Source organism: Rhopilema esculentum, chromosome 2 (genome assembly GCF_057945365.1).
Source record: "Rhopilema esculentum isolate cy_ngs chromosome 2, ASM5794536v1, whole genome shotgun sequence".
In the NCBI taxonomy this organism is placed as follows: domain Eukaryota; kingdom Metazoa; phylum Cnidaria; class Scyphozoa; order Rhizostomeae; family Rhizostomatidae; genus Rhopilema; species Rhopilema esculentum.
In genome coordinates this window covers 620,953-742,301 of record NC_142816.1, presented here as the reverse complement: position 1 = coordinate 742,301, position 121,349 = coordinate 620,953, and the positions used below count along the sequence as shown (strand labels likewise).

The 121,349-nt window shown below is 37.1% G+C and overlaps 5 protein-coding genes across 6 annotated transcripts; 2 read left to right on the top strand and 3 right to left on the bottom strand.

Moving 5' to 3' along the window:
• The first annotated feature begins 35,324 nt into the window (after nucleotides 1-35,324).
• Nucleotides 35,325-67,309, top strand: LOC135695356 (uncharacterized). Of its 2 annotated transcripts, none has more exons than XM_089110523.1 (24): nucleotides 35,325-35,493; nucleotides 44,558-46,984; nucleotides 47,700-48,201; nucleotides 48,368-49,102; nucleotides 49,236-50,240; nucleotides 50,842-51,344; nucleotides 51,602-51,914; nucleotides 52,340-52,630; nucleotides 52,977-53,399; nucleotides 53,670-53,818; nucleotides 54,307-55,005; nucleotides 55,617-56,010; nucleotides 56,549-56,833; nucleotides 57,257-57,664; nucleotides 58,056-58,325; nucleotides 59,361-59,645; nucleotides 60,054-60,430; nucleotides 60,569-60,683; nucleotides 60,794-61,017; nucleotides 61,141-61,458; nucleotides 61,654-61,884; nucleotides 62,361-62,718; nucleotides 63,726-63,836; nucleotides 64,314-67,309. In XM_089110523.1, the coding sequence occupies exons 2-24, from the start codon at nucleotides 44,576-44,578 to the stop codon at nucleotides 64,508-64,510; spliced, it is 10,602 nt and encodes a 3,533-aa protein (XP_088966649.1). In that variant the 5' UTR covers nucleotides 35,325-35,493; nucleotides 44,558-44,575; the 3' UTR covers nucleotides 64,511-67,309. The 2 variants fall into 2 exon arrangements, with proteins under 2 accessions (XP_088966649.1, XP_088966650.1); XM_089110524.1 differs by lacking the exon at nucleotides 35,325-35,493 and adding an exon at nucleotides 38,204-40,204.
• On the bottom strand, nucleotides 66,360-76,136 carry LOC135695357 (uncharacterized). Its single transcript, XM_065214428.1, has 9 exons — nucleotides 75,979-76,136; nucleotides 75,618-75,685; nucleotides 75,141-75,217; nucleotides 73,249-73,343; nucleotides 72,509-72,564; nucleotides 71,539-71,694; nucleotides 68,807-69,031; nucleotides 67,156-67,308; nucleotides 66,360-66,632 (listed from the first exon to the last, which is right to left on the bottom strand). The coding sequence occupies exons 1-9, from the start codon at nucleotides 75,999-76,001 to the stop codon at nucleotides 66,589-66,591; spliced, it is 897 nt and encodes a 298-aa protein (XP_065070500.1). The 5' UTR covers nucleotides 76,002-76,136; the 3' UTR covers nucleotides 66,360-66,588.
• Nucleotides 76,137-82,380: 6,244 nt separating this feature from the next.
• Nucleotides 82,381-105,956, bottom strand: LOC135695365 (branched-chain-amino-acid aminotransferase, cytosolic). The gene is made up of 13 exons (XM_065214436.2): nucleotides 105,757-105,956; nucleotides 105,567-105,632; nucleotides 102,040-102,240; nucleotides 101,463-101,573; nucleotides 88,727-88,846; nucleotides 88,026-88,189; nucleotides 87,536-87,617; nucleotides 86,726-86,780; nucleotides 85,483-85,568; nucleotides 84,387-84,455; nucleotides 84,113-84,184; nucleotides 83,386-83,460; nucleotides 82,381-82,700 (listed from the first exon to the last, which is right to left on the bottom strand). The coding sequence occupies exons 1-13, from the start codon at nucleotides 105,898-105,900 to the stop codon at nucleotides 82,659-82,661; spliced, it is 1,287 nt and encodes a 428-aa protein (XP_065070508.1). The 5' UTR covers nucleotides 105,901-105,956; the 3' UTR covers nucleotides 82,381-82,658.
• LOC135687597 (uncharacterized) lies at nucleotides 95,189-97,176 on the top strand. The gene has a single exon (XM_089110530.1). It carries the CDS (start codon nucleotides 95,308-95,310, stop codon nucleotides 97,171-97,173), a length of 1,866 nt encoding a protein of 621 aa, XP_088966656.1. The 5' UTR covers nucleotides 95,189-95,307; the 3' UTR covers nucleotides 97,174-97,176.
• LOC135687738 (uncharacterized) lies at nucleotides 98,405-100,075 on the bottom strand. Its single transcript, XM_089110537.1, has one exon. The coding sequence runs from the start codon at nucleotides 100,073-100,075 to the stop codon at nucleotides 98,405-98,407; it is 1,671 nt and encodes a 556-aa protein (XP_088966663.1).
• Nucleotides 105,957-121,349: the final 15,393 nt, after the last annotated feature.

The window sequence follows — 121,349 nt, the reverse complement described above, 5'->3', positions numbered from 1 at the left end:
TTGTTATGCGAAACCCCTGCCCCCTCACTATGAAGTTTAGCCCTAACTAGTATATCTTTAAGATTCTTACACTTCTTAAATGATATCAAAGGTGGCTGAGGAAACACCTTCCTATGCTCTTCTGATACTGTAAGCATAGAATGAAGTCTCCCGGCCACCTTGCCCAAATTATTCAAGGCTGGATGGTATGTGGTAACAAATGGAACCCGCCCATTCCCACTGTGTTCATGTTTCCCATTAGCCTTATCCAGTAGTGTAATCCTATCCTGCCTACGTGCCTTATCTATCTGTTCTGTTATAAGTGATTCCTCATACCCCCTTGCCTTTAACCATCCAGCCAAATCCCTTAACCTATCCCGTAACTGGCGATCGTCCGAACAAATCCTACGTAACCTTAAAGCCTGACTATAGGGTATCGCCTTCTTGGTATGCCATGGGTGACAAGACTTCTTATGTAAATACTGATGTGTATCAGTAGGTTTACAAAACAAGTCTGTCGTTAGGACTCCCCCCTCACTTACACTAACCTTAACGTCTAGAAAACTTATACTCTCCCTGGAGTGCTCCCTTGTAAACTTAATGGTATCGTTGCTACTGTTAAGAAAGTTGATGAAGGTCTCAAGCTTCTCCTCGCCATGTGTCCAGATGAAGAAAACATCATCGATGAATCTCATCCAGACAATGGGTGTTTCCACTGATTCCTTCAACAATCTTTCTTCCAACCCAGTCATAAAGAGGTTTGCATAAGCTGGAGCGAACTTAGTTCCTATAGCGGTGCCTAAGTTCTGTCTATAAAACCTATCATAAATTCAAAGTAGTTGCTTTCGAGAACCAGAGATGTTAATCCCACTAGAGTATCTGTAGCCACGTTTGGGTTTTCCTTTCTATCCAGCGCTTGCCTGATGGCTTCCAAACCCTCCCCATGTGGGATGCTAGGATAGGGTCCCACAACATCAACCGTGCACAGTATAACCCCCTCTGGTATCCTACCTATTTCACCTAACTTAGGTAACAAATAAACCCAACCTAGTTTCCCCTCATTTACTTTAAGAAAATAATTTCCTTTAACCCGGGATCCTCCACCCTTAACTCATTAATCCTATTATTACGGGCCTTACCCAATTCTATCGTGGGGTCCACCTCAATCTCCTCGTAAACTTTCCTATCACCTAATTGCCAGTTAGCCTCTTCTATGTAACCCCCCCCCCCCCTGTCCCAAACTACAACAGCTGAGCCCTTGTCCGCTTCCTTGATAACTTTATTCCTATCACACTTAAAATTATTCAACGCAGAAAGTTCAGAAGAGGAAAGGTTACTATACTTACCATCCGTGGTGACAGACAGCACCTCCTTTTCAAGTTGAGAAAGATAAGATTCTAGCAGAGGATCAGAAGTAGGAGGATTCCAGCTGGACATACACTTAAATTTAGAAATATTAACGTCCAAAGAAAGGGTTTGACTCAGAATCTCGGAAAAACCAGCGTAAACGCATTCTTTTTTTTGAAGACATCGAGATCCGACTGACCATGATTTCCTTCTAGTATGGCCATTCCTTTCTTTTGCCTTCTTTTCAGAAAACTGCTGTGAAGTTCCCTTAATTGTTCCTTGATGTGTCCCATTTCCTCTTTTGTCAAGTTCTGCCGAAGGCTCTGCATCTGTTCATAGGCTGAGACTTCGGCTCTTTCAATATCCTCCCTGTACTTCAATATCATTAGGCAAAGAAGCTGTCTCTCGGCCGTTCTCAAAACGCTTCCCCAGGAATTCTCAAATTGTTCTTCTTTCTGGCCAGGATAGGAACAGACTTTTCTCAGGAGAAGGCTTTGGTATTCTTACTAATATAGTGTGTAGAAATCTAACGACAATACTTATGAATAACGAGATGATATATTATTAGTCGTATTTGAAGTACAAAAAATTCGAGATTTGCAGGATAAAAGTATAATCATTTAGGTTTTTGGTCTTGAATATGAAATGACTTCGGTTCCAAGTATGAACTATGAAATAACAAAATAACTGAATGCCTCTTTTTTGTTGTATGAGAATCATCTTTTTGATAACAGTATTGGCTCAAGTGACTATTGATCTGTAGAGCTGTCACGATTCCATATTACGCCTGGGTTGTTATTTTAAATTTTTCAACTATTTTAGGGGGTTTAAAGGCTTTTACATATTTCACTTTTAGGAAAAATACCAATAGCACAAATTCTACGACAAACAATTTTGGCTAATACTATCTCAACGAAAGAGATGTGAACATCAAATATCACCAGCATGATAAAAATGTTGTTATCTACATTAATTGTTGGCGACGGCATTGCGGTATTTGCCTTTTCTCTGTCGGTAATTTGGTAATTTTCCTCAAATTGGGTGGTATTTCGGTAATTATAGAAATCTTCGCTGAACGGCATTTTTGAATTCAACGTCCCGTGTGCGGTATTGGCCAGTTCTTAATTAAACAATGCAGCAGTTTAAAATCCTAAGTTTTTTTATTCTCTCCACTTTAAATGGCGCCACCTCTGGTTGAAAATTCCAAAAGTTGCAACTGCAAATTTGCATGATTTTATTTCGGAATATTCATAATTACTTTTTTCATCTTCGTTTTCATCACAATCTAAAATGCAGATTCGCTAGAGACAACGAACCATTTATCGTTTTGCCCATATGTCAGATACTATGGAGCGTCGTTTGTATCTATACTACAATTGTACTTTTTATTTTGTATAGTGTTTAATAATTTCACATGCCCTTCATCCACATTTTACATGGTATTTAACTAAATACATCATGTCAAACATTATGTCATTCAACGGCATTCAAATCCGCAGTCTAACATTTCATGTGGCTATTCCCACTGCTAATTCATTCTGCGTGGCATTACACTCTATTTTTTATAAGAACAATTTTATAAGAACACGAGCCTCAAAACTGGTCAAAAGTTAAGAAGAAATTAAGAACAAGCTGAGGCCGAGCTTCTCCAAAATGCAATTTTGAACAACGTTTTTTCTCAAAATCGAGGATTTTTAGCGATGTGTGTGTGCTTTTTCGGTGAATATTCAAATTTGTCAGCAAATTAAGGCTGTCTCACTCACTTTGTTGGCAAATGAGGCCTGAACACCTCCTAAGAGCAAAAAAGCTAGCAATAGCACTGCTTACACCCTCTTAATTTAAGAACAAATTAAGCACAATCCAGCCTCAGATTTTCGAAAAAAATTAAGAACAGTCAGCCTGAACTTAAATTTACTGGTTCTTATAAAAAAAGTGTAGGCGGTGTGGGCGCAGCCCTCATTGTTTGTGCTTGGATACAGCCAAGAAACATATAATGCAAACAAAGCTGCGAAGATGTAGAAAATTGCTACTCCGGCAATTGTCAGCCATTGACAAGTAAACCAGGAAAGGAAAAAAGAAACCACTGAAAAATTTAAAGGCAGCGGAAGCTTTACTTGTAAGAAAATGTACACAAAGTTTGACATATGAAGATGACCCTAATTACGTTAACACAATAATTATATCAAACAAAGAGAATGATGAAAACAATAGTGGCGATGGGATGGCAAGGCGACAAACAACAGTACTGACGCAAACATTGGAACACAACACAATTAGATTACTACAAACAAAACAGGCAAAACTGGTTGTGTTGTATAACATAACTCCCTCCTTCCAAGACAAACCTCCTGGCTTGAATTGTTAGGAAGCGGAGAGGCAAATGAAAACAATAAAAAAATTACAAAACACAAAATTTAAGTAACATTATTAAAAATTTACGTTCAATTAAATTACGTATCGTCAACGTCCATAATTGTCCGTGGCCCGACCTTCGTACTGTAATACCGCTACTCCAAGCGCTTAGCTTCGCTCTTACCCGCCTCGTTTGCGCATTTCCTTCGCCCCATTCATCCACTCTCCCAGCGTTAGTCATACTTCTTTGTGCATACTCTTTTGCATCGCACTCTTTGTTGCATTGCGTATACTAGTAGCAACACTTTCACTAAGGAAATCCACCCTCTATTATAGTATTATTTTAACAACTACACTATGAATTGACTCAGCTTACACATACGTATCTACAGTGGCGGACTGGCTCAGAATTTTTAACCGGCCACAAATAACTGGAGGGGCCCAAGTGGGTGTTGTCTGAAAATCAGGGCGTGTTCAAGTGAGCATTTCATCATAATCGATTAATTTCTAAGCAACATAACATATGTAGCACTTATAGCAAAGTTGAGCTGTTGATTTCAAATGGGCGCTGAGTACAAAAATTGAAATTTAACACTTAATTCCATCGCGGGGCCCCCTTAGTTATGATAAACAACACCCTAATCTCAGGAGAAACATTTTGGGCTTTTGGTGCATCAGCCCTTGTCTTGCCTGAACAATGACGCAATTTTATGGTCGGTGTTTGATTCCAGGGAAAAAACTGCCTCAGTTTTTTACCCCGATAATCAGACTGATACACCTGTCACACAATCGAATGACTGTGTGAGAAGAAGTGAGACAGGAGAAGCCAGAAGGAAGTATGTAACGGGATATAAGCAGGAGGAGAAACGAGTACCAGGGGACAGGGATGGGAGGCGAAAACGCGTACAAACAACGCGTGAGTCTTGCTGCAAAATATGACATGACCCTAGCTGCATCACTGTACTTAAACAAATGTGCCAGGAAAAGACCACCTAGAAAATACCACAAGGTGATTAGCAAATAGCAAATAGCTAAGGTAACATGTTATCCACAGCCTACTAAGGATAAACGTGTGGGACCACCCGATTCTAGAAAAGGGGAATCTGCGCACTTTCCCGCGGGTATTAACTCAAATTAAACGATTAATTCCCATTAAAGGCAATCTGTCACGACGTTGTTTGATTATAAAAACAAAGGGATTTTTTGTTGTTTCCAGTCCCCCTTTAATTTATCGCATTGTAAAATATTTGGCGGAGCGCTGGAATTGTGTTTAGGCTATTGTTCCAGCTATTGTTCTCGTTAACCAATCCACAACGAGACAAATAATAAAAAAAAAAATTCTGTCTGATTCGAATTTCAGTAATTTTGCACAAGAGACTTTTTCGAAGAGACAAAGTTAAAAGTTATAGAAAAACTAACCTCAGATGCACAAAGGATAGTAAGATTATCTATTAGTAAGATTTATATTATAGTAAGATTTAAATTACAGAATATCTGAGGTGTGAGGAAGCCTTATCTTTACTGAAACTTAAACTAAAGATGGCAGACCTAAAAATAGCAAACTAGAAATGAAGGTACACTGATTCGCTTTGTAGAAATTGTGGCTCACATGAGGAATACATTGAACGTCTATTGAATTGTACAAATTTCTATCAAAAATTCAAAATGGAAAAACTTGCTTAGCGACAAAGCCAAAGCGAATCATTTCTTTATATGAAAATTTGATATCTTGATCATGATATTATAGCTAAATCATAAGAAGAAGGTTCCCTTTAATTTTTGTATAATCATTCGCCTAAAACGTGCTTACTTACTATATTTTTCACAAAACTTTTAGGTTTATCATTTCGAAGACCATTTCAATCATATGCTACTAGAAGTTGCATTTCTTTAATTTGCATTCCAAGAAACCAGTGATCAGTCCTGTCCTCTTTTTGCATCAAGTTTGCCTTTCTTTCTGAGAACTACTTGCAACTCGAAGTTTATTCGTCCATTATGTGCAATTTGGCTAATTCTTGCCATTTTATTGGCATCTCCATTCCAATTTTTCATTCCATGAGGCAATATCGTACCCGTTCGTGTTTTATACTAAACAGTCCGGCGCAAGCAAAAAACTAAATTATTCGGTAAACGAATCTTTAAGACGATGCAGCAACCCCGTTGAAGTATCATTGACATCGCATTATCTTATGCTATGGCTTGAGAAAAAGAGAAAGTTAACGCCGAGTTTGTTACTGAATCACTCCTTACTTTTTTGCCAACTGGCAAAAATTTAAGTGAACTCTACAATTAATTCCGGGCAGATTAACTGAACCTGGGTCTATGGAAAATCAAAAATTTCAGAAAATTCCATCATATTAAAAATTCCAAATCTCTATTAACCTTTCATAACCTAAATAAGTCTTCCTTTTTTCAGCTGCTGCAATCCATTTCATAACCACATGCTATGACGTTTATTCAACCTCAGTTTTGATGTAATCCATGTTATTTATTATTCGTAATGGGACATCTTAAGGCCCCACATTCCTAAAATGGGGCCCTTTTTCTGCAAAGATGGGGCCCTTTTTGCCAGATTTTAAAGGGGGCCCACCGGCCACGGGCCGATGGGCCGGTGGGCCGGTGGGCCAGTCCGCCACTGCGTATCTAGACACATTCCTATTGTTTTACTAGCTTGTTTTTCCTCTTATGTAGACACCTTTAGCACATTTACATCTTTTATTTGTACAAGGAACTAGTTTAACATATATATATCGTTCTCCACGAATCCTGAGTTAGTTAAGAGTTAGAGCTAGCATTGTGAGCACGTACACTTCGCTCTTGTGAAAGACTTAGTGGTACAAGTCGTACAATGATATACGTTTGAGAAAACTATATCAGTGTTTATCTGTTGTGTCATTCTGAAGTTTTGCCGAACATTTAGCTCGGAATCTGCCGTATTTAGAAACCAATTTACAGTACCTCGCCTCTTCCTTTCATAACTGCCTAGGTATGGCACATAAAATCACGGTCTTCAACCACGAAGGGTTTCTCGCTTCCCACAATGTCCAGTTCTTCTCTGTTGACTGATTGATCTACTGCTTGATTGACTCTCTCTGTTGGTTGATACCTCTGGAGTACTACAATCAGCTTCCTTCATCAAGAGCATGAAGGGGGATGTCATCTCTTGAACTTCTTGCAAGGTTCTTTTCAAATTCTCCAGCAACGTTTGGGAATTTTCCTCATTGTCACGTACAGTGACGTCAAGGGCTGCATTTGTAGAAGGGAAAACTTCCATCAGAGGCAGCTCCTCACGATTGCAAAGACACGAATATCGTCTGCCCTGGCAATATTTCGCAACATGGCCAACCCGCAAGCAACAGTAGGAGATTGGCTTCCCATCTTCTGCTCGGTACACGTTGGTTTCGGTTGACAAAGGGGTTGCTGGCTTTTTCCTCGGCCAGTCGCACCCTTTCGGCCATTTCAGCACAAAATCAAGACCAGCACCTTGAATTGTTCTAGCAACATCATGCTCTCCACCGCTCTCCATGTCCGCATTTTGAATGTGTAAACATGGCCTACTGAAAATAATCGAGACAAAGATGATGCACATTTCTGTTCAAGAAGTAAAATTCTCTCAATCAATAAAAGTTCTTGTTATTTACATCGATGTGCACCCTCTCTTTCTTTCCCCAGCGTCTTTCACTAGAGTTTTAGCACGACTTATCCCCTCCCAAATTTTTCCCAAATATCAATAATCAATGCTTCTTTGAGAATCGTCCAATTTTCTATTCTGAGCAGTATAGTAATTTGTTAAATTTTAGTCTGGGAGATGCATGTTTAGCCATTCTTGAACTACAGGGCCTAAAATAAGAATTTTTTACAAATACACACTTTGTTATAAATTTTCAAGGGGCGTGGCAAATATATAAACTGCCACCATAGTGCAAAAAGCATGTCCTAATTGGACAAAATCTTGAATGAATGAAGCATGTGAAGCTGGTTCTTTGCAATATATGGATTGGGTTAATAAGAAAATTAGCAACACATAGTGATGTCTTAACTTATGAGCAAAATGTTATCTAAAGGAAACCCTTTTACATTGTTTGTTCGGATCTCCGTCAAATTTATTTTTTCTTTCCTTTAACCTTCAAAAAGCCCTTTAAATCAGTCTTGCTTCCCAGACTTAAGTGTTTTTGGTTTTTTTCGAGCCATATCTTTGCAGCTGTTCACGGAACTCAAAACTTACGAGATCAAGCATATTTATTGCAATATTCATATATTTGTGTTTCTGGAGCTATGCTGCTTTCCCACCTGTTTCTCTCTTGTTGTAGGTGGGAATCAGCCTCTCTCCACATCGGCAGAATTAGGATTTGCTGCGAGAACCAGTGCAATTGTCTCGCTTTATAGAATTCCTCTGAGAACAAGTCTCAGATCTCTGTGATCTTAGTCATTTATTTCTCAAATTTCAATATGAAATCTTGCTAAGTATTTTGTCCGGTGCAAATGCTGGATGAGGCTTTCAAAAGTCGTTTTTTGCTTAAGCAAACGTTTTAACTGCATTCAGCCAATCAAATTCTTTGTCATCAAATCTTTTCTTCAAAATGTTTTGATACTATACACGAGATGGCAAACGTTACAGATGGCAAATAATCTCGTGCCTCTCTAATGTAAAAATTATGCTTGCTTCTTCTTTTTCTCTTTTCGCGTAGTTTGAAAGCATGATTTTTGCCCCCAGCTTTTGTAACTCGACACCACGCACCAGCTCACAGGGCAGTGGCTGGAACGGAGCTAGGGGGCTTGCCCTAAATTTTTTACGGTCACGCCCTTTTAAATACCGGAAAACACCTCTTTCAGAAAATATTTGCTTCTTTCTGTCGTAAAGATTCATAAACATTATAAACATAATGATTCAGAGATAATTTAAATTACTATAAAGGTTCAAAGCTGAGTTAGATGGAATACAAATTTACTTTTGATCATGAAAGCACCATGAAAAAGAACAAAAATGGGTTCCCAGTCAAGAAGAACTGCTACATATGGGTTCGTTGGCGTAGACTTTCAAAACGTTTTCTAACCTTTTATTGGGAAAAGGTTAGGAGGACTATAGGCCTTTTTCATGAAAGATTACCAATTATATGTTCCTCCCAGATACCATCGAGAGGGTTGATACCGTTCAGCTGATGTAGCCTTGAGAGGAATCTTTCCAGTGCTTCTCCAATTTAAGACACCTTGTTTGAACTGCTTTGAAGCTTTCTGAAATCTACTAAAAGATATCACATAAACCCCAAAATACTGTTGTGCACCAGATCGAACGAACCATTGTAGGGTATAATTTAAATATTTGGCAAACACTTTATTTCCGCTGTTAATTATCTAGGTTTCTTTTGGTTGTAGGTCTTACGTGTTTTTAGCTGATTGGTTGTTATTAATACTTGTAAAATGCTTGTATATATAAATACGCTGTAGTAGTTTTAAGAATTAGGCTTTTTGGGAGAAGCATCTTGCTGTTCGTTCTAAGTGCTGACGAAAGAAGTCGTTGTCTCTCTGCTCCTTTCTGCCACAAGTCGAGTTGAAAAGGGCCGTGAGTTATTTTATATATACTTAGTTGCACTGTAGTTAAAGTGTAATATAACATATTGGTGACCACGACGTGACCGGTCGAGAATACTTATTGGCGTGCTGAAAAAGAAAAACCGATAAACTTGCGTTTTACATTTTGGTGTCGAATATAGGTTTTATTGCATTTTTCATTGGCCGTTTTGACGTAGTCGCTGCATTTGCTCGGGTTTGATGCTTTTCATATGTTTTTGTATATAGTTTTCTTTTTCTTATTTCACTTGCCGTTTTGACGTATTCACTGGAATTGTTCGGGGTTGATGTTCTGGGTATGGTTTTTATTTCTTGTTTCTTTGGAAATTTTGACGTCTTCGCCGCATTGGTTATCTTGTATCGTTTTTATTATTACGTCGGATTTCCGTTAAAAGTGAAGATTGAACTGAACTTTCGAGAAGCAATTTCAGAATGCTGATATACTTATATGATATTGTCTAAAGATTGTTCAAGACAGACTTTAATTCCGCTCGTTTTCTTCTTGATAACTCGAAAACAAAATCCGTGGTTGCACTCATTTCGGCAAAACTTTGGAAATATTGTGAAATTGTTTAGTTATTCACGTAGTTAAAATGGAAGCAACGGTAGAAGAATTACAAAACCGTGTGTCTGCTATGCAGGCAGCCCTGGAGGGAAACGCCCAGTCGGGACTTTTTAAACAACCGCCTTTCAGTGGATTCCAAAATGAAGACGTAAATGAATGGGTTGTAAAATTTAATCGACTTGCCAGGTTCTATGGTTGGGGCAATGCAAAAAAATTAAGTGCACTTCCATTGCTGCTTAATGGCCCAGCTTTGGCATGGTTTCAGACGCTCTCAGACGAAACTGCAGGAACTTTCGATAGCTTAATTGAAGCTTTAATTGCAAGATTTGGCAACCAAAACATCCAGTTTTTGATACGGCAAGAACTTTATGCCCGAAAACAACTCGAACATGAGCCTCTAGTAACCTACACTGAAGACATCATAAAAAAGTGTCAACGACTGAATCTAAATGAGTTAGAAATGATGAACATTTTCATAAACGGCCTAAGCGCAGAACTAAAGAACCATGTTGTTTTAAACCAGCCAAAAACTTTCACAGAGGCAGAAAACCTTGCCCGCCTCCGTGACGCTGTTTCAAAGTCTTTCGGCCCAACCGTCCCGCAAACCATTTCGCAAGACCAGCGTATTAAAGAACTTGAGGGCCAAGTTAATATATTGCTTGCGTTGGCTAGCAACAAGAGAACCGGCCAGTTAAACGATTTAGATCAAATTGATTATAGTAACAACTTGGGTGGTGGTACATATGGTAATCATGTTGCAAATCAAAGCTCTTTTCAAAGTGACCTCCTGAATCTTAAAACAGAGCTAATTGCTGCAATTGATCAACGTTTTGTGTCTGGCAAACCTCAACCCATGAACAGGCTTCAACAAGGTGTAAGGGAAAGCTATGCAAGGGGGCGTAATTTACGTACCACCGATGGGCAACCTATTTGCAACAACTGCTATCGTGTGGGTCATGTGGCTCGATATTGTAGAAGTAATAATAGTGGTGTTTCTGGTAGAGAAAATGCAGATCAAAATAATTCTCGCTTTCGGTCAACTCAAAACTTTCAGCAGGACAGATCCGGTACAAATTATTTAAACGAACAAGGGCCTTCTCGTTGGGGGAATTGAAGGAGGCCCAAACGGTTGAAAAGCAAATGAAGCCCCCGTTTTGTGAAAAAGCTGATTCGTCTTTCGAACAATGGGTTAATAAACGAAATCGTTTGACTAGTGCCAAGTTTCAATTAGAAAAACCTCTAAATGACATTGATATCGAGCCAAGAAAGGGAACCTACGCAGTACCGTGCTTACTAAACGGGACATCATCAAGTGACGAATCTTCGATACTTGGAAATGTCTTGATTTGGGGATCAGTTGAAAATGAGCAGGTTAAATTACTCGTAGACACTGGCGCCGCTATTTCCGTAATTAGTGAAAGTTTTTTTAATTCTGCTCTGCGCATGCATTACTCGCTGCAGACGCCGCGTAATGGACTCGAAAGTATTCAAACTGCAAATGGTGCCACTGTTGCTGTGAAAGGTTTTGTGACGTTTCCTCTCACCATTGGTAATGAGCATTATGAATGTCAGGCCTCAGTTGTCTCTGGCCTAGCTTACAATGTTGTGTTAGGTCGTGACTTTCTGCATAAAACCCATGCTGTTATTGATGTTCCTGGCCATATTGTAACATTTACGAATGATAACACTGTCTCATTTATAACTGGCAATACACCTCCATTGCTTTGCTCTGTCGCAGTTTTTTCTTCATTCGTCATTGAACCTCGTTCTGAAGCTATTATTCCTGTGCAGCTTTTGCAGTCGCACAGTAGTTCTGTCGCAGGCCTCGTCGAAGGTAATGAGAAATTAACCTCTCGTTATCGCCTCCTCCCAGCAGCTTCTATTTCATGCCCAACTAGTGAAGGAAATGTCTCGTTTCGTTTGTTAAATCCTTCTGATGAACCAGTGCTTCTTCATAAAGGAACAGTCATCGGCACGTTTTCTGAACTTTTGCACACTGACATCTTTCCTTTAAAAAGTAGTGTCTCAGCTATGGATTCTGCTCCACAACATCACAGCCTCCTTTCCGAACTTGAGTCTATTAAGAATGTCGATCTTTCAGAGGCCCAGAATGCAGCTCTCTCACAATTACTTTTATCGTATAAAGATATTTTCGCCTCATCTAGCCTTGATCTCGGCCATACTTCCATCATCGAACACGAAATTTACACAGGGGATGCTCGGCCTATTAAGTCTTCACCTTATCGAGTCTCTCAATTGCAACGTGAAGAAATTGAAACACAGATTTCAAATATGCTATCTCAAAATGTGATTCAACCTTCTTCGAGCCCTTGGAGCTCTCCTGTAGTTTTAGTAAAGAAGAAAGACGGTACGACGAGATTTTGTGTCGACTATCGAAAATTAAATGTTGTCACTCGCAAAGACAGTTATCCTCTTCCTCGCATTGATGATGCCCTTGACGCTCTTTCTGGATCTCAGTTCTTTACAACGCTCGATCTGCAGTCGGGCTATCACCAAGTTGCCATGCATCCGTCTTCACGAGAAAAAACTGCCTTCGTTTCACATGCAGGATTGTTCGAATATAATGTAATGAGTTTTGGTTTAACAAACGCTCCACCGACTTTCCAACGACTGATGTCGAGAGTTCTTGCTGGCCTAGAATGGAAGGTTTGTCTCATCTATATAGACGATATTATCGTTTTTTCTTCTACTTTTGAAGAACATTTGCAAAGGCTGTCTCTCGTTTTCGATCGCATACGTCAGGCTAACTTGAAATTGAAACCAAGTAAGTGCCACTTTGCTCGCCATTCTGTGAAATTTCTTGGGTTTATTGTCTCTGCAAATGGTATTTCTGCTGACCCAGACAAGCTTGAAGTTGTAAACTCGTTTCCAGTGCCGTCCAATGTGAAGGATGTACGCAGTTTTCTTGGTCTCTGTAACTATTACAGACGTTTTGTCCATGATTTTGCACGCATAGCTTCACCTATAAATCAGCTAACAAGAAAGGACGTCAAGTTTGTGTGGAGTGCTGAATGTCAACACGCTTTCAACATACTAAAGCAGAGTTTGTGCTCCAATCCTGTTTTAGCTTATCCCGTTTTTAGTGAGCCTTTTCACCTGTATACTGATGCCAGCAACTCGGCTCTTGGGTATATTCTCGGCCAACGAGTTGCGGGTGTGGAGTATGTCGTGGCCTATGGTGGGCGTGAGCTGAATAATGCTGAAAAACGCTATAGCACCACGGAACGTGAAGCTCTTGCTGTAGTGGATGGAATTAAACGGTATCAACCTTATCTTCATGGCCGTAAATTTTTTGTCCATACAGACCACAGTAGCCTTTCATGGCTCATGAATGTGAAGGATCCTACAGGTCGGCTTGCTCGCTGGGCGTTGCAGCTGCAGCAGTACGATTTTGACATTGTTTATCGCCCTGGACCTTCCAACAACAACGCAGATGTGCTTTCACGACGATCTTATTCCTCAACCACTGTTTCTGGTCTTTCTCCGCCTATGGCTTCTATTAGGCACCCATGTCCTGCTCCTCCACAGCTCACCAAATTACAACGCGAAGATCGTGACCTTTTCGCCATTATTGAGTACCTCGAGTGTTCTCTCTTGCCAGATGATAACAATAAAGCGCGTACTCTGCTACTGACTGTCGACTCGTACTATCTGGACGAAAATGGGGTTTTATGTCATTTATGGACACCTAGTAAACGACATGTTCAGTCTTTATGTTCTCAGGTGGTAATTCCTGCAAGCCTTCGCCGAGAGATTCTTATTGCTTGTCACGATGAACCTACTGCTGGTCATTTAAGCGTTTTTAAAACGTATGAGAAAATTCGTTCTCGTTATTATTGGCACGGCATGTATAAAGACGTTGAACATTGGTGTACTTCATGTATTGATTGTTCGATGAAGAAGGTGCCTAGGGGTAAGAAGAAGGCACCCTTGCTGCCTATTCCTGTCGAAGGAGCCTTTGATCGAGTAGCCATGGACGTCTTAGGCCCGTTTCCCGTTACAAACGACGGCAACCGTTATATTGTGTTTTTTTCTGATTATTACACACGGTGGCCTGAAGCTTTTGCTTTGCCTTCTACTGAAGCGTCTATGATTGCTAACTTGCTTGTGGACAAGATTCTCGCTCGCCATGGTGCTCCGAAAACGCTTTTATCAGATCGGGGTTCGAATTTTCTTGCATCTATCGTTACAGAGGTCTGCAAATTGCTCAACACTCGCCAACTTCGGACTACCTCGTATCATCCGCAAACGGACGGACTAGTCGAAAGGTTTAATGGTACCCTTGCGGAAGCGTTGTCGATGTATGTCAGCTCAAATCAGAGGGATTGGGACCGCCACCAGCCATTGGTGCTTTTCGCTTACCGTGTCTCGCCTCACGCTACGACCCACGAATCGCCGTTTTATCTTTTATATGGGCGAGAGCCTCGTCTGCCAATTGATGCGTCTCTTATTTTGCCTTCGACAGCAAAACTCTCGTCCTCCGTTGCAGAACACCGTGCTCGCATTGTCGAAAACCTGGAAAACGCCCGTCGCATAGTTAAGACAAATACAGAGTTGGCTCAACAGCGCATGAAACACTACTACGATCAGAACAGTGCGCCAGTCTCCTTTGCTATCGGATCCAAAGTCTGGGTGTACACCCCAAAAACGAGAAAGGGTCTTTCCAAAAAGTTAGCCCATAACTACCACGGACCATATCGCGTTGTCAAGAAGTTATCGCCTGTTCATTTTCGTTTAAGGACACTCGACAACCGTCCAGTTAGTGTTCCAGTGCACGCAAACCGCATGAAGCTGTACGTCGATCCGTCGGACCGTCCAACCGCTGCTCCTCCGCAATGTGACACGTTCGTTGATCTCAGTGATGTGGATTTACCGCCAGACAGTTTTCTACCAGAACCTAACCCGATAGCAAAAAGTGACTCGTCTGTAGATGAGCCCTCTATCACTCGTCCCGAGGATTACTGTACACCACAGGAGATTTTACCAGTTTGACGCGTTTTCGAGCCGGGAGGCTCGATTTCAAAGGGGGAGGTTGTGTTGTGCACCAGATCGAACGAACCATTGTAGGGTATAATTTAAATATTTGGCAAACACTTTATTTCCGCTGTTAATTATCTAGGTTTCTTTTGGTTGTAGGTCTTACGTGTTTTTAGCTGATTGGTTGTTATTAATACTTGTAAAATGCTTGTATATATAAATACGCTGTAGTAGTTTTAAGAATTAGGCTTTTTGGGAGAAGCATCTTGCTGTTCGTTCTAAGTGCTGACGAAAGAAGTCGTTGTCTCTCTGCTCCTTTCTGCCACAAGTCGAGTTGAAAAGGGCCGTGAGTTATTTTATATATACTTAGTTGCACTGTAGTTAAAGTGTAATATAACAATACATTACGAGCAAGAAATCATAATCTTGTTCTTGGTCTTTGGGCTGAGTGTCTTTTTTTAAGTAGTTCATACAGCAAACTAACTTGAGATGGTTTTTTGAAGCTGAACCTGTATACCGAGTCCATCTTACTTCAAAATAGCACGACAATATCATAAAGCATAATTGATTTTCTCCACATGAACTGAATCTTTGATTGTGGATTTCTTAATTATTTTTATTGTCCATTAAACATTTCTTGTAGCAATTTACTTATAAAAAATAAGTGCAATACATAAGGCTTAGATTGGGCATTCACTTCGCAATGAAAAACGTTCCTAATTCTATCTTAAGCGTTTCGATTGGTATTTTATGCTACACTTTTATGAAAATACACTATTTAAGAATCCACACTTTCTACAATTACAGCTCCACAATTTCAATTTACAACTCCACAAAGTGAGTCAGATCCATGCTTATTTTAGGCCCTGTAGAAGTAGGCTTAATTTCAACAATTTTCTTTCCAGTCGAACCCCAACCATAGTGGGTACTCATGGCACTAAACTTGATTCTAGCCCCCCCCCCCCCCCTCCAGTTTGAAGTTTGTGGCGCCAACTCTGTTATTGTGACATTACTATTCATGCTATTTCGTCCAACTGCCCCTTTTTTCACCAACAGCAATAAACTGTTTCCTGGAAAAACTAAAATGGGTCCCTTTAAGGTTTTTTATCACCGGCCCTCTTCTAGGAGCCACAACGCCACTGTAATACGGTACAATTGTTGCAAAAAGGTTCCAGAGTGAGTGAAAAAATTGATTTTTTTGCCCGGCAAAGATCCTTAATGTGCCAATGCAAACATTTTATTTTTTTTTGGGGGGGGGGGGGTAACTGCAGCCATGCACACCCTTTTGCGACGCCTCTGGAGCCAAAGAAGACGACCTAAAATTAGATATTGTAAAATACTTCTAGCACATGTCTGTGGGTCCGTTCCGGTTGTACCCTCCACACAAGAGACTTGGACTTTAAGTTTTAGTACTTGTATGTTTTGAATTTCTTTGGTTGTTCCGAAAGAATAAGTTGAACAACACAAAGATAAATATTTCTTCCGGTGTCCTTAGATTCCCCTCAAAAGTCCAAATTCATTGCCGCAGTTCTAAAAAGAGAATGAATTCCCTATTTTTACCCAAGTACGGGGCCCTTTGGCTATTCCTGGACATATTCTTTATATATTTTCATTATTTTTATCTGCAAAGATTCGGTCCATGTTGTATGCGAGTCGGGTCAACTTGTTGTGACACCTTTTTAAAAAATGTTATTTTAGGAGCAGCAATGGAACATTTGACAATTTCGAAATACTTTGCTTTGGTAATTTTGAAACATGAAATAATTGGAAGATATCATCATGAAATATGAAATAACGCATCCCTACTTATAAAAATCTGGAATTCACTCCCGGAATAAATAAAGACAGCACAAAATACAATTTAAGAATTTGATCAAAACTTGGTTCCTTGAAAACAAGTGCGCATGCTCGTTTTGTAGCGAATGAACTGTCTCGGTCAGATTTTGTCGAATTAGACAATCGAATTCGACAGAATTTGACCGTGTAAAAGGAGAAATCGAATGTCGAAAGCCATCATCAGATTGTCGAATTCGATTTTTTAAGAATCGAACGTGTTCTATTCCATTCGATAAATCGAAAGGTGAATGAATGACATTCTTGCTCGCCCACGCTGCTACGTCACCCGAATTACCATGTTCTGTATTGTTCAGTCTGTTTACAATCATTTTAAAGATATAATGGAGTGAACGCAGCCAAAGTTCAGCATAAAGGAAGAAACATAATTATTTATGACTCTTATCTTTTTCGACAAAATCTGATCGTGTAAAAGGGGCATTCGATTCGACCAATCTGAAGCAAAACTAGATTCGACATAATCGAATTCGACAAAATCTGACCGTGTAAGAGCGGCTTTATGCAATCCTTGAAATTGCTTCATGTTAGTCTTAATTATTGTATATTCACTATTGTAAAACTAACGTTAAATACTCTACGCCACTGCATTTCGCTTATAACATCCGCATTCATTTAAGTCCTCTTGCATTACATCGGACTATTTACTTCCTTTCGTTGTCATCAAACAATGGATAATGACCGTTGCAAGTAGGTGTAGGGGAATTCCATAGTCAAAACATAACCATTCCTGTAGGCGAGGGGAGGTATCTTAGTTTTGAATCCGAAACGGGGGGTGTCCTACGACACTTGATTTTCAAGAGGAGGAGGAACTAAATTGTATGGTGTAACCGGACATTTATATTCTGTGATCATGACTACCAGCATTTTTCTCAGAATTTATCAAAAAGAATCTATTTACCAATTACCAGCTTGAAGTGTGCAAAGGTGAAATATAATAGTATATCGACAGAATAGAGATTATGGTATAGCGATTGCTTTCTATTGTGTGATAACATTAATCCTTGTTTTCCTACTTCCTCTTCAACGTAATTCCTGCGAAGTCCGTAACGTTTGACTGCACGTAAACAGATTTTTTGTAAAAATACCTAATTTTTTGCTGAGCCTCTATATTCTTAGTTTCTTTATTTTGTGCCCAATAAAAATCACTGGTACGACGCTGTTGCAATGTAGTGTTTAGACTCCACGGCCAGATACGTCTATTTCAAAACATAAAACCCTCGCATTTGTTTTGCTTTCCAAATACCTCAAGCAAGCAAAAACTCGAATCTTGATGAAGCTTGAACCTTGCGTCATCCCTTAAAGGGCCACTCCAGCCCAAAACTTTTTTTGCATAAATTGGTAGTTAGTCGAGGAAAAAAAGCTATCGTGAATTTTTTTTTCGAAAAGCTTAACTCGTTTTCCAGATATAGACGCTCAAAGTTGAGAATCACCGTAAAAATACGACAAAATTTTTTTCGGAAAAAGCACTTTGTGACGTGTGAAAGGGCTATTGTTTCAACATTCGGCGCTATTGTTATACGTTCGCACTGAAATTCGCACGACTCGGTAGAGGCTCGGAAGAGGCGATTCATGTCGGAATCTCGGTTGTCGTTTTATTTATTTTCCTTCATTGCGATTAATGTTCAGCGAAGGCTTCCAGCCAACATGGACTAGTAATTCGACAAATCAAAGATGGAAGAAGCTTCAACCTGAACTCATATCCCCATCTTGGCAACGCAGCAAGCTTTTCAATGTGGAATGCTTCACGAATTTTTAGATGTGAATGGATTTCTGACCGAAGGCATTTCTTATCGTCGTGTCATCTCAGGGATTTCCAGGGAGCTGAATAATAGAATTGATGTCTCACCGCAGTAGAAGAAGAACCCCATTCACAAGATGGAAACTTTCCCGTAAGTCACAATTCATCCTTATTATCATTTTACTATGTTGAATGTTAGGCGAAACTGCAGGGTGTAGAGGTTTGGAGGGGCTCTAAATACAGGTTTTCTAACAGCCAGTCTTGTGAACTGTCCCCCAAATGGTCAGAAATGTGGTAATATGAAAAGTACAACAGGGGCTCTCAAGCAAAATGTCACATAAAATATTACCAAAAGTAGAAGTTTGCTACTTTTTTGTACCAACAAGGGGGCCTGAGCCTCCTAGCACTACATCCTTGCCAATGATCTGTGCACTACACCTTTGCCTGAGGTATAGATGTGTAAAATTTCCCAGGGTTTGTCTCCTGAACCCTTCTTCTTCATGTTCTACCTTGTTCTGCCTTCAATTTTGGAGTTCTGCCTATTTCATCATAAAATTGATGCACAATTTCAAAATTTTGCCAGATCAATATCCAGGGCAAAAGATCTACTACCCAAAAAAAACATGGAATTTACACCCTTGGTTTTGGAAAAAAGATGTGTAATATCCTCATTCTAATGTTTTAAAGGCAGAATTGTTTATATTTGTTAAATTTACCTTTGCTATTCCAGCATTGATTCATATAAGCATGGCCTATATCATTTAAATTCATCTTTGTGTTACTTCAAGTTAATATCCTTAGATGGTATTTGCCATAGTAACAGTGGTTGCCCTTTCACCCCTAAATTTCTCTTTGATCCTTCTAAATATCTATACTCTTAATGCCCCTGAGTGTCCAAGTTTCTTTGATCATTTTATGTTTTAATATGACTCAAAAGTAAATTTCACTGGTATGTTAGTATTTATCCCTGTCAACCTTATTATTCTAGGCATAAAAAAGGTTACAAACTCTTTTATGGATCAGCAGAAAGGATCTTGCAAAAAATGCTAGATGAAGGTTGGAGATTACATGAATGATTACATAATTATCTGGCTACTGGCTTTGTGGGAGTGATAACTTGCCCCTCTCTTCCATTCAAGAGTTACCACAAAGACCTCAACACATTATTCTGTTTTTGTATTAACATTTTCACAAAGGAGACTATTTTTCTAAAATTATCAAAATTTTATATATATAATTTGGTCATATATAATGTTTGCAAATTATTTAAAGCTAGTAACAACATATAGGTATTTTCTAGAGGTTTTGCAATATATTATTGTTTCATGATACTTTTATAAGAACATTTCTCATGTGCAATAGAAATTACAAATTGCTAGCTAGTTCACTGGCCTGATTGTGTAATTCAATGTAGCCAAGTATTTAAATACATCAAACATGTATTTATTATTCATAAATATAGCAGGTTGAGATTCTGACAGCTTAAAGGAGCCGACAAGGCCCCTGTAATAGCTTAAAGGTTAAATACAAAAATTATATTTACAAAAGTATATTGAAAAAGTTGAATTATTATATAATCTCAAATCCCTTTTTTGTTTGCATAGAAACAAATTTATAATTTTTGAAAAAGTTGTTTGACTCATGACTAATGGTAGGTTTTTAGTCCTGTCTTGAAAGTTGTATACTTTCTTGTCCATGTCCTCATTTGTCCTGTTTTATTTCCAATAAGTCATGTTGATATGAAGCTCTTTATCCTAATGAATATGTTGTATCAATTCATACAGCTTTCATTCCCGGTATACTGGTTTTGTTTTCTTCTTTCCTCCCGAATTAATTGCGCGATGGTTTTTTAGCTGTTGCACTAAAGGAGGGGCTGATGAAAAAGCGCGAATCTTCTTTTTAAAATCAGGGAACTGGCCTGCCAATACAAATTGCTTCAAAAGCAACATTCCATGAAAGTCTGTCAACATCCTCATGTCTCTGTCTCGCTGGCCTACTTTGCCAATTTGACTTCTCTGTCAGAAAGATTCATGCGACAAAAAACTTCCATATTCGATCAGAGTATCAAGACTGATGAGCGATACTTCTCTCTTTATATCGATTCCAGATAAAAGTCTGGCCTTCTAACAAACATGCCGCTGCTAGGCCCTGTCTGCCATTTCGCTACGTTCTCGTTGACCCTTTGGACAGCCGATGATACTTGCCGCGAACTTACCGAGGCCGAAAATGCTTGTGACGTCAATCCGAAGATCTCCGATAACACGGTTGAAAAACAATTCAACTCAATGACCATTTTACAAACGCTAATAACTACAAAACGGTTAGAGATATGAAAAAAATAATAACAGATTCGTTTTCAGGAGGTCTGATTACATCGTGTTCTGAAATAAAAATTTTGGGCTGGAGTGGCCCTTTAATTATTCTTAAATTTCAACAATTTTGAGCCCTGATATTTTTATAGATTATATTCTTTAAAAAAAGTGTGCGTAAGGTGTTTGTGAATGCTTAATAAATGCCTCGTGATAAATGCTTGTAATGATGTAATCGATTTATGCTGATTAGCACAGCAGGCGTAGTATGCACAGCTTAGCGTTGAATGTTACTGACTGTACCCAATAAATGATACACAGGCGATTCAAATATAAGGAACCGTACGAGTCTATTGTTATCCATCTTTTTGACTGAAAAAAGAGCTTCTATTTTTATCATTTGATTTATTTGCTGCTTTTTTCAGTTATTTACTTGATAATATTCCTGATCCATATACTCGTTGAAATTACATGCCATTATCCTTCCAGGAGCCCTTTGCAAGCATTCTTAATATAAAACTGTTAAGGTTTTTTTATTTTTCCGATTCTTGCCATTTAGAGATTTTTAAAAGTTTTTGATTCAGAAAAAGAGAAGTAATTTTAGCTGCAGTGCCTGGTTGCATTTAGATTTGGTAAGAAGAGAGAACAATTTGGCAAAAACATGGAAAGATCAAGTGGATACAACATATGGCTATACAATATATAAAAACAATATATTAAATAACAACACTCTATGAATTTTTGCAAGGACAAGTGTAAAAATATTCCTAAAAAACAAAACTTCTGTGATAATTTTCAAACTGCAAATCTTTGCAAAGTTTTTTTGTGGGTTCGTCACTGGATGTACAAGCAAAGTTTCCCAATCTTTTAGATCCTTTACTAGTAAGATTTTAAACATAAAATAAAAAATAAAAATAAAAACACAAGATGCCCTTGAAAACCAGGCTTTGGGGCCTACACTATCAAAGATTTTCAAGTACATCATATCGATAAGAACAAGAAAGAAATTTCTTTAATCAGAACATCACAAGTAAATGGCAATAACAGAGCTGTTGATCACTTATAATCAAAGAAAGAACTTAAAACACAGCAACTGCTTTTTAAAGAGCTGATCAAAAATTGCTCTCCTCGATGAGAAAACGAGCAACTGGAAACCGTGCAGTTTTTAATAAAGAAATCTGAATAAAAAATTTGGGTAGTGGTTCTCATTAAGGTTCAAACGGATGAGTTCTCACTCACTAGAAAATTACAATTCACAATGGAAAAGCCATTTACTGGATAAAAACTCTAGAAAGTGTTGTGTTGCCTTCACGTTAAATGAAAGTTTGATATATTTTCAAAATAAAATTCCAAAGCAATAAGTATGAAATCTGCTATTTTCTGAAATACAACACATTCTTTACCTTAATTTCTTTTCTAATAAACCTGTGATAAAAAATTATCTTTATAAAAAAATCTCTAAGTTGAATATTTTTCTTGCAAAAAAGCTCAAGAGATTTTATCGATATTCACTTCTAAGGAGATTTGTTGGTAATTGGAAATTTATGAGCAACGTTTTGAGATAGTGTAAGCAGAAACTCCTGTAAGCTTAAAAATTTCTCCACTCCTTGTTCTGTCCAGTAAGGATTAGTAAATTATGTATTTGTCTTGAAAGAAGACTCCTGCTTTCTGGCTGATCGATAAATTCAAAGTTTAGCAACTGCCATAAAATAACCTAAACAGTTATAGGGTTTAGAAGTGTTCTTAATTTACAGATCAAAATCGTGCAATTTTAGGGTAAAGGTTTTTGTCACGTTTGTTAACGGATTCTCTTTGAGTAACCAGGCTATTCGTTTCCGGCTGCCTTAATGACATTTGACATGCATAAGTACAGCGAATCTAAAAATAACTTAGGCAAATTGATCAGAGCACGCGCACAAGAAAGGAATTGAAAACCGCCCACGTGAAACCACTGCGCGCTGCTCTAGGATTCCACTGATTCGCAAAAAGGCGGAAACTGTTCACGTGTTCTTCTCTGTGCGCAATTTGATTGGTCAACCGCTCGTAGTCGAGTGGCTGTTTACCTGTATCAAATGCCTTTAAGTAGAAACTGAAAATAACTGCATTGTATCCCTGTCAGTTTCAGATTTCATTTTCAGTTTAATTGAATCATTAATTCATTCTATATACAATTATATACAATTACAATATAATTGAATACACTACAGTAGCTCAAATTTGCTAATGAACATTACAAAACTGCCCTTAAAAAGGAGATTACATGATTGTGTATAGGATAGATTTATTAGACTATTAGATATAATAACAAACCAAATGAAATAATAAACCAGATGAAAGCAATAACCAGATGAACCTCGCAGGGGATTTTAATTCAGATAAAATATAGAAGTCCAGTTAGAGATCAAATAAGTGTCCAGTTAAAAGCGAAAAAGTGCAACTGAGACTACAACGCGAATAAAAATCGGAAGGGTCGTCCGCAATTTTGAGGCAAAATATTGGACTGTTTGTAGACCGTATGATATTTTTCAAGGAATTGAATTGATCGCCGCTAGTGGCCTGCCGAGTTCCAAACCTACTGTATGAACTGCAGAACTAAGAGTAAAATAGTTATGAAAGTACATGGGAGAGAATCTGATAATGGCTTTGAGCAAAAATGTCATAATTGCAACAAGTGCAGGAATTTCCATAGTAAAGGAAACCTCTACTTGGCGCCCAGTTTTGGCACAAGGCGAAGGCATGTCTTCCTGGCTGACTGTCAATCAATCTACATCTTCTGGTCTTCTAGGAAAAACATATCCTTTCTTGTCTGACAACTATTCATGTTACGAAGTTTCTTCATCAGCTTCAGCAAAATGTTTCCCTTCCGCATACTTTTTTCCCTTCCGCACACTTGTTCATGAAAAACCTTCTGCAGATAAAACCATAGTAGTACTGATCGACCACAAACCAAGCCAAATATAACAAAACCATAGTAGTACTGATCGACCACAAACCGAAGAGGCTGCTCGAATAAGATTCTTTTGAAGACACGTCGACATGTTTTTTTAGATTCTTTAGCCATTTTTTGTAATAATAGGTTAGAAAACTTTTTGGAAAGTTTACTCTTACGCAACATTGGATAGTATACTGTTGTGCACCAGATCGAACGAACCATTGTAGGGTATAACTTAAATATTTGGCAAACACTTTATTTCCGCTGTTAATTATCTATGTTTCTTTTGGTTGTAGGTCTTACGTGTTTTTAGCTGATTGGTTGTTATTAATAGTTGTAAAATGCTTGTATCTATAAATACGCTGTAGTAGTTTTAAGAATGAGGCTTTTTGGGAGAAGCATCTTGCTGTTCGTTCAAAGTACTGACAAAGGAAGTCGTTGTCTCTCTGTTCCTCTCTGCCACAAGTCGAGTTGAAAAGGGCCGTGAGTTATTTTATATATACTTGGTTGCACTGTAGTTAAAGTGTAGTATAACATATTGGTGACCACGACGTGACGGGTCGAGAATACTTATTGGCGTGCTGAAAAAAACCCGATAAACTTGCGTTTTATATTTTGGTGTCGAATATAGGTTTTATTGCATTTTTCATTGGCCGTTTTGACGTAGTCGCTGTATTTGCTCGGGTTTGATGCTTTTCATATGTTTTTGTATATAGTTTTCTTTTTCTTATTTCACTTGCCGTTTTGACGTATTCACTGGAATTGTTCGGGGTTGATGTTCTGGGTATGGTTTTTATTTCTTGTTTCTTTGGAAATTTTGACTTCTTCGCCGCATTGGTTATCTTGTATCGTTTTTATTATTACGTCGGATTTCCGTTAAAAGTGAAGATTGAACTGAACTTTCTAGAAAAAATTTCAGAATGCTGATATACTTATATGATATTGTCTAAAGATTGTTCAAGACAGACTTTAATTCCGCTCGTTTTCTTCTTGATAACTCGAAAACAAAATCCGTGGTTGCACTCATTTCGGCAAAACTTTGGAAATATTGTGAAATTGTTTAGTTATTCACGTAGTTAAAATGGAAGCAACGGTAGAAGAATTACAAAACCGTGTGTCTGCTATGCAGGCAGCCCTGGAGGGAAACGCCCAGTCGGGACTTTTTAAACAACCGCCTTTCAGTGGATTCCAAAATGAAGACGTAAATGAATGGGTTGTAAAATTTAATCGACTTGCCAGGTTCTATGGTTGGGGCAATGCAAAAAAATTAAGTGCACTTCCATTGCTGCTTAATGGCCCAGCTTTGGCATGGTTTCAGACGCTCTCAGACGAAACTGCAGGAACTTTCGATAGCTTAATTGAAGCTTTAATTGCAAGATTTAGCAACCAAAACATCCAGTTTTTGATACGGCAAGAACTTTATGCCCGAAAACAGCTCGAACATGAGCCTCTAGTAACCTACACTGAAGACATCATAAAAAAGTGTCAACGACTGAATCTAAATGAGTTAGAAATGATGAACATTTTCATAAACGGCCTAAGCGCAGAACTAAAGAACCATGTTGTTTTAAACCAGCCAAAAACTTTCACAGAGGCAGAAAACCTTGCCCGCCTCCGTGACGCTGTTTCAAAGTCTTTCGGCCCAACCGTCCCGCAAACCATTTCGCAAGACCAGCGTATTAAAGAACTTGAGGGCCAAGTTAATATATTGCTTGCGTTTGCTAGCAACAAGAGAACCGGCCAGTTAAACGCTTTAGATCAAATTGATTATGGTAACAACTTGGGTGGTGGTACATATGGTAATCATGTTGCAAATCAAAGCTCTTTTCAAAGTGACCTCCTGAATCTTAAAACAGAGCTAATTGCTGCAATTGATCAACGTTTTGTGTCTGGCAAACCTCAACCCATGAACAGGCTTCAACAAGGTGTAAGGGAAAGCTATGCAAGGGGGCGTAATTTACGTACCACCGATGGGCAACCTATTTGCAACAACTGCTATCGTGTGGGTCATGTGGCTCGATATTGTAGAAGTAATAATAGTGGTGTTTCTGGTAGAGAAAATGCAGTTCAAAATAATTCTCGCTTTCGGTCAACTCAAAACTTTCAGCAGGACAGATCCGGTACAAATTATTTAAACGAACAAGGGCCTTCTCGTTGGGGGAATTGAAGGAGGCCCAAACGGTTGAAAAGCAAATGAAGCCCCCGTTTTGTGAAAAAGCTGATTCATCTTTCGAACAATGGGTTAATAAACGAAATCGTTTGACTAGTGCCAAGTTTCAATTAGAAAAACCTTTAAATGACATTGATATCGAGCCAAGAAAGGGAACCTACGCAGTACCGTGCTTACTAAACGGGACATCATCAAGTGACGAATCTTCGATACTTGGAAATGTCTTAATTTGGGGATCAGTTGAAAATGAGCAAGTTAAATTACTCGTAGACACTGGCGCCGCTATTTCCGTAATTAGTGAAAGTTTTTTTAATTCTGCTCTGCGCATGCATTACTCGCTGCAGACGCCGCGTAATGGACTCGAAAGTATTCAAACTGCAAATGGTGCCACTGTTGCTGTGAAAGGTTTTGTGACGTTTCCTCTCACCATTGGTAATGAGCATTATGAATGTCAGGCCTCAGTTGTCTCTGGCCTAGCTTACAATGTTGTGTTAGGTCGTGACTTTCTGCATAAAACCCATGCTGTTATTGATGTTCCTGGCCATATTGTAACATTTAAGAATGATAACACTGTCTCATTTATAACTGGCAATACACCTCCATTGCTTTGCTCTGTCGCAGTTTTTTCTTCATTCGTCATTGAACCTCGTTCTGAAGCTATTATTCCTGTGCAGCTTTTGCAGTCGCACAGTAGTTCTGTCGCAGGCCTCGTCGAAGGTAATGAGAAATTAACCTCTCGTTATCGCCTCCTCCCAGCAGCTTCTATTTCGTGCCCAACTAGTGAAGGAAATGTCTCGTTTCGTTTGTTAAATCCTTCTGATGAACCAGTGCTTCTTCATAAAGGAACAGTCATCGGCACGTTTTCTGAACTTTTGCACACTGACATCGTTCCTTTAAAAAGTAGTGTCTCAGCTATGGATTCTGCTCCACAACATCACAGCCTCCTTTCCGAACTTGAGTCTATTAAGAATGTCGATCTTTCAGAGGCCCAGAATGCAGCTCTCTCACAATTACTTTTATCGTATAAAGATATTTTCGCCTCATCTAGCCTTGATCTCGGCCATACTTCCATCATCGAACACGAAATTTACACAGGGGATGCTCGGCCTATTAAGTCTTCACCTTATCGAGTCTCTCAATTGCAACGTGAAGAAATTGAAACACAGATTTCAAATATGCTATCTCAAAATGTGATTCAACCTTCTTCGAGCCCTTGGAGCTCTCCTGTAGTTTTAGTAAAGAAGAAAGACGGTACGACGAGATTTTGTGTCGACTATCGAAAATTAAATGCTGTCACTCGCAAAGACAGTTATCCTCTTCCTCGCATTGATGATGCCCTTGACGCTCTTTCTGGATCTCAGTTCTTTACAACGCTCGATCTGCAGTCGGGCTATCACCAAGTTGCCATGCATCCGTCTTCACGAGAAAAAACCGCCTTCGTTTCACATGCAGGATTGTTCGAATATAATGTAATGAGTTTTGGTTTAACAAACGCTCCACCGACTTTCCAACGACTGATGTCGAGAGTTCTTGCTGGCCTAGAATGGAAGGTTTGTCTCATCTATATAGACGATATTATCGTTTTTTCTTCTACTTTTGAAGAACATTTGCAAAGGCTGTCTCTCGTTTTCGATCGCATACGTCAGGCTAACTTGAAATTGAAACCAAGTAAGTGCCACTTTGCTCGCCATTCTGTGAAATTTCTTGGGTTTATTGTCTCTGCAAATGGTATTTCTGCTGACCCAGACAAGCTTGAAGTTGTAAACTCGTTTCCAGTGCCGTCCAATGTGAAGGATGTACGCAGTTTTCTTGGTCTCTGTAACTATTACAGACGTTTTGTCCATGATTTTGCACGCATAGCTTCACCTATAAATCAGCTAACAAGAAAGGACGTCAAGTTTGTGTGGAGTGCTGAATGTCAACACGCTTTCAACCTACTTAAGCAGAGTTTGTGCTCCAATCCTGTTATACTACACTTTAACTACAGTGCAACCAAGTATATATAAAATAACTCACGGCCCTTTTCAACTCGACTTGTGGCAGAGAGGAACAGAGAGACAACGACTTCCTTTGTCAGTACTTTGAACGAACAGCAATTCGTCTTTCGAACAATGGGTTAATAAACGAAATCGTTTGACTAGTGCCAAGTTTCAATTAGAAAAACCTCTAAATGACATTGATATCGAGCCAAGAAAGGGAACCTACGCAGTACCGTGCTTACTAAACGGGACATCATCAAGTGACGAATCTTCAATACTTGGAAATGTCTTAATTTGGGGATCAGTTGAAAATGAGCAAGTTAAATTACTCGTAGACACTGGCGCCGCTATTTCCGTAATTAGTGAAAGTTTTTTTAATTCTGCTCTGCGCATGCATTACTCGCTGCAGACGCCGCGTAATGGACTCGAAAGTATTCAAACTGCAAATGGTGCCACTGTTGCTGTGAAAGGTTTTGTGACGTTTCCTCTCACCATTGGTAATGAGCATTATGAATGTCAGGCCTCAGTTGTCTCTGGCCTAGCTTACAATGTTGTGTTAGGTCGTGACTTTCTGCATAAAACCCATGCTGTTATTGATGTTCCTGGCCATATTGTAACATTTAAGAATGATAACACTGTCTCATTTATAACTGGCAATACACCTCCATTGCTTTGCTCTGTCGCAGTTTTTTCTTCATTCGTCATTGAACCTCGTTCTGAAGCTATTATTCCTGTGCAGCTTTTGCAGTCGCACAGTAGTTCTGTCGCAGGCCTCGTCGAAGGTAATGAGAAATTAACCTCTCGTTATCGCCTCCTCCCAGCAGCTTCCATTTCGTGCCCAACTAGTGAAGGAAATGTCTCGTTTCGTTTTTTAAATCCTTCTGATGAACCAGTGCTTCTTCATAAAGGAACAGTCATCGGCACGTTTTCTGAACTTTTGCACACTGACATCGTTCCTTTAAAAAGTAGTGTCTCAGCTATGGATTCTGCTCCACAACATCACAGCCTCCTTTCCGAACTTGAGTCTATTAAGAATGTCGATCTTTCAGAGGCCCAGAATGCAGCTCTCTCACAATTACTTTTATCGTTTAAAGATATTTTCGCCTCATCTAGCCTTGATCTCGGCCATACTTCCATCATCGAACACAAAATTTACACAGGGGATGCTCGGCCTATTAAGTCTTCACCTTATCGAGTCTCTCAATTGCAACGTGAAGAAATTGAAACACAGATTTCAAATATGCTATCTCAAAATGTGATTCAACCTTCTTCGAGCCCTTGGAGCTCTCCTGTAGTTTTAGTAAAGAAGAAAGACGGTACGACGAGATTTTGTGTCGACTATCGAAAATTAAATGCTGTCACTCGCAAAGACAGTTATCCTCTTCCTCGCATTGATGATGCCCTTGACGCTCTTTCTGGATCTCAGTTCTTTACAACGCTCGATCTGCAGTCGGGCTATCACCAAGTTGCCATGCATCCGTCTTCGCGAGAAAAAACTGCCTTCGTTTCACATGCAGGATTGTTCGAATATAATGTAATGAGTTTTGGTTTAACAAACGCTCCACCGACTTTCCAACGACTGATGTCGAGAGTTCTTGCTGGCCTAGAATGGAAGGTTTGTCTCATCTATATAGACGATATTATCGTTTTTTCTTCTACTTTTGAAGAACATTTGCAAAGGCTGTCTCTCGTTTTCGATCGCATACGTCAGGCTAACTTGAAATTGAAACCAAGTAAGTGCCACTTTGCTCGCCATTCTGTGAAATTTCTTGGGTTTATTGTCTCTGCAAATGGTATTTCTGCTGACCCAGACAAGCTTGAAGTTGTAAACTCGTTTCCAGTGCCGTCCAATGTGAAGGATGTACGCAGTTTTCTTGGTCTCTGTAACTATTACAGACGTTTTGTCCATGATTTTGCACGCATAGCTTCACCTATAAATCAGCTAACAAGAAAGGACGTCAAGTTTGTGTGGAGTGCTGAATGTCAACACGCTTTCAACATACTAAAGCAGAGTTTGTGCTCCAATCCTGTTTTAGCTTATCCCGTTTTTAGTGAGCCTTTTCACCTGTATACTGATGCCAGCAACTCGGCTCTTGGGTATATTCTCGGCCAACGAGTTGCGGGTGTGGAGTATGTCGTGGCCTATGGTGGGCGTGAGCTGAATAATGCTGAAAAACGCTATAGCACCACGGAACGTGAAGCTCTTGCTGTAGTGGATGGAATTAAACGGTATCAACCTTATCTTCATGGCCGTAAATTTTTTGTCCATACAGACCACAGTAGCCTCTCATGGCTCATGAATGTGAAGGATCCTACAGGTCGGCTTGCTCGCTGGGCGTTGCAGCTGCAGCAGTACGATTTTGACATTGTTTATCGCCCTGGACCTTCCAACAACAACGCAGATGCGCTTTCACGACGATCTTATTCCTCAACCACTGTTTCTGGTCTTTCTCCGCCTATGGCTTCTATTAGGCACCCATGTCCTGCTCCTCCACAGCTCACCAAATTACAACGCGAAGATCGTGACCTTTTCGCCATTATTGAGTACCTCGAGTGTTCTCTCTTGCCAGATGATAACAATAAAGCGCGTACTCTGCTACTGACTGTCGACTCGTACTATCTGGACGAAAATGGGGTTTTATGTCATTTATGGACACCTAGTAAACGACATGTTCAGTCTTTATGTTCTCAGGTGGTAATTCCTGCAAGCCTTCGCCGAGAGATTCTTATTGCTTGTCACGATGAACCTACTGCTGGTCATTTAAGCGTTTTTAAAACGTATGAGAAAATTCGTTCTCGTTATTATTGGCACGGCATGTATAAAGACGTTGAACATTGGTGTACTTCATGTATTGATTGTTCGATGAAGAAGGTGCCTAGGGGTAAGAAGAAGGCACCCTTGCTGCCTATTCCTGTCGAAGGAGCCTTTGATCGAGTAGCCATGGACGTCTTAGGCCCGTTTCCCGTTACAAACGACGGCAACCGTTATATTGTGGTTTTTTCTGATTATTACACACGGTGGCCTGAAGCTTTTGCTTTGCCTTCTACTGAAGCGTCTATGATTGCTAACTTGCTTGTGGACAAGATTCTCGCTCGCCATGGTGCTCCGAAAACGCTTTTATCAGATCGGGGTTCGAATTTTCTTGCATCTATCGTTACAGAGGTCTGCAAATTGCTCAACACTCGCCAACTTCGGACTACCTCGTATCATCCGCAAACGGACGGACTAGTCGAAAGGTTTAATGGTACCCTTGCGGAAGCGTTGTCGATGTATGTCAGCTCAAATCAGAGGGATTGGGACCGCCACCTGCCATTGGTGCTTTTCGCTTACCGTGTCTCGCCTCACGCTACGACCCACGAATCGCCGTTTTATCTTTTATATGGTCGAGAGCCTCGTCTGCCAATTGATGCGTCTCTTATTTTGCCTTCGACAGCAAAACTCTCGTCCTTCGTTGCAGAACACCGTGCTCGCATTGTCGAAAATCTGGAAAACGCCCATCGCATAGTTAAGACAAATACAGAGTTGGCTCAACAGCGCATGAAACACTACTACGATCAGAACAGTGCGCCAGTCTCCTTTGATATCGGATCCAAAGTCTGGGTGTACACCCCAAAAATGAGAAAGGGTCTTTCTAAAAAGTTAGCCCATAACTACCACGGACCATATCGCGTTGTCAAGAAGTTATCGCCCGTTCACTTTCGTTTAAGGACACTCGACAACCGTCCAGTTAGTGTTCCAGTGCACGCAAACCGCATGAAGCTGTACGTCGATCCGTCGGACCGTCCAACCGCTGCTCCTCCGCAATGTGACACGTTCGTTGATCTCAGTGATGTGGATTTACCGCCAGACAGTTTTCTAACAGAACCTAACCCGATAGCAAAGAGTGACTCGTCTGTAGATGAGCCCTCTATCACTCGTCCCGAGGATTACTGTACACCACAGGAGATTTTACCAGTTTGACGCGTTTTCGAGCCGGGAGGCTCGATTTCAAAGGGGGAGGTTGTGTTGTGCACCAGATCGAACGAACCATTGTAGGGTATAACTTAAATATTTGGCAAACACTTTATTTCCGCTGTTAATTATCTATGTTTCTTTTGGTTGTAGGTCTTACGTGTTTTTAGCTGATTGGTTGTTATTAATAGTTGTAAAATGCTTGTATCTATAAATACGCTGTAGTAGTTTTAAGAATGAGGCTTTTTGGGAGAAGCATCTTGCTGTTCGTTCAAAGTACTGACAAAGGAAGTCGTTGTCTCTCTGTTCCTCTCTGCCACAAGTCGAGTTGAAAAGGGCCGTGAGTTATTTTATATATACTTGGTTGCACTGTAGTTAAAGTGTAGTATAACAATACTCCTAAGTAGTAGCAGTTCTTCTTCACTGGGAACCTTTTTTGTTCATTTTCTAGGTGTTTTCTTGATGTTTAATTTATCCCAAGCTAATTTTGTCTATTTTTTAGCTATTGAAATCTTCTCTGAACCAGACAGTTATAAAATATCAGTAAAAATAAGCAAATATTTTCTCAAAGGGGTGTTTTCCTGCTTTCTAGAGGGCGTGGCTTAAAAATCTTTTTGGTAACGCCCTTTTCAGCCCTCTCACATTAGAACTGGTGCGCGGTCCCAGAAGCTGTCCCACCTATCGTTGTTTGAAATGCCCTTTTCCTTGGTGAAGATCTTCGAACAACACTCGGGTCTTGTTGATTATCCTGTGCAGTTAGCCAAAAAGTAGGGTTTGGGTTTTTAGCCATAGGATTTACATCAGAAGACAGACCACCCCAGCTTTCCCAGAAGTCGATTTTCTAATTTCTCAAAATCCGTTGAAAAACCTTTAGGGGGTGGAGTTTGGCTGATCAGATCGATTTCAATTTTTGCACTGGCAAAAAAGCCACCGTTACGAAAAATGCTGCTTGAAAATGTTGCTTTTCCAAATATTTCAAAATAGGTAAAAAAATACTAAAACAAGAGAGTCTGAAAGGCGTGGCCGAAAAAATTTGTTTTGTCCACCCCAGCTTTTTCGAGCTGGCGACGCCACTGACAGCATCGATCGTGTCTTCCCATGCTACTGTAAATTAGAGCTACACTAGGAATATATAACAGCTTGTATCTGTATGATAAAACTTAAAACGATGCAATATATTATAACTAACGGACAAAGTTTTTCTCTACAAATCAACAGGAGCGAGCTCTTCGAACATTTCACAACAACTAATCATTAATAAATAGCTATCGTGGCTAGACAATGGAGAATAATAGGCGAAATTCAATGAATAATTATGTACAAGATAATAGACAGTGTAATTAAGTATCGATAAGTGAATGGCATGATGTTAGAATAGCGTGATTGTGAAATTACGGCTTTGATGTATTGAAAATCACCATTGCTACGATTGACGGCCATAGAGTCCAAAGGTCAGTTTGCTACTCAGATTTAATGGCGGACGTTACCCGGGAATGGTTTATTCACCTTTTCTCATTCAGTCTGCAGATTTTTTTGTCTGCAAAATTGGTTGAAACAGCCTGCAAATTTCATCTCAATGCCCATTTCAGAATGATATCGGGTGTGGCCTTGCTCGAACTCCCTTAACTTTGCTCACGCCAAGGAAATCAAACCAATCTGATTAACTTTTTAGCACCTCATGGAGCAAATTTGCTTCAACTGGAGCAAAATCTAGTGATCTGGCTGGTTGATGAGTTAAGAGACGCGAAAAGGGTTGAGGGTTGCGAGGAGGGTTGCGAGGAGGTTTGCAAAGAGGGTTGCGAGGAGGGTTGCGTTGCGAGGAGGGTTGAAAGGAGGGTTGCGAGGAGGGTTGCGAGGAGGTTTGCAAAGAGGGTTGCGAGGAGGGTTGCGAGGAGGGTTGCGAGGGGGTTTGCAAGGATTGTTGCAAGAAGGGTTGCGAGGAGGGTTGAAAGGAGGGTTGCGATGAGGGTTGCGAGGAGGGTTGCAAGGAGGTTTGCAAGAAGGTTGCGAGGAGGTTTGCAAGGATTGTTGCAAGGAGGGTTGCGAGGATTGTTGCGAAGAGAGTTGCAACGAGGGTTGCGAGGAGGGTTGCGAGGAGGGTTGCGAGGAGGGTTGCGAGGAGGGTTGCGAGGAGGGTTGCGAGGAGGTTTGCGAGGAGGGTTGCGAGGAGGGTTGAGATGAGTTCCCAAGAAAAGGATGCGAGACCATTAAGTAAAAAATTGTTACTTTGAACTCTTAGTGGCGAATCAAAGTAAAAAAAGCAAGGCTGAAGAAAAAAGTCGCCTTTGCCCAGATTTTCGGATAATATTTGAAGTATGTTTGTATGTATCATGACTATTTAGCCCATAACGTCATTAGTGAAAAACAAGAACGTTATGTTCATTATGTTATTTTCCAAATAATAAAAAAATCCTATTTCGCTCCTTTTTATGAAATATAGATTTCCGAAGTAGGAGCAAAATACCCCCCCCCCCCGTATGAATTTTTCTATCTATGCCCCTGAATGTTACCTATTAATTTTAAAAGCCCTTTCCGGACCACTTGATGAGTTTTTTCAAGGCAAAAGCTTCGATAACATACTCAAGTCAATAGTTCTAGCGACATCAGTTTCAATACTGGACACAGTCAGTCGTCCTTGGATGCTGTACACAGTCAATCGAACTTTCAGCTGAGGCCACTGTGACTGTGAGGGTGCAAAAAATTCTCAATGAAGCACAATGTTTTCAGAAATCTCTTTAAAATTGAATTCCACTTTTTATACAAAGCATTACCTGTATGACGATATCCCCTTATTGGCGCTAATGAAGTCAGCGTTTGACTGCGTTAGCTTATCTATAAATGCAAAGTATTTTTTTGAAATAATGCATAGGGATTAATTCTATCAAGATCTGAGAACAATCGAAATTTTCTTGACGTCATTAGCATCTACTGCAAATTGCGCACGTCATTGGGTTATAACAATCCATGACATTAACTGAGTTTGTCGAAAGCCAATTTTAGGGATCTTATAATTCATTTGCTTGGAAGTTTCGTTGCAACATTTGTTCAAAATGTGTGGGTACCTTCGTTTTAAATTAAGTCGAGTTCAAGTTGATTGCCATTATGGATTTTTGTTGTGATCATCAATGCTTCCCAAGGAGCGAAATACTCTATGTAAACCCGTACACCTTTGATGGTTATCCTATCGTTACACCAGAAGGTCTCTGGAAATCCTTTTGTGTTCGTGGAAATCTTTTACGTTATTTGCAAGAGTGAGTTGCCCCTTCAGTGTTTTCAGTGAACTTTAAGCGTAAATGAAACAATAAATTGAAGGAAATAAAGGTGAAAGCGCTGTTAAATCAAATACATTTTGCATCTCTTGGTCTTGGTAAAAGTTTATTGCTTTATAGCTGTTCGTTGATATCTAGGATTGAAGAGTCAAAAGTTCCAAAAATAATTTAATGGCGTTATCCTTTTAGGGTTTTGAGAAAGGTTGTTCTTGGTTTTGGAAGTTCCGCTTTCATAGTTTCTTGGTAGATCAAGTTACTTGATGTCACTTTTCTTCCTTATTCCTAATACTGAGGTTCTTCCTTAGAAACAATAAAATAAAAGAGTCACTCGTGCAAATCCTCGTAGAAAAACATTGCTTCATCCAGGGGGACTAGACCACGCATGTCTACATGTATTTATGCAGCAACAGAGCAAATTTCTCTCTATCTTTCGAAGGCAGAGATGCATTCATATCATCAAAGACTACGCAAAGAATAGAAGGTAGGTTCACAGTCAAAGTATCAAAACCTTTTCGAGTTTGAAGCATACCTCTTTCTATCGATATGATATTTACATGTTGCTTATGGTATACGGGAAATTTGGAAAAAAACCAAACTTAGTTGTTAGTTGAACAACAAGATGTTAGTTGATTGTTTTTCAATCCGAGTTTCAAGGTACAGCAATCCACCTAATGTGTAAAAAGAAGATTTTATTGTATTTATGTAGAGAAGCGCTAGCGTAGCCCATACAAGGGCATTGAAGATTGTGCTTTATCAGAAGTATCGAGAAATTAGTTCCAAAACTGATCGTTAATATTTAACCGAGGGTGCTTTTTGAGTATGGCCACAAAAAATACCACAGAGACATATTTGTGGTCCAAAAGGCAAAAAGCAAGCAAAAGTCGATGTTTTGTAAATGCCAGTAGAGCCTTGAGTTATTGCCAGTCAATAATCTCTTGATATGCATGGGGAAATGCTTTGCGGTAGAATTTACCGTATATAAACTTTGTACAAATTCATTGAGACAATCAGAGGATGGATTTATATTCAGCAGCTTTTAAAGCTATATCTGTAATCCTACTGAAATCCACGCAAAAGATAGCTTCTCCGATTCAGATTCACGTTCTCGAGTAGGTCGAAGCAGGCCCGTCGGAACCAGGGGGGGGGGGGGTGCTGGGGGATGGGGGCTCGAGTCCCCCAATAATTGTCAAACTGTATTATATTTCCTTGGAAACAGTGTACTGAGTGAGAAGAAATACAATGGACAGCCCCAAAATATGAATTTCGTTCCGACGGCACAGGGTCGAAGGTTCGAGAAATTGCCCAGTCGTCTAGAAGTATTTCACTTTTAGGGCCTTCTTTGAACTTTCCCCCAGGCACACAATTTCACTGCCCAAAAATTAATTTGAATATCCAACACTATGCGCTGTGCTTTTCTACTTTTCATTTGTTTCTCAAAATACTACTTCTCCCACAGAGTCCAGAAATGTTGTCAACCTAGAAACTCTTACTATAAAGCCCAGTTTAGAAATGGACATGATCAGGAAATTAGGGGTATTCAACTAGTCTTGATCCCTTCTACTTTTACAATTCAGTTTTCCGAAATATTTTTTTAAAAAATGTAGCTTCTTCTCTGTTAAGGATATTTTTGAGACAGGTGGAAACTTACATCAATAGATCACAAAGGCGTGTCACAATTTTAATATATAAATTTCAAAAAGTTAGTGAATTAATTTGGGCGCAGCAATATGACGTCATAATATGGGTCAAGGAGTAGAGTACGAAAGTGTGACGTCATCATTGGGCGAGATATGGCTAATGAAGATTTCAAGTTTGCTAACGGATTACTTAGTTATGTTATGAAGTTATGAACCAAGATCAAATTACAGGTTTTCTTTCAGGTTCCGGGATCAAAATTAAAAATTATAGACATAGATTTATATGACGTCATCACATCGGTACTCTACTATTTAGCCTGCGTGCAGACTTTACACCCCGTTGCGCCCTGGCTCTCCTTCGCAACGGAAAGTAAAGTTTGCACGCAGGCTAGGAAGAAGTTACCCTGGGTACCAGACTCACTATGTAAAATAATAGAGAGTCTGGTCTAGTGCGCCCCATTCTCGTTCTGGTGAACTTACTTGAAAGAACTGAAGTCTATTTAACAGACTAGGCCTGTGAAACAAAACTGTCGGATAAATAACAAAGATACTCAGTAGTCAGAGGAGTTTTGGGAAATCTTCAAGCAAATGTATTTTATATAGTTTTGTAAAGTCGACATTATCAATACAGTCTGGTAATAGACTTTTCTGCCTCAAGATTCCAATCAAATCAGGTTTAAAACGCCATTTGTCAGCAAAAAACATGTGCGAAGCATCAAATTAAAGTCAGCACAATGCAGTTATTAAATGTTAATCATTATTAAATTTCGTATGCAACTTAAAATAAGTCTTTTGTAATTTTCCTCATAAATTGTGTGTACTTTCAAAGTCTACTTCCTCACTGTGAAGGCAGCGCGCTTGGACACCGCGGCGGTTAGAATCATCACGTTGGAAGTTCACCACAGCAAATATGGCCAACACGACAAGCGAAGCCCCGTATGCCGGGCGAAATATTAGCCATAACTGATTTACTTGTGTTTGTTGTTGTTTGTTCTCGGCGCCTTGCGGTGTTTCTTATTTACTGCATTTCACTACAAGGCCTGATTCTTTGCAATGAGAGGAACAGCCTGAAATATCAGAGACTTTCCAAAGCCAGTTGGCAATATGGCGAAGGTGTCTCTTCTCTCTACAAACAAGGCTTTCGTTTCAGAACATGCTGTTCTGTGTTTAGTTTCAGAACATGCGGAAAATATTCTTCGAGTACAGTTTTAACAGCATCTTCAAACTCAATCGTTACGGTCGCTAGCATTTATTTATGTTGTGTTCTGTTCAATGTTTTACACCAGAGCTAAGTTTATTGTTTCGCTGTGACCTTTGAACATACAGAAATCTGTACACTCGCTCCTGATTGATTAATATCAGCACACCAGAACGAGAATGGGGCGCACTAGACCAGACTCTCTATTTTATTTTATTATAGTGAGTCTGGTACCCAGGGTAGGAAGAAGTCTGCCGCGTTTTGAATATTGAGCTCATGAATTTTTGTTGCAGTAAATGAGAAATTAGGTCCCCTGAATGATGGCTTCATGTTAAAGATTGAAACGGGGTGCGAATTTTTGGAAGAGCTTTATTGCAATGTCTTTTTTATTTGTCCATTTTTGAACTTTTATTGAATGTCTTGCAAAGCACCAGAAAAAAGGTAGGAAAGTTGCCAAACGGTTATATTAGTCCAAATTAAATTTATGATAATCAATTACACGACTGTTTAAGAATTTACGTCGAACAAAGTACATACACCATTCGAAATTGTCGATTTTGTCTCTGTATTTTGAATCTTTGCCAAATAGAAAGTTTCATTCGGTATTCTAGATTTCCCCTGTTTCTTCCAGTGCTCTTCGTATTAAATCTTTCCTGAAACTCAACCCCCTCGCTTTTCCCAACCTCTTCCCATGTCATTTTTGCACCTGAGAGCGAATTACCGGTTGGAAATTTCATCTTGTGAGGCAACAATGACAGAGTTCAGAATTTTCGCATCACTTTTACAACGAATTGAGAGAATTTACAATAAAAATGGTTCAACTTGGCATCAACTAGTAATTAAATATCTAAAAGTAACTTTGAGCAGGTAAAACTAATGCATTCAGCTCTTTTAGGTTGTGGGGTCCAACAGCAATAATTCTAAAAATATTTTGTGACGTCATCTTTTTGACGAACTCTATTCAGCTCCATAGAAAACTAAGCAAATTATTTTATTATCTGCAATTTTCTATATCTTAATTGCGTTAGTGAAGGAACATTATAACAATATGAAATGTATGCATTTGAAACCAGGGTGATCAAGTCCTATGTGTCACGCAACATGGTATCGACAATGGCTCTTTTGTTTCCGTCTCAGATTCTTCTATTCATCTTTTGAATTCGTATGACGTATTGTGTGTTCTATAACTTGCAAATCTTCAAATCTTCCGAAAGTAAATTTAAAAAATTTCACATATCCTAATAGGTTTTGTCGTAGGAGTTGTTTCCAAGATTGGGCGTCTTTGTTTTGCTGCATACACAAATTTTGCTTTTTGACATAAAGAGTTAAGAAAGGAGCTTGTATATTATAGAGGCTTCTTTGCTAGTTGACCATGGGGCTTTCAAAACTTGAAATTTTCTGACACAGAAAGTCTTGAAATAATATTCGGAACTGTAACGTCATAAATTCTAATGTCAACGTCATGAAACTGTAACGTCATGAATTTTGACCGCATAACCTAAGAAGGAAACAATGAAACAATTCTAATTATTAAGAAACCAGTTAAATACATTGCTTTTTTGAAGGAAAAGTAGCTGTGGGGGAAATCTTTTATTTAAGTAAAGATGATGACTATAAACAAGTATTCAATACATTGGATTTCAGTAGGGTTGGAGTGGAGAGAATTGCCTGTGCTCATGTGGCCATTTCTCAGCTAATTCGTAACACATTAAACAGATTTTGCACATCTAAAAGTTTTCCATCATACTCTTTCAGGTTATGGGATCAAAATTTGAAAATCTAAAAGTATTTTTTTGTGTTAAAGGAGAACAGACACGCAAAAATAAGTTTGGCTAAAACGGTAGTTTGTGACAAGCAAATTCCTGGATCGAAAATTTTTTTTAAATCACAGTTACCGTTTTTGAAATACAGGCGTTTTAAGTTGAGAAACGACAATTGTTCCGACAACTTGAGACTCGAGGCGAAAATCGTCACGAGTGGGCGATCATCTTTGACGTCACAAGTGACATGTTCTCAGCACGTATTGTGTTTCTCTATAGAAACCTTTAACAAAATGCTGCTGCGGACAAATGTTTATTTTGTGCATCTGAAAGGAGCTAATTTTGCATTTTTGACACATAATTGACTTTTTCAATGATTTGGGACTCTGAATCGGAGTTTTATTACACTGATTTCGAAACAAATGGAGAGTTTCAGCCGTCTGAGTTTTTGCTACCAACCAGCGCTGCCGCTTGGGCAGACAGTCGTCCCATGGCTCAACAGTGACGATATTATGAACAAAGAACAGACTGGAAGTACAAACTGATATGGAATTTCTATTAAAAACAGTGCTATTGCTACAATCTAAATGACATCAGGTATCGTAAAAATAGAATTTCATTTCAGATTGAGGCGTCTTTGTCCAGACTGCTTTGTCTGTATGGCCTACTTTGCTGAAATGCCTATGATGCCCTAAACGAAACTGCAAGTTATTAATTGTTAATGTAGCATTCTATGATTGTTTTTCAACGTTTTAAACGCGTTAACCGTATAGTGATATTGAATAGTATTAAAGGCGGGTTTAAAGTCGACTTGTGCGGATTTTATGCCATTTTCACCGGGCGTGAAGGGTTTCGGGAACTGAATGGCAGTCGAAAGATCTGGATTTACGAAATAGGCTTATAGCTCTTAGTCAAAGAACTATATTTCTTAGTCGAAGAAAATGCTGTTTAGCTGTCATAGGAATACCAACTGGCGCATTATATTCTTTTGCAAGCAATTTTGACTTGGGTGGGGGATGGTCTTTTTGCAAGACTAGGTTATTCCCTAGTATCTCAACCTCTGTTAAAATACAATAATCAAGTTCAGTGAAATTATTATTTAGTCAGACTCACAGATCCCATCAACCAAGGTTTTTTCTTGAATTCATATTTCTGCACCCAAAGCAGGTTGCGGGATCGCTTTTACCGCTGTCTCCACTAGATTACGTTTGTCTTTTGGCTATTGCTTCAACCTCCCCCCCCCCTCACCTCCCATGTTGCGATTTTATTTGTAATTGTAAAAATAAAAACTTTGAAGAAAAGGTATCAGTTTTCAAACAAAATCGAATCCTTTTTTCACAAGCTTAGAGGTTATTTCAATGTTTCAAAGCATGCTGGTTCGAAGATATCGTCGCATGAAAATAAATTTTATGTGGATATTAGCGTCTTAGCAGACATGTAGCTAGGATTTTCTAGCTTCTATATACTTATAAATGAAATGCCTGACAATTTTTTGTCTTTTCACCGCGGACTATTCTCAATAAAACACGAAACTTTCACCGTTGCGGTGAAAGCCTTTACAACGGCATTGTTAACATGCCACTTGTGACGTCAACCGATAATTTTAACAACTCCTGGCGATAATCTTGTTTCCGCTTCGGGAAATTCCCGAGTCCTGGCTGTGATGTATTTGACGGATAAAAGTGCAAATATCAGAAAAACGGCGAATCTAAGAAGAAAAATTTCCAGATTTGAAGTCAGCGACAAATTTTGCATCGAATAAGCCAAAGTTATTTTTGCGTGTCAGTAGATATGCCCGCGATAACTATTGAGGCTCTTTGGTGGTCGACCACTATTCTCGTTGGTATTCAGCTGAGTTTCGCTGAATTGAGCAAGCTTAATTCAATGTTTTGTTTTGTAACCCGATGCAAGGATACAATTGCATTGGTAAACAGATAAACACATTTAAGCCAAATCGTCGCCATGGGCATTTATCTTTATGATTCCAAATTCTTTTCTTTTTAATTTCACCATTCCAAAAGTATATGGTCTTTATAATCTAAACGATAATGCAAACTTGTGTAGCTAGACGTACAAGCATGATTAAAACAACTTTATAAGAGTAAAACTGAAATTAAAAAATGAACGGTAAAAGTCTGATAGAATGACAACAAAACGTACATTAAAAGTGGGATCAACCTCTGTTGGGCTTGTTAACACCACTCTGGAACCCAGTGTAGATTCGCTAACTTAAATTGTCGCACGCAGAAGGAGCACCCGAATTATATTTTGGTAGATGATTTTACGTCATGTCACTTTTCCTTTTGTCTTGTAAATATGCTTAAATTTTCAAGTGCTATTTGACATAATGATGCAAGTAGAAACACAAAGTAATGACATAGGAGCTTCTCCAGTCGCAGTTGCAACTCACTCGACTACTTACGAAAAAGGCTAGTCAAACCCCTAAACAGAAAAGAGCCATCTCTAGGTTACTCTAGTTGCAAAATGATTATCTTGAAAATACAAGGCCATTTATCACACTGAGGCTAATTCATGACCTATACAATAAATACCATAATTTGAGAAAATACACCTGCTGGAAGCGGGTTTTCAACATTACTGTAAACATTTTTGCTTCACATAACTTAAATTTTGTCATTGTTGCTCCCTATTTGAAATATGGGCGTATCCTACCAGTAGAAGGGCGTTTTACAAGAATAAAAAGGGCGTGGTCTGTAAGATAACTAATTTTTCAACCCATCCAAGACAGTTTACTTGCGGGCGCTGCAACTGAAGACAGTATTTTTGCAGTATTTTAAGTTTCGGTAAACGTTTTCGATACAATATTTGGTTTTCTCTTGCTAAAAGCAAAACTATTAACGGAATCAGATTAAACTATACACCATTCGATGCACAAATAATTGGAAAATATTGTAAAATGATACTTTCCAGGCAAATTTATTGCTTGAATGAGTGTACTACCTTCAAAAGCTATTTTGTACCCTTGCATTTAAGGTAACAAAATCTGATTTATATCAGCAGAAAGCGCAGATTCTTAGCTATCATTATGTGTCTCAGATTTTTCAAAGTCCTCCTCCCCTCGAAACTATATCCTGTCAAAAACTGACAAATAATTCTTCCTCCCTCTAATAGCTGTATTTGGCTATAAAAGCCAGACCAGAGCAAATACAAATAGTTTGAGACACTATTTGTTTACCCGACATCTGTCCTGGCCGTGTGCAAAGTTTGAGCCATTCTAATGTTCCTTGGGTACAAAATAGCTTTTTCGTACCTGTATGTAGAGGAATTGTAGGTCCGGAGAAAACGGGATTTTACTGATCGCACTTGCAAGATACACTCGTAAACCACAGTGTAGTCAGGGTCAAGTCATTCGAAGCTTTAAGATCAATAAGCCTGTTTAAATAAACACGGCCGTACATTGGATACATGAATGTGCTTTGCGATATTGTAAAACAGACATGATACCACAACCGCAAAGCAACGATAATCGGCTTAAAGCCTGATTAACACGAGACGAATTTTTTCGTGCGAAGCGAATTTTTCGCCGCAAATGCGCGAAAAATATGCGCAGAAGTAGAGATTAGAAAATTCGCAGCGAATTCGCAGTAGAAAGCATTTCTACTTTTTCGCTGCGAAATTTTTCGCCTTATAAAAAAACCAATCAGAACAACATTTGAAGACACCTGACTTCTGTTTTGGTTTCAGATGGCCTACGTCTTTCCGCATTCTTTTTCTCAAACACCCTCGCCTTTAAAACGTCAATAAGATAGATTGGTAATTATTCATTCCCTGTTCCTCTTACACAATCCATGTAAGTGGATTCATATCAGATTATTATACAAATATTTGAATTTCAAATTGACGAAAACTGGCTTGAAATTTTCATCATTCTACCAATATGTCAGAAATAAAAAAAACAGGCAAGAATTTCTTCAAATTGCTGAATTGTTGGCTGCTTATTGGCGTGTTCAACAGCAAAAGTTTTAAGCAGATGCACTAACAGGATCTCACATGCTTGTGCAAGCTTCGATAGCGACCTTTGAAAGTATTTGAAGAAGTTATACTCGTCTTATAAATGTAAACGTAAACCTCTCTTACCGAAAGATGGAATTCCCCCTTCTGAAGACGTCCTGAATAAATTTTTCTAATCCAGTATCGCTTTTTGCTGTTTTGCTCACTTTTTTGGTAAATTTAAAATTTTCAACTTTCTGATAAGGGCACTCTTCGGACAGTCGCTATATTCTTTTGTAATGTTCGCAGCGAATTCACATAAAAATTTTTGCCAGTGTAAATTGAACTTCGAATTCGAGAGAAAAATTAGCAGCTAAAAAATTCGTGGCGAAAAATTCGCTTCGCGCAAAAAATTCGTCTCGTGTAAATCAGGCTTAACAGGTCAAGAGATTTTCAGGCCTCAACTAAAAGTTCTGATAAAATAATTATGGAAACCTATGTTACATGAGATTTTTCCTTAATAAAATTCCTGTTAGTTTCAAATTTGGTATCCCTGTGTGCCTTGAAAGTCAAAAACTGGATGTTTGCATCGAGAAAACGTTTACCGAAACCTTAAATAGGAAAACTGACGTTCGTTGTATTTAAGTGTTTTTTTCATTCTACATGAAAAAAACCTGGATACCAGTGCTTTTACTGTAGTCCAACGAAAGCCTTAAAGAATTGAAGATATGAATGAATTAACTTACGATATTTTTTGCTGAAACAAATACATATCATTTTATAACAAAACACTATGTGTCTTTAAAAGTTTGTTCATGAAAAATCTGCTTTTAAAAGAACAGAATGTTTTCTATTAAAGGATGAAATACCAGAACATGCACAAGGAGACAACAAAGTGATACAAAAAACAACTTCATCCTTACTTTAGCTGCATAACATTTATACGTTTTGTATTGGTTTCATCAGAATTTGAAGGTTTATTATTATTTGTCATTTCAGGAAATTACTAGATTGACCATGAATACGCTCAGCTTGATATGGGTTTGGTATTTGTATGCAATGCGTACATTGCTCGCACGCCTCGAAAATGGAATGGAATACTTTGCCCTCCGTGTAACAAAGCATCCAAAAAGAATCTTGTTGATCTCAGCTTTGGTTATAGGCTTAAGCTGTCTAGGGCTCATAAGATTCCGCTCAGAAACAAGAACTCGTGAACTTCTTGTGCCCCAAAACTCAGTTTCAGAGTCTGCACTAAATGAAGGAAAGCCCTTTTTCCGAAACATCTTCAACGCAAGAGCTGAAGAGATACTATTCACCCCAAAGAACGGCCAAAATATTCTCTCTAAAAACTGTTTGCCGGAAATTGTTTCTGTTCTTAAGGAAATTGCTTCATTACCAGGATACAAAAGACTTTGCTACCCAGTACCAAAGTTTCTGAAGAAAGAGCAAAATGCTTCAATCAGCAATTCAGTTTGCCGACAAGTGAACATTCTAGAAATTTTCGCAAATGATACCAGCAACGATACTCTAATTTATGAAACTTTTAAAAAAGCGATATGGAGTCCTAGTTTGCTAATGTCAAATGGACGGAGTACAGCAGTCAATGTACAAGAAGCTCTTGCTGGCTTCAACTTAAATACTTCGGCACAAACTGTTAATGCGAAAGCTATTCGAACTGTGATGTACATGAAACAGGAGACTGAAACAAAGGAAATCATGGAATGGGAAAAGTCGTTTCTTTCTTCGTTGAAGCTGGCAAGAGGATCATTAAAAAACGTAAGCGTTTTTTTCTCTGCCGAAAGAAGTATGGATGATGCTATTGGAGACAGTTCCTCGCATGATATTGGCCTAATAAGTGTGACGTTCACCATCATGTCAACATTTGCTTGTCTAGTTTTATCGAAATTTGTCAATCCGGTACAAGGACACAATTTGTTGGCTTTCTTCGGGGTAGTATCAACTGCTTTAGGTATTTTATGTGGCATTGGGCTGACAATGTTATTTGGCATACCATTCATCCGACTAGTTGGTGTCGTGCCCTTTCTAGTTGTAAGTGTTGGAATAGATGACATGTTTATTATCGTGGATGAATTTGATAGGCAGTCTCCAAAATTTGCTCCACGAAGGCGGGTGTCTAATGCTATTGCCAAAGTCGGGGCAACGATCACTATGACAACAATAACTGATGTGATTGCCTTCTTTATTGGGACATCAAGTGCATTTCTTGACATCAAATATTTCTGTATATATACTGCAATGTGCATCAGTGTCGAATTCCTGTTCCAAATAACTGTTTTTGTTGTATTTCTGTTTCTTGATGCTAAACGAATCGACATGAAAAGAAGTGCTTGTCTGCCAGTTCTGAATGCTCCTGATAAAAATTGTATTAACATGAAAAACAATGCACCATTTTCAGCGAGAATACTGAAGGCTTACGGAAACAGTCTCTTGAAATGGCCGGTAAAATGTTTCGTTATTCTTCTCACAATAGCATTGGTCGCAATGGGCATTTTTGGGTGCATAAACGTGGATACTCGTTTCAATAGAAGGACATTGGCCATGCCAAATTCAGAGTTTTCCAATTATGTAAAGGTGTTTGAAAGCAATTTTCCTTTAACCATTCCTGTAAACATTCAGGTGACGAGCAAGGTTAACTATTCAGACCCTCGTGTAAGAAAGGAAATTGCAAGTTCTGTGCGGATCGCCTACGAAACTGGTTACTATCTCAACCGTAATCTTTCTTGGGTTCATGCATTCGAAGAATACTGCAACAAATATGCAATAAAGGCCGATGGCAAAGGTTTCAAAAGTGCTATGCAGAAGTTCCTGTCGATTCCTCAATATAAGCAGTTCAAAGTAGACATTAGATTTGATAGAAAGGGTGACATTGCAGCTAGCAGAGTCATGGTTTACTACAAAGATACAAGTGATTCTAACAATCAAAAAGATGCTATGCTGAAAATTCGCCGTGACCTTAGTAAGCAAAGCAAACTCAAGTTTTCTGTCATAGGAGATCCGTTTGTCTACTTCGAGCAGTATGCGGTCATCGTGGAGGAAGTAATCAGGAATTTGATATGTGTATCGGCTGTTATCGCTGTTGTGCTTATACCATTTTGCATTCATCCATTGATCATATTTTTCATCCTTATTGGCTTCGCATCCCTGGTTGTGGAACTATTTGGCTTAATGTATTTGTGGGATGTACAATTAAACACAATAACAATGATAACTTTAGTGATGTCTCTTGGTTTCACAGTTGACTACAGTGCTCACATTGCACACGCCTTTGTCATATCTAGAGAACATACGGTAAACGGGAAGATAAAAGAGGCACTCACTACAATTGGTGGTAGCGTGTTCCTGGGCGCAGTCAGCACTTTTCTTGGTATGGTTCTCATTGGTTTTGCTGATTCTCCTATATTTCAGGTAAGGTTAAAATTTTAACCTAAAGATATTATCATGAGGGATCGCGGCATAAATAAACAGCAGTCTTTTTTGGCCGTTTAATGATCACCATGGCCAAGCACCTCCACTTTTGTGTACATGTATCATGTATGGGTGTTACATTCTGATTAAAAGGAGAAGCTCTCGAAAGTCTTACAATAGAGTAAAAATTGATTCTTGTCTTTTATAGAAGCTATTAATAGAAATGATTCTTGGTCGTCTAAAATAACTTAAGTTTCCATCCAGTTTCCCTGGGGAGTTTGACCATAAATGAATCGAGTCTGGAAATATGTCGGCATTTGGTGATAAGAACAAAATGAAGCTAAGGGGTGACCTGGTAATACCATTCTATAACCTTAAATAGCCTTTCTCGCGGCCTTTGAATGTTTGTGTTCTGGGCTTTGATTCATAGAAGAAGCAATCGCCACTTTTTTACAATGTTTCAACAGCAATGCCAAGTATGAATTTGAAGCGATATTGTACACGTTTATTTCTTCACCAATGTCAGATTTTGCATCGCCTTTCTGAACTTACAATTGAGAATAATAAAAAGGAAGATAGGAAGGCCTGTGATTGCAGCGTGAAAAAGTGAAAGGCTTGAAATTTGCGGCATACTAAGAATAAGATATAATTATGACGATAATAAGCAAATATGTTTTAACAATTATTGCTCACAAATTTCAACGTTCTCTTTTAGATCTTCTTTAAGATGTTTGTTGGAATAGTTATATTTGGCCTTTACAATGGTATGGTGCTGCTCCCTGTTCTTCTATCTATTTTCAAAAGATATGTTGATTTTGACACAAACAAAGACTTTTCAATCAAAGATTCGCAAAGCCTCCTATGGAAATATATCTTTGGAGTAGATCCAAAAAGTCGTCATAAGGCTATGGCTGGAAAAAGAAGAAACGTATCCATTACCGGGATGTCAGCACGGTTCCCTACAGCGAGAACTAAAGATGAATTTCATGGCTTGCTAAGAGAAGGTAGAAGAACATTAGGCGATTACCCAGAAGGAAGATACGGAAGAAGAAAGCATTTCTTGGAATCATTCAACCCAATACGATCGGTTCCTGGCAAGATTTATGTTACAAGAGGCTCATATCTAGAAGATGTTAGCAAATTTGATTACACGTTCTTTGGGATATCTGCTTCGGAGGCCAAGGTAATGGATCCACAGCAGAGGCTGCTCCTGCAAGGTATGTTGGCATCAATTATTTTGCTGTCAGCGATGCTTTCGGTGTCATCAGTGCTCTTGTTGTTGTCAGTGCATTTGCTGGCATCAGCTCTATTTCTGTCATTAGCTGCTCATTTGTTGCCAGCAGTACATTTTCTAATACTGAAACTACTTTAAATCTGTTGCAGGAACCTACGAGGCAATAGAGGACGCTGGTATGACGATCGAAGAGTTGCAGCAATGTACCACTGGTGTTTATGTTGGCATCATGAACCAAGAATACAGTTCAGTGGCATTTGGACCTGATTCTCTCCCCAACCTTGATCAGTTTGCAGCCACAGGAAACGCCTTTTCAATAACTGCAAACAGAATATCGTTTTCATTCAATCTTTCTGGACCAAGCATAGCAGTAGATACGGCTTGCTCATCTTCTTTAACAGCTCTGAATATTGCTTGTGACCATATTCAAAAAGGAGCAGTTGATGTAGCCATTGTTGCTGCAGCCAATGTGATACTTGACCCAGTCAAACAAGCACCTATATGTAGAGCAGGAATGCTGGCCTCTGATGGTCAAAGCAAAGTTTTCGATGAAAGAGCGGACGGTTACGGAAGAGGTGAGGCTGCACTGGTTTTCATCCTTAAAGGCAGCGATTTTGTCAACTCATCTGACCAGCCTTACAGCGAAATAATAGCTTGGGGTATGAACAACGATGGACAAACTGCAGCCCCTATCACCGCACCCAGCATTGAAGGACAAGTTCGTCTAATGAGAAATGTGTTACGAGAAGCCAATGTTAGCCCGTCTGATGTACAGTATGTTGAGATGCATGGAACTGGCACTATAATCGGTGACAGTGTTGAAGTGAACTCTGTTGGTGAAGTGTATGGAAGAATGAGGATTTCGGAAGACCCTGTAATTGTTGGTAAGGCCTATAATGAATGGTTACGATTTGAAGATTGATAAACACATTTTAAAATTCAAGATAATGTTACAGAGGCGTCCGTATTATTACTTAGGGGTCTTTGTATGCCTCATCAATTTTTTTATATTTGCAGGAAGTGTTAAGTCGAATATCAATCACACCGAATCAGCTGCTGGTTTGGCTGGATTAGCCAAAGTATGCTTGATGATGAAGCATGGAGAGTTGGTACCTACAGTTGGCATTGAAAAAAAAGCAACTCGGCTTGGGCTCGAAAGCTCTGGGCTTCATGTTCAGACGGAGAATGGCAGGTGGCCGGCACTTGCCTCTAATCAACCAAGAATTGCTACTGTCAGTTCCTTTGGCTTTGGGGGCAGCAACGCTCATATCATCTTAAGACAACAGCAGTCAACATGCCCTATTGAGAATCACGGTGCACCATCGCACTCACATCCACAGGTACTCATATTGTCAGCAAGGTCGAAACAAGCACTACAGTCAATGGCAGAAAAGTTCAGTATTTGGCTAGGTGGCATGGAAAATACTGCCGAAAATAGAAATGACGTTTGTTACACAATGAGTGAACGACGAACAGGGCACGGTGTGCGTTTAGCTGTTGATCTTAGCTCTCTACAAGAAGCTTCAAGGATATTAGAGGACTTCAGCAAAAGTCCAGACAAAAGCCGAGTCGAAATTTGCAGTGATAGGACAAACAAGTTTTGCTTGAATACTGCGTTTGTTTTCGGAGGGCAAGGTTCTCAGTGGCTTTCCATGGCTGGTGATCTTTTCAAACGAAAAGAAATTCTCAACACAATCAAACATGTTGATAAGAAAGCCAGAAAATACGGCAACAAAAGCTCGTTGCTAGCATATCTGGAAAGAAAGGAGCAAGGCGAGGCAGATGTCGAAGATGACATGGTCACAGTCCAATTGTCGATTTTTGCATTACAGTATGCAACCGCTCAATTTCTAATTGAAAAGGCGTGCATTGTACCAACATTTGTAGTTGGCCACAGTCTTGGAGACATTACAGCTGCTTGTGTAGCAAAGATAATCACTCTAAAAAGTGCAATTAAAGTAATTATGACAAGGGGATCACTTCAAAAGATGTGTCACTCGGAAGGTGCAATGACTGCAATTGGTAAGTTTGATGCCATCAAGTTTTCTCTCCAAAAATCCTTTTTTTTAACAACTGATCTCCATATACAAGTGATCCTTGCAAAATAGTTTACTCTGATGTGTCAAATTTATGACACCGTTTGCTTAATGCTATAATTCAATTATTTTTCTATTTGAAAACGTTAATTTTGTAATGATCATTAATTAGTTCTTCAATGTGTACACAATGGCTTCTTGCCAATCTGTTTGCGAGCTGAAGGGCTAAGCCAATAATTCTAAAACGTAGTTAATACAAAAGTCAGCACAATACATGTTGATGCACAAACACATTGCCATGAATAGGCGTTCACGAACAAAACAGGATCTAACAAGACTTTTGGCTTTGAAGGCTCTTGCCCAACCGGCATGCTTTGCAACTTTATTTTTAATACCAGCCTAATATCGTACAGCATGAAATACAAAACACAATCCTTTTCCCAAGACAGCTGCAGCTAAGCACGCAGGTCGCAACTGAAACATTACTAAATTGATTAATATCAAAAGCAAAATCATTGCAATTGAACAATCTTTTATGACATTCATTTTTTCAAAAAATTATCAATCAAATGTTGTCTGCCATTTAGGAATGAGCAAGAAAGATGTGTCAGCGGTAATTGACAGACTGAAATTATCAGAGAACCTTTGTATTGCTGCCGAGAACACAGCGAAAAGTGTGACTGTCTCAGGTGATAAAGATGCCTTAGAAATATTGGAGAATCACCTTAAGGAGCAAAAGAGCGACATTTTCATGAGGCGACTAGCAACCGACAAAGCTTTTCATAGTCACCACATGGAGTCAGTGAAGTGGAAGTTCATGAAAACGATAAATGAAAAGCAGGTCATAGCAAAACCAGCAGAGATGAGATTTTTCTCTACAACGGAAGGCAAAGAGATGAATGGGAGTGAACTGGATGACTGTTATTGGTGGAAGAACTTGAGACATACTGTTTTGTTTTCCCAATGCATCGAGAGAATGATGAAAATTGGAGTTCGCAACTTTATCGAGATCAGTCCTCGCCCTGTCCTCTCTAATTATATAACTGAAATTGGAAAGCAAAACGAAGCAAAAGATCTTACGGTCATTCAGGTAAGGTTCAAAAATTAATTTCTTAAGGCTATAATTGGAAACGTAGAAACTGCTATGTTGTAACAAGATGACTATTTCTATCACTGCAGTCCTTAAGTTTTTTGTTCTTGCAAATATCATAGAAGTGCATGCATCTAAACTTAAAACGAGCAATCTATAAAAGCTCTCTTGAAGAGTGGATTTGTCTCTGTTCTTATCAATGACTTTGCATAGTTAGTTTTTACATTCCTAACTTGTAATGATTTCTCTTTGTCTAGGCACTGCCTGCAAGAAAGGTTTCACAAAGGCTGACTCATTTGCAAATCCAGTGTATAGGCCGAATGTTTACTCTTGGCTACCCTGTGAATTTAAGGCAAGTGAACAATCATAACAAAGGAAAGTTTGTCAGATATCCAACATACCCTTGGCAGGAAACTGAGCTGTGGGCAAATGACAATTTCCAGGGTGGCAGTAAGACATTTCCGTTATTGGGTAACCCAATCGCAGTGAACTCTGATGAACTTAAATGGAGCACTGATATAGATGTTCACAGCTTCAGCTACTTAAAAGATCATCAGCTACAATCTTTAGGTAATCAGAATCATTTTAACAATCCTACTTTGTTTCAGTACTATTTTTCAAATGTCAATGTTCTTGTTAGCTGTATCAATTGAAGTTTTCGTCTGGAAAGTCGTCAAACAAGCAATCTCATCAAAAAAACCCATGAACTTCTGGCTGGATATTTTTCCGAGAGGTTTTTCTTGACAGGTTGAAAAACGATGGAAATGTTACTACCAGAAAAAACTTTATCTCCTTGTCTTGGTAAAGAATTCTGAAACATCATATCTTTCCTGGAACTAAATTCGGAAAACATGATGCCTATTCTTGAATAACATTTCATGTTTGTCTAACACCACTATAGTTTTCACCAGACAGAGACGTTAAAATCAGTAGTTTTTCTGACTTTGGACTTTTTGACATGTTTTCCTGATATCATGATGTCATTTCATTTAAAGGCCCAATATTGCCTGGAGCATGCTTCATTGAATTAGCTTTGGAAGCATTTTTGATGGGAAAGAATGTTGTGCCAACAACTCTTAGAAACATCACTTTCCAGAAGACTCTTCCCATAGATGATCGCTCGGTTCGTAAGCTAGAGTGCAAGAAGCGCAAGTCACAAGATGGAGAAACAGAAGATTTTGAAATCCTCCAGAAAACCGAACACGGGGAGATTCTATTGTCTACAGCGAATCTTAAGTCAAAGAAGAACGGGTGCGAAGTATCACCAGCATGCTTAGCAGATGTAGGTTAGTGTGTCTTGAGTCTATATCGCATAAAAGTTTTTAAAATCTTTCGTAAATACAATATGTTAGGGCAATTAGGATCAAAGCAGAAAATTTTTATCTGTTCTGAATATAGGTACAAAAGCCATGAAAACTTTTTTGCTACATATATTATCATCTTTCATAAATAACTTTCCTTTTCGTCACTTTAGAACTTTCGATTTTTTTACGGAATATTACATCGCTAAGACATGTTGATATTTTGATATTTCTTTCATTGTAAAACTTTTATGTCGTTTTGATGATCGCTATAACTTTTTTTATGACTGTAAGCTTTAATAATTGGTAACGGCAAAATGTCTGTTTGTAGTTTCAAGCAAGCAAACCTTACCAAGAGATATCATTTCTTTGCCCGATGTGAAAATCTTGCCAAAAAATGGTCTTTACCCTACTATTGATCAGAAGGAACATCCCAAAGAGGATTTTCAAATAGAAGAAGATGCACAGCTTTTGGATCTTGCTGGGTTACACCAACATGAAGATAAGCTCAAAACATCTGAATATAAATCTTTTGCTGCAAGAACTGGCTTTGATTTCGGTGAAAGATTCTCTTTAATGGAATGCATTTGGATCAAGAGCCGCAAAGCACTGGTCAGACTTAATCTTTCTGACGAGCTTCGAAGTGAATTAGATGACTACATCATTCATCCATGCATCCTTGATGCCTGCTTGCAAACGAGGCTTGTTGTTGAAGTCACGAATGGTGATAAAGCACCGAGGATAATACCAACAGGTTTTTGCCTTTTAGAAATGGTGTCTTTATTTCATGAATAGATTCTTGAAGTGCTTTTTTTGCAAAATTCTGTTTACCCATGAAAATCATTCACAGACATTATCGAATCAAAGACAATTTGAAAATTCTGTGCCTTTCTAGCTTCTATCTCAATAATACCCCCTTCCCCATTTCAATTTGATTCTGACAATTGAAGCTGCATGATATATTTCGAAATTAAAAGTTCGTTGAAGCTCATTGATCAAGACTAAACGAAACTTTTTTTTCCAGGAATTGAAGAGCTAACACTAAATCCTCTGCCGGAAGATGTAAAATACCTTTACTGCCTCTGTGAGTTGGTGGGAGAAAACTCAAATCTGTGTATTGTCAAACTCTTGGATGATAAAATGAATATAATCATTAAAATTACAGGGCTTCAGGTAAAATGAATGGAAAATTGATTAAAGTGGAAGTTCTTTCATTGATGTTGCTTTTAGAAGCTTTTAGTACTACATTGAAAATAGTGTAGATCTGATGAATTTTTGTATTATTTCAACAGTTTTATATATAAGGCTGAGACCAAATTTTTCCTTGAATATCAGGCACGTAAACCTTAAGTTTTCTTCTGTTAATTACCATTAAATGTTGATCATTATTTTGCAGATTGAATTCTATCAACAATGAAAATATGAGTATTTATAGTGCTACAATAATATGCTTATGCTGCGTGGAAGTTCTTAAAACTTTTTCATTCTAGACTCGTTTCGTCCCATTACTACTTTCCGTTAATATAGACGAACCAATCACTCAAAGTTTATTACACTTTTATGACCGTAGTAAAATAGTTAAACAAATTATATTTTACATGTAGTTATTAAGGTAAACATGAAACATATAAGGAATTAACACGTTGCTTGTTTTTACCCAGGTTAAGGAGTATTCCGTTTCTGAGAGAGATCCAAAAATGGAAGGCAGTGTTTATGACATCAATTTGGAACGTCAAAGCATTCAAAATAGCAGTAAAGCAAGAGTAGATGAGCAGTTCTTTGTTGTAATTGCTGAGAGAAAAGCGCCTTACGTTAAAACTGTTCTTGAAGCGTTTCAAGAAATGAATGTGCAAAAAACGAATTTCATCATAGCAGAAATTGATGAAAGCGATGATATTGGAAACTTCATTGAAGAGACCATTGGTGCTGTAAGCCAGCAAAAAAGGCAACTGATCGTATTGAATTTTCTGTCATTCCTGACATACCGTATTCCTTTGGAATCAGAAAATGATACAATTTCAGAAATGCTTTGCTTCGAAGCAAACTTGAAATTGCTTCAGTCTCTTAATCTTGAGGAAAGGAACAACAGCAAAATATTAGCATTCAATTGCCGAAATGAAGACGGTTCTGGGACAAGAGAGGGAATCATTACACCTTGGTCTGGATTTTCTTGGGGAATGGCTCGCACAACGAATATAGAGAGCAAAACACCCCTCGTTTGTGTTGAGTTGAAACCAAATTTCAAAAAGGACGCAGTTATTAAGAGCATTGTATCTTTAGATCTGCCATCGGCTGGAGAAGGAATTGTTTTTAGAAATGGCGAAATTCTGCAGCCATGTCTTGTGAAATATGATTCAAAGGTTTGTGATATGAACATCTTTTGATACATGCTTGTAAATTTTTATCTGTAGCTTTGCCAAAAACTCACTAAAAAACAAATTGAAAAATGGAAAGTGCAGTGCCAAGTGCATTACGTATTCAATTATTTCTGTAGTTTTCTGTTTAGTTAGTTATGTATAAATCCTTTTTAAAATCAATTATTTTGACAACTACAAAACAAGTGAACTTCAAATTGATGTAATTACTTAAACCAGGAAGTGCACTGATGCTCCAGCAGAGTCAAATTAAAATTATCTTTTGTTGTTCAAAAATAATAAATTGCACAGTCGTCTTGGTTTCAAATTAATGAAATGCTAGAAAATTTAAGTAAATATTTATCAAGTATGTATCATGTAATGAATTAAGATCCTGGGATGATATAAATTTTCGAGGAAATATGAATCGATGATCAATCAAATTAAAGTAGCTAGGTCAAAGCGTTTGAAGCATGTTGTAGCAGCTCAGCGGCTTTTATTAATTCCATATGACTATAAGTTTTTAAATATCATTCTAACAACTTAAAAAATGAAGGTAATAATTTTATATGAGCAAAATATCAAATCGATGTAACGGTATTCTCTATACATTCTAGAATTCGCAAATTGAGACGAAAAAGTGCACTGATGAGAATTATTACCTGTCCTGGTCAAATTCCGACGAAAAGTTCTTTGGAAAAGAAATCCTTTCCGAACCTAAAGTTATTCCTGCCGACAATGTTGAAGTCACAGTGCTGTATGTATCTTCTGAGAATGGAAGGTGTGAAGAGCTTTTAGAAAACATAAAATCGTATAACTCACAGCCTTTACTGCAGATGTTTGCTGGGGTTGTTAGAAGAGTTGGGAAAGGGGTTACTGATTTCAACGTGGGTGACGAAGTTTTTGGGTTTCAGAGAACCAAGTGGATAAAAAGCGTTGTTGTATTGCCAATGGAATTAGTTATGCTGAAACCAAAATTCTTGACGTTAGAACAAGCTACTATTTTGCCAGGTAATGACTTTGAATTAATTCCAGGTAATGAAAAAAGTATTTTAATCTTGCTACATATACAACTTTTTTGGATTGTTGATCATGATTAAATTTTAGTCAACAGTTAGAAAATGTTTGGATTTTGGTGCCACACTCTGTAAGTGACCATGAAATGATAGAAAGGGTTTATTTTTAAATAAATTTTTAACTGTAAGATAATGAAAATAAGACGATAAATTGAGTAATTTTTTGCATCGTTTTGCTACTAAGTTAAAAAATGCTTTGTTCCAAATCGAAGAATTTTAAAAAAATTATCGAAGGGCACAAAAATATCTCACAATTCAACAGTTCCCCGGTAAATCCGTCCCTGTTTCTGTTATATGGCTTTGATATTTGGCACATTAATAATTTCTTAGTATATTCACTTTTATATATTCACTTTTCTTAGTATATCTTACTTTGCATAAAATTCAAACGGTGAATATTTTTATTTATATCTGCTTTAGATTTGGCTTTTGCCGTTTGAAATAAATTTAAAGCATTCATAATCCTTTTCTAGCAAATCTGTATATTGTACATCAAACGCTTTCGAAATTGTCAAGATTTCACAAAGAGATCAAGTCGCTTCTCCTTGTTCACCATGGATCTAACAACTTTGTGTTCAAAGCAATTGCTGAAGAATTGAAGAGGTCTGGAATCGCCTTATATGTCACCGAAGATGTAGAGGAACTTCACGACACTATGTCAGGCCCGGAAGCCTCGAGTCGACAAATTAAGTTTGATGCCCTCATTTGCAGCCCTGAAAACAGTTTCAATGAAGACATCACAGATCATTTGGAAGAAGGTAAATACTGGACTTCAAATTACTATAGTAATATAACATTGTGCAATGTATCATAAATAGAATATATATGATAATATCTAGCACCAAAACATGCGATGCAACATAAAATAACAACAATTGATAGAACATAGCACGGTAAAGCAAACACACAGCAGCAGACTTATTTTCTGTCTGACACTCTGCAGGGTATTTGCCCCAAATAATGAGTAAAGAAAAACAGAGATTTTTATCCATAAGCGGATGAAAAGTGACTTGAAAGTTCGGCTTTTATGTATTATCTTCAAATTTCGGTACCAAAGGCTTATTTTGAAAATATTATCTATAGAATATATGTAGTCAATTACATATTTTGTAATGAGAATCAAATTTATTCAACTTTGTATAGCTATGTTGATGGATACCTTTATTTCCTTTTGTTTGTAGATGGATTACTAGTGGTACTGGACCTATCTGGAACCTTAAGCAGAAGGGACTACAATTTCAAGAAATCTGTCACGCTGATAAATATTAGACCTTTTAGCAAAGTTTCAGATCCAAAAGAAATCTTGTCAGTTGTACACAAGAGTCTTAGTGTCAACGATCCTAGCCATTTGGTTAATTGCCATCCTAACATCCTTGATTTCGATGGTGTATCTAACTTGTCATCCAAATTCTTGCACCTACGATCAAAGACTGGTTCGAGCTGTCTATCTCTACAGTCTGCCGCTGGCAATTTAGAAATAAGGCCACCATCACTGGACTTTCAGGGACTTCGAGATGATCGATCGTACCTTGTTGTTGGCGGAACCAAAGGAATTGGACTGTTAACTGTTGCATGGATGGCTTCTAGAGGTATTGTAAAGCTAGATATGTTAATGCAGTACATGAATTACACATATAAATCTTGGCGTTAGTTAAGACCATAGCTATCTTTCAGGTTTTATCGGATAGAAGGGATGATAAAACCCCCAACAACACCCCCTCCCCAATTTTACGAACAATCTCATCTTTATCATTCAACCGGCAAAAGTCAAATACAGTATTTCCTCTAAAAGGCGCCATGGGATCGTTCTAAATTTTTGATAACTTTCAAGGGGCGCTGTTTCGAGGGTGGGCACTTTCTCGATGATGGGCTCTATTTAGAGGGCTCCAAATTGTTTGTCATCTCACGAAGTTTGTCTATACGGTAACAGGATTGGCTCCTACTTTGTTTTAATCAAACGATGAATTTTGTTTTTTGCAGGAGCAGGCTGTATCCTAACACTGAGCAGATCGGATGCACCGGCTGACGCCAAGTCAAAATTCAAACAACTCGAGAATAAATATGGAGCACGAATTGTGCATTTGATGTTAGACATCAGTGACAACGACTCGATAGAGCGCCTGGATGCCCAACTGGACAGGTTTCCACCGGTCGCTGGTGTTGTCAACAGTGCTGGTGTCTTGGATGACAGACCGTTCCAGGATATAGATGTTAGCAGCTACAAGAGAGTCATGTCTCCAAAAGTTACTGGTATGGCTAGCTTTCATACATATTTTCTTTATGTAGACGAATAATTCTTCGAAAATTTATTTCAAACTGATTTATTTCAAATTGATTTTCTCCCTCTTTTGTCTTTTTTTATGCTCTTAATCTACGAGAAAGTGGTACAAGATTTTTTTTCTCGGAAAAGTTAACTTGCCGTACTGAAATGCAGAATCGAAAACAGATTCTTTCAGTTTAAAATTCGAAAAGCAAAATTTCGTAAAAATAATTCTAAATGGCTTGAGAAAAAGCAGACACTAAAAGACATACTAAAAGCTTTTTCGTCTGACACTCCTCAGAGCATGAAACGTCAGAGTAAGGTTCCGAAAGAACACGATGGAAAATATATACCCAGTTGTGGATCGAAATAGGCCAATCAGAAAAACGCAAGCACAAGACCGGTATAGTTGACCAATCAGTGCCGCGAGCCTAAAGAAAAATTACCAATGGAGTCCAAGAGAGAAAACGAACTCCTTCTGTCTACACAATGGCTGCTTTTTCGTTTTTATGTAGATTGACTCCAAAACTGCTAGATGGAAGGACGACCGGGCTCTGCAAATTATCCGAAACATGTCGTCATTATAGAGTTTTGCACAATCTGGGTTGTCTAAAAGAAATTTCTATTTGATTTGATTCTCAATAATCGAACAATCTTTTACAGTAAACACCAATCGAACATCACTAAACAACTAGATATCACAGAATTTTTAAGGAGGTGGGCTAACGGGATAAGAGCCCTCCTTCAAATGTTTTGCTAGATTAAATTCATATTTGTTGAATGTATCGAAATAAAATTTATTTAGGCACTCGTATAGAATCTAGCAAGGAAAGATTTGAATTCTTTTTGATAGGACTCTCTTGGTAGAGTCTCGAACTGATAGGTCGTTCCAAAATTTTGTCCCAATCTATTTAACTATAGGAAACATACGCAAACAAAGGTTGTTTCTGTGATAAGCATATGTCATGTACATGAGACACAAAAAGTCCATCAAAGGTCTTCTATATTCAATTTTTCTCATATAGGAACTCTGGTGCTTCATAGTCTGCTTGAGAAGCGAATGGAGAACGTAGACTTCTTCGTGCTTTACTCTTCCATAACATCAATAATAGGAAACAGTGGACAAACTTCCTATTCAGCAGCAAATGGATTCCTAAACAGCTTTGCTGATTATCGTGCTGAAGTTCTGAAAAAACCTTGCCTTGCCGTTTGCTGGGGAGCAATGGGTGGGGCAGGCATGTTGAAGGATAATGCTAAACTTGCAACCTTGCTAGAAGAAACTGGTCTTCACCTTCTAGACATAAATACAGGTAAAGTTCTTATATTTTCAACCCGATTGCCCTTTACCGCAATGTAGATGTAGCAAATGGTTTCAAAATAAAAGATGGGCTTGAAAGGTTAATATTAGTTTTCTCAAACAGTTTACCATCATAGAGATATAGTTGTCAGAAATATCATAGAAAAATCAAGATTAAAAAGAAAATTACACGAAAACAACAACAAAGCCGCAGACGGAGATTAAATTTTTTTCTCACATTGTTTAGAAACATTCGACTTTCTTGAACCGATAAATGAAATCAATAAGGGGCAAAAAAGCAAAAATTAAATAAAGCACTAGCTGTTTTGAGTTGAAATATTCAATACTTCAATCAACTTAGACTTGCCGTTTAGACTGACAACAATTTCCATTATAGAAGATATCTAATTTTCTCTTGAAGGACTGAAATGGTTGGAGCGGGTTCTTGTGGAAACACCAACGAAGTCCACCGTTTGCATATGTGACGTTGACTGGGCCAAATACTTAAAGACAATGCAAAGAGGCAATATGACAATGTTTAAGCACATCCAGGAAGATCTACCAGAAGAGATTAATGACAGTGGGGTTGCATTGCTAGAACTGATAAAACAGGAAGCATCAGTAGAAAGGCAATCCGAGATTGTTACAAAATTCATAACTGGGTGGCTTGCTAAGTGGATTGGTGGAAGTGAAGAAGAGGTCGATTGTAATGTTCCATTCTTTACATATGGTATTGATTCGGTTGGGGCTGCTATTTTCAAGGCACAAATATTTCAACATTTCAGTGTGGATTTGGAGGTAATTAAACAGTTTCGCCAACACAATAACGTCTTCTTATTCTTTTCCAAGTTAATTTCAAAAGTTTTTGCTTTCAAAGACTTTGCTAGAGCTCGAGGTGTTTTCAATTCTTTTGTAAATCAACTTTTGTTTACTCAGGTATTTTACTTCATGCTCCCTGAGACAACGACTACTAGTCTAACGAAAGAACTTGTGAAAAGAATAAATGAATCTGTTCTAGCAGAAACTGACGCCGAACAGGTTAACGAACCAGGTAACTCATTTGTAGTTTTCTGTCCGTTAAATTCCCCTTCTAAATCAATTCAGTTTATAGGTACTTGATTATTTAAAAGGTTTATTCGAAACTTATTCTGTCACTCTTAGGAAATGCATCATTCAGAAAGAGGCGGGAGAGCTCGCGTCGATTCTTCAACTCGTTCCGTCGAATTGCTCCTGCTGTTGAAAAGGACAATAATCTTGTTCTGCCCGAAGATTACCTCAACTGCATTTATGATCCCCCCGATGCCAAAGCAAAAATCTTCATTGTTCATCCGTCTCACCGTTATGCTGGAATATTTCGTGGCATGGCTGCTGGCATGAAGTACCAGGTTTCTATGTTACTAGAACTTTTATTCTCGCTAATGAAGTCGTTTGCCATTTTCACAGACAATTCCTTTTTTAGAAGTTTTATGGTCGCAAACTCGTGTTAATACCTTCGTGTCATCTTCCAGGAGCTGTTTAGTTTGTATGTATTCGGTTCACCTGATCCGAGCTATATTGGTGAAGACATCCAGTCAGTTCGACGACTTGCAATAGCCTGCACAAAGAAGATACTTGAGGAGCAGCCTCAAGGACCTTATTTCTTAGGAGGCTACTCGTTTGGTGGTCTTGTTGCAATAGAAATAGCATCAATTCTACAGGAGATGGGGAAAAAGATTGCCATGATTACTATGATAGATTCATTACGCTGGTTACCAGAGGCTAAAAGCAACTGTCAGCTCTTAATGGAAGGGTTCAGCGCTAAGCTTATTAACAAGAACATTCTCCACGTGAGTACATTTTAGACTAGAGTCACATTTTTAAAGAGCTTGAAGTTTGGTCCAATAGAAAACGCATGCGACGATTATGATAAGCAATGCTCCTCTTTTCTCCATAATTTTCTGTCACACTGATCTTATTTCTTAGCATGGTGAGAACAATTTCAAAATATGTTATTCTGATAGAACTAAATTCTTTTACTTCAGGAGGAGCTCAAAGGGTTCTTTTCCAAAATTGCTACGACACAACTGCAAATGACACAAGCAGAGTTTGGTGAGCTTATTCAGAGAATACCGATTGAGGAAGTTGCAGACCATTTGAATGAAAGAGCTATGAATTTGTCAGTTGATGTTCCAAGGCTAGATCTCATTCTCCAGGGTACCATTGATGATCAAGAGATGTCGAAACGTTGTCACCATGAATGGATTCCGCAAGAGGTTGGATCGCTTATTAATCGTTTTCAGTATCCTTGAATAGCATTATAGCATATTTGCATATCACGACCGTATTTGAAAAATCTTTTTAATATGACAATGTGGCTTTAACAAAAAGATCTATTAAATGCTATAAATTTGCGACCATATTTTCAAAATTGGCCTGACTTCGTACTGCATGAAAACGTAAAGCACTATTTACTGATTATTGTTAAATGATTGTTGAATATCATTTTATAAGTGCCAAGTTTTCATATCTTGACAATCGACAGAATTTTCACAGGCGGAAATTCCCTTCAGTGTGGCATTTCCGTCGCAAGATTTGCAGATCCTAAACCGCCTCTCATTGGACGTATCTTATACATGTTCTTCGCAAAAAATACCGTTCAAAAATCTACTTTGTTTGCATTAACGTCAGCATCAATAACACTTTACAGCTGCATCAAGTCCGTAACCATTTCAAATTTTCCTATCTACAGAATTTGTACAACAAGCATGTCTTGTTTATCCAAGCGGAAACTTGCCTATGCAGTAGCTCTATCCAGTCCCAGGGAACTTCGAAATGTTTTTGTCAAATAGGGGTTGGTTCCGCCCCAGACTGTTGGTCATCAGTTTTAGAGAAACAAATCAGTGTTGTCAAATGTCCTGGAAATCACTACACCATGATGGATCAGAGCCGCGCCCCTAATGTCGGCAAAGCCCTGGCATGTTTCGCATCGCTACGATACAGGCAGCTCTTTCCGATGGTTGGCCGAATTGCATTGAATTCAAATCATACAGCTACTGTAGTTTTGTTTAAAGACCGCGGGCTGAGAGCAATTGTATGGAGGAAAAAGTGTAAGAAAACTAATTTTCTTCAATTGTTTTACTCTCTCTAAGAATAATGGAGATATGTTATCTCTAATTGATTCTGAGTATAAGATAAATGAATTAAATCTTTGATGGGTGTATTACAAAAGGCGTGAAAACTTTGTAGAAGAATGGTAGTTTGCTTATTCATTATTTTTCTTGCATTTCGATCGATGAAATTACTGAAAAATATATACAGAACAAAAAATATTAGAACAACCCTCAAATTCCCAACCTTTTAGGACTTTTAAAAAGGTGACCCTCTTCCTGAGACAGATCCCCGCCCTGTCCACGTCTCCCTGCTTAGAAGTGCTTGCGACATCACCTAATGACAACATTATAACTGACTTTGAGTGCTTAGAAAACCTTGATACAATAAAATAACAAATTTGTACAAGAAATGAATACTTTGTACGACGTTTCGAGCATAACTCTTTATCAGGTAAAAAAGAATAGAAGAATTGAAGGAGAAATGGTTAAGAAGAGAATAGAACAGTAGAATCGAAAGATAATCGATATGGAACTTTGTAGGAATAAAACGTAGAACGTAAGACGAGATGGAATTATGTAAGGGAGTAGAAAGCGTATAGTTCAGAAAAAAGGTAAAAATTAATAATAGCTGGATTAGGAGAGAATCGAAAATAGTTTATTAAGACCATTAGGAATAAGAGTACCAAGTTTAAAAATATTCCGTTTTTCGAAGGTTTTGCGTTTAATGTTGTTAAGAGGTGCGTAGCAAAGTTCAGCGATTTTCATGTTGGCTGGTGTATGGCCATCTTTGTTTAAATGAATTGAGACTGTGGCATCTCAATCCTTCTATTTTTTTTTACCTTACGAAGAGTTATGCTAGAAACACCGTATCAAAAATTCATTTCTTGTACAAAGTCGTTATTTTATTGTATCAAATTTGTTCATTTTTGACGTATAACACGCAGAACTTCATTTCTTGGAAAAAACCTGCCAACCTTTGATGAGACAAGTTCTATTGATTTTAGTTTTTAAAGAAATAAGTTCAGTTGGTACCCTGAAGCTGAAAGAATCGGGAAGAAAGTTGAAGTTCAACGCTGAATCTCGCAGATTTGGTGAACTTTATTTTGGGATCAAAGGTTATTATCAACTTTGACAAAACTTTTGACATTTGATTTATTACTTCATCTTTCTGAATGTAAGCGTATTTCATGGCAAAATCTTTAAATAAAATTTAACCTCATTGTTATTAAATGCCATTAGATTTTGCTTTCTTTTAGTACATCGACTATTATTTCATAATCATTTTCTTTTGCTATGCGGATAACTTAATTGCACCATTCCGTCGCAACTATCGGCAACTTGTTTCTTTCCCCATTTTTATTTATAATTCATTTCTCTCAGATGACAAGCTTCAGTATTTAAAAACGAGATAGCTTCTCAAGTTATTCCTAAATATTGTGCCGTCAAAAAGTTATCGCACATTATCGTCAAGGCTCTTCGACAAATTCGTTCCTCTTGGAAAACCACCCAGCCCAATAAATATGTAGGCACAATAATATATATATTTTTTTAATAATTTGTATTATGATCAAACGATACATTTTTTGTTACAGATATCGTCAATATAAGAATGCAGGATGATCCTAGCTATTATCATACCAACTCACTTGAATTTGCAGAAGTATATGCCGGACTGTGCTTGCAGAAGAAAAACAATGATCAGATTACTATAATGTGCCGTTCTAAGCAGGACTTCACATTTTTGATATTTTTATTCGAAGCCTCGTTTTTAATAAAGCTTCCATTTTAAATTAAACTATTTTATTTACTGTAAAAATTCCTTGCCAAGCTTCTTACTCTTCTATAAGAATATTTATATACTGTAGTTATTAAATGCTAGCTTTTTTACTTCTACTTTAATATTTATTTGATAAATCAGCTTGATAAATTCTTAGCAGTTAGTTTGTCTTTCAGAAAATTGGTTCACGATTGCTAAGAAGGGCGTAACATTAGTTAGTAAGTTAGTAAATTTAGTATGTTAGTAAAATTAGTATGTTAGTAAATTATGCATGTGTGAAAGCCATCTCCCTTCCCGCTCTAGTAAAGCTGTTCTTCTAATGATCGATTAAAATACATCACGATGGGTCAAATTTTTCAAAATCAAAAAGGAGTTATATGATGCAGATACACTTTCAATTTGTAATATGTAAAGGACATTAAAAAAACAAATTTGTTGTGGAAAATGCATCAGCTGGTAATGCCGTTCACCCTTCCAAGAGGATAGAAATGATACCTAACAACATCAAATCATTGTCATGTCATATCATGCATTATATTATCATATATTAATTGGTGTTTACTATTGATAACGCAGAAGCTGAAACGTTTTCTCGTCAAGCAAAACCTCTTTGAATATTCTATATTCCTATGGATTGACCTCTTAAGGTTTGTTCCTAATAGGCACATTCAGTGAAATCAGTACGAGGCTTTGATTTTTGCTTGTTTGAAGAATGCTACTATTTTCTTTGTGTGAAAGTAGTACACTTTCGTCTTACAATGAATAGGTTTTTACCTTGACAAACCTTTATCTTTGCCAATATTTCAAAAGTCAATATAGCTTTGTCAAACATGTTTTATAGCTTAGCCCATTTTAGTAATCTGTTTCTTGTATGTTTAAAAAGCATTGGATAGAGCTTTGTAATTATGAAGACTGTATTTTATGATTGATTCCCATAAAGTTAGTCAAATTCAGCTGAAGCTTATTTCTTGTTGTTGCTTTTTGTAGCTAAGTTTGACAATTTAATACAGGTTTTGAACATAACCACCTAATTATCACACTGGGGTGCTCTTTTGCTGAAGAATTGATTCTGGTGTTTGACGGTGATAAAAAGTTTCCATGAATCACTTTGAATAAGAAATAAAAAAGTTGCATAAAGTTAAAGAAATTCAGTATGTTTTTCAGCCAAATTTCACATAAAACTACCTTTTCCTGTGCTTAATTTTGTTTGTCGGGCTATCTCGTTCACTGACAGTTGATTTAAATCAGGCTTACCCAATATTAACTGGGCCTAACATCGAAGGCTGCATTAACAGAATGTTAACAATACTAAGAGCTCTTGCAACATTTCCACGTCCAACAGAAAGGAACAGAAGGCTTATAAACTGCAACTAGACAATATTTTTTATCACAGTCCCTCTAGTCCCTCACCATTAAATGAACAGGGAGCGCAAATCTTTAGCTGGTGCATTTTTTAGCCTTAGTTTATCAATAAGTTCTGATAAGTACAGAATTCCTTTTTAATTCTGTATAGAATTAATGTTTATCACACCACCTTTTTTAAATATTGTAAAGGAGTAAAAAGGTCGATTTCTATTTAAATTGAAAGCCAAGCTTCACTTATTTTAGCATAATCAAAGATGCAACCGTTGAAGAAAAGTCATGGATGTTTGAAAAATGGGCCTGGGACCACCCCCAACTATTTTCTAGCATTTCCAAGCTTGGTAAATACTTCAGGAAAAATAGCAATTTAGTGAAAAGCAAATGCTAAATCTAAGTAACACCAAAGCTGCCTAAAATACTTGAATTAGAAGCATTGTCGCTAATAGACGGCAAAGGTTATGGAACTATCATAGAGAAACTAAAACAAACACATCTGCAATAATGATTAAAAAGAGTATTTTTTCATCTCGTATGTAGAGTCACAAGATCTTGCCTTTCACTTTTACAATGCTTTTTAATGCTTTACAGATAGCTCAAATCATTTCAATCATATTTTTGGGACTAAACAAGAATATTTAATATTCTTAATAAGTAAATTTAGGCTATTGTCTTGACATTTAATGAATAAGTGTCCATTACGCTAAGTATAGTTGATTTAATACGTTCAATCAACCAGAAGTGTTGTTATGAACTGCGGCCACCTTTGTAGGTCCTACAAAACAAGGGAAGTATCATTTAGATTTAAGAACATGAAGATTACTGTCAACTGGTTTAATGCGGAATTCATAATAAGAACATTGAGTCGGGAATTCAGGCGTGATAATGGATAACAGCGCACACGAATCATGGTGTGGCTATGCGGCCATCTGTCAGGCATATTGGACGCTGCAGGATAACGATAAAAAATTTCCCTTTAAAAAGTTGCTGGTCATCGTAATATATGCATTAACCCAAGTAATTGTAGGACATAGGAGAAAAATCTTCGCATACAAGCCTTAATCTGCCACAGAAAACAAGTAATTTCCTTCAGTGTGATGGGGCGGATCTAACATCTGAGATGGATGTAAGTAGATTACGTAGCCCTCTATACACACAGCCGCTTGCATAATTCGGTGCAATAAAAAACATAGCAAATGTGACAATAACAGAAGAGAGACCCTTGCTTCATTTATGCAATCTCAGTAACTGATATGGTAGTTACAGTACCAAAAGCTTCTACTGCGTAATCACAATACCTTCAATTAGTTTGTAAACTCTGTTTGTGTGGTCCTGACCAACACAATGGTAGGAATTATAGGAACACGGCTCAAACTTCTCGGCAATGCATTTCTCGGAGGTGCCATCTTTTTCGATGCTTATCTTTGAATTTTCACCACTCCAGCATTCTCCTACAATACCATAACACAGTATAATTTAAAAATTTTGATTTAAATTCAATTTACTTTTGACACATTTCAAATTTCGATGCCTCTTTGTGTTCTCTAGCAACTCGGTGGTATGTAGATGACACTAGTATTATAAAAGCTCATTATGAAAATACAAAATATTCTTTTTTCTATCCTGATTTGAAAACAGGTAACTGTAGCTGCAATTTGGCTTTTGATTTAGCAGATTTGTAAACTGCCAATTTATGCAAAGATACACTGAATAGTATTGCAAAATTGTTGAAATATAAAATGAAATTATTACACATTTCACTATGCCCTGTCTACACAGAAAGATGACAAGAGCAACAACTATAACAAGTATGACCAGCATTACTATCATCAACATTCCATTATTCTTAGTTCCATCATAATTATTATTATTATTATTTTTGTTTTTTATGTTCATATTCATAGTCATCATTATCATTCAATTGCATCAATCTCCACAGCACCACCCACATCCCCTTACATCACCCACCACCCTTCTGTTACCCACTTCCGTCATCCCATTTTTCCCAAATGCGCTGCATTCACAACCAATCACCATCTTACATTTCAAATTCATTTACTCGTTCGTTTCATTTCCTCTGATGAAGCCCTGTGTGCCGGAGCGAAATATTAGTATTTGTTTAATTTAATTTATTTTGAAAAATTATCTTATAACATTGGATTCTCGTCGCCGTTTTGCTTTCTTCCTGAATTTTATCCTCATAATAACAATTGCATGCGATTGACCCCTTAAATTCTTGTCAGTCTGTGCACTGAGGAAGCATAAAATGGTTTTACAATCAGTCCAAACATGATCAAATAATAGCTTTGGTCTTGATCCAAATAAATCTTGTTTAGGCTTTTAATACCAAAAATTTGTAGTTAAAATTTGTAGACAAAGAATTCATTCTTCGTGTGCCGATATGCAATACACTCAGTTTTTTATAAGAAATAAGATCGATGTTGAGTACACCAGTTTCTTAATGTTCTGGAAGTTTCAATACTCATTGTCTCTTAAGAGTTTCTTATTATGATGTGATTAATTTTTTTATATGATATATTTAATATTATGATATATTTTTGATATATCCAATTTTTCATGCTAGGAAGAAATTTTAGTTAATGTTAGGAATTATTACAAAAGATGAGAGATTTTGAATCTGTTTTTTAATCTATGAAATGTTTGTGACCTTCTTTATCACGTCAAGAAATTCGCTTCCGTTCTGATTTTTATCCTTTGTGTCGTTTGTTCTAGGCCAAAGCGCAATCATGTTCTTAGGTTTTACAAAATTTTATTGTTTTCAGTTTTATCACGATTTAATACTTTCGTAATTCTCTTGCTTTGAGTCCTGAAGTTTTTTTTGACTGTCCAGTACTCGTTTCTTCAGCCGGTTTCTTATAAAAAATGAGTGTAATTATACATTGACTGAAGGACAGAAGAAACATCGTAATTCAGACAAAGATGGCTTACCAAAGAACTGAGCACCGAAATAAGTAAATCCCTTTTCTTTCACCGCTTTGGCGCATCTGCATATGAACTGAGGGCTGTACGTATCCCAATTTTTCCAGTCAATCAACTTGCCATTCCAGTTTGAAGTGGAATAGTCTCGTTCATTCATCACATATTCAGGCAAAGGACGTGGGTCAACGTTGTTGTCCTTGAAACAACCGACTGGTGCATAGGGAATATCACATTCTGTAGAAATATGACAAACAATTATTAATGCATCGTTACAACTATACATGGGGTCGTTTTTATCGGAACATCAGCTACATTCTGCAAAAAGATGACAAACAATTATTGATGCATCATTACAACCATACATGGAACCGTTTTCATACAAATACCACATTCTGCAGAAAGAAGACAAACAGTTATTGGTACATATTTATAACTATTCACTGGGCCGTTTTCATGCAAACATCGCATTCTGCAAAAAGATGACAAACAATTATTGATGCATCATTACAACCATACATGGAACCGTTTTCATACAAATACCACATTCTGCAGAAAGAAGACAAACAGTTATTGGTACATATTTATAACTATTCACTGGGCCGTTTTCATGCAAACATCGCATTCTGCAAAAAGATGACAAACAATTATTGATGCACCATTACAACCATACATGGAACCGTATTCATACAAATACCACATTCTGCAGAAAGAAGACAAACAGTTATTGGTACATAATTATAGCTATTCACTGGGCCGTTTTCATGCAAATATCACATTCTGCAGAAATATGACAAAAAGGAATTAGTGCAATAAAAAGTCCCACTTGTTATAAACCTGCTGACAATCCCTCTTGATATGTTTCTAACGAATAGAACCTTATGATTTTTGGTTAAGTTATAAGAACCACATTGAGTTTACAGGCCTATAAAAAGCGATTCTAATTACTTCAAAATACTACAACAATAGAAGTGACATTGTTTGATTTTTCATTTGATGATATTAACAGTTTTAAAGAGTGGTTTTATAAAAAGAGGTCCAAGGATTGTGACATAGATGATGATGAATCTAGATGAAACTACCATTTACGCTGATATACCTGGCTTTCTTTCACCATCAATCATAACTCTAGAAAACCTTCTCTAGAGGACTAACAACAATTACCTCTACATTTTAAAGCTAACTGTTGGCTTCGAATCCAATCTTGACACAAATGCAACAAGAAAACACAGCAATTATGCTCCTCTCTTATCTGGTTTACAGCGGCAGTTCAAATGTGTCTCCTTTTTAATTTTTCTATGGGCTCTCTTGGCATCTTCGGCAATTCCTGCAATTCATTCTTCAAAATGTGTGACTCTCTCTCCATCGATCAGCAACAAAAACGGTATCTCATTTCTAAACTTTCCAACATTGCCATCCGTACCACGTACTACATATTTTGTTGCAAAAATAAGCCATGGACAAATCCGGAATTACATCCTTTTTAACTTTGGCTGTTTTATTTTTTCTCTCAGTTTTTCATGACGATTGTTATAGTTTTTTCTTGTGAAACCAGGCTAGCCAATTGCAAGCTACGTTGTAATAGTGAAATTTGTAATTACTGATAAAGTAAGTAATTTAGCAGAGAATTTATATTCATGTGTGGATCGAAAACCATGTGAAAACCAAGAGAGACGCGTTTCATTGGCTTATCTGTTTGACACCAATCAATGAACGCTAATTTCTCGCCTAGTTGAAAAGTCCAAGAGAGGAAACGAACTTTTCCTGTCCATACAAGTCGGGATCCTTTGTTTTGATGTTAACTGAATATAATACTTCTAAATGAAAGGCGACCTTGCCTCCCCGATGAAAGGCGACCTTGCCTCCCCTGATGAAAATTTCGTCACTACACGTCTTGACACACTCTTGATTGTGAGTAAATGTTGATCGATTGCCGATTGCCAAAAACCCAATTTTTTCTATTTTTGAAGACTCTTTAGAATAAATTAAGAATACATTTAGGAATTTTATATGATTCAAATTCAAGAAAAAATGAGTTTGTCGTTGTATGTTGATCAGTGTGTAGTTTTAAAATTAAGAATTAATTGTTTGCAACAATGCAGTTAACTTGCTACACACGATGTTTTGTAGAGAGCTTGGAAACTCTCAACTATTAAAGCTTTTATATTTTGAAATGAGTTCAGTATTTCAGTTTTCCTTCACTTTTCCCACCTCTGAGATGACACGAACATATAATATTCATGCAACAGTCTTGACAATAAAGAGCAAACAAATTTTATCACAAACTTATGGTTTGCATGACAAATCAAACTGTCTGGTAATCACAAGGAACAATTTCATCTACGAAACACAAAAATATGACAAGTTTATCAAAATGAATCCAGCGTTTCAGCTGGGTGCCATCCCCCTTCCAATCGTTTTAAATGGAAACTTTCTAACTTTGACCCTTACATAGAATTTCTGAAACTATTGCATGTGGAAAAAAAGCGCTCGTGCCAAATCTTCATTATTTTGTTCAAATATAAGCCTTTTCTATCTTCTTTCAGTTTCTCTACAAACTGTGCATATCACAGGATAACTGCACCATCTTTCACTTCATAAACATTTACTTTCTTCTAAAGCTGCTAGGTTCTAGCAATAGCCTCGAATCGGTACGTGTCTGCCTTCTATGGCGGGAGGCAATACAGTATCATCCACTACAATACAGGAAGTTAACAACAAACGTTCAAAAAGACGCGACCAACCTGTAGGTGCAATTCGGTAGACATAATTAGTCGAGTCTTTTCCTGTGCAAACGGGCAGAGTATTGTCGCAAACCTCGCCAACTGGAGTAAGGCATTGTGATGACTTCTCATGCTTTTTATAATCTTTGTGGGAACTTGGTCCAGACCAACATTCACCTGCAAATTTATCAATTATTTTTACTTACATTTAGAGTTAATGTAAATAAGGATATCATAGCATATTGGATGAAATTTTACATGCAGTTGCTACTTAGATTTATCAGAAAGACCTGAAGCTTTTTCCTAAAATCAAAGATGCAAAATTTATATCTTTTTATCAATTTTTTGCTACATAGTTTCTGAAAATAGGTTTATAACACTAAGTTTATGACGCTTATCAAACATTGTCCTGGTATATTTCTCTCGATGTTACAACACGTTGTGATTTCTTGAATAACATAGGGCTGGCGACACTCTTAATTCCTAAATAATGTTACCATGAGTACCAGAGCCTCATGAATCCGGGGATAAAGTATTATTCGCAGCTGCGGTGGGAAATAATGAATAATCCTTGTTTGAAAAATTTTGCTGTGCCTAGTTTCTAACTTTATTTCTGAGACTAAAAAATGGAGACTCTGGCACCCAGGGTAAAAAAATGTTTGGCCATGTCAGTGACTCGAACCACAGATCGCGGATCTGTAGTCCTCAAACCTAACGACCGACCATCTTATTTACTTTATTTCATTTATTTTTTTTCATTAGATTCTTGCTATAAGAAAAAAAGCAAATGGTTTGTTGATAATGATCTTATAGAGAAAACCTATTATCAAAAAACAACCAAACTTGATTAATGAAGTTAGCTTTCTGTAAAGAGTCCCGAATAGGGAAATCTGACTTGGAAGAGGAAGGAATGAATGGTTAATCTGAGGATTATTATATATAGTGATATAGTCAATACCCTACAATTTATTCGAAAGTTATCTTTACCCACCGTAAAATTGAATGCCAATCATCTTGTAGCCTTTCGCAAACGCTTTTTCTGCGCATCTTAAAAGCAACGTGGAAAAACACATGCTTTGAGATAATCTTTGCTAACTGATTGTAATACGACTATTATCAAGAATTCACAATTGCTTAATTAATCTAAAAGATGTCGAAGAGCTGGTAAGACTGAAAGAACTTTGTATTGTTGTTCTTTGCTGGTCTCACAATATTATGCAATGAATATCATATTAACTTCGTTTAAATGAAATGCATTCAATCTAGTCAATTATCAAAATGAGTAGCTAATAAAATTACTTGCATTTTACATTGACAATAAAAAATAGTTGCTTTGATATCACTGGCATAAGCGGCTTATGTTTTACTGTGCTCGTGAATATGCTATTTTTAAATTTAAGGCAATTTACCAAACTAACGAATGAGTAGAAAAACGGCGAAGATTATCTTAGAATTAGGTGATATGAGAAAATCTTCATATTTTGATGAGAGCCTAACAGAGAATTTCAATGCATTTTTAACTTTTGAAAGTTTCTGATGGTGAGCAGGACGAGAAATTTTGAACAGTAGGAAAAACTAATTTTGTCGTAACTGAAATTTAAAAGGAGGGAGGTTTGGTTCCGAAAAAATCACCCTGAGATAAATATATATTTTTGGAGGCAGTATCTTTCATGTTCACCTCACTTGTCAGCCTGATAAAGTCATAAGAACAAGCGAAGAGTGTACAATTACCTGCATATAAATCCTTGCAGGTATGTGTCGTATGTCTTCCACTCAATCAAGCGACCATTGTATACATTGCTGTACGGGTCTCTTTCATTTATGATCTATAATGCATGCATATCAAACTACTAATTACTTACGTAATATCAATAACCAATATTATAAAAGACATCTTTACAAAAATATCCATCTAATTACGTCTCTGAATAAGAGTAAATTACACCAAATATCGGAAACATAGCATACTAAATCACTTTAAGTCCGATACTCTTTAGAGTATAAACGTCGAAGAATGACAGAAAGAAAGATGAAAATATACAGGTGTTGATCGAAAGTAACGTGGGAGGAAGAACGCGTTTGATTTGTTATTTTGTGGTTATCAAACTTGCATTCTTCCTCGCACGTTACTTTCCTTATACATTTTCAGCTTATTTTCAGTGTCGGACGAAAAAGGCTTTAGTATGCAATGTTTCCAGTGTTTAGAGCAATCTTCAAGTATTGCGGTAGCAAAAACTTTTTTGGAATAAGAGTAAGGTAAAAAGTGGTTAAATGCAGTTGAATGTTGATATCCGATTAAGTGAAAGGTAGTAGTTAAACGAAATTAGTCTAAGGTAAAAGTTGCTCTTTGGTTTATAGAACAGAACAGTTCTACTCCGAGTTTCACTCTAAATACCATTATCAGGCTGCTCCTTATATCGTTGTTATTATATCTAGTTTTTATGTCTCTGGAGGTATCAAAAATTCAATGCTTGTAGTTTCAATTATGTGGCAAATTACGCTTTTAATTATTCAATTACCGGCAATTAAATAAAGAAAATAATTTTTTAAGTCGGCATTTTGAAATCCGTTCAGAAAATTTGCGTAAGGTGGAATTCTTACTAAAACAAAAGATGGCAAGTTGCAAGCAAAGTTAGCATGGTTTAGAAAAAAGGTCTGCCCTTTTTCTCTATAATTGCAAGACAAATTTAGATAGTTCTGTACTGTTTTTGTATAGTTCTCGTGCTTGATGGATTTTCAGTGGTTGGAATAATGCTTCTTGAAAGTATTTTTACTTAGACCGATGTAAGATTTATGCAGATTGCTTCCTGTGTTGTCTACCTCAGAGTTGTCTATTATGCTTTTAGTCTGGCAAGCTCCATTTAGAGAGCATTGAAAGTAAAAGTCAGATGAAATCAGATAAAGGTAGGGTCCGATTAGATATTAGATGAAAGTACTCATTTTAAACAACGTTTTTGTGGTACAAAATTCAAAATTGGCTTTGAAAAAAGCAAATATTTTAGAAAATACTAAAGCTTTTCATCTGACATTCTTCAGATTATAAAACGTTAGAACATAGATCAAAACACTACAATAGGAATTATATAAATCCAGTTGTTGATCGAAATAGGCCAATCTAAAACGCGAGCACATGACTGTGGACGTTGTCCAGTCAGTGCCGCTTGCCTATTGAAAATGTTACCAATGGAGTCCAGAGGTAAAAACGCACTCCTTCTGTCTACACAATAGCGGTTTTTTCAAAGACATTTTGCTTTTATTAAAGCCATTTTAAATCATTTTAAGGAAATCAGTTGAAAATGAAAGTGTCTAAGAATCCGGGAGGTATTTAAAACGAAAATATATAAGAATATATAAACGAGAATATATAAAACGAAAGATAAGCTAGCTGCTGACTGATAGTTAGTCACAAGAAGGAAAGCTGTGGTTATAAAACTATGGATAGCAAAAACGCGATTTAGGAAATATACTATTTTCAAATCAAAAACAAATATCCAGAATCGTCGATAAACATCGAATCATAAAAAATCGAGTAGACCATCAAAACTTGTCTCAGTCGTTAATTTTAAAACTTCAACAGAAATCAAGTAATGGGTTCCAAAAAAGCCTGGTAAAGTGGGATTTACCTGTTCTGGCAAAGCCCTATTGCGTAGGTCGTCAGCAAAACATCCAATTGGCTCTACTTTGTATTTGCATTCATTCACTAAAATATCATCAACATACAAATGAATCATTTTAGCGATTGAGATACAATTAGAAACTGTGAAGTTCTAGAAACGGCACTCCAAGCCTGTTTAATAGTTTAGTTAAATAAATGAAAATAAGAATGATTTCCAACATGAAGAAAGCTGTAAACGATTTGCTAGGTGGAACGTGCTTTTTGCCAAGAAGAAGATGCATTTAGAGGGAATTTAATATTAGCCTAGGCAAGCAAAATAGTTGATTTATAAAATTAGCTCTACTTCTTGGGAGGTGGGGGGGGGGGAGAGATGCCATCCGGTAGATAGGGTGGGCGGCGGGACGCTTCGCTCATTAACAAGATTATCTTTTTTGTCTTTTAACTAAAGAATTGGCAGTGTTTTGATAACAGCGTTGATACATACGGACAGATGTCGACTGTGCACAGAAAACGTCCTTGCAGACTGACACGAGTACAAAGCCAGCAAGTATCCTACAATCAGTTAAAGAAAAAAAGAGTATTAAAACTTTCAAGACAAGTGACTTAAAATTTTAATACATTGTTAGGATGGATAAAAATTAATCAAGTGAACGTGCAAGGCATATTTTTTCCATTTTACATCATAATAATGTTAACTGTTAAACTTAGCTAAATGGATCTTTCAATCAGACACAATAAACCAAATCAATTACAACTAAAGCTTCAGGCACATGATTTATCAGTTTACGTTGGTTCATGCAAATAAACATTTAGAAGACAATAAAGAAATTATTGACAAAACTAACCATCTCGTTACAGATACCGTCATATTGTGAAATGCGACACTATGTATTTGTCTGTACTGTTCAACAATTTGTGACAAATGCGTCTAATCACATTACAATTTGATTTTAATTGTACTATCAAAAAGGAGCCTTAGGTGTTTTTTATTCAGTTTGCAGGTAGAATTAAACGGATCAATGCCTCGAACGGCGCATTACTTAACCAGTAAATGGCTGACAAGTTCACGAGAGAGAAAGTTTAGTAGTTTTACTCTGCCGTAGTTCAAAACGATGCGTTGCAGATAATGTATTTTAATATAATGAGTTTTATGCTAAGACTAGCATTCTCAACTGTTTTCATTCTATGTTGGAAACTAGTCTTTATTCCACAAAGTGCATCAAAATCAAACCGTGCAATTGCAGTCTAGAGGACTTTCATGCATGACTGGATTCTCAATAAACATTGTATTGTTTGCTGACATTGAGTCGGTGAATTAACGGCAATGTACTTGTTCTCTGTGAGCATGAATGTTAACAAAAATTTGGCAAAATTCAATAAAAGTATTGGTAACAATGCGAATTTTATCACCCTGAATATATTTCGGACAAGCACATTCAAATCGCTCTTCCATTAATGCAACTGAAGAATGCGATATATGTTTCGAGGAGCCTATATTCTTCAGTAATTTGATGTTTTTTCTTGCTACTTTTTTATTGGGAAACTATCCTTTATTATGGCCAAAATACTAGATTCATTTGCAAAGTAAGTAAGTATCGTTTAGGTGTTTAAATATGGTATTCTAGATAGGTAAGCTTTGCTATTATAATCGAAGTAGGAAGTGGTTCTTAAATTCCATTGAAGGGTTTAATAGGTCAAATTGTCGCTGTGCATGAATTATGAACTATTAAATAAGTAAGTTGTAATTGTACGATCTCACCGATCCTTATCTTTATAATCTGGATTCTTGGTTTACGGTGCCTCAGGCCATCGACACAACGAAACCTAATCTGCTGAGTTTTTGCGCGTCTTATCTCCAGCGAAATGAAAACTAACTAACTAAAAATCTAATGGAAAAGTATAGACATAAGCGGTGGTTAATTACGTAAAACAAATAAGGTGGCGTGGGAAAGGAAGGGCTAGGCCGAGTGTGAATAGTTTATGAATTTAGGTGTAGGTAGATGTGTAGGGTTAATGAGGGCCTAAACAAAAGAGAGAAAATGTTGACATAGTGATATGTTCGTAGAGGGTAGTGATGTAAAGAAAGTCCTGTAGGTAAAATATATAAAGTAAAAATGGATGGCGATAGGTCAGGAAAAATTAGAATGAATGGAATCACTACAAGGGATTGTACATCTAGGAGCAAATTCACAATAACACTGCTCTTGTAATAAAACTATTTTCGTTGGCATGAAAGGATTAAAATTAGCTTATTCTCACAAATATCAGAATATCTAAACAGTCAAGAAGATTTTATCTAAAAATGTAAAGAAAGTATTTTAATAAGTTTATAAAGTTGAAAAAGTACGTAATTTCTCCTATATTTTGGAGAAATTACTTGATGCACCCAAAGATTTGGAGAAAATCTTTGGGTGCATCAAGTATTCATCTGTTTCTAGTAATGGACCGGCCCTTTGACAATTTGCCTAAAATTGGCGTGACTTGGTGTGGCATATGATATTGTTATGCTTCGAATACCTTCGTGGATTGAAGTATGCTTTTTTAAATTCTGGGCCTGTGACTAGAAATTAATTTTCTTCCAAATGAGTACATGGAATCGAGCTGAAATGGCTGATGTAAAGGAAAACTATTAGTTTACTTTATAACTTTCAAGCACAAATTTCTTCGAATATTAAGGTAGAATATAAAATTTTAATCAATTAATGTAGCTGGTGACTTTATTCGAGTCTAGAGACAGAGTAGACTAATCAATTCGGGTTCAAAGGGAAGATACCAGGTTCTATCCTGCAATCGAGTGCTTTCAGTAAACATGCTAGTGAGGTCGTGAGTATTAAGAAGTGATCAATGTGCTGAGCAACTAGCAAAGATCAAAATATATTGTCTAACAAATTGTTTCCATTTTTCCAGGGATGGCGCCCCAGGTGGAACTGTCTACCTCAATTTTCTTTAAGAATAACTTTCATTTCATTCAAATTTTCAGTTCATTAAAAAGTATTGCAGATAAATATAAAAGGGCTGGTTGATTATAACCCGCATTACATGACATATAAGAATTAAATCTTTATAAAGATCACTTCTTCACTTTTTTCATTAAGATTTTTCTTCCTCTATGTTTTCCTTTAAAATTGGTGCTCCTTGCCTTATAAAGGACTTAGTTTCTGGGTGTGCTGTCGTTTATGGGTTTGCCGCCTCTGTTTAGAAATATCTATTTTCGGCCGAAATGACTGACGGTCCATCAAGCCACATTTTCATAACGAGTTTAGGTCTCTAAGGCAATTAATACCGTTGTTATTAAATAAAATGATTTCAATAATGTAATATTAATTAAATAATTCTAGCAAAATGAGCATGGACCTCGCCGGATTGAGTTTCCTCGCGATTGGCTAGCCCGGTACAACCATTTCTTACATTCTTAAATATATTTTATTGTCATCCATTCAGTTTTTATTATTTTGTGAGTTAAATCGATTAAAAGAAAAAAATTCTGACGATGCAAAAAGCAAACGGCATCTCTTCAATTCTCCAGCAGAAAGAGATAATGCTGTTTGGATTATGATGTTGTTAATTTGGATGTGATATATTCTTTGGTGATGGCTATCCACGTGCAAATCATTGAAAATGTTTACGAAAGAGGAGTAGATGTCTTCAAATATGCACAAGCATCTTTTTGGTACATTGCCGAGTTTAGCAACGTGATATGATGATCTTAGCCATGGATATCTTGATTCTTGGCCTTAAAGACTTTGCTACACTAGCATGCATAGCGGCAGTTGTCTTGAGAAATTGACTATATTTTGTATTTTCATGCAGTACGATCTTAGGCCGGCTTTTCGAATTATAGTCGCAAATCGCACAGCAGTACAAAGAACCTTTAAATCTAAGATACAAACATGTTATAGATAAGAAAGAAACGCCAGGACGACAGAATGGCATATAATTTAAAATTGAGTTTTGATTCCTAGTGTATCGTCCCTCTCAGGACACAGTTTGCATACAACAATCATACGGAGGAATAATTAAGGCGAACAGAGAAATCCAAAGTGTGAATTTTTTCTCTACTGACAAGAGAGCTGTTATATTCGCACAATTATCATTGGATATTAGTTCAGTTGCAGATCATTTAGTTTAGTAACAAATAAACATATTTTCTGGATTTTGTTTGATCGAAAATGTTGGTGTATAGTTTTTTGTCTTTAATTTCCAGACTGTGTCCGCAAGTAATTTTTTCCAAAGTTGTTCTTAAGTTTAAACTTTGCCGTGCAAAATTGTTCGATTTTTACCGTAAATTCTGGGGGGCTTATTGCTTTTTAGCACTTTAAAGGGGGGCTTAAAAGAGAGGGGGCTTCATAAATATTTTGTAATAAAAAATCATTTATAGTGGTAAACTAATTTTTTGTTATTTGCGAAATGAAAATCATCAAATCAGCCTTCTATATCAATAATATTGTCATCGTCATCGTCATCAATTATTTATTCTAAAATATCTTCTTGGGCCATGCCGCCTTCTGAAATCGAGCATTCGACAATGTCAACTTCATCCCTCAGAGTACCAACGGCCTGTAATTTTGGTAAAAGGCTGGGCCGTGCTTAATGCACATAAAATCTTTATCTCGCATCTGCCTTGACTGGAAAAGACATGATGTGAATGTTGACTTGATGTGAGGTATTTAACGACCAATGAAACAATGAAAATATTTGTTTTTATGTCAAGTTTGCTTATTTCAGCATTAGTGAAAGTTTTTTGGGGGGCTAAATTGAGAAGGGGGGCTAATTAATTTTTTCCTTCTGAAAAGGGGGGACAATAAGAGAGGGACCTATTTGAGGAGGGGGGGGGGCGCTAAAAATACAATTTACAGTATGTTAGATATAAAGACAAGGTAATATCGACTTTAAAACAGATATCACATAACAAATTGCTTGCATATTTAGTGATTTCGACTATTTCTTTTCAGAGACAGCCTTTGCCATAACTTTGAGCTGCTGAATCTAATAGTCTCAGTGCCATCTGTTGATGTCCTTGCCCTAGGTAAAGCAAGTTTATACATCTAATAGATAAAACATCTTCAAATAAAGTTCGATTCAGATTATTGACAGTCGGTTTATATCAGTCTAGAGAAGCTAAAAACATTTTTTGGAAAGCAGGCATTTATTTCGTTGTAGCTGATAGCAGATACATCTTTGCTTTTTATTCAAAGTACACGTTCTTGATTATTGCTTATTTTATTAGCCAAATTGTTTTCATGGAACATTCATACAGGTGAGCAATAACTTAAATGAAACTTTATAAACAAAGTCATTGTTAAAGGTGTATTCATGTATGTTGATTTGCGATGTAAAGCATCAAGTTTTTGAATGGCTTTATAAGTCTGTTTTATACTTCTGCCTAGAGCTTCTTCAAGAGGTGTCAATTTGTTGATCTCTCTTACCAGAGGCCGACATATATTTACAAAGATTTTTTTATCGTCGTTGAAAAATTAGAAGATTACATTGGTTGTATGAAAATTGAATGAAACAGGGCATTGATACCAGCAACGTGCGCAATTGGCTCATACTTCGTGCGCCATCGTGAACTGAAGAAGTACCAGCTTGAAAATATACATTAAGAAAGATGAATGCTGTTTAGAATTGCTGATACCTGATGTACGGGTGGATAAGATACATAATCATCAGGTGTGCAAACGTAATGTCAAATGTAACTGTTTTAATGCATTGGATTTGCTTTGCTCTGTTACGTGTTCCACTCTGATGCATATGAATCTTCTAACAGCATCTATTAAAAAGAGCTTGGATGCATTAGAATTTGTGTAGCATTGGCACCGATGCTACCCGTAAGGTCCTTTTAGTTGCTTCTTGCATAATTGTTATTAATTACTGTTTTTTCTTTTTTTTTTCTATCACGTTAAAAACAAACACAAAAAAACTCAAGTTGATCATTGTTAAGATGGAGGCAAAAAACATAACGTTATCGAGTTGCCTCCACACCAAACATTACAAATATTCCAGAACTTTGCATGATACACTATAAATACGCAATAAAGAACAACACAGCACAATACAGCACAATACAGTACAAAATGCAACTTTGTAAGGTCATCGTGTCAGTTCAGGACCACAGGATTCAATCTACCAGATATAGCATACAACGACTAAAGAGAATTCATTGAAATCGTTTAGTTTGCTTGACGTATTCAACGGTGCATTTCAGTATCAATTAATTACCCTTTACCTTATCTTGTATGTTCGTGATAAATAATTCAGTGGGGCTTGATCACAGGGTGGCTTGATGACGTAATTTTCTGAATTTTAGATCATAAACATGAAACTTCAAAAATAGTAAAGAGAAAACACGAAACATCATTTTGAATATTCTAACCGACGATTTTTTTATTTTGCTGTCAAAAGTTCAAATCACAAGCTTGCATTAGATTTAGTTTATGCTATCAGAAGACTTTGTGCAATGGATGAAATCTGCATGAATGATGATGGAAAATCCTTGGCTTTGTGGATCGGCACAACGGATTCTGATGTAGATTTCACTTCGTCAAGTCGTCAAGTACACGCCACTCTGCTGTGTGCCACTTCAAGAACACGCCACTATCGCAGCAACACAAATTTGGGTACCGTTAAATTGAGTTACATAACCTCAAAGGAATACGGATTCGTGGAAAATGGACCAATCAGAAGACCGTTTTCATTCGAATAGTAGAAAACTATAAGTATGGTTCATTCTCTTTTAGTCTGGAGCTATCATCAAAAATCGGGAGATGGTTTCTGGAACGCGTTTTTATCTGGTGTTCATAAGATAAACGCATTTTTGGTATTGCATCACAATCATGACATCAGAAAGTATTTTCAATCTTTTGAAATTAGATTATAAACCTGAGAATGTTGCAAAAACATGCAACTGTTTTACCGCAACGACCAGGTAACCCCAAAAGCCAGTGCCTAATTCAGAGTCCTATTGGTCACTACTAGTGGCCTAGGAAATTTAAAAAGTGGTATTGGAAAAAAATTATCAGTGGGGAAAAACTCGATACTTTTAATTACACGACATCGTGTGAATATGATTTATTGGAAAAGCACAAATCATCGTGTTCAAATAGCAGGTATCGCCCATCTATTGAATACTTTTTTCGTAAACTTTTCCCAGTCGTCTTCTACAACTTGGATTCTGTCCTTCCCAGAAGTGGAATAGGAATAGTAATTGAGAAAAAAGGAGAAGGTTTAAAATTGACATATTTTTTTCGATTCTTTTCGATTTTTAAAACAGATTTAAAAAATATCTATTTTTTTTCGATAAAAGTCGTATTTTACATGATGCTTTTTTTCATTTTACCACATTTCTTTTTTGATGCACTTGTTCATTGAAAAAGGTGTTTATGTTTTCAGTTCTGTATCCGAGAGGGCGTTACAGTCCGTGAATGAATTGCAAAATTTTCAAATTTGCGCAGCTTTTGCCATCATTCTCTTTACATAGACTTAGAGAAGCGTTGAAACATTTCTATTGCATGACGGCTTTTCAATTTTAAGATATAATCTCAGTCCATTCGTGTTCTTGACGACCGTACTAGAAAACAAAAAAAAGGATTAGCTGTAGAAACAAAGATAAAAAGTAAAAAGCTCGCAAAACAGTTTAATCTATGCGATTTAATACTCTATGGTAGTACAACTAACAACAGCCACAAAATGACTTTAGGGGTGTACTGTTAGGTAAATAAAATAGAAATTGGTATAGACAAGGACCTTATCATTTATTGACCAGACAAGGACTTTACCTAACACTTTCAGTGTTATTAAAGGTTGCGGTGTGAGAAGCCTCTACCCCTAGCAATTGAAATACATTTTGTATAATCGTAGCTTGGTATATTAAATTGCATCCTTATAAAACAGGTACCATGAAGAAACAAAATTTGTCAAGCCCAAGAAATCAAAACCTTGTGCAAGCGAATACAAGAAAAACCAAAATTGGATGACATTAAGGAATGGGACATCATGAACAATCAAATAAAGTGCTGCAAATAGTCATATGGAGAGTAGCACGTTAAGGTGCGATAGCAACATCATACAGGGATCGCAGCATTGTAGAAGTTACAAAGACGATTCGCTGCTCTGACCCCTTTCATATTCTACACAGGGATCGGAGCATCATTGAAGCTACAAGGCCGATCCACTGCTCTGACCCCTTTAATACCCCATCTTACAAAAATCATACAATAATAATAATTATGAACACAGAACAATAACTTACTAACCTGAATATCATTTAACTCTTGGTAGAAGCGTTTTGTTAGATCCGGGCCATTCTCCATTGTTGGAATATGCAATTGCTGTAGGTTAGATAGGTAAATTAAACTTTCTTTAATAGGTAAGCTTGTCACAAACAAGGCCATATTTTCAAATAAGCAGAAACTTTCTACACGATTTAGAAATTTCGCGTGCTGGCTGTTCGTTTTAAGAAATCGATTTTTGAAAGACTTGGGAAATTACAAGGAATAAAAAACTGACAGAAAAGAGCCCAATAGACAACCATGTTACAGAACAAGACAATCGTGAGAAATTGCAATCATTATCAAAACAAGGTCATGATCTGAATCCAAAAAGCTATGTTTTTAAGTTGAGCCAGATAGATGTGATCTGATACCGACAACGGTGATCCCAGGAATAAAGAGTGTAACTGGACAATCCAGACCAAGATGCAGAAAATCCAGACTTAGATCCAGACAATCCAGAACTATATCCAATCTTAGATCAAAATGATCATAATTTAAATGCTGACAATGAATAGTTCAACTATGCAGACCAAATCCAAGTCTTGACAACCATAGACAATCAAGATCTTTATCTTGATATGATAATGCCCATCAAAAAGGCAATCGAGACTTAAATCTTGGGAATCTAGATCTGATGAAGAAAAGAGAAGCAAGCAAACATGTGCACAAATATTCACAAAGAAACCCAGTTCAACAAAAATACACTTACTTCTCCTTTGTAGAGAATCCTATCTACTGGACAAACCATACATGCCGTTCCTGAACCAAATATTTCTTTAATCTAGAAAAGATTGTTCGATGTACTTCAAGATCTCAGATCAACGATTTTTACAATGACTGATTATAAAATCGAAAAATCTCACCAAATTTGTTGCTTGCCTTCATTTCATCTTTTACCAGAGCAAGGATGACACAAAAATTTTATAGAAACTTCTGAGCAACTATAAATTTTACTAAGAAAACAAAGAAATATTTTAGCTTACCCTTCCTTCTTTGGCGGCTATCGATAGATCCTTCATGGTAAACATTCTCTCAGACACCTTGAATTCACCCTGGTATTAAGGAGAACCGAAAATATATGAAAGCAAATAAGAAGGCTTTACTAAAGAAAATCGTTTTAGCATTGTCTTCAAGTGAATACAGCATCGTTTTGTTTATCCTTCTGAGTGTAGAAACATCAGATAGTGACTCAAAGTAAGGGCCATTCTATGTCAAGATGCAGATCAAAAGAAATGTCGGATAGAGAAAGATGTATTTTATTGTCCTTGTTTTGTTCAATCAACGACCGCAAACCTCTCAGCTAGTTGGAGAGTCCTAGAGAGAAAACACAAAATCATTCTGTCCAACAACAGTCTCTAGTTAATATATAACTTGGAAAGCCTTTATTAAAAAGAAAAGGGGAACTAACGATTTCTTCCAAAACTAAGTCATGTTTATGAATTTTTGTGCCAAAGTTAACTTTTTATGTATGACGCACTTGTTAGCCACTAGTCGATAAAATAAAAAGATAAACGGAGTCAAGTAGGCTATTTTTCTGCCTTTCTGCATAATCTTCTAATTTGCAGAATAAAAAGGTTTTTTGAATGCAGTATCATGTGGGCGGGGAAATTTTTTGAAAACAGACCTTCATCAATCAAAGAAGTCAGATCAAAGTGAATACAAAGTAAGCAGTCTAAGAAAACCAATGAAAAACTAGCTAATAATTTAAAGGCCTTTTTAGCAAAAACAATAATTAGCTGGTAAAATATTTTCATACCATTCAAATATTTTTAAACAAGAATCCCTTCAAAGACATGGATAAAACGTATCCATCAAAAAGAGATTGTAAAATTGATGGCGCTATTAAGGGTGTGTAGCAAGTAAGTGAGGGAGATCAAGTTGATGAATATAACAAAGTGTGGGTATCGTCGTGGGTATCGTCGTGGGTACCTTATAATGGACGCCAAGCCTTAGTGCTATTCGCAATATTTTCTCAAACAAAAATAAGGTTCTATATAAAATGATCAATTGGGATATATGCAGAAAAAATTTGCATTTCAATCTACATGTGTATCTATATACATTTCGAGAAATACATACCCAACTTCTTGCTAATTCTAAAATGGACTTGCGTGTTATACCAGCAAGTGTAAGGCCATCCAATGGAGGAGTAATGAGTTCCTCAACTAAAAAAGCAGGAAAATTGGGTACTTTTTGAACAAAACTCAATTATCATTTAGGCTGTATATCACCTCATCCCTAATATTCTACACTCCCGCGGGGCTGCGAATTTCACCTCGAATTCCCTACATTTATAAGAGATTAACTCTCGTGTTTGAAAAGAATCGGCACATCGTAGGCAATGACAAAAACAGATGATGTTAATGTTAGAGCTTCCTTATTCTGTTATTAGTATTTTCATGTAATTTAGGCAGAACCCCCGGCAGAGATAGGGTGAAAGAAAGTGAGAGGGAGTTGGAAAAGAAGCTAGGACGGGGAGGTTGAAAAGGACTGCGAGAACAATAACAGTTTTTTATATTCTAGAGGAAGGAGAATTTATTTGCTGTCATCGTTTTGTTAGAGCTTTATATTCTAATCTTGGAAAAGTTGAAGTATTTTTCGAGTAGAATCTATGCAAACAAACGCACCTTTGGAAATTGGTTAAAATGAACAATAACTCGTTCAACACTAAGCATCAGGAAAGCACCAGGCAAAATATGTTTTGATAGATCAAGAGAATCACGATCTTTCAACAGTAAATTGTCACTTGACTGCCTCTGATTATTAAGCGCTAGGAAAATCATTAGATCTCTTTAATTAAAGGCGTAAGTATAAAGAGCGGCTTCAAGTTTTTAGAAGGAGCCAAGAATCTACAAGATTAGCAAAATCCATAATATCCTAAGATCTACTTTAAGGTGCGATGTAGACAAATCTAGCCACATAGAATCTTTCTTTGATTTTCAAGAATGTCTTTTTGTTCTAACAAGAGTTTGACGGCAAGCAAGGAAGGAAGATCAACGTTGCACAGAAAGAAGAGGCGCATTCAAAAAGGTTGCACGGACAGGGCAGCAAAACTGTGTTTGCCCCACTATGGTAAAAAATGTCACAATCTGAGAGGATGCAATAAAAGGTCGCTACATAAAATCAAGTGACGTTACTAGGTTATAAAGAAAATATAAACACGAATTTTAGATTTGACAGGAAAATACATGACGTCATCACACACAAATGATGACGTCATATAGTTTGTTGACAGAAAATGCAACTGATAACGTCATTACATATGCAATCTTGTCGCAATCGTTCAGAAAATATCATTGCAGTGCGTCGAGTTGACACTTACCCCCAGAATCATTGATCCAGTACATAAAAAGATTCATAGTCCCAACTTCAGTTACCTGAAAAAATAATTGATTCAGAAAACACAGATAAGGGGCTTTTAAATGCATACAGGAAAAAACAGATAAAAAGACTAGCAAAAAAGAAACAATAAGAGGGAAGAAATGTAATCACATGAGATGACCTAAAGATAGAGGTTAAAGTTAGTCCCGTACTCGATAACGAGCGCTGGGGAATTCATCGTTAGGGGCACATTGTCCTGGGCAACGGCATTGTATGGGATGATGGTCAATTCCTTTCAACGCCGCTTTTATCTTCCTAGTATGTTTCAACAAGGTATTTATTTTCAGCTGAGTGAACTGAGGTCCGTCCGCGAGCCGGAATCGAGCCCGGAGCACCGAGTCAAGCGCCTTAACGACGCGGCTACCGCGGCACCGAGATGGCCTACAATCACAATTAGAGACAGTCAAACACCCCCAAAAGACGCTTTTTCGCCACACCCATGTATTGAAATCTTGGTAACCGCATGAGCACAGAAGGGATAAAGTCGATAGAGAACTTTTATCTGCATATACAGAATTCTTATCGAGGGCTATTTTATGCAACTGCATATCATAGTAATTTTACGGTCGTGACACAAGACAGTCATTTTAAATGCAAACTAAAGAACGTATTGCTTTGGTTTAGGGCTACCTTTATAAGCTAGAGAAAAGCATTCAGTAATTGGCAGTTTTACAGGATACATTCGATTTTATAAACAAACTAAATAAAACTTGAGGCCGCGAACAAACGTCAGTTTCAATTTGCTCCTAACCTGGTCATTAAATAGCCACAAAACTTGATTGCAGCCTTGTTTTTCGGCTTGTCCTTGTATATAAACAGTAGCACCATAGTTTCTATAAAAAAGAACGAAAGTAACGTCACATCCATCACACAGGCCTCTTTAGATAATCTCTTTAGATAATCATTTTAGATAATCTCTTTAGATAATCTTTTTAGATAATTTCTTTAGATAATCTGTCTAGAGCAGGTAATCTCTTTAGAGCAGGTAATCTCTCTAGAGCAGGTAATCTCTCTAGAGCAGGTAATCTTTCTAGAGCAGGTAATCTCTCTAGAGCAGATAATCGTTATTGGCACGGACAGAACAAAATAATCCTTCACGCCGAAGAAACAATTTGAAAAGACTCAAACTTATGAACCACTGAGAATAATCCAGTTGATGCAAAGAGCTGTGAAGTGCGATTAATGCTCCGAAACATGCGTTATATGTTATGCATTGCAATATGAGTAAAGATCCTACTCACCCACCGGCTTTTACTTCACCAACACCACCAGGCCAAGACCTTATATATTTCTCATCAGCCAACAAAGAGACAGGGTTGAATGTTCCAGACTTAAAGTACGGACCAACAGGGCAGGTGATGACAAACAGCATGGCGGACGACGGAGTTTTGACGCCAAGGCTGGGCTAATAATAACAATAAAAGAGTTAGAAGGTGAAGAATTAATATAATGAATAAAATAGAATAAGGTTATGAAGCAATCATTCGCAAAAATTGCTTAGATAGCATAAATTCTTTTATCAAAGTGTACTGGTTTTCGGAAGCTTATCTGAGTGGCTGGAAATGAGACTGACTGAAAGCAGCCTATCGTCGACTTTGTTACAATATTGCGATATCTGATTTGTCATAAAAGCAGGTGTCTTTGTCGCATTATTATTATTAAGTATTAAGTATTATTAAGTCGTATAATTCAGAAAAACTAAAAAAAGACAAAGAAAACAATAGGGCGGCAAAACGCATCATTTTACAGCTATATTACATTGATATTTTCAGTAGGTTTATGTCAAGTGTCGTTTGTTCCCAAGCTAAATACCAACATTATAACAAGATATGGTGTCTTACTGCACTTCATCTATTCATCAAATAATTGTCATAACAAGCAAATAATTGTCACAGCAAAACAAGCCAACACTTGCTCATTCAGCAACAAGCGTATTTGGTACCTCTGTTCCAATTAACGTGGGCCGTATGTAGAGCGAGCAAGACTGTGAATATGGTACCCAGTCTTGGTCCAATCGTACGAGTTCCACTAGGCATTTATACAATTCTTCTTTATCAAATGTCTGAAATGAAAAGGCACGAGTTGAGAAAATTTTAAAAAATTTGTGATTTATCTATAAAAAGGGCCAGTTACACTATGTCTACAAGCCATGAAACAAAAGAATTAAATAACGAAAGGAAGAATGAGCGAACAACGCTACAAACGGGGTAAGCAGGCTCAAATAGAAGACCTTTTTACCTGTGAAGTACAGGGGTAATCTTCTGTTAGGCACATTAATTTATTAATTTCTCTAACAGTTTGCCTAACCTATCCTATACGAAAAGGGTTCTTTTTCACTTTCCAGTTGGAGAAAAAAATTGGAAAAAAGCGTGCTTGTAAAGCATATTGATTCATATTCACTCAAATTACCAAGGCTGTGGGGATGCTTGCTTAAACAGGGGGGGGGGGGGGGGTGATGCTGTTTGCTTTTATTGCTTAAATGACTTACAGGTATTCTAAAAAACCGGAAAATGCAAAGGGGGTTCAGGAAATAGTTCCAAATTACCTACTGTTTGAAGCTTTGACAACTGAATGTAAGAAAAACGTTTTTTCTTTCGCCGAGTGTAAAAAACAAAATCATTACCCAACATAATGCATAAATTTCCACTAGTACATACCACTAAAACTATGTTCAAGTAACGAATGGCAATAACATAAAAATAACATCAAAATAACCTAAAAATAGATCCGAATGTATTTTAAATAGGAGAAAAAGATTTCCCTTTGAATTAGAAGACAAATAAAAAAAGCATTTCTTTAGAAAAACAACCAAAACTTATGTATTCATGCTTTAAAGGGTTGATATCGGTTGTAGTCCTCAAATACGTATAAAACCTCTTTGTGTGCTGCACAGAGTAAACAGCACTGAGACTTGGTGGCAATTGTATATGTATGTATGTATATGTCTGTGATTTATTTAATGTTATTTGTTACAAAAATGATCAAAAAACAGACAAACATGAAGCAATTTCAAGGATTGCATGAGGTAGCTCATTTATGGCAAAAAGAAGCACATTTATTTTCATGGAACAAAGTTTTGATCAGATTTATTAATTCTTTTGAATTTCCGGATGTTTGATTTCATCTGGAAGTGAGTTCCAGATTTTCAACTCTTAGAAACTGAGTTATCTGATTCCATAAATTGTGGTTCTGACTTTTGGTGTCAGAAGGGGACTTTCTACACGAAAGTTGTAGAAAGGGAAAAATGGTCCTTCATAAAAATATCATTTAGACTGCTGAGAGTCTTAGCTACTCCACGTGCTAAGATTCTAATTGACTGTTAGGCACATTAATTTATTAATTTCTCTAACAGTTTGCCCAAATGATGGTAGTTTCCTTTGAGTTGACAATTTAATCCTTACAGGAGGGTGAATAACTACAAATATAAACATGCAGATCCAAAACGAATATGTTAATTGTTGCTAAGGCTTTATTTCATCTACCGAAAAATGATTTGAAAAAAGTCAGTATAGGTTTTTTCATACCTCTTCAATGCAGTTGATTCATCTTAAAGTCACACTGCTTCAAGGCACTACCGTTCATAGTCACATAAAATTTAGACCTAAATATGCAAAACTATTCAAATTAGTCCAGCTTACAGTCAATTTCCACTTACTGTCACAGCTTTTCAAGGAACATTTGGTGTGAGCAAAACCGGAGTCTACTGTACTACTTCTTTAACAATTAAAGATAACTAACATCATCGGGTATCACCTTTTCCAGTTACTGTTAAGGCACATTTTGATTATTACATGAATAAAATACCAATGTTTATAAAGAAAACCATTACCAGGGCAGCAAGTAAGTCATTAACAAAGAACCAAACATATTAGAGAAACATTAATATATTTCTAAAAAATGAGCAGTATTTCATGAATTGTGTTGTCTCTGAAAATGAAGATAACTGTGCAACTGTACTCCTGGCAAGAACACACGTTAGAACTTCATGCTGGAAAGTTCGCATTTTGCACGCCAAAGGCATGAAATCTTGGCGTCCGATTCCTACCGCAGGCTTTCCTAAATTCGATAGGCACTTCACGCCACGCTAAGCAACCCTCAGGAAAATACGTTGTATATTATATTTGTCCGACAGGGATGTGCCTAGTCTGTGTGTAGCCTCTACGCTAGCTCCTGACGAAGAGGTTATGCAGGTTACGACGTGTCGTTTATTGTATCATTTTCAAATTAAAACGGTACACAGGCATAAGTGGTGTTGCCAGGGTGGGGAGGTTTAGCGGCTCTTATGAACCTAACAGTATGGGTCCAGGGATCTACCCACGGGAAACAAGTCCTTAAAAAAACCTGAAGACGTCTTCTGTTGCAAACATGTTTTAAATAAGAGTGCCATTTGTAAGTGTCACTAGTTAGGGCCATGAGACATTTTTTTGGAGCAGAAAACTTTTGTGACCACGCCCTATAGAATAGCTTGAGTGTATCAAATTTCAACTGCTTAGTCATATCTTGATTTTGATATTCCCTGTTGTTGGATTCTGTCTCAATTTTGTTTTTTGTCTGACAGATCAACCCCCTTTTGCCTAACCTCAAATGTTATTACTGATTTCTATTAAATCGACCCTGTAGATTACATATCCAAGATGGATCACTTTCGATTTTGACCGGAAGTGCCTTAATTTGATGACGTCAGAAAATAAGAAATTTATCCATTCTACCTGCAATTTATCGGTTCCCTTACACCCATTTTCAAGAATATTTGCATATTTTGATCCAGCACCACAAGGGCTATCGATTGATATATATTTTATTAATTTTTACTGACAAAGTTATTTTTAGAAATGACGTCATCATTACATAAAACGATGTTTTGCTTGGACTCCACTTATTTTTTGTTACCAAAATGTGTTTTATGATACAGAAATGTATTCCTTTGCAGGGCAATTCTTAGTTTACTAAATTGGGGGCAATTTACCCCTTACCCTCTCGTTCTATTAATTACTGAAACAATAGTTTATCTTGTTCTTCAAGAAGAGACTTGTTGTGGGACTGGGGTATATTGTATGTTTAAGAGACTGTGTGAAGCTCAGTCATATAGAAAAGGAAGTCAAACATTTTTTATAATAAATTGTCTGTGAGGAACTCAGTACTCAATATTCATGACAATTAAGTAACTTTCAGTACTCAGACGTTTCTACTGTACGCCTATGTTTCTCATAAAAATACTGTGTATTTAGTCTTCGAAAGACTTTTCTATAACAGCTAACACAATTTCATTGTTACGCAAATGAAAAACACATATTTTGCGTTAATTGACTGCTTTTTTCGGAAATGGAAAAATTTCCAATCCTCTGAAATGTCAGAGAACATTCAACACAGGAATTTTTCTGTTGTCAGTTTAAAAAGCAATACACGTGCTTGTAAACTGTGACTGACTAAAGCAGAACAGTTTTTGCAAGAAACATGGCCTCAAGTAGGTCTTCTCTTCCTTTGCACGATGAAGAAGAAAGAAAATGTTTGCTTTGTGGATAATTGATTAAAGGAGGAAAAGTGACTGAATTTAAGAGTGCAGGTTGGGCGGCTTTGAAGGAAAAGGCCCAAAGATGGTCTATGATAAACATCACCTTTGACGATCAAAAATATTGCTTTGCGAAAGTTCATGAAAAGATAAAGGACTGTGATACCGCTTTTGGCAAAGCTCATACGAACTGCAGAACATCTTTTCGAACCATGATAGAACGGAGTGAAGCAAAGCATGGTGTTATTCAGGAAGAAACGCTGGTCCTTTTAGAGCTGGATTTAGCACTAGTCCAAGCAACACCAACACTTGGATTAAAACGACGGAATTACATGCCAAATTACAGTTAGCATTAAGAGGAAAGATCAATATATCTACTTCTTCAGTTCACAAGGAACAAACACCATCTGGAAAGAAGATGCATGTTGCTCATGTTAACGCTCTCAAAGATAAACCGACAAGCTATTAAATCGATCCATTAGCAGATGGTCCAGCCAAGCATCTAACGACTGGCTCTGAAATTGACAAAAAAGTTATTGCAGGTTTGCTAAATGCACCTTTATTGGGAAATGATAAGTATTTGCAGTTTATAGATGAAAGACTTGTAAAAGGAACTGTAGATTTCTTTCAGCCGATAAAGAAAGTTATGCTACAAACAGGGTTAAAGAAGGAAAAGAAAGTTCCTAAAGTAATGACCGTATTAAATTAAGATAGACAACCGTTTGGGACAATGCTGAGCAATTCAGTGGATCTTCACATCGCCTTCAAGTACCCGCTAACTGCTGTTCCACTTAGCATTGCAACACCGGAAGGGGAACTCCGCCAGGCCCCTAAAATGTTTTCAGAAACTTTATGGTGGAGGAATCAAAGTCAGTGACAAATGAATGTTCAAAAAATGCACGATGGTTTATTGATGGTATGGCGGCAGTACGTTCTGTTAAGGCAAAGGAGACCTACCGTGAATGGCTTATTTCATTACTAAACTTTGTTACGCCATTTGCAGCTGCCAGCCCCTTGTCGATTGAATTCATCAATGATACCTACCGAAGTATAAGTGCGAAAAACGGGACAAGGCTTAAAAGAGGTAATACACCACAGCGTACTCACATACAAGCGATCGACCAAAAAATGCTCCAAGGTAATTCATGGTCAAGCTTTTTCAACCATATCGAGAATAAAAAGGACTTGGTACGATTAGCTAGTAAATTTTTCCGAAGTGAAGAGGGTAGGCGACATTTGAAAATGCGATTGGTTTTCACGGAGCAGGAACAACAATGGGAAATAACTCGTGATGGTGCTTCAGAGTTTTGAATGCAACCATGAAGAAGCCGACTCTAGACTTGTTTTACAGGCATGTGAAAAAGATACAGTTGTAGTGGTAGTTGCCAAGGGCACATATGTACTAGTAATACTTGTGCATGCTTATGCCATTGTCAAGCCATCTTCAAAGTGGTTTATGAAAATAGATCACGAGAAATATGTCGACGTTGCAAAAAGTCGCAAAAATGCATTCACCCCACATTCACGCAATCTCAGGGTGTGACAAAACCTCCTTCTTTTCTGGTGTTGGGAAAGTCAAGCTCCTAAAGAAAGTAATGAAGAATCAAGATTCACTAGATCTCTTAAGTTCATTGGGAGAGTCTAAAGAGTTGGATTTGCAGAGTATCAAGGATATCATGGTTTTCGTCCAAACTGTTATGTATTCTGGGAGAAGGGGTGAGTCGTATGTGGACACAAGAGTTCGCTTGTATAAAGCCATGAAAACGAAATTATCGCAGTCATTGCCTCCAGACCCCGACTCAATTCATCAAGCGGTTAGACGTGTCCATTATCAAGTTTATTATTGGTTAAGATTTGCAGAAAAATCTATTCAATCCTTATCTCTCGAAGATAACGGTTGGACTATTGACGTTGCAAAAGGTCTGGTAGAGCCTGTTTAGTTCACGGGTGAGTTGTTGTTTTTTTGCATCAACGCGTCTCTGTGTTAATGGACCACTCCTATTCGACATTTAAAAAAAATTCATTTGTACCTTACAGAGCCATTATATTTTTGGTGAACAAATTCCATCAACATATACAGCGTCTTCAATTTTATCATTATCATCTGAGAATGAAGAAACAGGACAACCAGCTCCTCCTGCTACGAAACGGCGACGAACAAGGAAACAAAAGCAGCAATAAGCACAAGCACCCGTGAGTGTACCACGAAATATTCAAATAGTGAAGAAGAACTCGGTACTGAGATATTTACAGAGAGCAAAGTCGTTTTGGATTATATATTTTTTGGTGACTCCTCGAGCAGTGATAGCGAGTTGGAAAGAGATGAGTTTGACTGGACGTCTTAAACCACAATTCTTGTACATACGGATTGGTATGGTCATAGATAATAGAGGGAGGTCGTCCTTCTATTACCTATAGTATGGTAGATTTAGAAAAATTCAAATATAATTTGCTGTAATTTCCATTGCTGTGACCTCGAGCTTGACACAGTTTTCACAAGGATAGGCCTAGTTGCACAAAAACAGGCTTCAACAACGCTTCTACATGAAGGAATGCGTTTCTGTATCATAAAACACATGTTGGTAACAAAAAATAAGTGAAGTCCAAGCAAAACGTCGTTTAATGTCATGATGACGTCATTTCTAAAAATAACTTTGTCAGTAAAAATTAATGAAATATATATTAATCGATAGCCCTTGTGGTGCTGAATCACAAGATGCAGATATTCTTGAAAATGGGTGTAAGGGTACCGAGAAATTGCAGGTAGAATGGATAAATTTCTTGTTTTCTGACGTCATCAAATTAAGGCACTTCCGGTCAAAATCGAAAGTATCCCATCTTGGATTTGTAATCTACAGGGTCAATAGACCTTTTTCACAATACATTTTGAAAACGAGGTCTTGTATCGAAAACGAAGCGAAGGTTGTTTGAAGCTTTGGTTGACTGTCTGTTTGATCACGCGAAGTTAAGTTTCTTCGATATTTCTGTTATTCTGACCCGTATTCTGGAAAATAATGGATCAATTTCAATCGCTTTTACCACATGGAAAGTCGGTTAACTGTCTCGATGACTTGGGATCGCTAAGTGTCAAAGAATTGAAGAATATTCTTTTGAGTTACAGAGGGAAAGTATCTGGCGTGAAGGCCGATTTGATCCTTCGGGTCTTTGCGATCTATTCCCGTTTGGAACGACAAGAAAAGGGTACCCCAAGCTCAGCAGCGTCTTCTTCAATCGTAGATGGTGAAAGTTTCACATACCATGCCCTCTTTGAATCGCGTTGTGGCCATTTACCTTGGATTCCAGACCTTCGTAATACTCCCGTTTTCACCTTCGTTCAGCTGTATGATTATCTTGTTATCAGAACATTGAAGTTTAAGCATATTGCATTAAAGAGCACTGGTTACAAAAAGCTCAAGTCATTTCAGTTCTTTTATGAAGGATATATCAAGAAGTTTTCTGTTGCCAAAGATAATAATTTTACATTCTTTGATGTCCGCATGAAAGCTGCCATGAAGAATACTTTGTATACAGTTCTTGTTGTTCTTTCAAATTCAACCGGCGATGTTTGCAGTGCAGCATGTACATGTCCAGCTGGAATTGGTTTAGGTGGTTTTGGTAACTGTAATCATGTCGGTGGTGTTCTTTTTGCCCTGGAAGATTTTAACAGAAAAGGGTATCAAGACTGCCCAAAGCCTGTTTCCTGTACTTCCAAGTTATCTTCCTGGAATGTTCCTGCTTCAATGAAATCTATTTTGCCTCAATCTATTGATGAAATTGTTATTCAGAAGTTTAAATTTGGAAAAGATAATGTTAATCCAAGGAAACCAAAATGCTATGACCCACGAGCACCTGAAGACCGAAAACTGAATGAGGAAGGACTTGAAAAATTGAAGTCAAAGCTTGCAAGTTGTTTGCCAAACAGTACTTTCTTTTCTTTCTACAAGCTGCCAGAGTCACCCTCTTCAATTTCAACTGAAATTGTATCATCTTTGAATTCCCCATTTGATAATTCTGATGTTAATTTGTGTATTATTGAGGACTCAGTTCCATTCAATAATTTTTATGATATATCTTGTCCTGGTTTCAAAGAGATGATGGAATATTTTTGCAGCATAAAGAGTAACCTTGGTGAAAAAGAAATCAAGGAGATAGAAGAATCAACTCGTGGCCAAGCATCAAATGAAGCATGGAAATTCCATAGAATGTACCGCATAACTGCATCAAATTTCTATACTGCTGCAGTGAACTCTGTTGAACCATCAAGAAAGCTTCATTCCATGTACTACTCTTCTTTTTCCTCTGCCAGTACTCAACATGGAAAGATTTTTGAATCACATATTCGCTCTTTGTATTCACAACAACTGTCAAAGGAAGATGGCTGTAACATTTCAATCGAAGAGCCTGGCCTTATTATATCAAAAACTCATTCCTATCTTGGTGCATCTCTTGACGGAATTGTAAAATGCAATGGAAACGTTTGGGGGATTGAAATCAAAGCCCCATTTTCAAAATTTAATTCTCCTCTTTCTAAAGCATTGTTGGATAAGAGATTTTTTCTAATGAAAAAGAATGAAGTTGTGACGCTCAAAAGGAACAGTAAATACTTTTTTCAAATCCAAGGCCAAATGTTTTGCAGTGGTTTGAAAAGGATAGATCTAGTTGTTTGGTTTGGTGATGACCACCCATTATTCATTGAAACCATAAAATACGATGAAAATTTCATGCAAACATCTATTCTGCCACAGTTGAAATTTTTTTACTGCAGAGCTGTTTTGCCAGAGTACCACACCAGGCGTGTTCAAAGAGGGGAAAAACTTTATTTACAGGGTGGCTGGGAGAATTTTTCAAAGAAAAAGAAGAATATAACAAAAGAGGCATAAACTTGTTTGTTTGTACAGATAAACAAGATATAATTTCAGACACTGACAGTTACAGGTGTGAGGCTGGCTCAGCTGTTAGAGGTACTGACTACAGATCCATGGGTCCATGGTTTCGAGTCCCTGGCATGACCAAACTTTCACCCATAGTGGGGAGAGTCACCAGCTTTTGTAAATCCAGGCGTAGGAATCACAAGGTGTGGTCACAACGGAAGGAAGGACCAGGACACTGCTTGATAAGCATAGCTTCTCAGTGTTCTAAAAACTACCTTCGGAAGCTAGGTAGCAACAAATACAAAATACAAGCAGAACTCTAAAGAATTATACAACTTATTCCCATGGAAATCATGGTTTAGCAGTTTGTCATAAAAAGCTTGGTGCCATTAAGACAAGAACTATACATGATTTGGTGTATAAAACAGGATGATTCTAATATTTGTAACTCTAAATACACATGTCCATTGATGATGATAAATCCTGTTCCTGTTTGTTTTAAAGTGCTAGAATTACAGAAATAGACATTGTTGTGCTAACTGAACTTATAGAACAAGTTTAAACTGTTGCTCTCAAGTATCCTGTTAACCATGATCAAAATGATGATTATATTAAGGAAATATATGCAAAAATTCTATTTTGAATGAAGATATCAAGTGAAGATTGTGATATGTTATGTGCGGTGTTAATGGTATGAACTAAAAACTACAAGTAAATAGTGTAACTTGTCACCCCCAACTGCAATAAACAGTGGAGTAAATACTCATAGAAGCTAGCTAGGAAATGCTGAATACTTCACATGATTTGCACGCATTTACTTTCAAATGATTTGCAAATGGAAGCTAAATGTTCTTTTCTTGGAATTGTATTTGCTTTATATTGTAAATGTATTTAGTGTAAATCATTTTGACAGCCTAGGCCCCCTCCCCCTGTAAGTATTTTATTTTAGAAAATACCCCAGTGTCAGACAAATAGGCTTGCCTCTTACAATATACATTTAAAAAATAGCCCACTGCAAACATTTCAAAACATACTACTTAAAGCTTTCATTGGACACTCCTCAGAGTATAAAACGTCAGAATAAGGGTCCAAAATAACACAATGGAAATTATATACCCAGGTGTGTATCAAAATAGGCCAATCAGAAAAACGCAAGCACATGACCATCAATCGGTGCTGCCTTCCTATAGAGAATTACGTAGTCTCTCCCCCTTAGTGCATACATATATGGTCCTTTGTATTAACTATTCCTAACCAAAACTGGTGAAAAGTTAGTTAAGTAACAGCAAACTGTAAAAATTTGGTCAGAGATAGAGGATAAAGTTAAAGGCATAACACCATCAAGAATATGATAAGTTTTTACTCGTCCAATTGCTCTTTCAACATGGATTCGGACTGAAGCAATATGTGCAGTCTCCTCAACTTCCTCTGGAGTCAACTGGTCACGTGTCCCTTTGAAAGGGGGAATGTTCAGAGTAACACCAGGGGGTAAAATTTCTGCAATATCAAAGCCACGATCAGCCATAACATTGTCACCAGGATCCAAAAGGGATAAAAGTCCTGATTTCAAGGTTATTTCTTTGTCTGAAACTCGTCCAGACCACAGCTTAGATATAAAGGTAACTGCACCATTGGGGGCTATCCCAATAAGGGCTTTCCAAGTATTGTGGTGTTTATACTCAGACCACGTTTGTGACTGAGCAACAAGTGAAGAAGGGACTTCAATGAAGATCTCAGTACAATCAATTATGATCCTTGTAGATGGATACCTCTTGAACTGTTCAGGCATGTTCATTTTAACAAGATCTTTAGAAGGAAATGGAAAGAGGATGGGCAGTTCATGATAAAGAAAGTTAATCCAAGTTGTGAAGATTTTTGAAGCATGTCCTACAGAAATACCAAATCTGTCTGCAAGATCAACCAGAAACAAACCAACTTTGAGACGTATCAAAACAAAAATAAATTCTTCAAAATGTGACAACTTCCTTTTACGTCCACGCTTTGAGGACTTAAAAGATTCTTCAGAAGGCTTGCTTGATGCTTTGTGTCCATGCCAGTATGAAAGTTTTTGAAGCTTTGGTTCAAAATATTCAAATACAGCACAAAGAGAAGAGTAATTTGCAAAGCCTGTGTAAAATCTTACTGCTGAGTCATCATCTTGAATTTTCTTAATAGAGAAAAGCTTCTTTTGAGTAGCAGCCAGCTCTTCATTTAAATCAGAAATCTGTGTTGAAAGTTTCTCAACCTTCTCCTTCAGCTCTATAAAATTTAACAAATGTTGATCTTTTGGGATGCCTGGTGAATAGTCATGATCCCCTTCACTGGGCAGGAGACAGCTTTCAAGAAATGTAGGTGACTTGACAAATGAAAAGTCTGTTTGCGTTGCCACTGTCCTAATTGACAGAGCAGCAAGGCTTTCTGTCATTTCTTCATCAACAGCAAGCAATGAAGAATTTGAAGAACAAGTAGGTAGCAATACGGAAGTTGAAGACATAGAAGACATAGAAGAAGATGGTTTCCCCAAAACATCGGTAGAACTGCGATCTCTTGGCTTCTTACGAACGGCTTGGCTTCTTTCGCGTGATACAGGAGGTGTATATAATTTCAAGGATGGGGCTGCACCAGGATTTAACTTCCATCTCATAGGGTTTCGTTTGATGTCTGAATCTTTAAAATGCTCTTGACATAAACGAGTACTCTTTGTTACTTTAAAACCGTCTAGACCATCCACTCGTTTAATCAAATTGCACCATAATCGTTTCTCTGGATTTCTTTGCGGGAACTTAAAAAAATGTAGGCCGGTCGGCGTGCCGTCAGGTCTGTACGAAAAATTATAGCACCCAAAAGCCGCACATTGCTTTCCTAATGACGATTTCTTTACGACTCCACTACTAGAGACTTCGCTATCCATAATAGTATTCTTCCTAAAGGTATAAAACCGCGTAAGTTTGAAAGAAACGTGAACCGAACTTGTGATCGCTATGGAAAGTCTTCACCCTCGTATGACTCAAACAACCATAGCTTCGCTTTCGATCGCTGACCTCGCTTTCAATAGGAATTGTGAAAATGGTCTATTTAATAGGAATCAGTAAAAACATTTGAAGGTTAGACAAAAATTCAGTCACTTACATGGAATTCCCTGTCTATGTTCAGTATCAAAAGATAAATGTCTACATCATACACACTAAGAGTTAAACGTGAATGCGCTTAAACATAAATTGCATGCATAGAAAGCTTTGGATAACTTTTTAAAGGTTACGCCACGTCAGTAACTTTCCTAGTTAAAAATAGCACATTCAGGCTAAGCAAAAGCAATTACGCCAAAATTTTGTTGGAGAAAATATAAAAATTTGGCTTAAGTACCCAGTTGTATGCCAAAGATATTTGGCATAACCTACATGTAACCAGTATGGTTGCAACTTTGATAGAAAATCGTTTGAAAACTTATTGCTACTGTTAGGTATGTCTCTTGCCTAGGGTTATAAGAACTAAAATAAATGTCACTATCAATATTTGTTGTTAAAAAACTAGAAAAGTAGCTTGATTGAATACTGTATTTTATTTGATTTTTATTTGGATACTGGTTGTGTTAATCTTTGTCATATTTTTAATGCAATAGAGTTAAAGATGTAGGCCCAAACATAACCCAAATGGGATATTAAAAATATAATCTAAATTAGTTTTTACAATTAAATCAAGATAGGGTAAATTTAATATAGAATTAACATTTAAATATACAGTTATATAATATAAAGTTAAAGATAATCAATTTTAAAATATTTTAGGTGGGTAAAGTTAGCAATTATCTACATGACTATTTCTTTAGCCATCTGTAAATAAACAAAATTATCATGATTATTATTATACAAATCTTTTAGTAAAATGTGTGATCATAATTCATGTGTAAGAAGGAAAGAAGGCAGGGTAGGCTATCTGCCGGATTCTTTGAATCTGGCAATGAGTAGTATTACGAAAGAGAGTCAGGAAAAAAGCAAGATGACAACATGGTGATTTACCCTGTAAAAAGTCTAATAAGATCAATAAATGAATGTATTTTCATCATCTTTATTGAATTATTAATAATGGGTAGTGTTTAACTATGATCAAGCTGCAAAGTTTCTGAACCCAGATGCAACTGGAAAATAAAATATGTTCTTCCTACAATATCTCTCTTAGCATTATTTGGCACTTATACTCAAAAAAAACGAATCTTTAACTGATATAGACAGGTGGAATGGAGTATATGATGCCTCTATGAATAGAGCAAATAATAAGTTTTACAAATTGAGAGAACTCACAGGCAAAGCCATTCTTCTTGCTGAGTTCCAAAACCTCTTCAAATTTTCCATGGGTCTAAAAAGACGAATTTTGCGATCTGCTCCCCTGTATGCTTTCAAACCTTCATAAATCTGCAAAGAATTTTTCATAACAGTTTATGAGGTCTTTGACTTTTAAAAGCTACAGCACTGACATGCAAATCAGAAAGTAAAATCATGGAAACTTAATAATGCTTTATATAAATATGAAGAGATACAGTGGATTTCATTTGAAAGAGAAAAGGACACATCAAATCTTCATGAAAAGCTTTAACAAAGTTTGCCTTTCAGAAAAAAATTGGTCTGGTACATATCAAGTATCATATATTGGTTTTCTCATCCTTTTTTCCAGAGGCTCTAACAAATATCTGGAAGTACTAAATGCATATTACCGATTATTATTCATTGATAACTAATGAATTGTTGATACACATGATAAACCAAAAGGCAGAAAACCAAATACAATCTATGCAACAAAATTTTGAGATATATATTTCTTATTTTGCTTTGCTTCATTTGTTTTAGGTAAATGAACTCAACAAACATTAGTTATATGTACCTCAGATCCATAATGAAAGACAGATGCAGATGGATCCAGCAGTAGATTTTCATGAGGCTTGATCACTGGTTTTTTCCAGCCTTCATCAATATCCCATTCTAAAATCAACATGTGATCAGAAATGCTTTGACCAAACACTAATGCATCATCATCTGGTTTCATTTTTGGTGCTGTTGTGTTGACAATTTGTAAATCTGCATGCTGTAGAATGAGCAGAGTTTTAGTTAATCACAAAAGGAAGCTACAACACAAAATAATATCACAAATCAACCAAATTTGGAAATTAGATATTTGTTTACTTCAGAGGATCTTTTAACAGAAAAGATTAAACACTTGCAAATACTAGCTGTAAAAAACTTTAATTATACTGCCAAGACATATCCTAATACTTTGCAGAGTATTGTTTTTATGCCAATTAAATTGCTAAAGTTTCCAAGCAGGTTGATGTTTTGGTAAACATAAATTGCATACAAACTTAACATTTCTCACTATTACCATAAAATTTCAGAAAAAATAAATGATCCAAAAGAGTTTAGAACTTCCTCTTCGCTCTCTCTACTTCTAAATAGCATAAAGAAGTAGTTCCTTTTTCAAAGGCATCAAGGAAATAGACATTTTATGGTTTTTCCAAGTTTCAAATCAGCATTTGCAGTCTAATGTATCAAAGTAAGAGGTGATATTCAATACGCTGGGGTTGCAAAAGTATGAAAACGGTAGGTCAAAATGGAGGCTCACAATAACCATGGGCCTAAGCCAACCAATTTCAAATCAGAATTATGAGGCGAAGGGCCTTCAAAATTATAGCTTATGGCGGGAATATGCATTCGCCATTCCTTCGATTTTCGGTTTAAAGAAAATTTAATGATTGGTTTGCTGTTTCAAGGGGATGGATTCAGCAAAACTTTGAAGCATTGCTTCAAAACAATTCTGTAAAGATTCTCTGAGTGTTCATGAAAGATGACCACGAAGTGTCACTTTCTTGAAGAAACATGAACGAAAAATGTTGAAATTTGAAGCAAACTGCTTAAAGCTTCTTTTTCGTGAAAAAAATATAACTGAGAAAGTGACACTAGCAGTGCACTTTAAATTTAAATTTTCAATACTGACACAAGGTGAGTTGCTCTATATTTGATGTTTATGACTTGTTTATCTTAAATTCTGATTTACTCATTATCTAAGCACATGACAATCAAAAAATTAAAGCAAAACGTATAACGTTTAAATTATCCTTTTGAAATTAATGAAAAGAATCATCTACACCCAAAGCGTCTATGTTATTTAGCAAGAAGACTATTTTGATCACTAAATGACAGAGATTGTTCACCTGATATCACTTTTGATAACCAAAGGCTGATATTTCGGCCAAAATATACTGAAAGTCAGAACAAAGGTGCTTGTATTAAGTTTTAAGTTTAATTAAATTATCTTATGCTTATTAAGTTTTGTCTGTACTTTGAGGCAACTTTTTATATTTTCCAGAAATTTTCTGAAGCACCAGTCCAATGTTTTCCCAGAATTTTCACCCGCAAAACAGTAAGGTAATCTTTCAAATTTATTTTGATTCAAAAGCCATTGGAATTACGCAAAAAAATTTTGTTGCGTACCCTTAACGCTGAACTTCAGTTTTAAAAACCTGTCAGCTTAGGCCTTTGGCTTATGTGAGCCGCCATTTTTAGCACTGTTTCCATATCTGCATATCAATAGGACAACTGCACTCCATGACTTTTGTGTATTTCCTTCTTCTAACAAGTAGAAGACATCTGTAGGCTTGATTACTTTATGATTTTTTTATAATTGCACTTAGCTGTTATTACAATATTACACATAGTCTTATTTTTATTTCGTTCTACTTTATTTTATTCTTGTTATATCTTACTGTTACGAGGGTCACTCCAAAATTATTGAGATATTCAAAAACCGCAAGAGGCATCGTGTTCAAATTTTCACAGTTTCTCAAAATACTCTCCACTGGCTTCCACACAAAGTCTCATACGATAAAACCACATATCAAAACAATGGGCCCATTGTTCCGCGGCCAGGTCAGAAACAGCCTTGTTGAAGGCACTAACTGCATCATCAGCGCTATCAAACTTGGTTCCGCGAATTTTTTCTTTCACCGCTGGAAAGAGAAAGAAGTCACAAGGTGCCAAATCAGGTGAATAAGGCGGGTGGGTCATCAACTGAACTGAATTTTCAGACAGAAAGTCGATGGTCAAAGCAGCTATGTGAGCGGAAGCGTTGTCATGGTGCCAAAGTAGACCTCTTAAGCCGGTCCTTGGACGTTTATTTTGCCAAACTTCTAGAACCTGTGGTATACAGTGGTTAACATACCAATCCGCGTTCACTGTACGACAGTCTTCAACTTGAATGGTTGCGACATGACCCATCTTTGAGAAAAATGATGCAACCATCCTTTTGCCGATGCTTCTGGATCGCCGAAATTTTTGCGGCGGGTTTTCACCTGGAAAGATCCAAATTGAGGATTGGCGCTTTGTCTCCGGGTCAAATTGGTAAACCCAACTTTCATCGCCTGTCACAATGTCATAAACCCGTTTCGACTTCCCTTCATTAAATTTTTGCAGCATAAACTGGCACCAATTGACTTGCTGCTCTTTTTGCTCATCTGACAAGCAATGTGGCACCCAGTGGGCAGCCACTTTCCGAACTTGCAAGTTTTCATGCAAAATTGTGTGCAATGCCGTGATCCAATCTTTACGCTATCCTGCAACATAGAATAAGTCATCCGACCATCTTGCCTTAGCATCTTCTCCACAGCGGCAACTGTTTCTGGCACAACAGCAGTTGGGGGCCTCCCTGGGTGGGTCTCATCTTTAAGGCTCTCCCTCCTTCTCTTAAATTCGGCAAACCATCGAAAAACTGTTGCCCTTGAAGGTGCATTATCTCCAAATGTCTGCAGAAGCTGAGCTAGGCATTCTTCTTGTTTCAGCCCCCTTTTAAAATCATAATAAATCATTGCGCGAAAATCACGTCTTTCAAGCTTCATTTTTAACAAATAAGAACATCTATGGTGTTGAAATTCAAAACCCTTTTCTATTTTTTTCTCGCGCTTGAAATTAACAAAAATTACAAAACATGGGTGAAATAGATGGTAGAAGCCACCAAAAAAATTTCAAACTGGTATCTCAAGCGGTTACTGAATATCTCAATAATTTTGGAGTGACCCTCGTATTATTCAAACTTAAAATCGTCATTATAAACACGTCAATTTGGATACATGGCTCGATAGCTAGACCAAAGTTCTTTCCATGTGTCCATCAGCCTCAAATTGTTTAATTCTCATTGCTCTCTATAAAATATTGCGATTGACCATTCATTGTTATTTAGCCATATTAACTTGGATATTTTATATTTAGTATAATTATGTTAAACGGTATATTGTAATTAATCTATTTTATGTTGAAAAAAATATTTTGAGTTTGAGTTTTAGAAAAATCCGGCAAGTTGTTTTGTGTCCAGGGCTCATCTTAGGATGGGCTCAACTGATTAAATGCAGTAATTGGTATTACCTTTATTTCACTTAATGCCATAGCTCCCTGTGTATGACTCGAGAAACACTGTATTCCACAACCAAACTAAAAAAAAATTAAAAATTATGTTAATGAGTGCGGATAAGGTTTGAATAAATAAAAACAGACTAATATGATATTTTAACACCATATAAAAGTATCTCCTCCCCAAAAATTTGGTGCTACCTACCTTCCGTAGCGGTTGTGACGTGTGACTATGATCTCCATCTTTACGTATTACAAGGCTGGAGAATCGGTTAAAATAGGCAGAAATAGCGGGTGAAAGATGACTGGCGCGAAGCAACACACGATGTCGCTGTAGAAGAGTCGCCATTATTTTTTACAAGCAGAAATTGACCAACCTCAGATACACGTTGAATAACTTTCAGTGAGCAGCCTCGTTACTGTACAAAAGGGCAGCTTATGCTGATGTGTGGACCTGCGAAAATACCACTAATAAATGAAAAGTTTACCTTAGAAATACACAGGATGTTAAAAACTTTCAGTAATAAAAGTCCTCAAGCCTACGTTTTAAAATACAAGTTTCAGATTGAAAAGAAACAATTTTCATAAAATCTATATGAAATTTGATGTTGCTCTTGAATTCTTGTGTGTTCCCTTTTAAACTGCTGTCAATTGCTTTCCACAGAAGACATCCACTATATCTAAGGCATCCCCTTACTGCCAGTGTCTTTTTTAATTTGCTTTATGTCAAATTGCAATTGATTCCAAGATAGATTGTGTGCATGTAAGTTAACAGCCTTTTCTTATAAATATAACTTATTGGCTGCCAATTGTTTTTTTTCATTATCTCTTCGTTTTTAAGGGTTCTATCTTTGATCTTGTGTATAAGTCTTGTAGCTCTGCTATGTAGATTACGCCCCAAACAGAAATACAGTATGTCATAGAACTAACCTAAGATTTGAAATATGTGGCCTCTTAAATCTTTATAGGTAAGTACTTTCGTCTTCTCATCTCTGCAAATTTGTATTAAGACTATTTATAACTTTCGTAAGATTATTTTTCCAGTTTAGTTTGTTATCCATTTTGGCGCCCAGGGAAATGCTCTCTGTAACATATTTTATTATATCTTTCCCAAACATAACAGACTGTAGTGGCCCTACTAAATTGGCATTCGATAAGATCATAGCTTCTGTTTTTCCTGTGTGTACAGTAAGATGGTTCTTTGTACACCATGCACGTAGCTCATTTGCTGCAACATTTAAATTCACAATTACATCCTCGATCGTTTTGGAAACTCAATAAATGGTGGTGTCATCAGCATACATAAAGAGGTCTTATGCCGATACGGCATCTGGGAGATCATTGACAAAAATCAAGAATAGACGCGGGCAAAGTAGAGATCCTTGTGGAACTCCAAAGTCAATTCCATCTACAGATGAGAACTTCCTATTCACTTCTGCATATTGCTTCTTTTCATCAAGATAATCACAGATCCAGTGAAACATATCTCGACAGATGCCAACAGCTTGGAGCTGAGTCAAGAAACAACATCTGGGACAACTTAGAACCAAATCTGGCAGCCTGGTCAAGGCAGCAATATTAATTTAATTCTTGTTGCATCATTTCATAAAGACAAACCCTCAGGTAAATGAATAGTCAATTTACAGAAAACGAGCTCAAAATACGGGAGAAGCCACTCAAAAGCCGAGAACGAAGGTACTCTGGGAAATGTCAATCTAAAGGGTCTGTGCAAGGATAAAACATGAAATCATTCGCTCTATTGCAACGTGCTAAAAAACTCTAAATACACATCATGCCTACCATCCAATAGGAGTGCAGTATAACAAAAAATGTACCATCTCTCCAGTGAAGAAGACTTATCTTTGCAAAAATGCTGAAGATATTTTTGAACGGAAGTCTTCGGTTAAAAAAAGTTCAATGAAACTCTTGGCCTTAATTCGTAACTTGGCCTTAAATGGGGTTAAAATCGTTCCTCTGTATCCAAAAGACCTTACCTGTATATCTGGTTACGAGTAGGTAACAATTGAAAGATCCAAATATGATGGTGGGTTTGCCATTTGTATTAAAAATAGTATAAGAAATAAGCATATAAATTATGCTAGAAAACTAATGAGCTGGAAACAATTTGTATCGAAATAGAGCCTCTAAAAGCAATCTTTTTTAATGCTCTCATTGTACAGGGTTCAAAGTGATACAGTTGAATTTTTGGACAAAATTGAGAAAGTAATCTACTTAGCTAATGAAAGAAACTTTTTAACCCTTCTCTAAGACACTAACTGTGATATTTCCTATGAAGAAAATGACCACTTATCTGATGGCAATGCAAAACACCTGTCCAATATATTTATATATACATATCTGCCTTTCAAGCATTTTTTGTCGACTATAAGAGCGTATTATCAAAAATGAAATTGTGAAATATCATATGCAAATGAGCTTTTTTGAATGATCAAAATTGTTTCAAATCAAAAAGTTCCTGTATAGCACAGCTATAGGTAGTCTTAGAAGAAAGGCTACCTCCCCTGCTCGATGAAGGTAACACCAACTTCCCTGCTCGATGAAGGTAATACCTTCCATGCAATTCACTTTGACATTGCAAAATCATTTGATTCTTTGCCCAATCAAGCACTTCTTTCTAAGTTACATTCTTTTAGAACTAGGCTTAGCCTTTTTAAGGAATTTCCACTTGGTGGCAAAGTTTACGTCTTGCATAAACAGGACAAGGCCTTTTCTGGGGGTGGGGTATGGACTACGCAATTATCTGGTTAGAAATATTATCTGAAACTCCTTTAGGTCATGATATCGGCTACCATCAGAGGCGGCCTTATGGTTGCCGCCGAAAGAAAGGACAATTTCCGAATTTTAATGCATCCAGTTCGCTGGAAAATGCACTCTCTCGAGTAGTTTATGCTAATAGACTCTATTAGGCTGTTAACACTTTAAAAGTTTTATAAACTTTGTGCAACTCTGTGCTTTGGAGGAAGGCTATTTTGTCCCAAAATGTGATGGTATAATCCTCAAATAATTGATAATCTATCTGTTCTCAAGGTTAAAACTACATGTATGGCTTTAAAATCTATTAGCTTTTTGTGTCCAAAAATTTGGAAGTCTCCTCCACATGAAATAAAATCATCAAAAAATGCAAATCAATTCAAATTTCTTATAAAGGATTGGTATTTCGAAAATCAGTGCACCTAGAACGCATGCAGTCAATAACTTCCATAATGCAATCTCCAAATTGCTTCATGTAAGCGTAAATTAGTGTTCGCACGATTGTTAAACTAACAGTAAAAATGATTTTTATCATTAATATGTTCTCAATCGCTTTTCTGGTGTCGTTGTTATAAATGTTACCTTATGCATCATGAATGCATGTGATTACTTCTACCAGCAGCACTATTTGTCATTTGGCCCCTTTTCAGCCGGACATAGTGAATAGAAGTTGACTCTTTTTCCGGAAAAATGTAGGACACACAAGACACACTTTTACCTAAGAAGAGCCTGCTTGTTTGGACTTAGTACTAACAAGAAATCTTGAAATCACTAAAGATTGGGTTTTTACATCGTTTGGAATATCATGTGTATCTGCACGTGTTGTATCGCGGTTTGTGTTTTATGAAAAGGCAGAGTTGTTCCATTTATCGAATCACAGTTCACAAAGGAACATTATTATCGGAATCAAAATCTTCAAGTTATTTTGTTCCTTTCGATATCACTTTGAGGAAAAGAAAAGAGTTAGTCATTTAGGCCTTAAAGAGTTGAAGGATTTTCTTCGATTCCGAGGACTATAAGTAATTGGAACAGAAGAAGAGCTTGTCGCATAGAAGGTCACTCTTTCCAGGACTGAGTGAGCTTTCTTGGTATCGTTTTTCTTATATCTTCATAGATATGAGTTATAAAAATATGTTATAGCCTTTATTCTAACAAAACTTACCAAATATAAATCGCTATGAACAAAACTGCAACTAGTTATAAATTTACACCCTACAATTCTTCTCGCTATATTAGACAATAAACTGTCACGTTAGTGTTTATAGCTGATTCTAGCAAAAAGTTTTTTTTCGCAAGTTTTAAATCGCATCATTATTACTTTGCACTTATTTATGCTAAACCTTAAATAGATATAACGCGTCCAAAAGAATAGTTTTCCTTTAAATGATATTTATATAAACTGTTACTCAAGCAGCATCTTTCTCAAAAGAGGTGTGGCAGCATACAAATCGATGATGTCACCATAGTCTATCGAATGTAAAATATCACTTTCGACGTTGATTGTTATTAGAGAGGAAAGGCGGTCTTGTCCCATTGTTGACCGTAGCTGATTTTTTACAATCCTCAGCTTTGAAAAAGCTCTTTCATAGTTTGTTGAACCTATTGGCAAAGTGACGAGAATCTTGTAAAGAAGAACCAGCTGTGGAAAGGCACTTTGCAGGTTGTACTTATCATCAACTGAAGAACTGAATGGAAGTTTTCTCTATTCAGAGCCTAGGCCAAACGATTCGATTTTTCGCTGGATTTTTCTCGCGACATTTGACCTCAAAATCGAGCGAAGTCGAGTATGGGTAGCCAAATGATTCTTTCCTTCGCTCGATTTTTCATTCGACTTTTCACTCACGCCAACAAAATGAAGGCAAAGAAACGCAAATCGGCTGCCGTGTTTATCTTGCGTGCAAATATTATTTTACTATCTCTTGATGAACTCGAGCGACATAAGACCCTGTTCGTCCGTTTCATGCAGGAACTGCCATTAAATACTTATTTCGTTTAAATAAATTACTATTTTCAGGCAAAATTTTGTTTTTTTATTAATTCCATTCTTAAAATGAAATTCATCACATAAAAAAGTCCCCTGGACCTCGAGGCCCCAGGGTAGTATGCTTCCGTGCCCAGCATAAGAGATGATAACTGCGCACGCGCTCACTCGACTCACTCGACAAGGTGGCCAAACGATTCGATTTTCATTCGACAACAACTTTTTCACTCGACTTTTTGATAGAGATCAAAGTTCTCTCGACATCACTCGACGACAATCGACTTTCTCGATAAGGTGGCCAAATGACTCTACTTTTTACTCGATTTCTTGTCGAGTAAAAAATCGAGTGAAAAATCGAGTGGTTTGGCCGGGGCTTAAATCAAGACTTTCTCCTGCAGCCGACTGAGGGCTGCTCTTCTCTCTAATTTTCCTATATTTATGGTAATTATGGACGAAAGAGCTGTACTCATATTTTAATTTTTCGTCATCCAGGCCGTAATTCTTCGCAACCTTTTTGAATGACACTGCATACAACTGCCTTTCAATTGTTTTTTGAAAACATTCAGGGTTGAGTAAGGCAAAATCTGTCAAAATTGCCTTATGAGATGTGAATCTTGTATTAATTGAGCTGATAGCTGTATCTACTATCACGATGATATACGGATTCCCTATTTCCTTCTAATTCATCCATGCAATTTTCCCCTGACATCTTTTTATTTCTGCGTATTCATCGCTCGACAAAATTTTGATCTTCTAAGACATTAGAAACAGGGCCGTCGCTAGCGGCAGGGTGCAGGGGGTAAAAATAGTTAAAAGTTCTTAACGATTGCAAGAAATAACTGCAAGAAATATTCTGAAATGCATGTTAAGACAATCTAAAAGGCCTGGTCGTAAAAATTTCCTGCTCGCTCCGCTTGCAGGGGGACCTCGTATTTCGAATTTGTTTCAAGGTCTTCGAAACCTAAGTACCCACAGTCACTCAAAAATTGAAGCAATGATTGACTAACGAGGACATCCTCTTTGACAAACAAAATCAATTGCGTCAAAATGCCACACCCCCACATTGAAATATCTTAGGCCATGCCCTATCTTGTCGGCAAATTCGTGACTGGCAGCCAAATATTTTATGGTTGGCAGCCAAATTCAGCCAGCTAAATTTAGTACACAAAAAAGCTAAATTTTTGTCAATTGCGGGGAGTGATAGTGTAATCAAAATTTACTTTGTAGGTTACAAAGCTTTCATTTACTTTTATCTTACATTGTCTGTTATCTTTTTTGTTGTTTCATGTTTTTTCATTTGCAATTTTGAAATCATTCTAAAACAAATTTGAATATCATCTATGTAAAAAAATTATTTTACTTTGTATTTTTTGTGATTTTTTGCAACATGTTGCCAGAATTCTGCCAACTTTTGTTTCTTCGGCCAAATCAATTTATGACGGCCAAGGGGTTAAGAAATTTGGATGTCAAAACCATTGATCTAAATTGCCTTTTTGTGTAGAAAAGATGGCGATTTCGAGTACACTGTGTTTTAGATTGGGGGTCAAAAAGGCCAAATGGAAACTTTGGTCACTTTTGATATTTTGAGCATCCTCTAGCCTCTTTTACAAGCAGGGATGCCTTGGTTTGAAATTTAGCATAACTTTTGCAAACCTAGCATTATTTTATGACAAATTTGGCATTATTCCAAAATTGAGATCTGGTCACACTGTCAAGACCTTTCTCTTTAAGGCGTTTAAGGCAATTCTCAAGAGCCTGATCATGCTCTTGACATGTACTTCCGAAAACTAGAATGTCATCGGCTATATTATGAACACCAGCCATTCCTATGGGGTGCCAAATGGGCCAAAATTTCAAGACGGGACAGAATCTTGTGAAGACCCTAAAATATCATCAAGAGTTGGATATATAATCAAGATTAGAATATATCTCTCTTTACAACAAAAAATCTTCACAAGAGAGCATATATTCATTTCTTCATGACATTTTTAGTATCTTTACCAGAATATTTGCGCAACTTCTTGATGAGATTTTCGCTGATCGCTTGATGAGATTTTCAAACTGAATTTTGTCCCAATCGGCATGGTCCGCAAATTGTGAGCCCGCAACATGCAAACGAGGCCTTTACTCAAACGACACCTAAAGATGGCGTTGGTGTTGCCAGAGATCGTGGGTGCGATGCAATCTGGTGCGTTTTTGTTTGAAGACCTGAAAAGGTTAGCTGGAATGGGCAACTCATAAACAGGCCGTTCACGACTTTGGTGTGGTTGGTATTTGGGCCATTTTCCAGAAGGTGCCAATGAGTTATCTAACGTTAAATGGGACATGAACTAGGCTATTTGCATGAATGTGAATTGCATGTTTTCGGTCGTTGATCAGGGCCACCAAAGTTTTTTAAATCAGTTTCCGCATTTCACAAAATACCACCTCGAAACTTGTATTTTGCGAAACTTCGCATTTGCGCATGATGTGAAAATTTCTCGCAGAATACATTAAGGGTAAATTTATATGATGAACTGATGATGGGACGAACCTATTATTGAATTGGATCATCGTTGGCGCGTCAAAATTTATGTTTGGTTTTATGCGATAGACTCAAGATGAACCAATTGCCCAATACTACCATTTCGCGTATGCGTCCTTTTCAGTTGGACTAGGCCTACAGTATTTCAAAATGGCGCTGGTCAATGCTGAAAACAAAAAAAGATTGGCCGTTTTTGGTCGACTTTTGCGTGAACGTTCAAGGAGAAGAGCACTTCAACAATCAATTATAATCTCTTTTCTTCGAAGAAGAATAGTGTTAAAAGCTTTTTTGCTTATACTTTTATTGCTGCTATATGACAAAGTCGTTGTGCAACCTAGAAGAGAGGCAAGAAGAAGGCAACGCACGTGCAGACGCCTACCTAGGAATACTGGCTGGTGGAATAATGTAAAGGACCATTATTCAAATGCAAGATTTAAGAAAACCTTTAGGGTATCGAGAGAAACATTCTCATTCATTCTTGAACGAGTTAAGCATGACATCGAAAAGAAATCATTGACTGAAAAACCTATACCTGCAGAGATACACCTTGCTGTGTGTTTGTATAGGTTAGGAAGGGGTGACTACCTCTACACCATATCAGAGCTGACTGGTTTTGCTGTGGCAACAGTTTGTCAGATTGTCAACGAAGTTTCAGCAGCTATTGTGAACAACCTCTGGGATGAGACTGTTACATGCCTTTTCCCACGCACAACTCAAGATTTTAGAAATTGTATGGAAGAAATGGAAAGTGAATGGCAGTTTCCTTATTGCTTTGGTGCTTTTGATGGGTCTCATATACCCATCAAGTGCCCACATGGAGGTGCTGAAGCCTGCAAAGAATTTCACAACTTTAAAAATTTTTATTCAACAGTAATTATGGCCCTTGTCGATTCAAAATATCGATTTATTTGGGTGAGTGCAGGGTTCCCTGGAAATTCCCATGATGCAGTGATCCTAAAGTCAACCAAATTGTACAGTTCACTGGCATCAAGCCAAATCATACCACACATCGCGCAGAATGTAGATGGATCAGAGATTGCACCATTACTTCTTGGTGATGGTGCATTCCCCTTCCATACTTGGCTAATGAAGCCATACAGCAATGCATATTTAACACCGCAGCAAAGGTACTTCAACTACCGCCTTAGCCGTGCTCGCATGGTCACTGAGGGTGCATTTGGGCAGTTAAAGGGAAGATGGCGGATTCTCCTTAGAAAATGCGAAAGCAGGCCAGAGAATGTTAAAGTTTTTACTTTGGCATGTGTTGTCTTGCATAATTTATGTATTCGCTGTCAAGATGTTGCACCAAGGCAGTGGGATCTCACCAAGGATCCATCCTCCAACAAAAGAAGGGATCAATCAGAAGTTCGTAAACTTTTGTTGATGAGAAATTGCAGGACTGTTACAGATAATAACAGGAATGCGACCAAGATAAGGGAAACATTAAAGGATAAATTTTGGCGTGAAAAAATAGACATCACTAATTAGAATTTGAACAGGAATATAAGTAGGGGTGAGTAGGGCATATTGTATATTTAAGCTGTTATAATTTTTGTAGCCATTTGTAGTAATACTTTAGATGTAGCAATTCTAATTGACCATTAAAAATTTTGACGTTTTGTTTTGTTGTAGTAAATTAAGGGCCATTTCGGCCTATATATCTATTATTATCTGTATATATATATATATATATATATCTATATATAAAAGATATCCTATGCCAGCATGGTCGCATACATAAGTTTACTCAAAATGATTTGGAGAAATTTGAAACAGCAGTTTCAACAAAATAACATTCAAACTGTCAAATCGGCAATTAAGTTCATAGGCGTTTCAAAATATGGCTGTCAAATGAAACTGCAATGTTAAAAAAAACATGAAAATATGACATATACAAATTAAGTAAATATTAGAAAAGTTGGTTCTCAAGGTGATCAAAACCAAAACCAGATCTGGTTCAAATCCAGTTTATGCTAACCTGTCCATGTGACACCAAGCCCTATCCTCTCCTATCAAACATAACAGAATATAATATCAGTTTACCAGTAAAAGGCACGTAACTTTTTTTATTTGTCAGTTAATGAACATCATAAGCTATAGGTCACAACTGTAAGAAACTTCTATTACTGTCTCTATCTTGGGAAAAGTTGTTTTCAGATCCAGCTGGTGCAAGCCAAGGTGTAAACAATGATTGATTTGGTAAACTTGTGACAAAGGCTTGATGGTGATTTCCCATGTTTGTATTTGAATGCAGATTCTGCATTCTTTGAAATTCTGGCTCTAAATCTTGTGTGCTTGGCATTGCTGAATGGTTTTGATAATTATTGGCAGGAGCTTGCTGAAACATCACTTTAAATAGCTCCAGCTCATGTTGTCTTGCGCGTTCATTTTCTTCTTTGAAAAAACTTGTTAGCTCGGCAATTGAATTCTGCTTATAGTCTATAACAGTCTTTATTTGTGTTAGTATCTCATTAATAACTCCTTCATTGCTAGCAGATTTTTTAGATACTTTCTTTGATTTTATTGGTACATAAATCTTGCCTGGCTTGGGGGTAGAGGAATCAAGGCTGTTGCTACCATCTGACGAGGTAGATGGAGATGGTGAAGCTGTATTTATAATATCATCATCAGCTAATCCTGTTTGGTCAGAAAGATTTGTTGAATAGGAGCCTGGCTCTATACCTTGATCTGGCTGGCATGACGGTCTTGATTTCATAATTTGGGTAAGGACATGAAACCATGAGCCAAATTGCTTGTCATCCTGAAAACGTTTAATTCCAGAAGCAGTCTTCATTGTCAAAAGTGCAGACTTGCAAATGCTCATAAGTTTTTTGAATTTGTTTCGTGTTTGACAAAGACTCAGTGTGAATGTTTTCCCTCGCTCTTGACATCTGCTATTCATATCTTTGACAATATTACGGTAAACCTCAGCATTGCTGGCTTTGGGCATATTGGTAAATATCAGTTTCCTTTTGTAGCTGTCATTGTTTGCAACAATGTCCACCAAATCATTCAATAGCTCTGTAGACCAAATAGCCTTAGGTCCTGATTTGCCCTTAGCCTTTTTCACTGGGAGAGTTGTTTGCTGTAGCGTTTCTTGTTGTTTTCTTGAAACTGGTTTGTTTGAATCTTTCTCGAGATCTTCTTCACTGCATGAAACAACTGTTTTTAGGCCTAGTCGGCGCCTTTTTCTAGGCGCCCCAACGCCACTTTCAGAGTCACTTTCTTTTTCGCTTTCCTCGTAGCTTTCTGCAGGATTGTCAGCAACACTTGACTGAGCATTACCTTCGTCGCTACTCCAAACCAAAGTTTCTTCGGCTGAATCGACATTATTGCCACATTCCGAAGAGATTGACGTAACAAGTTTCCTGAACGCAGCCATTTTGTTTGGCTGTGCGAAATTATGCTGCACTGTACTGCGCATGCTCATTTACGTATTCAAAGACAAATTTGCGGACCGGCGCCAGTTTTGAATTGGTTCATCAATCGATCGTCCCATCGTGTAAAATGACAACGAGCCAAAGATGAACTTATTCAAATTGGTTCATCTGAAACCGACGAGCCCATGATGGGCTCATCGTGGGCACGTGCTTATTAATTCAGTCTGTTTTATACGATGAGCCAAGAGATGAACCAATTCAAAATAATAGGTTTGTCCCGTCATCAGTTCATCATATAAATTTACCCTAAGCCCTTTCGATATGATCTGCCTCCTTTGTTTCTGCGATCTGTTTTGTCTCCTTTACTTCTACAAACGACCGCAAAATGACCTTGTTCACCACAGCTTCTGCATTGCTTTCCTTTTGCAGGCATTCCCCTTTGTGAGGGTAGTCCCCTCTGCAAGTATAGCATTTCTTGCCTTCTTTGTTGACAAATTTAAAAGGATGTAAAACAGCTGCAGTATTTTCATTTACAATCATGTTGTTATTATGAACGACTTGTCAAAAGTACAATCGGTCGACCTCTTGTATCATCAATTTTTCAATTGTCTTAGATGAGATATCGATCTTGATATCAAAAATCATAAATGGATCTTCTTGCTACTTTATTATGGTGTGGTTAGCAAAGATTTCTAAAGGGTCCCGTCAAAAAATCACAAATTTTTATCAAAATGTGCAGTTTCTTTAAAATTAGACATGAGATGTTATCTTGTCGGAAAATCGTAAGAATCGGGAATCCGTAAAAAGTTCTTTTTCGGGCGTTCCTGGACCATCAATTCTCCCATCAATTTTGCAATTCCGATATAATCCGGAACTTTTCCGGAAAAAGGAGTCTAGCCCCCCTCCGCCGCCTTCATTGGCCCCGCAAATACAATGCAATGCGGCGTGAAACTAGAAAACTAAAAGTGCTGTCTTGTCTATCTTCACATAATAGATATCTCTCTACATTATTTCGTTCGACTAAGGCTTTCCTTTAACTTTGGTTTTCTTTAACATGTTTAGGAAACCCCATAGTTCTCCTGACAACAGAAAGCCTGGGGAAATCGAACTGCACTGAGAAGGCTGGCTGTGTGGAAGCTACATATATAGTGTAATTAAAAATCATTTCTAAATTCTATCAATCAGCAAATTATGGTCAAATATCCACTAACAGGCAAATTCCAGAGTACAATTTCATTATCAGCAACAAGTCATGGTGTAATATTGAATAACAGGCAAATTACAGGGTACAATTACATGTATTAACAAAAGTTATAGAGTAATATTGCGTAAACAAGGAAATATACGGGTACAATTTCATTTATCAAAAAAAAGAGTTGGTGTAATATTGAATGCAGGCAAATTTCAGGGTACCATTTCATTTATCAGTAACAAGTTATGGTGTAATATTGCCTAAACAAGAAATTTTCAAGAACACAATTCTTTCTATCAACAACTGGTTTTGGTGAAATGTTCGATAAACAGGCAAGTTTTCAAATTACAAGTTCGTCCCTCTCAGCAACAAGCAAGGTTGCAATATTGAATAAACCAGAATGGACAAGCAATTTTGATTGTAAAATTCCATCCATCAGCCACAGGTTATTGTGTGATTTTGACAAAACAGGAAATTTTCAAGAGAACAATTCCATGATTCACTCGGGAAAATTTCAGGGTACAAGTTCGTCCATCAGCAACAAGTTATGGTATGATCAGCAACGTAATGGTAGGATTCTTCATCGATAAGGGTCGGCCTTTGGTTTTCAATTTTGGTTTACAAATCAGCCAATCAAATCAGTCCTAGGTTTATGATTATAATGAAGAGGTCATGCTATTCCAAATGAGCATGACATACCACAGGGATACCAACTGAAAAGTCATTGAAACTCAGCTGACTCACAGGAGCGGTTGGGCTCTCTGCGTAAAGAAACCCTATGGCAGGTCGTGCCCTTCAGAATGAGCATGACTAACCAACCACAAGGGACCAAGGTGGGAAAGGGCAGTAGAATAATAAGAATAAACTGGACGAAAGAGGTTTCGAAACTTTCAAATTGAAAGAACTTTTTCAATAAAGGAAAGTTTTAATCGTTATAATAAATGTCTTTAGCTCTGAAAATTTTTAGTCATGCTCACCATGACCAGCATGACTGCTAGCTTCGCTATTGTTGAGTGACCCTTCTGGTTATTCATATTCTGTGATACAGGCCGTAATGTGTATGTTTTATGACTGAAAGAAACGTTAAATTTAGATGACCGGGATTAATGTTTATTTTAGGTGCGATGAAACATGTTATATAACTTGTTTTGTCCATCGTGTATCGTATTTGTGGTCGTCGCCGTTAATGTGGATACTTTTTTGTGTTTGTGTCGGCATAGCTTTTTTTCATCGTGTCATGTCTCTTTTAGTTGTTATTAGTCAAGTTGCCTTAATTTGTAACAGTGCGTTATGTCGTTAAAAGCGTATGTTCTATCATTGTATGTCGTCCAGTCGAGTAACGTTGCCGTTTAGTTAAGTAGTCGCTGGAAATTGTGTCGTTTTACGAAGTTGATTTTACGGAAAGTTTATTAATGTCAAGAGAAACAACTGCTGTTATCAATTTCGTCCTTTTGACGTTGCTGTATCATTTATGCTGATCGACAAACAAAATTATCAAATCAGATATTGTTCGCAATTTCATTTGGTAAAAACTTAAAAACATATACTTGTGATTTTAGTCATAGTTAGTCATATAAGTATGAAACTACAAGAGCAGGGTGGTAACAGTCATGATACACTGCTCTTACTGGGTTCCGTCAATAAAAATGTTGTAATGTAGTTTAGTAGTTCTTAGGTAGTATTTTAAAAAATTTGTTAACGTAGGTTTTATATTGAATAGAAAAAAAGGTTTACTCCTTCCTGCCAACATTCCTAGCTGAAAGTCTTCTTTTTATTTAAGCAATTAAAACATTAAGGCTAGGCGACAACTTCTTCATATGGTGCTATTCATAGAGGGAAAAGACACAAGGTCATCAAGTTACCTCTATGAATGGCACTGAAAGTCTTGAAAGTCTTCCTGTCTGCGTTCCAATCGCGAAGTCTTCCTGTTGGCTTATCTTGTGTTTGGCTGTAACCAATGGATCTTTACGTAATCTATTTTACCTTTGGCAATTGGCCCTAACCTCTTTAATAAATCTTAATGCCTGAACCAGGACTTGGGTAGAAAAGTGGGATTAATTCTTCCACAGTTATGCGAAGAATTCCAAATAATTGTAAATGACGAAATAGTTAGAAATTATCTAAAAAATATTGAAAATATCACAGTAGAACACAAACAACCATGAACATTTGTAATAAATAGTTTGATGGCATTTTCTTTATGCTTTCTCGGATTCCCGGGATAGACAAATACTATAGCTGTGCCTTTAACAAACTCCGACACATAAACGCCTGAGTCATAGCAATCAACGAAAGGTTATGCAACGTAAACCCTTTATTCGTAACGTTTCTGAAATTTGCACCCTGCTCCTCTTAACTGTGTTTATCCAGCTTTACTGAAGTTGTACCACTATTTAGCTGATTTCCAAACCACCTTCAAAACAGTTACAAAATAACAGAACTTAAAGGAAAGTTTAGAATTTTCAGTAGTTTTAAGATATCATGAAGATTGCCAGAGGTGTTTGCAATATTGAGATATTTCTTAAGGATTTCTGGATTTTACTTCGGATTTAAAAATACGGTATACAGGATTTTTGACGACAGTATCATATAAATGGCTTTGAAAAAAGCAAACATTTAGTAAACTAAAGCTTTTCGTCTGACACTCTTCAGAGTTTAAAACGTCAGAACATAGATCGAAAACTCTACGCTAAGAAATATATATACCCAGTTGTGGATCGAAAAAGGCCAATCATAAACACGAGCACATGACTGTAAAGGTTGACCAATCAGTGCCGCTTGCCTATTAGAATGTTACCAATGGAGTCCTAAGGTGAAAACGAACTCCTTTTGTCTACACAGTAGCGGTTTTTTCGTGCTTATGTAGATAGATTCTAAAACTGCTAGGTGGAACGACGATCGGGCTTTACCAATAATCCGAAACATGTCGCCATTGCTTTTTTCAAAGCCATTTACAAGTTTTGTACCACCAAAAGATTGTTGACAGTATCATATATTATATCATAAATTATATGAAATTGAAAACCGGGAGAGCCCCGATCTCGGGAATTTGTACCTATTGCCAAAATTGAAAGATGTTAAGTAATGTTTAGTGTATTAGTGGCAGGGTTGCAATGCTTTTTCATGCTTCCTGCACTACGTTATTGTAGCGTCATCTATTCTTTAATAAAGTTTGTGGTGAACCGTTCTCATTAGAATTCTGTTTATATGCATTTTACGTCCTTTTATTGTTCACACATGATTACCATTGGTTCAACGCATTTCAGGTACTCTTTGTTGCACTGCACATTAACTCATATCCATGGAAACATTTTAGTTTATGTTAGTTTATGTTATGGGGTGTGATAGTTGAGTTAGTAAGGATCGAGGAATGAAATTGAGATGGAGAAATGAAAGATTTGTTTATTTATTTGAATTCTCAAGCGGTGAGTTCGTTCTATTTATTTTAAGCATAGAGATCTCTTTAAAAAAACCTCTATAAGTTTATTTCCAGATATAAAAAAGATTCATGCGATTATGTTGTGTAAGGTAAAACAGTAGACAACGAAAGCGAGGAAATCGATGAATAGCGGATATTAATGGTTACATTTGTGATTGTGTTAGAAATATTTGCTCGAAAGATTGCAATTTCCAGCATCAGAGCATCAGAGTTAAAAACTCTAATTCCCGTCAGCGGCAATCACGATGCCGCTTCAGGTAATAACTTTATTCCATCCTTGTTCTAATAAACAGTTCAATAGAGTTTTAAAGTCTTATTAAATTTCACAGGCAATGAAGAATTGAGACAAGATAAAACGCATAATAAAATGTGTTCCTGGCAACAAAAAACTGATTCAACAAGATGAACTTCTTCCTGCCTACATTCTTAGGTCAATGTCTTCCTGTCGGCTTTTCTAGCGCTTTGGTTTTAAACAATGGCTTTAACCAAGAAAATTTGTTTTGGATAAGA

Excerpts from the sequence above, each read along its gene's own strand:
- LOC135695357 (XM_065214428.1), bottom strand. The coding sequence starts at position 76,001 with ATGACGGTATCTGTAACGAGATG. Across the intron at positions 75,686-75,978 it reads ACGGTATCTGTAACGAGATG|GATACTTGCTGGCTTTGTAC; the intron begins GTTAGTTTTGTC and ends AACTGATTGTAG. Across the intron at positions 73,344-75,140 it reads ATAGGGCTTTGCCAGAACAG|ATCATAAATGAAAGAGACCC; the intron begins GTAAATCCCACT and ends CATGCATTATAG.
- LOC135695356 (XM_089110523.1), top strand. The coding sequence starts at position 44,576 with ATGAATACGCTCAGCTTGATATGGGTTTGGTATTTGTATGCAATGCGT. Across the intron at positions 60,431-60,568 it reads ATTTCAGTGTGGATTTGGAG|GTATTTTACTTCATGCTCCC; the intron begins GTAATTAAACAG and ends TTGTTTACTCAG. Across the intron at positions 61,459-61,653 it reads TTAACAAGAACATTCTCCAC|GAGGAGCTCAAAGGGTTCTT; the intron begins GTGAGTACATTT and ends CTTTTACTTCAG.
- LOC135695365 (XM_065214436.2), bottom strand. The coding sequence starts at position 105,900 with ATGGCGACTCTTCTACAGCGACATCGTGTGTTGCTTCGCGCCAGTCAT. Across the intron at positions 85,569-86,725 it reads CTGGATCAATGATTCTGGGG|TTGAGGAACTCATTACTCCT; the intron begins GTAAGTGTCAAC and ends CTGCTTTTTTAG. Across the intron at positions 84,456-85,482 it reads TAGAATTAGCAAGAAGTTGG|GGTGAATTCAAGGTGTCTGA; the intron begins GTATGTATTTCT and ends CCTTAATACCAG.
- LOC135687738 (XM_089110537.1), bottom strand. The coding sequence starts at position 100,075 with ATGGATAGCGAAGTCTCTAGTAGTGGAGTCGTAAAGAAATCGTCATTA.
- LOC135687597 (XM_089110530.1), top strand. The coding sequence starts at position 95,308 with ATGGATCAATTTCAATCGCTTTTACCACATGGAAAGTCGGTTAACTGT.